Source organism: Lepisma saccharinum, chromosome 10 (genome assembly GCF_977018435.1).
Source record: "Lepisma saccharinum chromosome 10, izLepSacc3.1, whole genome shotgun sequence".
NCBI classification, from domain to species: domain Eukaryota; kingdom Metazoa; phylum Arthropoda; class Insecta; order Zygentoma; family Lepismatidae; genus Lepisma; species Lepisma saccharinum.
In genome coordinates this window covers 18675476-18819654 of record NC_139238.1, presented here as the reverse complement: position 1 = coordinate 18819654, position 144179 = coordinate 18675476, and the positions used below count along the sequence as shown (strand labels likewise).

At 38.1% G+C, this 144179-nt stretch overlaps 1 protein-coding gene across 4 annotated transcripts; it reads right to left on the bottom strand.

Moving 5' to 3' along the window:
- Positions 1-28329: 28329 nt before the first annotated feature.
- On the bottom strand, positions 28330-130203 carry LOC145993804 (uncharacterized). 4 transcript variants are annotated; one of them, XM_083129618.1, is made up of 6 exons: positions 129970-130203; positions 107298-107373; positions 49149-50050; positions 39165-39248; positions 36424-36478; positions 28330-32205 (listed from the first exon to the last, which is right to left on the bottom strand). In XM_083129618.1, the coding sequence occupies exons 3-6, from the start codon at positions 50001-50003 to the stop codon at positions 31511-31513; spliced, it is 1689 nt and encodes a 562-aa protein (XP_082985744.1). In that variant the 5' UTR covers positions 50004-50050; positions 107298-107373; positions 129970-130203; the 3' UTR covers positions 28330-31510. The 4 variants fall into 4 exon arrangements, with proteins under 4 accessions (XP_082985744.1, XP_082985745.1, XP_082985746.1 ...); XM_083129619.1 differs by lacking the exons at positions 107298-107373; positions 129970-130203 and adding an exon at positions 101184-101218; XM_083129620.1 differs by lacking the exons at positions 107298-107373; positions 129970-130203 and adding an exon at positions 93867-93959.
- Between the last annotated feature and the right edge of the window lie 13976 nt (positions 130204-144179).

Genomic DNA, 144179 nt, shown 5'->3' with positions numbered 1-144179 from the left:
AATGTGATAAGTAGTATACCATAGTAAAATGTAAATTGAAGTTTTAAAAAATATCCCAAACATATTGATGTCACTAATGTGTTAGGAATTTAAATTTTATATTTTATTAATTACTCAGTGTTTAGCATCGCCAACTAATTCCTTGTGTTTTCATTTCTATACTTGTTCTCATGGACATAAAACTGGAAACAGGTGTTGCATGTAATGTGAATTTATGTGCAGTTTTAAAAGTAATTGTGACCTTTTTTTGATGAAAGAAAATACACTAACATGTTTGTAACTGTACAACAACACACTGTTGTAATATGTATGTTGTACTGATTGCAAGAGATTGATCTTTTACTTTTACTGGCATCTTCATTCTAGGTGAAGGTAAAGCAACTTCGGCTCTACAATCTACATCTGGGTCAGACAAGAGCATTGCAAATTGCGTTTCATGGGAGTAGTAGAAATACATGAAAATCAGAAGCTTATTTTGGAAAATTTGAATCCAACATTGATATGCTCAAATCAGCCCTTGCCTGAAAATCTAAAGCTTCCTTGTCAAACAGAGGGTGGAAGAGTGGTTACTTTCTTCTCCTGAGCACATGAAGCAGATGGTAAGTTGACATATTTCCGTGAGTGAAATTATTAATGTCAAACTTTTTTTTTTTTTGTTTAATCGAGCAGTTAACATTTTCAGCGTAATTAACTGTAGCTCAAAATGGTATGTTGTAATTTAAGAGAGATGAATTACATTCTGAACTCCATGTGCTTCTCTTTACATCAATATAAGTTTCACTGAAAAAATCATGCAAATTGAAGTATTTCAGTTTTCATTAAAATTCCAATCTCCAGGAGACGTCTCTCATTAGTTTATTTTGTTATTTTTCACATTCGTACTTACCTATTATGCATTGCTAAAGATTCTTTAAGGTGGGATTTTGTTTTTTGACGAAAATAATTTCAATTTTGCACATATCGAGAAATTATTATTCGTTCCTTTCGCTTGCGTTTACACACAATATGGCGGGCAAATCTTGACTAACGTTGTCTATCTTCAGTGGGTATGCAGTGTTTCCAACCTTCCTAACCGAAAAATAACTACTTCCCTATTTAAAAAATGGGTTATATTAGTTACGTTAGGGTAGGTTAACATAGTTAAAAAAGGGTTACATTAGTTATGTTAGGTTAACATACTCACAAATCATGCACATTAAGATGCAGATTTACGTAGGTTATGTAACGTTAACATAGTTACAAACATGCGTGGTTGGACACACTGACCGGGGTTACGTCATGAAATGCATGCAACATCTGGTTTACGTAGTGGAAGGAAATAGAGGCAACAGCTTTTTTGCATTGGAGAGACATTAATCTAGAAAAATACATGATTTACCAGCCAAATAAATTGAACGATGGGAGAAAACCCTTCCACGACCTTTCAAAAGTGTACAGAAACTCAGTTCCGTAAGTACTTTCTCCTGTAAAATTTAAGAAATATGTTTCCCGGAGATCGGAGTTTTACCGTAAAATGTGTGCCATGTATCGTCCACAGTGAAGTGCTTCTTGATTGAATTAATGTTTTGTTGTAGGAATCGTAAATGAGTTTCATTGGAGGGAAAAACGTACAGCAAATTGTGCGAAGAATTCTGGAAAAAATATTTTCTAACGCATTGGCAGCACGTCATAACTGGACTGGAAAACACAACAAAATACCACTCCGACATTTGAAATTTTTGGAACTTGAACCAAGTAAGTTTGAATGCTGTTCTTTTTTTCAATTGATAACTAAATTAAGCTGTAAGGCCATTACTTGGTGATGTAAAATCCAAATAATGTACATGATGGAAAGTTTTAGAACATTTAGTATTAACAGTGAGCATTCTATTACATAAGTCTTTAAAAATCCTCTAATAAGGACATTTTAAAAAATGTATTCTGAGAAGAAACATTTTTATTTTAAAAAAAACTTATTTGTTGTTTAATTTTACCATTGTTTTTGGTATTTTTTTTTTTACTTCAGCTGTCTTATTAGCTTAATAGGAGAACTAATATTATTTCATGTAACACTGAAGTATTCTGCTTTTACTAGAACAGTGTTCATAAGTGCAAACTCATTTCTCACAATTTGGCAAGCCTGTCTCGGTTAGTTGAGCTTTCACTTTATATTCAGAAGGTACGAGTGTGAATAAAATATGAACGAGCCTTGATTGGCTAAGCATCGGAATGGGTAGCAGGGTGTGATTGGGCATGTGCAGCCGGTAGGTGGGGCTGTCGTGAGTCAGGAACCAGAACAGCCGGCGTGTCGCATGCTTCGTTTAGTAGCTCTCACGATGAGTGAGCAGTGTGTGCCAGTGTCTGTTGCGCAACGCATAATCATCAAGTTCCTCACCCAGGAAAACATCAAACCGGCCGAAATTTACCGGAGACTGCAGGCCCAGTTTGGGAATGGTACCCTCTCGTGGGCAAGAGCGAAGGTGTGGTGTAAGGAATTCCAGCAAGGCCGTGAACGTGTTGCAAATGAAGTGCACCCCCATCCTCGCACCAGTGTGACGAATGACAACATGGCTCGTGTTCGTGCACTTGTCGAACAGGATCGCCCAGTCACTGTGAAGCAAATTGCGGCAGAACTTGGTGTGAGCTATGGAAGTGTCCAATCAATCATCACAAAGCACTTGGGCTTCCGCAAAATCACAGCTTGGTGGATTCTCAAGCTGCTGAATGTTGCGCAAAAAGATGACCGAGTTCGCATTGCTCGCCAGCTTCACACTCGTTTTGACGTGGGGAAGCGTTTTTGCATCGCATCGTTACCTGTGACGAGACGGGTGCATCATTACACCACAGCATCCAAGTGTGCCAGCATGGAGTGGAGGAGGAATGGCGAAGGAAACCCCGTGAAGGCCAAAGTTCGGTTGTCTGCGGGGAAGGTGTTGGCCACGGTGTTTTGGGACTGGAGGGGGATCCTACTGGTGGATTTCTTACACGAACGTCAGACCATCAACGCAAACGACGAGGCTGTCCCATCCAGCAGGTCTTGTTCCTCCACGACAATGCCAGACCCCATACAGCAGGTGTTACTTGGCAGAAACTGGTGGAAATGCACTGGGAACCGCTTCCGCATCCACCGTACAGCCCAGACCTTTCACCATGTGATTTTCACATGTTCGGATCCCTCAAAGAAGCACTTGGGAGTGAGTGATTTGCGACCAACGATCAGGCGGAAACATTTGTGCGCAACTGGTTGGCTACCTGCCCAGCTTCATTCTACGAGAACAGCATCGAGAACCTACCACAACGTTGGGAAAAATGTATCACTAAGGGCGGAGACTATGTAGAAAAATAGGATGTGGCAATGTCTCTTGTTTCCTTCAATAAATATTTTTTTTTCCGCACAAGGCTCGTTCATATTTGATTCACCCTCGTAGTGAGTTAGATCTCGGATGAGACCAGACTAGCCATGCAAGGTTCTTCCCTGAAGTTTTACATCACTCACCCCCCCCCCCCCCGGAAAATGAAAGTCAACCAAAAATTATGTATTTCACACATATATTTTCATTTTAGCCACAATAAAATCTGTTAATTGTTGCATGAACACCATAAATTCAAATTTGAGCAATTGTTTTTTAGGGAACAACACTATTTTTGGGGAAAATGTGCCTTGTTTGCTCCCTTCCCCTGAAAAAGTACCTTCCTTGCCCCTCCCTGGAAAAAATCCTGTGGATGTCCATGCATATAGTATAAGTAACTGTCTAGATGTGAAGGATTAATGTCACCCCACATGGATAATATGTGAATATTAGTTTCCTTTCATGGGACAGGGAATAAGTTTAATCCTCATACTAAAGATAGGCCCAAGTACACATATCATATGGTATGTTACATTTGAGTTCATCCATGGATCTAACAGTTTGAATTGTTTCTAGTTTCAGTTCGAAGGAATTCATGTACAACAAATGCATCAGATTATGAAATACAGTCAGTGATACAAAGCTGGTTCCGCTTTGTCAAAGATAGAAATGGCAGCCGGGAGCAATGTAGAAAGGAAAAGGCAACTGCAGGAACATCAAGAAATAAGTAAACAAGTAAAGACTGGTGATACTTTTTCAGCAAGATACGAGAGACGAGTCATTTATAAAGCTGCAGAAATTATAATGAGTGAATTTCATGAAGTCCCTTCTGTTTCAGGATCTACAGACATAATTCAAAGTGGTTCTGTTGTTAAGACTACAAGTTCATTTTCAAATACTTGTGATGAAAGTGTGTGTGATTTTTCAAGTAGTTCATGTAGTGGTAGCAGTGGTGAGGGTAATGTAACAGATTTGGAAACTGACTCGCCTCCTATTTCAGAACATTTAATTTCTTGGGCAAAGAGATACAATATTTCTAATAGTGCAACCACAGACTTTCTCCACATTTTTCAACCTTGCATACCGGACCTTCTCCAGATTCAAGGACTCTTCTTAAAACCCCAAAAACAATAGGCTTGAGAACATGCTCAGGAGGTTCATTTGTTTACTTTGGTGTCAAAGAAAACAGGGTTAATATCTACACCACATTATCAGATTTTTGAAAAGCAGAAAAGAAATGAAAATTTTAAACAATTTTTAACTATGAAAATTAACGTTGATGGACTTCATTGCATAAAAGTTCCACAAAATGTTTTTGGCCTTTGCTGGGAATCTTACATCAGGCTATTAACAAGGCTCCATTTATCATTACAATTTATTATGGGGAATCAAAACCAAGTTCTTCAAATGATTTTGTCCTTGAATTTGTTAATGAGTGCTCTGAATTGGAAAGAGCAGTTGTTTTGATTTAGGTAAACTTTATGGATTTTTCATAAGTTGCATTGTAGCAGATTCTCCAGCAAGGGCATTTTTGAAGTGCGTATCTCATAACTCATTATTTGACTGTGAGAAATGCATTCAGGAAGGAACATACTTGGGGAGAACCACATGGCAGTATGAGCATGATTTAGTTCCAAGGACAGATGCATTTTTAAGAACATGCAATATGAGGATCACCAGCAGTTTCGAAGCATTTTATCTGATTTACATGTAGGCTTAGTTTCACAAGTTCCACTTGACTGGATGCATTTAGTTTGTCTTGGTGTTGTTAAAAAAAAAACTTATTAGTGTATGGGTAGAGAAAGAACCAAAAAAATGTAAATTTAGTTCTTTGCATACACAGAAGATTTCTGAACGACTTATTGTCCTTGCTCAGTACACTCCAAAAGAATTATCAAGAAAACCACAATCATTGAAGCTGTTCAAGCTACTCAATTTATAGCATTTCTGTTATATTTTGGGACTATAGTTTTGAAAGATGTGTTGCCAGAGCATTTATTTAATCATTTTCTTGTCCTGCATGTTTCTCTGTACATTTTGGCCAGCACTGACCTTAGTAAAGTGGATAGATGGCAAAATTTTGCACATGAACTACTTCATTGTTTTGCTAAATATATTCCAGAGTATTATTCTCCTGAACTTTTGATCTACAATTTTCATAATTTATTACATGTGGTGAAGATGTTTCTAACTTTGGTCCTTTAGATGAATATTCTGCATTTCCATTTGAAAATTTTATGAAGACAATTACGAAGTTGGTTCGTGATCCATATAATTCATTGGAACAGGTAGCTAAAAGATTAGGAGAAAAATCGGGCCAACACAGCAATGGCCATAGTATTAAACATTCCCCTGTTTATAGGAATGAATGCATCAAATCTATACTTTTGAATGAAAATGAGAATTGTATTGCTTCTTAACGAAAGATGGTGATTATGTTCTTGTAAACTCCATTGAAAAGGATTGTAGTAATGATGGTTTGTACGTATAATTTAAATTGTAACGTTTTCATAAACAAATTGGACATTTTCACGTCACCTCTTCCAAACAGTACATTGTTTATGTTTAAGGTAAAATAATGTAAGAACAGAGTTATTGTATCCTCAATTTATTTACACAAAAAATATATTCTTGCACCAGATTTCGCTGACACATCAGCATTTGGATGTATTCAATTTTGTAATAAGCTATTCTATTGAAATGACATTGTGTTCTTTGACACCTGACTTGTCAACCTTGCACCTTTTTTCCTTCAATAAATACAATAGCAGCTTGCTTTTATTTTTGTAATGTATGAAGGTGATTGTCTTGAATAGTATATGTGAAATTCATTTTGCTTATTGGCTCCGCTAAGAAATGTTTTACTTTTATAATTATAAATAAATAAGTTGTTTTTTTATCATTCCTTGTATTCTTCTCCAGTGTTTGAAAATGTCTTAATAATATAATCTTAAAAAGAAATGATGCAAATGTTTGTAAAATATTTATTATTATTATAAACAAACTTGCCAAAAGTATTAACATTGGCATGTTGGTTTTTGGTTTGAGTATTAATGGTTGGGAAGTTTTTCCACTGTAGTTGGGCCAACGTTGGGAAATAGTTGGTGGGGTTATTGATGGCAAGTCCGACATTGCCAACTGTTGGCACAAAAAATTTATATGGTATTTACCAACTTTGGCCCAACCTTTGTGTGCTACATGGGATTGGGTGGGTTGGGGTTGGTAGAGGCCCTAAGGGGTATACGGGGTGGGACTATACACAGGTCACTTCGTTTGTTACTTCAATTTGGCAGTGCTGCCACTAAAAAGTGCATTAACACAGACCAGTTACATTAAGATATTGGAGTATCCAGCGCTGTTGATGGGATGGCAGGTGGAGAAGGGAGAGGTGGAGAGGACTCTTTTAATAAGAGTGCAGTGTTTATCAGGGCCATATTTAAAAAAAAAACAAGTAATGCAAATAATAGTAATAATGCTAAACTATAAAAGGGTAGGCTAATGGGGGGGGGGGGTTAAACTATGCGGAAAGTTTTGAAAGACAAAATCATAAAAATATTGTCATGACAGCCTGGAAGTAAGACGTATGTGGAAAATAAAATAAGTGGTCATCACCAGCAATAACCTGTTTCCAAGATTTTGGCAGACCAGACCACGGTGGTAGAACTCAGCGGAACGTTGTGAGCGATTGTTAAGTTGTCCTAAAAGACTAAAATGAAGAACTATAAACACCGCTGCTAAAAATGGACTAGGTCTCATGGGAAACAGCAGTGTCAGTTACTTTTGGCACTAAGAACAGTAGCGAGCAAGCATGGGAAACCTTTGGAAGGCCGCGCAGTTTTCTTTGTGTTAAGTCGGAAAATGTAGTCTTGTCGACTGAACGGTAGTTCGCGATCACGTTAACAAGAAATCTAAACTCTGGATCGGTGACTGTCTGTTGTTAGTTTTCGATATCCTCGAAAACTGTAGGGTCTAAGTTGGTCGGCCCGGAAGCTGCATTGAGGAAGATGGAAACGTGTGCCCAGAAGCATGGGTCTGAGATGATGATGTGATCATCTCGAAGGGATTTTGTCAGCTGTTCCAGACTGTTTTCTTCTAATTGGATCCGAGTTTGCAGAAAGGAAAGTGAAGTGAAAAACTTAAAGCTAAAGTGAAAGGTGATTACTTTGATAATAAAGAGAGCTCTCGTATTCCGTGATTAAAGTGGTTGTTACAAAAGGGTGAAGGAAAAGCGCTATGTAGTAAAAAAGTAGAGATCTCAAAACAGGCTAGCCTTTGGTGATGTAAGTAAATGAAGTAATATTCAGTAATTATTTTAAACTCAATTATTATAAGTGTGTAGCTACAGAAATTTGGATTGTATTGAAAAAACAAAATAAAGTGCTGCTTTAATCCTCGTATTAAGTTGACTTTTATAAACCGAGGACAAGCGGGAACTCAGCGGCCTTTCACTTTAAATTTTATAATTGTTTACTAAAGGTTATTCTTTAATAAATGTAAATTTTATTGGATACGCAACTTGAGAGTATTAATAAAACCTAAAAAGAAATTGTTTCCCGCTGAACGAAAGCTAGAAACAACGCAAAATCCAGTTTTATCGTTACGTCAACCAAAGAAGTCATCCAGTGCGTAGTTCACCTCGTAGAGGGTTCGGACGTGTCGTGCCCTCGGATGGTTACTTAAGGAACAGAAAAAATAGTAATGCAATGGTGCAATGTTTGGGGAATATGGTGTCTGCATTAGTGTTTCCCAACCTAGTCGGATAATGGTGTCACTGGTGACCTTAGGGACATGAGGCCTGGTGTTGTCTTGAAGCACATTCGCCAAAAACTCCAAGCTCATGGAGTTGTTGACAAATGGTTTTTGCACTGCAATTGAAATGATAGTGCATCTACATTTTGTTCGTTGAAATATGTTGTTAGCTTTATTCTCAACCGATGTCGGTACGGTGTACTTTCGTTAACTGATCATCTGATGCAATAGGAATTGTAGTATACCTAGTGATGTGATTTGAACTTTCCAACCAAGCCTATTCGCGATTAACGTGATGGATCAAGGAGACTAGTTTGCCAGTCTTACGTCTGACACATCTGGTGGTGAAACTTCCGAATTACTAGCAGCCACCAACGATAGTTTCGCGAGTGGGCCCAACGCGATGGAATATAGTTCCCCATTTCATTTGCATTTTCCTCTGTCGCTGCAGTTCCTCCTCTACAATTTACCCATCCTTAGTGCAACACACGAAACGTAGATGTACTTTGGCCGTATGTTATGTGTTAGACTAGACAAGATGCGAAAGGTTGTTTTACATTTCAATTTAATTCAGCGGGGAAAAAAAATGAAAAGTGTAGTTGAATGTTCCCAAACTACTATAAGGAAGTGTTATCTGTGTACACGTACAATGTTGCCATTTGATTCCTTTCCTAAAATATAAATTACTCACTCTCTATTTTACTTACAAACAGCGAAAAATACTATACGCAAAAATTAAACTTTCACCCACAAAATACGAAACATGCGCCGACCCTCGTTCAAGCTCCCCTCCCCATCCTTCCGGGACTGTAAATTCCTTCCTCGCAGAACATTCAACCAACACCCTTAGACTGCTTTTGTTTTGATTTCTGTCTGTCCCCGAGGCTAGGTTGACCAGTGACTCAGGTTGGGTTGGAATTTCCTATGCGATTGTTTTGCTGATGGTTATTCCGTGTTACCAATAAATTCCAAAATCTGCATTTCAGGCTGCCTCGATAGCGAAGTGGATAATGCTGTCGCCTTGTTATCAAGGGGACTGGGTTCGATCCCAGGTGGGATCACATTATACAGTGGCTCGGAAACTCCACTGTACGCCAGTTCCGATTTGCCTATCTCAGCAACTAGAGAACCAAAATCTTCGTCGCTTTTCACGGCGAGGTTAAATGTTGAGCCGATGAAGCAGGGAATAGAACAAATGCACTAAAATATCCAAACCATGGCCATAATTCGAACCTAGAGCCTTTAGAACAGAATTCAGTTCTGCGCCACCCAGGTGGCAGCTTTGGAATAATAAACTCCTTGGTGAAAATGTTGTCTGAGGTTCAATACCTGCCGAGTGGCTTATCTTTGGATAACACCTGCTCAGCGCAACGAGTCCAATTGTCTTTATCGTGCCATGCCGACCTTCGTGGTCGAATGGTTAGCACAGCGTGCTACGACGCCAGGATTCCCAGGTTCGAAATCCAGGCTTGGGTATGGATGTTTTTGTGAGTGTCTTTTTATCAATTTCATAATATCATATCACTCATTCTCATCTTCGCGATTAGCTGAAAGTGGCAGAAAAACGATTGAAAATAAACCAAATAAATAAATCAATCAAACTAATTGTCGCTGTTATTTGGCTTTCTTGGCGAAGCCTTCTCCTTTTCAATCCTCACGATGCTTGGCCAACACTGACATTTGCGACATCCATTGGGTATCTAAGGCCAGACAGTTCACACCGAAAGCAACATTTGACTACCTGGGACTACATATGAAATAATCATTTATATTGCTATTAAAAATCGTAATAGAAATTATGTTTCAATCTGAAGAAAATACATATAAATATATTAAAGGCACAAATAAATACATCAAGACAAAATCAAAATATCTCGCCTGGAAATAGTGTTATTTTTACGAACATTATAAATTATAATATTTCAAGAACCAAGAACAGTAAAATAATACTAGTAATATTAAATAGTAAAACCTCAAAGTGGAATATATCTGATTTCACTGTTTCACTCATTCTGTCTTTTATGCAACGTAGTTACTTTCCTACTTTTTGTTTGCAAGTCGGCTCACAAATATGGCGGCACTGCGAGAAACTCGTATATTGTGTTAAATCAATACTTTTTTTTTTTGCAAATAATAAGATAAATGGTCTCGATCGCTCTACTAGGAATTGAAACCTTTTAATAGGTAATTCAATTCAAATATTTCTTTCCCATGAAAAATAGTTTTGGCATAAATAAAAGTATGCTGAAATAAGTTCACAAGACACCAAATTCTATTCCCTCCTCCCCAGGGTCAGAAATCTCTGTCAACCAGTGGCGTGACGCAATATCCTAGCAAGGTCTATCTTCCATCAATCACTTCAGAATTCGTCACTTCCCTCCCAGCTTTCTTCACCTGTTCAAAATGTTCCTACGCAAGTCAAGCTATCACGTTTTACTGAACTACAGTTTGTAAGAAAATCAACAAAATGAGAAATCATCTTTTTAAATTTCGATTTTGGCTGAGGAAGCTATGATAGCCCTGAACCTCCCGAAAAAAGTTTCAACTACCCTTGAACCCACCCCAAGAGAAATTACTGGTGACGCCAATGCTTATCTCGAGGGGGCGGTTGTTCCTCGAGAAAATAGGACCAACCGCCTGCCCCCTCATTGAAAAAAATAATAAAATTTTGATTTGATTTATTTTACTTCGCTTCTTGTGCCACTTTTGGCTAATTTGCGAAGATGGGGATGAGTGATGGTATGATGAGATTGATGAATAGACATCACAAACGTCCATGCCCAAGCCAGGATTCGAACTCGGGACCCCTGGCATCGCAGGATGATGTGCTAACCCCCACCTTGTTGAGATAAGAACCGACGTCACCAGTAATTTTTCTTTGATTGGGCTCAATGGTGGTTGAAACATTTTTGGTGGGCTTTGTTCCAGTTGTGGCCAAATTAGCGGTTAAATTTTCACGTAAATCAGGTGGCATCAGCGTGATATAGAAACTCGATTATCAATTTATACACATGTCCCCCTCACACACACACGAACGAACAGAGACAGACAGAACGGTAATTCTAAAAATCGAGCATATGAATTGGTCGTTAAACTACAAGGAAAATGTAACTGAACTGCAGTAATATGAGTAAAACACTTCGATAGCGAAATTTTTCATTTCATGCGCAAAATCTTCGACTTTAGCATTTACAGATATATATCTCTCTCTCTCTAGTAAAGTGTGTACCCAGAATTTTTATTTCCTGCGGGGAGAGAATCTCTTGTCGATATTGATTTCTAGGGTGCCCGAAGAAAATAATAATGTACTGTTGTTATTATTATACACAAGCAAATAGAACACGTTACTTCTAGTTTCTATTGTTACACAGAAACAAAGCATTGATTCATACTACATACACAGAGCAGTAGGAGAAAAATTAAGTTTCATTTGACGTCACTTCCTTTCGATAGATTTTGAACGACTTGTTCAGAGATTATTGCACAATACACGGAGGGCTTTACTCAATTTCTTCTTCTTCCTTTTTTCTAATCCCAGTCATCTAAAATTTATATTTTTGCATCGCTTCTACTTCACTACCCTTTCCAGTAGTAGTGACGATCTTCCATGTTCCAAATCTCATGTTGTGTCTTCTATGCAGATGATATTTCATGTATTACAAATCCAACTTAGGGCCCTGTTACCTCGGGACAACTGGCCCTCCCAATATTTGTATCCCCTTATGAGGAGAATGGTAGCCGGGTTATAACCCCCCCGCACTGGCTGTTTGGTTTGATTTGCTATATTTTACTTCGCTTTTTGTGCCACTTTTAGCTAATTTGCGAAGATGGGGATGAGTGATGATGATATGATGAATAGACACTCACAAATATCCATGCCCAGGCCAGGATTCGAACCCGGGACCCCTGGCATTGTAGTGTGATGTGTTAACCACTCTGCCACAGGGGCCGGCTCCACGGGTTCTTATCCACTATTCGAAGCACCCCTTCATACGTACTAAAGGGAATTCCTCATCCGGCACTTGAGGTATCATTTGATTTTGTGCATTTTCACTTGATTATGATCTTTCAGGTACATAGATCGTTTCCGGTTGTTGGCGTATCGTTTGCTTTTACAGTCCTAAGGGGTACAGTGAGGACATGAGGTGAAACTAAAGACATAATATTACGCAAATGGACGGATACATACATATACAATCAACATACAAGGTAACTCTGGGTGAGATGACGTAGTTATGTTTGTTTAAAATGAAATGGGAAAAACAAATATTATCACACTCAATATAGTGCGTGTTTAGTTAACTGTAAACTAGAAAAGTAATAATTAATTGTATTACAATTGTATTCGGCTCAGTATGAAAAGGTTAAGAAATGCAATGAAACTAAATGCGTCAAAACTTACATCTATCTTCAACAAGGGGATAGTGGAACAACATATGAAGTTTGCAATATCACAGAGAGAGAAAGGAAGTTGAACACTTTGTATTACAACGTAAAGACTCAGTATACAATGTAAATTAAATATATAGTAATACAAGAAACATTGAAGTAAAAATTTGCTTTCGTTTAGAATTTTTTACAATATAAATGGTCCTTTCTGCAAATTTCGTGGAGCAATTTCTTACATTTACAGAAGGTCGTTTCATGTCCATGGTAACAAAGTTAGAACCCACCTCACCTTAAGAAAAACCATGATGCCACAAGCGGTGGTGCTCCACGTGATACCCCTGTCTTGCAGCAATGGCCCTGCAGTGGAGTTTCCATTGGAGGAGGCTGCGTTGAAGAACACATTGGTCCAAACGATCATATTCCTCCTGACAAGCTTTCCAAAGACCCTCAATTGTGCGTGGCCGTCTGCTTCCCAAAGGCTCGTTTCAACAACGGAAACCCACAAAAATCCATGGAAGAGGCATCGGGGGATTTCACAGGGATGTCTGTAAAGGGGATTGCATGAATGCCCATTTCACGTGCCATCCGATCCATGTATGCCTGTGTGGACTTTGCCATATGACTGGAAGCCTTGTCCTGGTGGATGACAACGCGAGATGTGTCGCTGCCATAGAGAGAAGGAATATCAAGTCTGTAAAGTGGCTCCAAAATATTCGTCTGGTAATAGGCTGCATTTATTTTAGCCTTTTTTTCCACTCTGCGCAATGGACGTTTGCCGTTATGGCAGTAACCACCAACAACCATGAACCCACGTGGAAAACTTTCAGCACATTCACGTACCCACTCAGATCGACCTCTTGCATCACGTGGACGATAGTCCACTTTACAGACTTGATATTCCTTCTCTCTATGGCAGCGACACATCTCACGTTAAATTTTCACGTAAATCAGGTGGCATCAGCGTGATATAGAAACTCGATTATCAATTTATACACATGTCCCCCTCACACACACACGAACGAACAGAGACAGACAGAACGGTAATTCTAAAAATCGAGCATATGAATTGGTCGTTAAACTACAAGGAAAATGTAACTGAACTGCAGTAATATGAGTAAAACACTTCGATAGCGAAATTTTTCAATTCATGCGCAAAATCTTCGACTTTAGCATTTACAGATATCTCTCTCTCTCCAGTAAAGTGTGTACCCAGAATTTTTATTTCCTGCGGGGAGAGAATCTCTTGTCGATACTGATTTCTAGGGTGCCCGAAGAAAATAATAATGTACTGTTGTTATTATTATACACAAGCAAATAGAACACGTTACTTCTAGTTTCTATTGTTACACAGAAACAAAGCATTGATTCATACTACATACACAGAGCAGTAGGAGAAAAATTAAGTTTCATTTGACGTCACTTCCTTTCGATAGATTTTCAACGACTTGTTCAGAGATTATTGCACAATACACGGAGGGCTTTACTCAATTTCCACATAGTCCACATCCCAACAGATACACCCATGCTTCATCCAGTGACACCACATACTTTCAGCGGTCTCCTGCCAGATGGCGTTCATAGAGCTTCCGACTGTTGGTCTTCCTCTCTTGGACACGTGAGGCACGCAACTTATGAACTTGAGCCTTGTGCTTCCGCACAAGTTGTAAATCTTGGGCTATGATGCGATTTACAGTTGCAGGGAAACATTGCTCTGCCTGTGCAATCACTCTTTGCGTTGCAGGGTTTTCACATCGCACCAAGCATCTCACTTTCCGCACAACATCGGAGGAACGCTTGGGCTTCCGATATGTCCGAGGCCCACTTGATTGGTTCCAGCAACAGGTACAGTGCAAGCTCTATGGTGATTCAACACTGCATTGATGCCCTTCTTTGACACATGGAATGCTTTCATGTGGCACTGTTTAATTATCTGGCTATAACTATAACCAACATCGGAAAGGGCACAGATGTACCCCTCCCAAAAGACTGGAATTTTTGGTGCCATATAAACACTCTCACACACCAACCATCGTTTTTGCAAGTCAACACACAGTACTTTCGTCCTACTGGCTTTGGCTGTTCTGTGCTATGCCTAAGTGCTGCTCCTTGGTGATCGAAATTGTTACCATCAACGTGAAACAACCTTCTGTAATTCATTGAATCCAATCACATTTTGGCCACTTTTTATCAAAATAGAATCATTCGCATCTTCTTTCTCATTGTCACCACTACTGTCTATGAGATTATATAAAATTTAATTCTGTCGTTCACATAAAAGATGATATGATGTTACATGTTAGTAGAGCTAGGCCAGACTGTCATTTGGGTATAATCGCACCACTAGTCAGCATGGGGGTCCCCAGGATTCTTTCCAAGGAGGGGCAAACAAGGTAATTTTCTTTCCAGGTGGGAACAAAGGAGGCACATTTTTTCCCCATAATAGTGACCCCCCCCCCCCCGAAAAACAGTATTTCAGTCCGAAATTATTATGTTTCTTCAACTAATTTATAATAATGAAAATGAATTACTGTAACTGAAATGAAATTATGTGTGAAATATATAAGTTTTAGGTGGACATTCATTTTCCAGGAGGGCGTGGCCCCCTTTGCCCCCTCCATTCCATATGACCATGATAATCAGTGTTCCACCTATTAGGGCCATAGCATTTTTTTATCCAGTAAAATCCAGTTGATTTGTCCGTGGCCCCAAAAGTTTTATCAGCAGGTAAACAAACTACTTTCCATTATTTTCACTCAGTCATTTCCGCTTCTAAATAATTTTTTAATTTTAATTTCTCAAACCCCACATTGAGTAAAACAGAATTTACTCGCTTACGCAGCCAATAGTTTCATAGAATTTAGTGATAATGCGTTAACGAATATTTCTCAAATATTCAAGGAAACAAGAAAAAATAAGCAGATATCCGGATGTAAATAAAATAATGAAAACATTATTGTTATTTCAATTCCTATTTTGCTTATGTCACTTTTGTAACTTTTGTGATATTTGCAATGATGATGATGAACGATGAAGCGATGGAACAAATACGCATGCATATTTGCTTGGGATTTGAACCTTCTCCACCATGGAGGTCAATTATTATCATCATCATCATGTCATGTGATCAATCAGCATAAATATGTAACACAAGCTTGGACAACCATAAAATACCCGGGTTCAGTACATTTACACGTAATATTTCCTTTTCAATGGAAAAGATAGCCCTGCTCCCAACAGAAGAAAGTTCCTTCCTGGGCTGGCTCTGGTAATCGACCATTCATTCCAAAGAAGGATTCTGAAATTCGACCTTGACCATTTGGCAGTGACAACACAGCTCTCAGGGAGAGTCGAGGAATGGTACAGTCCATTCCCCTCCGGCTATTTCGAGGGTCTGGCGAACAGAGATTTCGCGGACCTATGAATTTGCAGCCAGAATTGTTGGCGTGACAATTATACTTTCTTATATTATCTGCATTAGGAAAGTGATAAAAGACAGTTATTCTGCTTTTGTTATCTCGCCAAATTTTCAAGTTAATTGCTCTCCTCTTTTTTCTTGCTAATAGAAACAATCCTCTCTTCTTTCTTGGCAGTGACGTAATTTCTTATTTTATGTTGACAACACAACACTCGCGAGACTCAAAAAACTTTTAGCTAGCAGAAGCTGTCAAACTCTAATATCCCTCCGCCCGCTGGAAGTTCCAGGCAGTGTCGCAGGTGGCAGCACAATTTGCTGTGATAAAAATGCGTTGCAGGCCTGGAATGTTAATATAAATGCAAAATAATACGCAATCTTGCCAGTAACAAAAGTATAGCAATCGCAGCATAAATGTTTCCTCTTGTGATCTACGTTGTCGGTTTTTTAATATTCTTCTTGCGAAATAAGAAAATTAAGTGGAAAGACGTGAGAGCTGTATTTTGCGATTTATTATTATTTTGCGCTTAATGTAATTATACAATCTATAATATGGGTACGAGTACACACACGGATGAGTACGAAGAATAATGTCCTGCAAGCAGAATGTCGGAATTCCATTTCAGAGCTACACAATCACGGTAGCAATTTACCATGTAAATGAATGGGAAGGATTTTCAAGATGGCGGCCGTAGTCTATCTCCTTAAAATTACCACCTGAGCGCTAGTGTCACTTCCAATATGGCCACTCTACGTAGGCTAGATCTTCATTTACATTTAGTAGTAGTACGTAATAGCAGCATGTTGTCATTGCTGGTATGGAAGAAACATTTAAATTACGCGTTATATTTAAATATTGCGAATGCGATGTGAATTCCAGGAACTATAACGAAGGTGAAGCTGTGCTGAGAGCGAAGCATTTAATTATGATAAAAATAACACTGAAAATGCAGACAAAACTAATGTATACACGCTGGTTCTTCAAAGCAGTGCGGTTTCATCTGCACTGCACCTCGGTTGTAACTGCCTAACTCGGGCTCTCAGAAATGATTTGAAAATAAAGCAATTTACCTATATTGCAAAGCTTGGGCAGGAAATAAATGTAAACATGCCGTTGCAGTTTTTTCCCCAAAGAGGCAGGCTGGTTTAATAACAACACCGGATAATAATAACAATAACAACAAGTTCATTGAGGCTATCTTCAGTCCACTGAAAATTGACTGACTGAATGAAACAGCAACATTAGCATGTCAATTATGTTTTTCTGACTTACCTTTATGATTTCGGACATTAATTAATTTTCATCTTCGCACTTAATCGACTTGCATCTCTTCCAAATTTCATGCATAATACATTTTTTTCTGAAAAAATGTTATATTCATACAGAACAATTTAAAATTTACTTTCATGGCAATAAATTCATCTTTCCGAAAGATGATTTCAAAAAATAAAGAACAGACTCCTGCATTTTTTGTAATTTCCTTGCCGCATTTCAGTTATGCCAATCTTGTCAATCAGTTCTGTTTACCTGATTTATTTAAACATTTCATTTTGTTGATTCCACAGGGTTAAAAACACATGTAAGCTTTTCACTTGTCCTGAACCACAAAACGATTTAGAGCAAAAAACTGAACAGTAGACACTACTTTTTCACATGTTCCCCATGCTTTGAATGGCTTCAACACGGCGAAGTGTCCTTCGTGGAGTGGTTCCTGAAAATCTCACCGGATGGCATATGAGATAATTTTAATTGCGAATAGAAATCAACAAATCAGGAAAGTTCAGAGATTCAACTGCAATGAAGCAATGTCTGGAGAATTGGACAAAAGCATCTATGAATGAAGCCATGCCGTTTGCAGTTGCAATTGCCACAAGAACTGACTCCTCTTCAGATGCCGCCATGTTGCACTGAATGCTCCTAGTGGCTAAGTGTAGAACTAGCAATGTGCGGAACTATTCAAATAAAAACTTGTGTGGACATCAAGCACTGACCTACACACATATGATGAGATGAAGATACATTCCGTAAGTTTCCCACAATTAAATCACGAAACCAGGGCCTTCTTTTCGAATAACCTTGTACTTGTTTTAATACTTTCATGATAACTATTTGATATGGATGAAATACTGTGAATTAAAACAACAAACTGATAGAAAAAATTCCATGTGTATGTATATAATTAATAAATATTATTCTATTAAATCAAGTTTTTGGAAATGCAGGGATTTAAATGATGATGAAAATATAAATGAAACAGATGTAAATAAGAATTGGGAGCACATACATAATGCAATAGAATCAGCAGCTAAAGAAAGTATAGGATACCATAAACCGAGAAAAAGTAAGCCATGGTTTGATAATGAATGTCATAATCTAATAGAAATAAGAAACCAGGCTAGACTTAGGTGGTTAATTAACTCTGATGATACAAATCTAAACAATTATAATAGAATAAAGCGAGAAGTTAACCGCATGTTTAGAAGTAAAAAAGGGGATTACTTGAAAAGCAAAATTAACGAAATTGAAACAAACAGCAAAAATAAAAATATCAGAGATTTATATAAAGGTGTAAATGAGTTTAGAAAGGGGTTTCAACCTAAAGTAAACTTGATAAAAGATAAAGACGGTGATTTTCTAGCTGACCCAAGCGATATTCTGTATATATGGAAGAACTACTTTAATGACCTTTTAAATGCCCATGTAGGTGATAAATCAGAAGCAAATGAAGTCCACACAGCAGAACCTTTAGTTCCAGAACCTAACTTGACTGAAGTTAAAGATGCTATTAAAAGGCTAAAGAATAACAAAGCACCTGGCATTGATTTAATACCAGCTGAGTTAATTAAATATGGTGGAAATTCATTATTATGTCAAATTCATAAATTAATTTGTTTAATATGGAATAAAGAAGAAATCCCTCAACAGTGGAAAGAATCCATAATTGTTCCTGTGTTTAAAAAAGGTGATAAAATGAACTGCAATAATTACTGTAGAATTTCTCTACTCTCAACAACATATAAAATATTATCTAACATTCTTTTAACAAGACTAACCCCATATGCTAATGAAATTATAGGTGATTATCAATGTGGATTTAAACGTAACAGATCAACTACAGATCAAATTTTTCACATCAGACAGACACTTGAAAAAAAGTGGGAATATAATCAAAATGTCCATCAACTATTCATTGATTTCAAAAAAGCATATGATTCGGTCAAAGGAGATAAATTATATAATATATTAGTAGAGTTTGGAATACCTAAGAAGCTTGTTAGTATGATAAAAGTATGCACCAGTGAAACAGAAAGTAAAATTCGTGTGGGTATTAATATGTCTGACAAATTTACGATTCATGACGGGTTAAAACAAGGAGATGCATTACCTCCATTGCTCTTTAATTTTGCCTTAGAATATGCTGTTAGGAAGGTAAAAGAAACTAAAGGAGGACTGAAATTAAATGGCGTGACTCAGTTGTTAGCATATGCAGATGATGTAGACTTACTGGGGGATGATGTGAATACAATTAAGAATAATGCTAAAATATTTTTCAAAACTGCTAAAGAGATAGGTTTGGAAGTTAACAAAGAGAAAACTAAATATATGCTTACAGGCCGAAACCAAGGGTTAGGTAATAATCAAAATCTAATTATTGATAACAACTCGTTTGAACCAGTTTCAAAATTCAAATACTTAGGAGTAATATTAACAAATGAAAATTATATTAAAGAGGAAATACAAAGTAGGCTTAATTCAGGAAATGCATGTTACTTCTCTCTTCATAAACTTTTGTCTTCTCGTTTAATATCTAAGAAACTAAAAGTTAAAATATCCAAAACAGTAATTTTGCCTGTAGTATTACATGGGTGTGAAACTTGGTCCCTTACATTGAAAGAGGAACACAAATTGAGAGTATTTGAAAATAAGATCCTTAGGAAAATCTTTGGACCTAAAAGGGATGAGGAGACAGGTGAGTGGAGAAGGTTACATAATTTAGAACTACATAATTTGTATTCATGTCCAGATATTATTAGAATAATTAAATCAAGAAGACTTAGGTGGGCAGGCCATGTGGCACGAATGGGAGAGGAAAGAAGAGTTTACAGGATTCTTGTTGGGAAACCTGATGGTAAGAGACCTGTAGGAAGGCCAAGACGAAGATGGAGGGACAACGTTGAGATGGACCTAAGAGAAATCGGTAGGGATGGAAAAGAGTATATAGAACTTGCTCAAGATAGGGACAGATGGAAGGCCTATGTTGCTGCAGCCATGAACCTTCGGGTTTAAGAAGGCTAGGGAGTTAGTTAGTTAGTTTTTGGAAATGCAGAATTTTAAGTGATTCCTCAGTTGTAAGCAGAACCCTTGTTCATCATATGGCTTCCAAAAAGGTAACCAAAAAAAAGATTACTTAACACTTTCAGTTGCCTCTTATTGGGCCACTCGGTATGAATAATTCAATAAGATAATCATTTCAAATTGAAACACAGATTACAGGAGTCAGTTACGTATTTATTTTGCATAAAAGAAGTGCAGTGCAAGATTTAATCTTTACAATAAAAAATCAGCCTTTTTTGCAAGGGGCACACAATTCAATGTGATACACAATTCCTTTTATTATTCAGTTACACTGGTAAAAATTACTCTCAAATCACTGGACAGGCATTCAAGTTTTGAAATAACAAAAAAACAGTCACTGGGATATTATAAAATATAATATATATATATAATGAAAAGAACACAATATAGGAATAAAATCAGATGCATCCAACCATACGACAGCAGAATTTTTTAGTGGTATGCCTCATTCATTGCAACAATTGATAGTGTGCTAAAATAAACTGTTGGAAAAACAAAATCACATTTCAATATAATTAGATGATTCTATATACTTGTGAAAGAATCATATTCGTATAGTAAAATACCATATCAATGAAATGGAACAAAACATGGAATCTGAAAATACTTTGATATCTGAAAGTATCTGAATACTTTCATATGTAAATAATATTCCTTTAAAAGGTCTGTACCAAATCAAAACCTTAATAAAATTCCTATCTTTATAATAATTTATCCACGATAATATTTCTAATATGTTGCATATATTGTATTGATACTTCTTACAGTTGCTAAAAATATACTGTATAACTTCTACTAAAGATTCCACACAGTATGTAAAATATAAGATGTCTTTACCTTGTAACAACATTAAAAAAAAGAATATACATATATATAATATAAAGCATATATATTGCACACGACACTTGTTTTGATTTTAACCTCGGTTAAGAGTTGGAAATAAAGTTTTATAAAAATCACAATAGTAGCTAAGCTGTTTAACTGAGGAAAACCCCGTGAAATCAATTTCAAATATAATCCATTCATAAACAGTTGTGACTGTAATATATTCCAAATCAAAGCTCACAGCAATTCTTAACAGTTCCAAAATTCATTTTCAATAGATTCCGCAGTTGTGGCACACCGGTAAAGACAAAAATTTGTTTGTGGTTGGATGCTTCTGAATATATATATATAATTGCTTCTAAAGCAACTGTTTGACATTCAACATGAAAAATAAAAACACAAAGTTCCCAGCATAATTATATAACATATTCGCACATTAAAAAAAACAGTACCAAAACTAAATGAGTGGTTACATAACACTTTTTTGTACCACCGGTTAGGATCAAAGCACAGGAGATTACGTGATATATCTTTTACTAAGATACCAGGGTAAACAGTCTTATTAGCACACATTAAAAATAAACAATATGTATGAGGTAAAAATATCAAAATACTGCAGTTATAAAATACAGCTGTGAGAGTTAATGCACACTATACGACTAAAAAAAAAAAATTATTTGTGAAACAAGAAAACTCACAGAGGTGAACAAGAACTGTATTTCTTATTAAGGTTGGGGAAAGGGATACATATTCTAGCCACGATTGTTAAGCTAACAATCAGTTCAAATCAACTCGTGCCACAGTTACCCATTATATTTCACCAGCGTCAATATGCATTTTTAGTGTTTTAGAGGAGACAGGAACATGATATAACGAGATATCATACAGAGTTGTTCTGAAGGAAAATGTACACTGACATAGGCACCAAATCCCTTCTAAGTCACATTAATTTGTACTTCTCTGAAATGTGTGCATATTTGAGCATAACATCATGCTGAGATCTATTTTTCCATTAAGTCTTTGTAAATGAGATACATATATGTGGTCAACAAAACCAGACAGCATAAGAAATGGATTTGGAGCCCAGTTTTCTTTTAATGCATACGAAAGCTGTGTAGTCAGCAATAATTCAAATGTGTGCCGTCAATCCTGTATAACATGTTAGTGTAACTTAAACATAATTTCATGAAATTGTACTGGCACTTTCAATACTTACTGAATCATGCAGGTTTCTCCTGCACATTTAATGATTTTTAAATAGATTTTACTATTGCTCTGAAATATTCTATATTGAATCTGCGCACAACAGTGATGGCACCAAATTTCTAGTGTAGGTGAACCATTCAATGGCTGCTGAAGATATAGACAGGTCACATCTTCAAAGCAAAATGTATATTCACATGTACCTAATGCATTCATTAATTTTTATAATGAAATTTGCCTTTTACATTTTGACAGAGTGGGTCAGCCTGATTTTGAATTGGCAGTGCCCACTCCTGCTCAGACACTAAGAATAACTTCGAAAATAATAATCTTAATTTTCTTTGCAAACTAACTTTTATGTAAGGATTTCAATTTTAAACGAGCTGAACACAAGTAATGTACTAACATGCATTTGTATTGTTTCTGAATGTTGTTACGACCAAAAGAACTGCATTGAATACACAAATATGAACATTATAAATAATGTGTAGCTAATTTTGAAACAAGCAGCAAATCACAAAAGAAGTGTAATCATTTGTCGAATAAAAATATGCCTAACCTTCATTTATTCAAAGGGTGTTGTTGACTCATGTATAATCATTAGACTTGCCAGGCAGTTACCAAAAAACAGATTCCCTTTTACAACAGAATTCTTCAAGCTCCCAAAAAAATGTATAAATAGATTTCTCGGTAGGTTAAATTTCAATTGTTATGTAGTAACAATGCATATTTTAAAAATAAATAGGAGCAGTCTCTTGTAGCACACCACACAGGTATACGATTCAATATAATCAGAACTGAAAGATAGACAGCAATATTATGATACTTGTTCACTTTAGACGGTATTAACGGCACTGCATTATCCTGAGTACACAGCTTAATATGACAATTCAGTTGTAACGGCTTCAACTCGAACAAGTTTCGTAAAACTTGAACTGAGACATTCACCCATTCACACTCACACAATGACAAGTACACACATGCTTACAAAATTACACAAAATAAAAAATATATATTTATTATAAAGCATTAACCACTAAATTCCTATACGTTTATGGCAGTGTTTATGAAACCCATTTTTTGGCATGGGAGTGGGGGGAGTCTTGTGGGGAACAGGACAACTATTTATCTGTCATTAAAAAAACAACTTAATATCATTACCACACATTCACATCACACACACACACACATATGATCATTTTTCTTGCAGAATGGTATAACTTAAGCATCTCTGCTGTGACAGTCTTTTAGCCTTTTGTGGGATTTAAAGGGCAATTGAGGTCATGGTTTGAGTTTTTACTTTTGCTGCGATTTTCTCCGATCATGATTGCAAGTGCAGTCCTTCAGAATTGTTACTTTCCCGTTGTTTGGCCACATCAGTGGTTTTATTTCTTTTCAAAACCTTTTGAAACTTCTCGTATCTGTATCTTGAATTGTACAGCATAGCTTCATTTTTTTATGTAGGTGTGCAGGAAATGTACTTTAAGACTTAAAGGTGAAGTACATACTCTAAGATAGTGAAGTATCGACAGTTATTATTTGGTTATACACTTGACTGATTGATTTGCTTCATTTTACTTTGTTTTTCTGTCACTTTTGGCTAATTGTGAAGATGGTTATAAACTTTATATCATATCATATTACAATGTGCAGATGGTTTTAAGAACTCTGTACAATGCATCCGGCATGTAACTATTCTCTTGTGGTTTTCTAAATAAAAGCCACATGCATTGAGTAAGGAAATCAGTTCATAACAGCATATAATTTAAATAGAATGGTACCGTGTCAGTTTATGTAAATTTCAGATGCTCAAACACTTAACTAAATTAAAATTAATCTGACAACATTCCAAATGATTAGGTGCATAGTATTATACTGCAGGTTGTATAGTTGTAGATTTGTTTCTGACACAATCAGAATAGAAAAATAGGAGTTATTTTTATTGGTCAATTTTTAATCAAGATTTTAGACCTCTTCATAGGAATCAGTACTTTCAAATGCCAGTACATATCACTGCAGTCCTTCACATTTTATTTCAACTTAATGTAATTAATAAAAAACTTATGCCACGCACTGAAACAGTCATACCCTACTTGCCTTGCAATATAACGAGCAACGCCACTCTACAAACCCAGACTAAAATTCTACTGGATTATATTAGAATTCTCAAGCCATTTGCACATGTAACACACACATATTCAGATTGAACAGTGCAGCAGTAATTAAGATTTGATAACTTGATACTGAAATTTGACCAGTTCAGCGGGAAAATACACGTGAGAAGAACTGCACAGAACCACTTCACACTGACAAAAAAAAACACATCCTGAGGTTTGCAGCTAACAAATATTAATGGTTTTCTAGACAAACTCTACAAATTCAACAACCCTGCACCGGCACTTCAAACACGAGTGTAACTCTAACACAAGAATTAATTTCTCTGTATTCAAATAGCTCTTTGTATGAAAACATCCATTAAAATAAGACCATCTATGTAGGAAACATTAAAAAAAAAACATTAATTTACAAGGCTACGGTACGTAACATGTCGTTCTCGGACTAACACTTTAGTGGTTGGGAGTGAGGAGCACCATTTGATATACAGATTTAGATTTTTAATTCCGCTTTCAATTACGAGGTAATTCACAGCACTGTCAATGTAATGGCAACATGATCACATTGTATAGCATAAGCAGTATATGTTTTGTTAACATTTCATTTCTAGCTAGCCCCAGATTTGAAACGTAAAATTGTGTTGTTTTTCATACAAACAGACAAAACTGGAGTATCTATTAGGAACTTACGGCTGGTTCATAATCTGGATTCATGGCTGGGTTAAAGATGTCCAAAAGTCAATTTGCAAAACCTAGTCCATCACACTAATTCACAAACAACTACTTTGTAGTGCAAAGAACAAAAGAACCAGACAATTTAGATAAAAATGCTTTTGATAAGCAAGCAACCATTTTCAATTCTTTACAAAGAATTTCTCTAAGATTAGAAACGATATCAACTCGCAAGGAGCAAATCTTCTGGACATCTCTAAATAATTTAACTTTAAGTGACACTTCAAAACTTACAAAGACAACTACAACAATAATCTAAAAATGACATACAATTTTTTGATTAGTTGTTTAGAAATTTCACTACAACAGCAAATCTGCAAACTTCATCACATGCTATAACACACACACATGCCTGATATACAAAAGTGCTTCGAGGATTTTCTTGTAGAAAAAGAAAATTGTATTTTGTGCTAACTGTGAGGAATACCAGTGCATACGCATTGTAACAATTGTTTGTTTACTAGTGAAAAAAGTCCTAGTTCAAGCTTGAAAATTTTACCCATATATATTTTGCACCTGGATACCTATATATATAAATATATAAAATCGACAGCTTCTTTTATATGTACAAAAGAATTCTCTTTAGAACAATTCATTCTATTTCTACTACAAAAAAACATCCTGGTATTCTTTTGTAGTAATGAGGTAGGTTGTATTTCTCTTTACCTGGATCAACATAAATGCTAGCACATCGGATACACGGGATCAACACACTGGGCTATAATTCATTCGTGCAGCCTACAATGAAAATACAATGTAACTGCATTCTTGCTTTTGACAATACAATACAATCGAAACAATAGAATGTGCACTTACTCATAAATCTTACTCTTCCTTATGATTACTTAAGAATCCTATATTATCAGCACTCATGTACACTATATAATTTTGCTCTAAGAACACAATTCTTGTTTTGAAAGAACACTGTAAACGAAATCACCGAAATGCTAATTTAGAAATACATTTTAAGCTTATAAATTTGAATTTCAGGTTGGCTGCTTGTTTACTTAAAAATGTACAGTCGTAGTCATGGACACATCTGGGTTGTAACGATGCCATTGCGAGTCAACGAAATTGTTACAACATAAAGAGTGTCCGTGACTGATATCTTCTGGTGGGTGGTAAAGTTAGACTAACTAATTTAACAAGCCACGCATTTCAAGTTCATATATTAACTGGCCTTGTCTGCATACCTAGAGAGGAGAAATAGAAATGTAAATGGATAACTGTATAATAAAAGTTCCTCCACATATACACACATGGCAACAAACCAGAATCCCCCCTTTTTTCAACACCAAAATTCAAAAGATCTGTGATAACAAAAAAAAGGGAAGACAAGGGGAATGTGGATAATAAATAAAACAGTAAATCCAAAGGACAACAGGGAACTGAAGATATTTTTAATGATTTCAACAAGGCTAGTGAAAACCTTGAGATGATGATGACAGAACCTATCTTTTGAATCCTCGTCAATGCCAAAATTGGATGAATCTTACAGCTAAATTGAAATAGACACTTTGGTTTATATATCATATTCAGGAGTAACAAAGTAGTGAACATCCAGTAATACAAGTTAATTTATAATCACTTAATAAGCTCTCTTGCATTGGGATTATTAGTATAAAATTTAGAGATTAAGATTCTGTGCCATTTAAAAATATATCACATATTTCAATGAAAAATGTTGACTTTTATAAAATTCCGACAAGTTATATATGTTCAGAATCTCTCACAGCTTTCAGTAAAATCTACCAATGCACAGTTCACTTGTAATAGAGTAATATTTATATTAGAAAACAATATCCTGACAATAGAGAATTTCATAGAAATTTGATTTTTCAGATATAATTTAGAAAAAAACTGTTTATCGAGACAGAAGACAGGCTCAAGGATCAACAAAGCCCCACACAAGACACGAAAACTGGGGGAGAGAGAATTTCAGTGATTGGATTTGATTTTTTTTTTTATTTGATTTAGTTTATTTTACTTCGCGTTTTGTGCCTCTTGGCTAATTTGCGAAGATGGGGATGAGTGATGAAATGATGAAATTGATGAATGGACATTCACAAACAATCAAGCCCGACCGGGATTCGAACCCGGGATCCTTGGCGTCGCAGTGCGATGTGCTAACCACTCGGCCACAGGGTCGGGCTTTCAGTGATTGGAGAAAGATTATGGAATTTGACATGCGACCAACCTGTACAAAAAAATTAGCATTTCGGGGTTTCGTAAAAGTTTCAACTTCACTCGGGATGGTGTCACAACTGTACATGGGGAAATAATTAATTAACTGCAACATATTTTGGTGCCAGCACAATTCAAAACAATGCCTTGCATACAAGAACCAAACGATACTCATCAATCAAAACACAAAACAATATAGATCACACTTCTTTGCCAATTCCATTTATACGATCTGCTTCAAAACCCCTTAACACCATGAAAACCAAAAGCAGGTTCTTTGAGAAATAGAGATAAAACATTTCGGTTGCGTCCACAAAAGTTACGGAATGGATTATAGACCCACACAGACATACATATGAAACAATATACATGGGACGGACGGTAACTATAGAATAATGGTTAATTGTCCCTGAAAGTTTGAATCCGTAAATCACACAAATTCTATTGTAAACGAGTGCTTTACACTGACAACTATAGTAACATTTACAGACAGACTAATCTGCCATGGAAGAATGTGAGACCCGTAAAAACAGTACTCTCATGTTATGTACAATTATGGCATTGCAATGACCCCTGATATATATGTTACTTACACATGGTACTCAGTCCGAACATGATACATAATCATCTACATATTATGCATGGTCTTATTCATAGATAAGTTAAAATAACCAACCTCTATAATTATATAACATGGAGTAATATATATATATATATATTGAAGCAGCAGCAACTGTCAGTACGAGTTTGTTGAAAAAAAAAACTATTATCCTTGTGGTACAGTATAGTGCACATACAATAAGGAGAATTAACATATTTCAACAAAACGTCTCCTTTGGTTCAAATAATTAGTCTCTTTAAGAATACTGGTTGCTTAATGCAAGTCTTGACCCCTGTGTAAAAAATCAGTCTTATGAAAAAATATATCACATAACCAATATTAATTTAAATGCAAAGAAGTGTGATATCAACTCCCTAAATGTATTATGATACGACAACTAAATTTATCAGAGTTGTTCACCATTATACGCGTAAATAAGAGAGAAAAAAAAACCTGTCAGCATACCGACAATGAAATTATGCACTTTGATAAAAGAACTATATACATTTCTTTAAGATATGCCCCTTTTCCAAGATGTTTCCGATTTTTCATTATTTCTCTACACAAATATTGTTTTTTTTTCCACTATTACACTAGGGAGTTTAACACAACTTGAACACAAAGATGCAAAAATGATAATGGCTGGCTCGACACTTCTTAAAATTTGCATTCTTAGCAGCCGAAACAAAAAAAAAATTAAGAAAAAAACAGGACAGTTTACAATACAGAAACAACCACACCCTAACAGAAACATGAGACCCCCTTTTCTCATAAAAATGCATTAGATAAGATGCAACTCCTTTACTCTTCACTAATATTCATCACAATAATAATTAAAATTTAAAATTGGATACAATAATTTTGGTTCTGAACAAAATTTTATAAGTTTCCTTTTTCTTCATTTTTTCACAATAAAAGCAGCAATTTTTGCTCAATGGAATGTCCACATAATTACGAATGTTAATTAAGTTTTTTCTTCTATTTCAAGGCACATTATATATATATAATATATATCTAACAAATTGTAACTAAACTCTGATAACTATCAACACCAACACAGTTACTAAATCTTTTCAATAGCATGCACGCTGCACTTCGCACTCTCTGCGTTATGAAGGTGCAACCAAGCCCATCTCAAATCACAGACTCTCCATTGGTTAGCATGTCCTTGGGACATGTAATATGCCTGATATATATACACGCATTCTTTTTCATCTTCAAATATTGCATTCTTTATCATTTTTCCTCTCATGCAAAAAAGTAGCCTTTGAATACTTTTTTGCATAATTCTTTTTTTTTTTTATAGTAAAGGATAAGGCATCGTTACTGACTCTAAAACATTTACTTTCAGTCTGAACAGCTAGAAAACTATATATGTATATATACGCATGTGTTTTATCAGTCTTCTCTTCCTATGCTTTTACACATAGTATATGATCAAATTATGAAATAAAAAAAATGATTAAATAATGGAATTTGTACATAATAAACATATATGAAACCTAAAAATTATGTTAACGTAACTATCTACTATGTAACTTGTAATTTATACATAACACTGAGTGACATGCTTTTTTAAAAAAAAAATTAAATGCTTCATTGAGGGTGGGGAGGGTAAAATTGGGGGACAAGATATGACATCATTTGGGCATAAGTGTTTGGGCACCTTGAGTTATGTATTATGTAACAATGACAAAAAAATGCTATCACTGACTAGAGTAATGATTAACAAATACAGGCCAACCATCAGTCTATTTTTTCTTGAGTAGTTTCATGATGCATATGCATTGTCCCCTTTACTATGAGCATATGTGAATACTCAGTCAGCATAATCACAGTTATGGATAAACATGCACGAAACAACATTTTAAAACTAAAAAAAATACCTGTAAACAAACCAACAATTGATGTCGCTGCATGGCCTGGTTTTTACAACAAAAAATAAAACTGGTTTAACGCTACTAAAACACTCTTACGTTGAAAGTATGTACGTGTGCGCAAGACATCTAAGCATGTGTCAAAACCAAGCATTTCACGATCAAACTCTTTTGCATGTCATTCTCATCAGTTTTTTTTTCCCTAAATAAACATTTTTTTTACCATATCAGCAAAGCCACACAGCTACAGCAACTACCTGCAAACAGTTAGTTTATACAGACATGATCATAAAAATTGCAACTATTACCTTCCCTACATATATCGCGCCTCTTCCCTTTACAATTCTATTTTTTAAAATACAATTCTAACATTTAGGAAAGAAAAAAAAATATCTATCCATCCCAAAACCTTAATTAATGATAACATTCCATCAAAACAAAACTTAAAAAATCACTTCAAATCAGGCATCCACGATTTTTGTTTCTTTCAGCACAGATCCAATTTTTACTTATAGCCAACGCATTAAGCAGTGACTACAAAAAAGTGTTCTCTTCACCAACATTGTTACAGAATGGTGTTGTAACACCAGGTAGCGTCTTTAAGACTGGTTGGATATCTGCGCTTTCTTTAGAAGTTCTTTCTTTTTTAGTGAGAAAAGCAGAATGTTGCAACACTGTCTCTCTCCATCTTACTCAGAATAGCTCTTTTCAGTCCATTTTCACAATCAGCACCTGCCTGATTTGGCTTAATGCATTTTCTTCAGCAACCACAATTTATATACACACATCTACTTTTCTTTATATATATATCTACATAAACATTTTTTGTGTTTAGTAACTATCTGTACATGCATTCTGAATTGCATCAACCCTGACCTATATTTTTCTTAAAACCAGCCAGCGTTGAACAGACCAGTGGCCAATCATTTCCCACATTCCCTTTCCTAAAGGGGGTGCTATGCGATCAATACATCATGTAATCAGTCTATAACATCACAAGGCTGTCAACAATGTACAGTTGACGAGCTGGGGTAGTTGAACATTTAAATTGTTCAAGAACCCGGTTACAACTACAATGCAACTATATTTTTATATATATATATTTATATCAGTCTTGTAAAAAGAAGTTCCCCAACATTTAAGGAACAAAATGTTATTACAGCTATACAAGTCTTTGATGATCACGGGGAAAATATTTGGTTGGTCCCTCTCAAAATTAATTTGACCATATATTTAAACAAAATAGTTTATGAGAAGGCAAAAAATGATTACCGGTGTTGAGAAATGATATGACGGCAACTTATAGTATCTACTGAATGAATACAAATTGATTTTTCTGCTATTTTGACTCAGGTATTACCAGATTCTGACTTACGACACAGCACATATGTTGTATACAGATCTCTGAAACACCGAGAATAAGAACCATATTATTTCTATTACCTGTACTAATTATAAATGAATACTAATATAGTAGAATTTCTTTTCAAGAATCAACACATATAATATTGCACTGAAGTTTCAGATGCATATACATCAACATCAGTTATATATATATATATTTATATATTATATGTATATACTATGTGTGGGTGTATATATAATTTCATATATATATAAAGCTTTAGCTAAATGTTAAAAATATTGCAGTCTTTTCAATGATACTGCTTTGTAGTGGTTATAGAGGTATATGTGTGAGTTTGAGTGGTCAGGTGGGACCAATACAGACTGCGTCTTCCTATTCCCTGCTTTCCTCCACCCCGTTGCCTCTGATGTCTTCTCTCATATCTTGTATGCCATCCATATGTACCTCTCTGTGACTATCTCTGCGTACGCCATCCATGTCCTCTTTGATTTTGGAAATATTCAAAGGTAGCACCTGAGCTTCCTTTCGACCAATGGAAAGATCCTCTACCTCGTCGTGCATGTCATTAACAGTCGGACTGGGGCTCAGGCTTCTCTGAAGCCTATCCTCGGACATATACTTCATGCCCGGACTGCACGGGGAACGTCTAGGACTCAACAAACCTGCTCCGACCATAGACGAGGACATCATGTCCCGGTCGATCTCATTCTTCACGATGCCACCAAGCTGTCCCGGCACGTGAAGCATGCACGGTTCTAAAGGCGGCGGTTCGTCATTCTCCGGAATGCCCATGTAGCCGCCTGGTGAACAATTGCTCAGCGAATCTGACTTCAAACCGAAGGGGAAACTACCCCGTTTGAACGGGCGACTAGTAGTGATGCCTAACTTTTTTACCTTGTCATATAATGTGCGGGATGGCACACCATATTTCCTTGCTGCTTGTAAGGCACTCATCCCATTCTTTACTGCTTCAATGGCAGCCATTATGTCGTTTCTGGTGTACTGCTTATACCGCTTCCATTCTGGCTTCTGCGTTGGGACATATGTTGCAATGCCTGATGATATACCTGCAAACAAATGCAAGTAAGTAAAATAATTTGTTACGATAATCAGCATGATCAAAGAAAAGCAGTATATACACATGCACAGTGCTCGAAAAATCTTCTGCAGAGCTAGGTGCCAGCTTTGAAAATCAGGCGCCAGGAAACCACCTACGAGCAATTGTGCATACTATAAGAAGCTGAGCCAGCCCCCCTGGCGGAGTGGTTAGTACATCGCGCTACAAAGCAAAATGGGTTACAGGTTCGAATCTTGGCCTGGGCGTGGATGTTTGCGAGTGTTCATTCATCAATTTCATCATATCACTTATCCCCATCTTCGGAAATTAGCCAAAAGTGGCACAAAAAGTGAAGTAAAATAAAGGAAGTCAATCAAAAATCGATGAATCTATAAGAAGCTGAGCATCACCTTATTCAAAACATCGCTAAATCATGTGAGAAAGCGGGAAATGGGGGGTTGGGGGGAAAAGAGTAAGAAATTGTTACTGATTCTATGGAATGTTCACAACGTTGATAAAAATATCATTTACTACATACGTTGTTGATAAAAAAAAATTTGATAACTTACGCTGTACTGCAATTTGAACTTAAAATCTTCAAAATTTCGTACATGCAAACTTAAAAAAAAAAAAAATGACAATATTACAGCAAAAGATCAGTCGCCAGGCTGAAATTTTTAATCGCCATGGCGACCTGGCAACCGGGATTTTTCGAGCCCTGCACATGCACATCAACACTTCTAAAAGATTAAATAGATTTATTATTACAATTCATGTAAGAAATGTCAAGATGAAAAATTGGCAACTTTAGGGCTCTGTAGAGGCCAAAGACTGAGTCTAGCTTGTACACAATTATGTCTATCGAAAAGCCAAATTGCAAAAACTCTTAATCCCTTTTCACTCCTCACACAAATAATATTGGGACTGAGACATGACATTAAATAAATGCTGGCAACATTCTTATTAAAAAAAAAAGCAACAACAAATAAACAGCCTGATACAAGACACAGTAAAAGTTTGTTCAAGCTTTCAACTCAGTCATCATCAGGGCTGGTTGAGAGACGGCAAAGAAGATGCAGTCAAGGTTCCGATGATGCTACTTGCTGTGTCTGCCGGAAGATTCTGTTGCGGTCTTGCAATATTGGTAAATTCCAGGTTGTTCCGGTTGATGGCTGTAGAGGATGGATATTTCTGTTTAACTGTGTTGAACCATGATAAATCAAGATTCCCACATAAGTTGTCGTTGAGACTATTTGTATTTTTAAAACACCCCCTTCCTTAATGTCTGTCCCGTTCTATTTTTAATTTGGCATGCACCAAAAAGGAAACACAATCCTGTTAGTTGGTGGCTGGTTTGAATGACGTGTTTGGCCAACCCATGAAGAACTTTCTTTCACACATATGTATCCTATGTCGTCTGAGAATCTATCCTTGATCGGTCTTTTGCATTGGCTATATATTTCCAATTGATGACTGCATGGAGTTGAAAGGTTGGACGAACTTTTGCTGTGTCTCGTATCAGGCTGTTTATTTGTTTCATGTGTTTTTTAACAAGAATGATATCAGTGTGGTATTATTTTCGATAAGTATCGGTTGGATTTTATTTACCAGTACCTGCCAATACTTTCCCCAGATTAATTATCCTGGAAGTTATGCAAAATTCAAAGTTTTCAATTTATTTTGCCTACGTTTGGGATTTCACAACAGGTATTTTGATATTCTGATGTAATTATTAGAGGCATGCATATTTCGTTTTTGACGAAAACACAAAATTTGAAATAACACATTGGAATGTTAATTTCTCATGTTTCTGAAAGCTGTGAGGTGCATTTTCTCACCCTGTTTTGTCACGAAATAATGCGAAATGAACTGCAAAATGCGAAATAGACTCTTAAATACGAAATTTAGAGGTCTTTTTTACAGACGTGACACTTTCTGGTCAGAATTATCCTGAGAGTTATGCAATTCACGGAATATTGATTAATTCTGCTGTAAATATTTGAGAAGCAAACATGGAGCCCTTTATACTGGAATAAACTTAATATTCTGGTAACAACATAAATGTGCTATTAGAAGGGATATGCTTATTTTGTGTAGTAAGTGCAGTTTTTAAATCAAATTTGGGATTATATTCACATTTTTAAAACTAAAATGTAATTTTATATACCGCTTTTTCACCGCTATAATAGCGAAGTTTTATTTTATTTACCGCTTTTGAACCCAAAATTGACTTTGTTTTTGTACCGAAATGTTGCTCTTTTATTTGCCAAAAATATGTGCTGTAGTAATTATTGAATATTTTGAAGCAAAACTCTTGGTAATTTGATGCTTATAATTGGAGTACAATACTCGCACACTAATATTATATTAATCAGTATTTAGAACTACTTTTATTACAGTTTTTAAGCATCGATATAAGTGGAATGTGTAAGAGCATCAGTATCAGTATTGGCTGACAGTGGTATCAGCCTAGCCTGACAAACATATAATAATTCCATGTAAACTCAATTTATTCACCTATGAATTTCGCTGTCACCATTCACAAAAGACATTCTAAAAAGTTTATAATACACCTATTACAACAAAGTACATCATTTATGCCCAGATTTGTGGTTCTTGATTTTAGATTGGTTCACTAGATGACACTTTAAAACTGGCTGCCAAAGTTGATAGGATGTATAGAGTTGAATCATTGTGAAGGGTTTCACACATTTCTTTTAAAGCACATTGGGTTTGTGAAATCTTAATGATGTTGATGGTATGTTTTGATGCCTTCATGTGTTAAGACATATGTTTGATAGTTACTGAAGATAATTTATTTGGTCCTTTTAGCTGTATATTTATTGCTTCTTGGATGGTTCTAACAATGAGGCAATTGATCACAATTGCATTCCACACCATACTCACCTTCAGTGTTAATTTTATTCAAAAAACATTGTTTACCTCTTATTCTTGTCCTATTCTCGGTGCTTGTTTTGAAATTACTTTGCAAAGATTGCGATAACCAGTTGGCTCCGTTGCTAGATCTCTCTAACTCCCTTCTTTCCCCACAAAAATTGCTTCCAAGTTTATTTTAAAAAATATCAAACTAAAATTTCAGAATTAAGAATGAAATTCACATCAGTTGTATAGTACTGAAAATATCATGTACTTTACAGAAAATATGATTTTTAAGCTTTTTAAGCTATGTCTCTGTGAATATAACTAGCAGAAATATTCCCGTTTTCACACTGAAATAGCAAAAGAACTGGCACGTGTGATAAAACAAAAATTGCCACCACTCACACCAAAATCTTTTTTTATAAATCAGTAAAACTATTCTGAACTGCCAGCATATCAACATAACAACACATACACACACAAAATTATATACTTTTTTAAAATAGTTGAGTGCAGCATGCAAAAGATTCTACTCGCTCATGTGACTACATTTTGTGAATACAATGAAAATAGTTCTTTCCACTGTGATATTGCAACATTTACACTCATGCCAATTTAACCTTTTGGTGCCCGATCGTCTCGATCGAGATGCTTTGTCAAGGTCGTAGTTTTTACGTTATAACTTCGCTATTTTTGGCTAGAATTCAATTTTGTTTTTTCAAATTGTTGTTAACACATGTATTTAACAGAAATGATTGGTGCACGTTCTTTTTCATGAAAATGGCAGGGAAAAAGGCGAACTAGAAATAGGACCCATGCCCACGCACCAAAAATGGTCAATACCTGAGAGATCAAGACAGTCAATGCCTGATTCGACATGAAATGACCCCATGACTTTGTAAGCATAATGCGTTTCAAAGATAAATAATATCTTATGAAGAGTAAGTGATGTGTAAGAAACACAAAACTTTCACTATGGGTGAGCAATCATAACCTCAGATAGTAATCAGGTAATAATGCAACATTTACATCTTTCCATTCATATAAAATACCCAGAGTACTCTGTGATATATACAGCAAATGTTTGATTCTAACCTAACTTTAACCACAATGTGTGATAAGAAATGTGTAATGGAATTTTAAACATTGAAACTGGAATTTTTAGATAAATACACATGAATGAATAGTATTGGTAAATGTAAAACAAAAACCACACAATTCTGGTAGCAGAATTATATCATGTTCAATGTGTAAATGTGAATTGTAAACACAGATATAATCATATATTTATGATCTTAGAAATAAAAAGATAACAATGGAATGAATAATTCATCCCTATAGAACTTACTTTTCATATCCCCTGAGAAAGTAGGATGACCTGAGACTGGGATAATTTTGTTCATCTGCAAAAAAGAATTTTTCACATGAATCAAAGCAAGTTATTTTCTATCATTCATCTAAAACAAATATGCACATGTTTACTTTTCTGTAGAAGTGAAAAATTACAACTTAATCGAAATCACATTGAAGTTACATACATTTATAAAAGTCATGAGTAGGGACCGGATTTTCATGCAAATGCATATTTTTTTTATTGCAACCAAAAAGTCAAAAAGACATAAGTTTATGGTGCATATAAATGCATATTTTAGTTGTTTTGTTAACGGGCATATCTTGGAAGATTTCCTTTTATACTGTATATTTTCCTCATAAAACTATTATATTTTACATTTTTCTAAATATTTGTGTGCAAATTTTAAACCTGGCGCCAACGCGACATTTTCCCCTTCTGAAAACAACCGCGATCCGATAACACAGTCTGGAAAGCTACGGTGAGTCAGAGATAGCAAAGCAGTTCTTCAGTAAGTGATTTGCTGAACGTTTTCAAAACTACCATCTCTAAACTAAATTCGGTTCCTGGAAACAGCGAAGGAAAAAGTGCACAGCATACTTTCAAAAAATCCAGGGTATAAAGAAATTTGTGACATTGAAGAAATTAAGATGGTAAACACAGTGGACCCTTAGGGACAAACTCCTTATCAGTGGAGCAAATTGTGCTTTTCAACATGCACCGGTAAGTTCCTGTGAGGTGGAAAGATGCTTCTCCCGCTACAAGGACATCTTACGAGACAACAGAAGATGATTGACGCTGGAAAACCCAAAACATCTCCTAATTCCAAACTGCAACAGAAGATAATCTGAAGCCTTGGAAAATGGAATGCAAGTACCTCACAACCTCTTCATAATGAGTAAAAGTTCTTATGCTGCATGTCTTGTAGTCCTTTTTTTTGAGTCTTTTCATTAAAATTACATGTACGTAATGTAATTTGAACATTTTATTTGTTAGTTAAAAGTTGTGTGGAATCAGTTTTTACACCCTCAATGAAAATTTTGTGTGAATATTGTAATGCATATTTTGCAAGTTTTTTCTGCGTAGATGCATGCATATTTTCATGTTTTTTAGTGCATAAAAATCTGGTCCCTAGTAATGAGACAAGTTCTCACAGTTTAACTTTTATTCTTATCTAGGAAGGAAAAGAAACTTGCGGGGAAAATTATTAAAACAGACTTTTCTCAATCAGTTTACTTAGTTAGTGTCCTTTGCTGAACAATCTCTATAGCAGACAAATTATTATTGCAAGATAAGATATCTTCAAGATAGGTAAATTTGAGTTTGAAATTCTTGTACAATTAACAATTTTTCGTAAATTAGTATATCCCGTAACATCTGTAACTTGTGTTTGTAGATGTATTTTCAGTCTGAGTATGCAGAATCGCAAATGTAAACTTCGCACCTTAAATTAAATATTTTAAATATATATATATACCATTGAATTGAATTAGAATTTTTTGATACATTGGAATCACATATATTTATATTGTTAATATATTTGTGTGTGTATATGAGAAGCGGTAATACGTAAGGTTGAAATAGATAAAACATCTGCTTGTAGCTGTGAATTTTCGGAAAGTTCTCCTTGAAAACCGTGAATTATACTTGAAATTTGTCATGGTCCTATAGTAGCCACCCTAAATTATGCAAACTGTGTGTGCAGCCATGATTACCTTAATAATAATAGTATTAACAAGTTCTTCTTTAGTGGATAAGATTTGAGTCTCCTAAGGGAAAGTGTAACACCTTTTCTCCTGAGATTTTGGCCAGTGTATGGGACTGGTTCCCACCCACCATCATGATGAAACTGGGGAGCTACATATGAGTAGCGTAACCCAGTCATGGAAACCTACAACAAAGACTGGGAGTTCGTCGTGCCAACCACGTCACCCCGTAACTGAGGCTGGCAGTCGCTAGGTAGTCCCAGGTCCTCAAGGGCAGTTAACACCATAGATTATTATGATGATAGTGGCTAAACACTATTTTACTTTGTTCAAAGGTTTGAAGTGCTACATATACACGTTTCTCAATAGCTAAGAATACAGTGTATACCTAGGTGTAACTCTGGTGTACGGAAGTTTAGCCACTAGCAAACAAAAATATCTTATTACACTAAAAACTCATTTATCTCAATTTGAGGGGACCCATTAGTTTCAGATAAATTATTAATCTGGAGTATGTTGCATATGTAAAACATAAACTGTTACGACACAAACCCATGATGACCAATGTTATAGAAAATATTATACGTATAATTTTATATTGGGCATGTGTAATGATTCTAAACGGAGATAATGCAACATGTATATCCTGTTTGCTAAAGGAATAAACAAACATTGCTGTAAAATTGCATTTTTTGACTTAAGTGTTTCTTCCTGAACAGCCTAGATTGATTTATTATTATTGTATTATTTATAAAATATTACCATAAATAACAGAGATGTTTTGAGACTGAGAAAGCAAAATCTCTTGAATTTGTTTCACCAGTATTGTTTGTGCATTATTTACTCCAGAATGTCTAGGGCTGGCCCTGTTTAAATTATTCACTAACAAACTTGCATAAACTTAACACAATTGTTACTACCCTCATAAGAATAGTTGCAAAAATTATACAAAAATCTAGAAATGCCTAAGTATTTGTACTTGTGATCTACAACCCAAATTTATAATTTTATGAGTGAAACAGTCTCACATACCTTGTCATTAATGTCATCATCAACTACAGAAACATCAGTGTAAGGCGGTGGCTGATCATCGTCGCACGTAGAATCCTTGGAATTCTGATAATATATTAGATAATATTAATATTTTTATTCTTAAAATATATACATTATAAAAGTGACATAATATGCACATTAAAAACATAAAATTTTGTACAACTAATGAAATAGCCCATAATGTACAATTGTATCACTCAATAATACCAATCGCAAACAAATACAAAGCACTACAGGATACTATGTTCACAAAAGTGATGAGTTAATCCTCCCTCATCCCATGGCCAAAAAAAAGAAAAAAAGTGAAGTTTGAAGTTAACATTAATTAATTAATTAATTGTATTAATGATATACCAACGTTTCTAGTAACCAGTGATTTTGTTTCCGGCAAGAAAGGTTCCAGTACTCTTCAAGTTGGTTTGTTCTTGTTTCATCATAAATGATCAGTCGCCTATAAAAAGATGCTGGTGCAGTGTACCACTGCGTACCATGAGGAAAAAAGCACTGCTTGTAACTATCCATCCCTTATAATAATTAATGCACAATACTGTCACAAAAATGACATTATATGCAGCCAAACACTTAATTAATTTCCATTGTTGGTAATGACATGCATTTTATTGTATTTACAATAAAATTTACAAGCTGCATAATATGGTAATTTACAATAAGCTGGAAAATGACAAGTCATCACGGGTATTGAACGAGACCTGCCAAATGTGAAATAATTTGAACATTCTTGAATATCCTACGCGAGATATTTTCAAATAACATAAGCAGGCATTCTTAACAAGTTGGTTAATAAGTGTTTATACTTCATTTGAAGATAAGGTATAGTCCTTAGAATACATTTGAAACATTTTATTTGCTTCAAACAAGTGATTTTGTTCTTGATTAAAACACCATTTAAAACATTTTAAAAAAAGAAATAAATTAAAAAAGAAAAAGAAAGAACATTGTGTCAACCTCATTACATAGCTACATAATATTAGGCTGACATCCATTATCAGTATGTCTGTAAAATTTGTGACAATATTGCCAAACTGGCATTTCCATAAACAGCCTCAAACTGAAAGCTCAATTCTGCCCTTTGTTACGGTTTTTATGTGTGTAAAAGTGCAATTAACATACCTTGATTATGTAAAGCATATTTCACATAGACAGTGGTATGCTCAAAGGGAGGGGGCACTGGTGGGTTTCATAAACCCCATAGGCATATCAGTCTTCAAAAAGAGTGTCAAATGCAGGAAAAGGTGGTAGAATATAGAACTGATTACTAAAAAAGAAGACATAACCTTCTCCCTTATGTAAAAGTTGAGCATTCAATGCACATACAACGTTCACTCCTGGTGAACCCCTTAACTTTCCTCACAATTTCACAACATACCGTATTTCACTGCATAATAATTGTTGCCATTGCATAATCATCGCACCCTGTTTTTCAGTCCAAAAATTGGTTTATAAGCATTCATCGCATCAATTGTCAGATAACGAAACCAATGGTAGTCGTGCAGAATTTTCGCACACAGATCAATACATTTTTGTCCATTCTTCACTAAATTTTCTCAAGTTTAATGCCCAAATCAATAACAACTAATTGTGTAAACTTCCTTTTTCAGACAGAAAAAAATGCTTGCTAAAGAGTCACGAAAAAATCATGTGTGTCAATTTGGACTATTCAATTTTAATGAATGTTCATGTATTCTGTGTATCCTAATTTTGCACCGAAGACAATTTACCTAGTAAGAAATAATTTAAGTACTGGTAATACCTGCAATTAAAAAAAGAAGAAGAAGCAGCAGCTTTGCATATGATCGCACCTTGTTTATTTTTTGAAAAAAAAAATATGCACAAAATCTGCTACAATCATGCAGTGAAACGTGGTATATGGTTTCCTCAAAAGGCTGCACAAAAGAGCTGTGACAGGGCAACTACCACCTAGGCTTAACCTAAATCAAGGTGGTGGTTGCCCTGTAACTGCTTTCTTTCTCTCTCCATGTCTGGCTACATTTTCTAACATCGTATTTACTTTGCATCATATTTTATGACAGACCATGTCCAGCCTCCTGAGGAAGCCACGTGATGAGAATGCCTGGGGAAAGTAAAGGTATGTGTCAAAAGGCAACACTGATTGTACGAAAATGTTGCTGTATGGTGAGAGCATAGGCGCCGACTCCATGGGGCTTGGGGGGGGGGCATGAGCCACCCCAATGTTAACAATGTGGGGGCAGAGGCCCCCCCAAATAATTTTGCTTAAGAGGATCTAATGTATTATTTTCCTTCTCTGAATTGTGCCACATGAACTTAACTTTAAATACACATTTGAAATGTTTAAGACCATCAACTTTGAGGGGGGAGGGGCTGAGACCGCTAAATCATCAACTTCGGGGGGCTATGACCACAGACAGCAAAACGCATGACTTATTACTATATACTAAGTACATAAATATGAGTATTGTTAACATTTTTACTAAAAAGAGTTTCAAAAGACGATGTGCATGAACTAGGGGAGTGGATGGGAGTTCGGGCTACAAATAGCTCTCACATGACATTCAGAACGAGATCATTGATATATTAGGGAGATCTGTTTTGCGCTCCATGGTAGCAGATATTAAAAGTTGGGAATATTTTGCTATTATGGTTGACGAAACTTGTGACATATCCATCCATGAACAATTGACATTCTGCACTCGAACTGTGAATGAAAATTTTGATATTTTTGAGGAATTCACCGGCTTTTACAAGATTCCGAACACTGAGACCAAAACTTAAAAAAAGGGAGGGAGTGAGTCATTCATTAATTTATTTCAGTGATCAGAGCCCCCTCCCAATAATTTTGACAAGTCGGCGCCCCTGGGTGAGAGTTCTGATTTACCAGATTTACAGTTTCTTTTTCTTACGTGATATCCATTGCAGTCACCCCATTTCATACATTAAGTACAGAAACCTTATTATTCTGTTATTAATTCTGTAGTTTTCTGTATCAGTTAAAATCACAATAAAAAATGAGTATGTAAATTACTACTAGTAAAGATCCTGAAAACTTGATTGAAAGCACAGCTGTAGCTAGTGAGAATAGGCTTTGGTGCACCCCCTCTATTTGAAGTAAATATTATTATTCTACTTATAACAGATTATTTTGAGGACTGATTATTTCTTCCGAGAAGAAGGAGGATAGAGAGATTAACACCCCTTGGGCAAAATGAACTGTCCTTAATATGCATTGTGTAAAGGGACAAAGAAAAATGCGGTGAAGTTTTTCGAGCAGTGTTTGTAGAGCCTTTGAGAGAAAGGCCGCGTTGCTTCGCGCGTTGGCTGCAGAAGTTTACATGCAGCAGTTGGCGTCGAGATCTCAGGGTATGGAGAATTCGCGAATTTGATAGTGTTATCGGCAGCAAGTTGCAGTTAGATATTCGTGGACTGTTTTTGTAGATGTCGTTCGCCTAGTGGACAGTTAACAGTGATCTGTGTTCCGGACATTTGAACGATCGCGTGATTGGGAAAAGAGCACGCGGAATTTTATTTATATACAGACTGTTTTCTCGTGGCAACTTTTATAGCACGAGAAGTGAAAAGAACACTGCAAGTGTGTAGTTGTGAACTGAGAATTGCTAATCGAGGTGACGACGTTGATACCAAGTTCGACCTTTGAACTATGAATTCGGCGGTGAATTACTTCGAGGGATAGACGTTGAAGATCTTCGAGGGAAAGAAGACATCAAGGAGCTTCTGCCAATAGTGTTTCCCCCCTAGTGTCTAGAGCTCTAGAGATGTTTACTTTTATATCGGAAGTGTTGATTACAATAAAAGTGAAAGCGCGCGCTGAGTAAATTTCGTAAGTAGGTCGACCATATTCTTTTAATTGAGGTTAAGTGTTTATTTTCTGTTTATTAATCCATGTTACTAACCTAAGATTAATCTAAGGCAACTTGAGGTAATTTTTGTATTAGTTTTAACTATGTAAAACAAAGCCCTCCAGCTTTCCAGGGCAAATTAAAAATGTATTAACCGCTAGTTTATTTTAGAAGTTTGTAATAAAAAACAGTAAAGAATCCTTGGGTTTTCTTAAGCAGTTTTAAAGTGTAAGTTAGAAATGTAAAACCAAAAATATGTTCTAGTGTAAACGAAACTGCGACACTTAAAGGTCCAAAAACAACTTTTATCGTTACACTTTTCACTCCATTTTATGCATTTGCACACAAATTGCTCCCTCTCTTCTTAGTAAAAATATTAATCTTGTCTCAATTGTTAGCATAGTTGTCTGCACCAAATTAATTTGGATGTTAGGGGCAACCCTTTCTGAACTCATCCAAATGTCAACCTTCCATCAAAGTAATACCTAGGATTGCATTTTTCAGAGTAGCGCTCTGCCTCCTGGAGCCACAACCAGTATAATTATATTCCTCTGTGAAGCTCATATTGTGTCGTCCCTTCATCAATCTCATTTCATCACCCCTCATCCTCATCTTCGCGATTAACCAAAAGTGGCAGAAAAGCATAGTAAAATACCATATTTCGCCGCACAATCGTTGCACATTTTATGCAATATTTTTATTTTGCAAAAAAAAAAGTTAAGTGTGTCCCTTATGCGGAGATGCTGCTTTTTTCATGTACTGGTATTACTGGTACTTAGGAAACACTTCCTAAACTATCTTCAGTGCAAGATTAGGATACACAGAATACTTGTGAATGAACATTAAAATTGAATAGTCTAATTTGACGCACATCAATTCTTCGTGACAATCTAACACTTTCAGGTCTGAAAAAAAGTGAACACATTAGTTGTTATTAATTTGTGCATTATAGTTGAAATATTGCACTTTAGAAAATTTACTACACTGTTGCGAAGTAGTGAGAGACTTACAAAATCCTCCATGTTCGAAGATTCTGCACCACTATCATTGGTTTCGTTATCTGATGTGCCGACGTGACAATTACATGATGAAAAGTTATAAACCAATGTTTGGATTGAAAAAAAAAATGTTGAGATGATCATGCAGTGAAATATAGTAAACTAAAGCAATTTTAACTACTCACATTTCCTGAACTTTCATTCATGATACATATGTTACGTATATTTCAGGGGCGGCGCGTGCCTTTTCAGTCAGGCAGGGCACATTTTTCTTTTGGGTGGGGAGGGGGGGGGGGGCAGTTTACCTCTATATTCCTCTTTAAGGTTCTTGAGGGAGTTCCTTGATATGGAGTAAGTAAATTGTTCGAACAATTTGGAATAAAATTAACATTCTGATCAAGATATCTCTCCAAAGAGCATTAAATACTGTACTCACTACGTAGGAATACGAAAAATCAGCAACATATGGAACAAATTACATGAATAAAAAAAACTCGAATGCTGACGTCGGAACCCTATACGCTTGCAGTAACTAAACTTTGGGTAGATACTGGAATGATTAGGAAAATGTTACACTGCAGTTTCTCTTCCATTGTCAATGAATTGAAAGGCGTAGATATTAAAGTTTCTATAGATTGTCCAGCGAAAAGAATAGACTGTTGCTTCAAATGGGCTTTTACTTTCCCTACATCCTCCCTCTTTTTAAATATTGTTTTCACTACTAAGCGCAAAGGTGAACACACTTGCTTTTCTTTCGAATGCAAAACGCTATTCTGGAACTGGTTAAGCTTTCAGACCAGCAAAAGTTCCTTCCAGCAGCGCGTGTTTTAAATTTTGTTTGTGCAGGGGCACGTGAACGGAGGGGAACGGCGAGCCCAGCGTTGTCGACTGCTTTCCACCCCACCCCCTCAGCCAGTACCGCGGTAGACAAAATTTCACGGAAGGAGAGGGTGACTGACCGTTTGTTTCGACGAGGAATGACCGTGGCGGATCTGTGCTTTGGGTTGTGTTGTGTTGTGCTGTAAAAAACCGTTGGTTTTAATACTGAAATATGAGCGGAAGTAGTGTAAAGAAGAGAAGGCGTGGTGAGGTTCTCAAAAGTAAAGAAAGGCAAATAGTAATGAATATTTTTGTTTATTTAAAACAGAAAAATCCGGATCGCAGTGTAAGTTGGTTAGCCAGCGAGACGGCGAAAGCAACTGGAGTTTCTCGGGCTACTGTGTATAAAATTCGGGGCGAGGTTTCTCAAGGTCCTTTTGAAACACCAGGTAAGAAACGACCCAGGAAAAGATCGCCAATTACAAGTAGAAATGTAAAATATAATGATTTTGTCAGAAGTGCTGTGCGACGTAAAGTTCACGAATTCTTTTTTAAAAACAAACCCCCAACACTTAATTCTGTTCTTGTTGCTGTTAATTCTGACTCCACATTACCGAATTTTAAAAGATCAACGTTTCATGTCTTTCTCAAAGAACTTGGCTTTTCGTATGAGAAAAGGGGCAACAAATCCATGTTAATGGAAAGAGAAGATTTAATTTCTCTTCGCCATAAATATTTAAGAGAGATTAGGAATTATAGGCGTGAAAATAGAAATATTGTTTACACTGATGAATCCTGGGTGAACACCGGAACCTCAGTCAATTATGAATGGAAAGACAAGACAATTACAACTGCAAAACAAGCGTTTCTGGCAGGTCTTTCCACAGGTTTAAAAAATCCAACATCTCGCGGAGCGCGATACGCTTTAGTGCATGCGGGTAACGAACGCGGTTTTCTGCAAAACGCCCGACTTGTGTTTCAGTGCAAAAAGAATACAGCAGATGTCCATGATGAAATGGATGGAGAAACGTATGAGATGTATTTTCGGAAACAGTTGCTCGTCAATCTCCCTCCGGGATCTGTTATTGTTGTTGACAATGCCTCTTATCATAGCCGCAAGCAAGAGCCAATGCAGACAACCTCGTGGAAGAAGAATGATTTAAGAGAATGGTTGAAATCTCATGGCATACGTTATGATGACGACATGTTACGGAGAGATCTTCTGGAACTTACAAATATTCATAAAATTAAGTACGATAAGTATAAGATCGATGAGATGACAAAACAGATGGGGCATACGGTGCTTCGTTTGCCCCCATATCATTGCGAACTGAACCCGATTGAACTTGTGTGGTCACAGGTTAAGCATTATGTGCGGTGTAACAACACTACATTCAAAACTAAATACATTGAAAATTTAATCACTGAATAATTTAAGACAGTAACAGTTGAAAACTGGCAAAATTACGTATAACATGTCATGGACATAGAGAAGGAAATGTGGAATGCAGATGAATTGCAGGATGACGTTGATCAGATAATAATCCACTTGGGTGAAGATTCCAGCGAGAGTGATGATCTGACAGAAGAAAATGATTCTGGTGATGATTCTGCAATGGAAGGAATTAACCCCCTGGAGTGACATGTGAGAGAAAATTAAGTTCATTAAGAATTATTCTTTCAGTTTATGTAATTTTGTGAATTTGTTTCTTGTTTTTAATAATAGCTCACCGTGAACTTATTTCTTCAATTTGTACGTACCCGCGATTCAAGCGCCACGCACGTTTGTTTGGTCTTGTACTTTCACTGCCAGCAAGTCCGTTACTCGCCCCTGCGGCAAGCGGCAACGCTGTTCTCATATACCCAACAGTCTATTCTTTTCGCTGGACAACCAATACATGATTCAATGTCATATTCACCAAGTATCCACTAATATCAATGACTAAGTAGGAAGATGATGCAGCGTTAAGTTCAGTTACAACACTTTACATTGGCCATGTACCCCAAAAAGTTCGTTTATACTTACGAAGATATTCTGCATGTCAAGTTGCTGGAACACAATTACACAAATAAATAAATAAACGCGTACAGTAACTATAAACTCGCGAAAAACAATTATTTCATAAGCGACCAATACGCACAGACGGAACGCAACGCAAACTCACACACTAACTCAAATCCAAATCCGTATTACAATGGGAAGAAAGGAGGATCTTTTTGAAAATACGAGGGACTAGTTTGAGCAATAAAAAGTGTTGTCAACTTTTCAGGTCGCCGGAACAAGCGCGAAGAAAAGCATTCGAGGGATTTTTTTTTATTTTATTGCTGCAGGCTGGAAGAACGAATGAACTGCCTGCCAAGCGTTGGAAACACTGAACGGTGAACGAGGGAAACATGAATGGACAGGGCACCTCCTTAACTGCCCAGAGACGGCTACGAATTTTGCACGTTTCCATTGTGAGGGGACCGTCCCTTGCCTATGCTGTAAATGTTTGGGTCAGTCAGTGACGTCACGTCTCCAGGGCAGAGCCGAGATTGAACTCTCTCCAACAGGACGGAGAAATATATTAACCTCGCACAGGGTGCATACCCTGCAAGTCTGGTTGCAGCAACGTAGGGGTTGCCCTTTATGTAGCATCGCCACTGGTATATTTGCAAGAGATACAATGTAAGTATATTAAAAATTAACAAGCATTTTATCGTAAAGACAACAATGAAACTTCTTGCAAGCAGAAAGATGAAAAAATGCACACTTATAGCTCTGTCATGTCACAGATATAGCAGTTGTACTATGGAAATATTACGATGCTGAAAACTGCAAAGAATGCTACTCAAATTTCAATTTTTAGCCTGCTACACATTATGAAGCGGATTTTAAGATAAAAAAATAATCTTGCTTCAGAAGTCGAACGTACTCCGTAGGAGTGTCGACGATATGACTGCAATATAATCTGCAAAGTCTTATTTCACATAAAAATGCATAATTTTATAGCTTGACAAGTTAAAAAAAAAGACACTGCAAATAGCTGTTGTGCATCTCTCACAACATTTCCCCACTCCCTTCTCGGTGGCGACGTTGGTTCGCAGTGTTGCAACCTGGAGGAAGCGGACTGGTCTGAGGATTTTCAACGAAATTTGTATTTGCTTTTTCCTGGGCTGTTTTCTACCTGTCGGAGTACAGAATATTCAACTCACCTTTCGCCTACGACTATTTTCCTTCTTTTAAAACTTGAGAAACCATCCATTTAGATACTCCCGTGGCGGCGCTTGTGGATTCGACAACATTATACTTAAGTTTATGTAACTCCTTCTGATTTCGCAAATATGTTGCAACATTGTAAACAATTTCTCTGGCCTGTCCTCTAAGGGGCTTTCCAGAGCAGATTGTGGATTTCGTTGGACCCGGCATGATTTGATTTTTGCATTTCAAAAATATGCAGCCAAGAGTAAAGAGCAAGAACATTTCAATGCTTTAAAAAAGAACACAGGCAAGCATGTTATCAGATTGCCTTCTCGTAGTGATTGTTGTACGATAAAAGAACCCCCGCCCCATTCGACTTTAAAAAAACCAGGACACTGCTAGATGTCGCAGTCAGAAAATGAAGTCATTCGCCCTGTAGGTTCTCTTCTTTATAAACTTTAACGTGCATGCGTAATACTACAATTTACGATACGTGCACCGCATGCATTTTCAAAGGCCTGATTAAATAAAATGAACCACTGATATAATATGAGCTGGCACTGTCAGGCTACATAGTGAAAATTGTTAGTCATATTTGTTAGCTTAATTTTGCTGAATTGGGCACCACTGGTGCTCTCAAGGCCAGACCAGTACGTTGAAGAGTGGTGGGGAGGATGATGTAATAGGAAGTGCTCCGCAGCGATCTGCGCATATTGGGACTTAACTTGTCAGGTTATACCCTTAGCACATAAAATACATATTACTATAAAAAGAACATAAAAGTTTCTGAATTCTTTGTGTAAATGCATATTTTGGAGTTGATGCATAAAATAGACGAAAGAGGGATGTTTACAAAATGATTTGGGGTTCCTATCTGCAAATCCAAGCTTTCTGTGTGGTGAAATGATGGAAACTTCCACACAACTGCTTTGTGAAACAGTGAAGGGTGTTACTGCAGGTGAAAGGTAATTGAATTCTCCATCAGGTACATGCATGAAAGGGCTTAAAAGACAAATTCCGAAATCTGACTGGAAAAAAAAAACACAGGGTACCAAAAAAAAAAGGGTAAAATCAACCTTTCATAAAATAACTGAAACAGAAAACTCCTTACCTTCTCTGTATCTTGAGATGACCCATTCGACTGAACCCTCTCTTGGCTGTCCGAATGGCATACTAGCGAAACAGGTTGTGATGAGTCTGTGTTCCCCGACGTCTGGCTTTGTCCAAGTACAGTCCGGAGGATTGGCGTATCCCTGCACATCATGCTTGACAGTTTCTTGCGCTTCAATGGGGACAAGTCCCTAACTGCAGTCTCATAGTTGTTGATCATGTTTGGCGGTGGCGGAGGCAGTGGCAATGTGGGTACTGCCCACATGGGCAAAGGCATTCTTGTGTGGTCGATACTGGCACTGAAGGTGGTGGATTTGTCGTACATGTAAGACTTGGCAAATGGGTTTGTGAAAGTGGTGATATTTGGTGTCGGAAGAGGAGAAGATACACATCGAGGCATTACCGGGGGTACATTCGAGATGCTCGCCGAGGTTGTAACAGACGGTGGGGACTGGGCCGAAGACGTGGGTGTTCCTGCAGTCGCGGTCGCCTGACCATTCTCTTCGACGAGACCTTTGACCTTGAGGGCTTCTGCTACCTTGAGCAGACCGCTCAGCTGATCCTGCGCTACGTTAACTTCACCTCTGTACATATACTCGAGAATGGCCTTGATCTCCGTATACTTTATATCTTTCAACACAACAATCGGATGCTGGCAAGAGTTATCCATGAATAAATTTTGGAAATAGGAAGAGCATGCAGCCAGCACCATCTTGTGGCATTTGACTGAAGCACCTTCGCATGCCAAAGTGACATCAGTGAAAGATTCAGACTGTAACAACTGGTCAAACACTGCTAAAAGATTAGACCGGTGATTGTTCCAACGAAGGCAGTATTGTTGTGTTGTGCTCCCCATTGTCACCTTCACCTTCCACCGGGTTAAAAATATGAGGTAGTAAAAATCTGGAAAGAAAAAAGAAATATCCATGTCAGGGTCAACTATTTTGACAATTTATGCACAAAAAATTGGGCTGAGCCGATACCACTTTGAACAGATAGCGAAACTCTTACCGATTCCCAACAATAGCGATGCTTGAAAATTGTAACAATTAAAAGTTGTTCACAATACTGATAAATATTAGTGGGTGGGTAATCCTCTGCAATTGTAACCATTATTTTATCAGAAATTTGCTTTAAAATATTAAAACATTACATATAATGTTTACATTAAAACATATAAAAATACCTGTTACGTAATCAACAAAATATATTTTTCCCCATAATATTGGTACAAAATTAATTGAAGCATTGAATTTTGCATACCTTCCAGATAAATTAGACTCAGCCAAAGTGTCGCATGGCATTTTCGAACATTCCGTCAACGGTCAAATTGCTGGGAAAGTATCAGCCAGCAAAAACCAACCGATACTTTCCGATACCAATACCACTGATATCGGCTGATTACAATATAGGGTGAGTCGGGGTAATTGGGGGCAATTTTCACAACTTTTTTTAAAAAAACTGAAATACCTTTGAGACAGATAGCTAATAGTAACATTTCTCAGTTCTATTTATACATTGGAATGTCAGAGAGTACATTCTGACTGTTTTTGCCTTGAAAAGTATAGTAAATGTTCTGTACACAGTTTTATACCCTGCCCCAAATTACCCCAGGATTGGGGGAATTTGAGGCACTTCTCATTTTTTGTACTTTTCACCTCTGTAGTTCAGTCCCTGCACAAAATTACCCCATCTGGAGGGTACTGTGGGCAAAAAGACAGTAAAAGACATAATTCATATTATTCAATGTCATTTATTTGCTTACAGTGAGACAATAAAAAATATTTATGTAACAAGGGTTTTCTTCCATGAGTTTTTGATGACAAAGAAAGGAAATTATTGAGAAGTGTCTAACAACGTAACCTATGAAATAATAATTTCAGACTTTTAATAACATTGTGGTGTAAACAGCTTACAAACTAGACATCAAACATTCTTAAATGCTAGAAAATTACGTTAGGCCTACTAGCAAGTCATGAACTGATAAACATATAGGTACTAAGACTATATGAAAAAGGATTTGATTGATTTGATGTTTTAAGTTCACTTTATGCACAGTAAGGCTAATCGGGACTGGACATACAGTTTAAAGTGGGATCCAAACCACTATGTGCCTCCACCAGGTATCAAAACCGGGAACCCTATATGAAAAAGGAATGTGGCACATTTTACAGCTCTACGAGGGCTGCTGGAAAAGTTTCTGCAATCAATATGAAAAAAGACATGTGAAATTCAAGGAATGGCTTTATTGTTTTTCAAAGTATTCACCCTTAAGATCGATACACTTTTGCATAAGCTCAAACCAATTTTGAAGCAGTTTTTCAACTCCAAAGCTGATATCTCAGAAACCGCTGTTCAAAATGAGTCAACAGCTGCTTCAGGTGACACAAATCGCTTGCCACGCATCTTATTTTTCATGTGTGCGAACAAAAAGAAGTCATTAGGTGATTAATCAGGTGAGTACGGACAATGAGTCATAAATTCAACAGTTTTGTGCTGAGTGGGAACTGGCGTATAACCGAAGAAACAAGAAATCATTTGCTTGCCAGCACTCCTCGAACAAACAACTTTTGTTGGTTTCGGCTCACTTTGAAACACCCAAACAGTGGATTGCTGTTTAGTTTTTGGTTCGTATGAATAGATCCAAGTTTCGTCCCCTGTAACGATGTAGTACACCAAATTTGACTTGCCTTGGTTGAATGTTTTGAGCATTTCTTTACATCAATTTACACGAGCCTGTTTTTGAGCTTCGGTCAAGTTGAGAGGGATCCAACAGCTTGAAAGTTTCCGTACGTTCAGATGACCATGCAAAATCGTATGTATTGATTTCATATCAATGTTCAAGGATGCCTGAATCTCATGGTATGTCACATGTCGATCTCTCTCAATCATTTCACGCACAGCATCAACATTACTAGCAACAACAGACGTGGATGGATGACCTTCATGGAATTCATCACTGAGAAATGTGCGACAACGCTGGAATTCGGAAAACCAATTGTACACAGTGCTATTGGATGGTGCTTCATCCCCAAAAGCCAAATGAGGTCGCTCGATTCATTGTTTCGGTGTTAAACTACATTTGAAATCATAAAAAATTCATTGCCTGAAAGTGTTCATGAGAAATTTACATTTCTCACACGAAACTACTTCTTCAAACTGCTGTGAAAAATAAAGAAATACGCTTAAACAAACAATCAAAGATATTTGAAACATTAAAAAGGTCTATTCTTCCGATTTTTATAATAGTGGAACACTAGCGCCACTGTTGGTGGTAGTTTGCAGAAACTTTTCCAGCAACCCTCCTATTTTGTTAACTAAACTTCAAATTTTAATATAAAAAAAAATACAATCAAATTTACACTTCTAACTTTAGAAAACCAAATTAAGACAAGAGTTCATGTTTTCTCCCAGCAGTTTCCACTTTACACTGCCCCAAATTACCCCAGTTTTTAACTTTTCTTCACTGCACAAAATGTAATGGGCTAGCACAGGGAAACAAACACTATCTTGAAGGTTAACCCTCAAATGTAAAAAGTGTGTAAGTTAAACTGTCCTGGGTGTTGTTTGTATGGTTGTGAGCACAGTTAAACACTGACCCTCGAAACTGCACTGTCCAGTTTTACCTGAAAAACATTTTTTTAGGTTCGATGGGTTAACCTAGAAAACAGTTAAAAAGTGAGGGTCTTCAAAATATTAGAACCAACAAACTGTAAAAATTTCATTACATTCTGCAAAGTAGGTTTTGTATAACTCAAACTTTTTAAAAATGCCCCAAATTACCCCACTACCCCAACTCAACCTATCATGTGCTACAGCATATATCGGTGTAAGTATTGGCTCAGCCCTATACAAAAGTGTCCAATTTAAGTTTTAAGTTACTCAAAGGGTAGAAACTTGGAGAAGTGTTCTCCCTTTCAACTTTCACACAAGAAAAAATATCACAAAATATGCAATGACGTAAATTTAGCTATAGCTTTATGTAAACACCCACACTCACTCTCTCTGTCTGTCACACATACAGAGAGGCAGATTACATATTTCATTTACCAGGAACTAGCAGTGCTCTAAAACTTCACAGCGTCAGTAGCACCAATTTGTTTTACACAAATGCAACGTTTTATATTTTTGAACAATTAAATAGTGCTAAGAAAAAATATTTACCAGTAATTACATAAAAACCCAAGCTCTACTAATCTTATATTTTATAATATTACAAACAGATTTTCGTTTTGGAAAGAATTCCAGAAATATAAATGTTAAATAGCATGTACTGTGACCTCCCAATGAACAGGCTATTACATTTATCCCATTCAACTATATTAAACTCCTTTTAAAGTCCTTGCAAGCTTCTACTAAGTTTCTATTTACTTGCTTTACTGCAGTGCTACCATGAAAACAAAATGCCATACATTGCAGCTACATTACCAAAATGGTTCCACCCCCAGAATTGACAAGATTTAAATCAATAATAAAAACAATGATTTCATTAGTAGCTATATTGGGTAAGAATTGACAATATAGAGAAAGACTGTAATTTTGTTAATTTTCGGTATACTAACTAATTTTGGCATTCTAATCACGAATCTGCTGTAAAAAACCGGGGGTCACGTCTGGAAATTGTACATTTTGATGAAACATTGTTCGTTAGCCCCCAAAACCATCCACGGGTAGCCCCACGAACCATTCACACGAGGTTACGTTAGGCCTGTTCTGTTAGGTTCCATTAGCATTCATTTCACCCCTAAATTGATCGAAAAAATAGGGTTCGTACTAAAATTGAACATCATATATCATTTTCTTGTAAAACAAAGGCGTGGTTAGAAACAATGACACGAGGTTACATTTTCGTTCGTAAAACTACGCATATATACACCTAAATATAAAAATCCTGTATGCTTTTGCAAAAACCTAATTAGATTTGAAAATTTAAAGGTGGACTTGTTTATTTGGAGTGAGTTAAGAATACAGAGAATGTCTCTAATTTCGTTAATTTTTTGTATACTAACTAAATTTGGCCTTCTAATCACGAATCTGTTGTTAAAATGCGGGGGTCACGTGTGGAAATAGGGAAAAAAGCCGATATAAGTGGATTTTTTTTACAGCCGTTTCGCATTGTTTTAGGAAGAAAATTTTAACTAAGCTTGCCTAACCTAACCGAAAATGGTTCGTGGGGCTATCCGTGAATGGTTTTTGGGGCTAACTGTAAATTGTTTGTGGGGCTACCCGTGCATGGTTCGTGGCAACATATCTATAGGCTAGACTCTACTCTACTTTACATCCTTATTGCCTCTTGGTGGTAACCGATGGGAGTTAAAAACACTGCAGGCTCGTCTTTATGTCAGTGTTGTGAATGAGTGTGCTTTGCTCGTTTGCGTTCTGCGTCATGATTGCTTCTTTGCATTGTGCGTGTGTATGGTGCATGAAGAAGAACAGGTTCCAAAAACTTGTAGATAGTGTAAAATATGTTTATCGTTCAAAACCTTGCTTGCAGACAACCGGCATCTCTTCGGGTAAGTACCTTTTTCTTTTTACACTTTCCGTTCAGGATAGCCCCACTAACTATTCACGGGTAGCCCCACGAACCATTCATGTTAGCCCCAAAAACCATGCACGGGAGCCCCACAAACCATTCACGTTAGCTACAAAAACCATGCACATAGATAGTGGGTGGATGAATATATCATGCTATCCACTTTTCTATTTCTTCAGGTTAATCGTGATGGTGTAGATAAATGCAGTGGCGTCGCATGTGGTTCGCATATGAGTGTTCACAATAATGTTTTTGTACTGAATGCAAATTTACTCCTATCCCTTGTAACTTCATCTTCAATTGAAAAAGTGAGAATAACAGTTCAATTTATATTTTCAACAATTTCCCTCCAAAATCACGCTATATTTGAAGTTATACAAGAAGGACGTAGGGGAAATTGTCCCTCTCCCCCTTAAAATCCACCAGGTTTAGCGAATTCTCGCTAGTATATGCTGCACTCCGGTGCCGAATGTAAGAAAGTACTGTCGCTTGCATCAGTGTTCGCACAGCGAAGTGAACATCTTCAGAGTATAGTGGCCAACAGGCCCTTAGCTGTCAGCTCTAGGCAACATGCACAGCAATTGTGTTCAACTCCCTCCGTGGAACAGGGTAGGAGTCAGTGTTACCAACTATCTAAAAATGTTATCAGACGTGAAAGAAGTCATCAAGAGTAAATAGTGTGTATTTTTCGAATAAATATACGTATGTGTGTGTGTGTGTGTGTGTGTGTGTGCATTTAATATGTACGTAATTTAAGACATATACATGAGTGTTCACATGCTCATGCAAACATTATCAGGCGACGCACTTGGATAAATGATAAACTGATTAATAGATGACGGAAAAACCAAAGGAATCTACAAGTTAGCTAGAATCTGTCTTATTTACTATCTGATGAAGTTACGTACATTTGGGGGTGTGTGCACAAAAGCACATACACCGCTGAAGTGACAAGTACATTACACACATTGTAATGTACATGTTCATAGCAACTTTGGCTATGAAGAAATTTCGCACGTGAATCTAAAGTTCCAGTTATCTATCAATATCCTTCCAACATGATTGTTTTGTGAAAGAAACCGTATTCACTTATGCTAAATCAACAGTCGCATGCCATTAGTTAGAAAACTAGTTTATTTTTTTAAAATCCACACAAGTTCTTCAGGAATTTGATTTCACAACATGCGGTATTATTTTATAACAAATAACCATACGTGTGTAATCCAGTCGACCAAGCGTCTCCCTCCCCATCGTTTCACTCGCTCGCGGATGCTGTTCATGTTCACTTGACCGCTGGAAATAGCATTTGAAGGCACCTCCAATCTACACCATAAAGTTGTATTTCGCCGCAGTCTATGGAAAACAGGTTTTACACAATGCACAACCCTGTCGCACAATTATTGTTTATGCAGAGACGATAACGTGCGAGCGAAGATACGCCAAAGTTTCTAGTATTTTTTCTTGTTTTTCAGATTATTTTCTTTCACCTAGAGCTGTCAATAACTTACGATATATTAATTCTCACTACAAGCACGAAGTTACCGAATGTGCGTGAGAGATTATTGGTAAGAATTGACAATACAGAGAAAGTCTGTAATTCACTTCCTACTTCTTATACTCACTTCTTATGCACTCCTGGTGACGTATCTGGGTAAGAATTGACAAAATTGGAGACTTTCTCTATATTGTCAATTCGCTCCCTGTCGCACAATCATTTTTATGCAGAGCCGATAACGTGCGAGCGCGCGCAGATACGCCAAAGTTTCTAGTATTTTTTCTAGTTTTTCAGATTATTTTTCTTCACCTAGAGCTGTCAATAAGTTACGATACATTAATTCTCACTACAAGCGCGAAGTTACCGAATGTGCGTGAGAGATTATGGTGGATTTAGATGGACGTATTTCGAGAAAATGTATAAAGCAAATTGCACAAGTCAAAGTTTAACAGCAAAAATACTGCCGCGCGAAGTTCGCTCTACGGAACGAAAAATAGAATATACAAACCAGATGATATTTGAATTTTTCAGATGGAGTTTCTTGATTAATAATCAGTTTCCATATCCGGTATCAATACATTACATAATGTTCCCAAAGTTTTTTTCTTGGAATTTAAAGTACCCCCCATGTAATATTCTACCATCTCTTTCGTCTACATGAAAATCAACGGACTTCGGCACGGGTATGAATGGCATAAGCACAACTTCGGATAAGTAATTTCTAAATTATAATTTTCTCCGTCTGCATCTTGATTCATTCATTTCCATTATCAATTTCTTGGTAGAAAACTATCTGCGAGTTTTCGGATCGTTCTAACTGTTCGCTCCAAAATATCTACAACAATCGACAACTACGTACACACAAACTATCGGTAATTACTACAGTAAAAACCTAAAATCGATCGCCAATGGGAGGGAAATATGCTAATTACAAGAGTAGGTGCGCAAAATAATAATAAGTAAGCAAATACAGGTACACATCACGCTCAAAGTATTGATAGAATTGTTTATGAAGATTCTCGTCGCATTGTACAAAGTCTCACAAGACGAGTGGGATTGAGGCCATACGCATCTCTCGCTTGTCGGCTTCAGCGCTGAGAAGTTCCGTGCGTGAATTCAGTTCTTATTTTTGTTCAACGCCACGGAATTTGGAATTTTACTTCCCACGTCCGATAAATTGCCTGTAAACGCAATAAATAACACTACACAATACTTTTAAAACGATTTAAAAAATGTTGCACGTACCGGTGTGGTGATTGATGTTACATAACTGATATTATCAACTGACGAATAAAACATTAGTTTCGGATATTTTCCAAGTTAATTCAACTAACTTCATATCACCATTGCGTTCATGATGGAGCAAAGACTCTTTTCATAATTTTAGAAATGCTACATGGAACGCTAGAAAAAGAGAGGGATAAGGATCCTACCACTCAAATAGGCATGCGCAAGTCAAGATACGAAATTGCGCCCGTGAGCATGCTCAGCCACCGGTGAAGTCCGTCACAAAGTTGAGCCATACAAAACCAAAATACTTTGTTTTTTAAAAGAAAATGTTGGCATACATGTGCATCCTTTACTAATATATCCCAGTGCGACAAGAAAAATTGAAATTGCGGCAACTCGGATAGGAACAGGCACGAATAAGAACAATTTAATAAAGCATGCGTAAATGTTATTACCACCACAACGAAAGCATTACCGAAGTTTACGTACAAGTAATTTAAATGTAATGTACGTTACGTGCGTACAATACACACATCGAACAAGCGAAATCGAGTCCTCCCGTAAAGCATTAGCCTACTTCTCAGAACTACGTAACGCAGCAGCACGCACAACACACTACCCGTAGCATTGATCGTTTCGACATCAGCAGTGAGCTTTCATTTTACGTGCGTAACGAATGACAAGTTTCATACAACACTATACCATAATCTGTAAACATGTATACGTCGATCGCTGCGTTGAAAATTCACTAACATGCAAATTGTTTCCATTTATATGTTAATTACATTATATATTTACTGGTAAATGGTAAACTATCGCACCTCATTGTCAAGTGAGCATCAGATGTAGAATTTTATTTCATATTCATAGGATAAGAAACTCGTACAAGGGCTGGCTACTTTCGCTTGACATGTTACACGCCCAACTTAAGCGCCGCCTCCATTAATTTTCCTACTTACTCCCTGCTTTCACCTCAAGACAAGTTCTCTCACACATTGGCAAATCATCTGGGATATTTTCCCACGAAAACAAACACCAAAACAGCCCTTTACGTTGTCAAGGTCAACGGAACAACTTTTCGCAACGCAACCCTAATGGCAGTCGGGGACTGTGTTCCAGGAACCAGTCACGACATACACGCCCTAAAATTCATGCCCGCTAAAGATACGCCGATGCGAGGAAACCGACGCGCTCCGGGAGCCTAAATCGAGATACACACGTTCAATTCACAATAACCTACGTTTACTGCAAAACATTTACGATGTATGTTGTGTATTTCCACATTTTCTACTCACCTTGAGCAAACCCACCTGCTACCTCGTCCAACCGAACCACTCCAGCCTTCCTCTCTGCTGGTCAACAACCTTCTCTCCCACCTACCTACTACTCGGAGGTGCTGCCATCTTCTGGCTGTTTCGCGAGCAGATTTTACGACCTGCCTTCAGGGATCTCTCGACGTGCTCGTCTACATTTTACGCGGGCCAACCAAATCGTCGATTGATCGGAGAATCTGTGCGATGTTGACAAATTAGGATGCTGATTTATTTAGCACCGCCCTTACGCCATGAATCAAGCGCGCTTTCAAACTCGTGCGTTCCGAATAGCGAAGTGTCTATTATTTACTTTCTCATATTTTATAAATCGTACTAAAATTATTCCGCGAGAGTGAAACTTGTAATAATTTAAAAAGATAGTAACTTATTTGGCGTCAAGTTTTGAGGGTTCAAATTTGCTTTTATTCCTTCAGAATGTTTCATGTTTTGTAGTCCATAAAACAGTGTACAAAATTTGTAAGCCGTCTTTTCTATCCTATTGAACGAAAAATTGTGGAAGTACACTAAAGAACAAAAACGAGTAAGATGCAGATTTAAGCAGAGATTAGAGTATGCTAATAATAGGCCAGGGAAATATTTGAGGGGGTTACATGAGGTTTGAGCCCCCCCCCCCCCCAATTTTCTCCAACCGGAAAAAATATAGTTACATCAAAATTTCTAATTTTTGTTGATGTGCGATTGCAAACTTTGGATACATGCCCATTTGTGTTTTTCTTGTTTTACAAAAAAGATCATTCAAATTAAATCGTAAATGCATCACTGCGTTAGACTGTGTATGTTTTTTTATGATTATTTTTAGTCATACCGCAATAAAGACGAATAAAAATTTGCATTCGATAGGGGATTTCATAAACACGATTACTTCTTCTAGCGATGATCTTTAAAGGAACTTTAAATTCGCAATTGTAGCATGTTTTTATGCTTTTATGCTGACACTTTGCCAAATTTTTCGATTGAGCATTAGAAAAAATCGGAGCTGTAGTTTTCCTCTTACATTTTTACAATTCCAACTTACCGTAGAACATTCATAGCATTGAATAATGTTGTATATTAAGCATTCAGGTAATTATGTTAATGGGTTTTAATGAGGTTTGCATCAGAGTCAACATTATACTACGGTAATAATTTTGATTTTTACAATATACAGAAACCTTCAAAATAAACTATATACATTCTGACTCCACCTAGACTGGGGGGTATACAAAATTCACACAGGGCGTATTTTTTTTTATTTGAGGGTCTTTGCAAAAGCTCTTATGTTAATGAAGAACTAAGATATTAAATTGACTCTGAACTGCGACTTATGTTTGAATCCTGGGTAAGGCACAAACATTACACTGTGTTTGTTCATATATTTTAACAATTTACCCTAATCGCCGTAACTAATAGAGAGATAAAAAAAACATAAAATAAGGAAAAAGTATTTAATATTATAAATAAGTCTCACGTTTTCTAAAATTAAATCTTAATTAACTACGTACGCCATGGATTAAAAACATATTTTAAAAATATAAACAACACGACCTTAAAAATGGTAAATGGATGTTCGCAGTGTACCTTTGTACGTAAATGTTCATTCCAATGAAAGCAATGTATTAAGCAAATACTATATCGTATAGATAAGATTATCTAACAACAATACGAATTTAGAATAAAATAAAATTACACGTTAAGCACAGGAAAGAATAGATAAGCTAATTGATAAGGATTAACCGACTTTATAAATATAAAATAAACTATCGTTTCGGTCCTTGCATGTTCAAAGCAGCACATCGCTATTTGAAAACGAACGGTTTCTGACCACACGTCCTACTTTTTTATTATCAGTTGTCTACCAGCGCGCTTTCGACTCACTGATATCGCCATATTTCGACATGCATGGAAGCTACACACGTTTCAAAGCGGAAAGGCCGAGCAGTTGTGCATTTAGAAACAAACACACACCAGCCTCAAAACGGACATTTGAAGCTCATTTCCTTGTCCTTTAATATATTTCAGTCAGAAATTTCTGCCGTACAGTGGGAATCACAAGTATTGCCTGCAGTGACGGCGCCAGGGAAAAATGACTGGGGGGCGAAAGAGGGGGCGACAAAAGATTGTTGGGGGCAGTCACATTAAAGCGCCCGAAAACATTATATATAAATATAAAATAATGCTTATAATAATAATAATAATGATTATTATTATTAGGCCTATAATTATATTCATGTATGGTGTTTTGATCTTGTATTTTATTCCGAGAGGACGTTTACTGCTTAAATTTACTTCTTGATTACGAGTTTATCTCCATATGATTCGCTTTAATAAAAGGATTAATTATTCTTTTTATTCGTGGGAACTGTCGCAAGTTACGCTGTTTCTAGTGGCCTATTTCAGTATTGGAAGACATTTATAATTTTATAATTAATCTTTCTTGAGATGAAACTACAGATATAAATAATATTGAAGTTATAAGATAATAATATAAATGCCGAAAAAAAATTTTTTTGGAAGAGTTTAATTTTCTTTCAAAATAAACATGACGTTGGAAGAAATTTACCTTTTTAAGTATTAGAAACAAAGAAAGCCACTTAGTGAAATGCAATTCTCCTGTAGGAGAATTGGGCTGCATGTGCTTTGGAGAACACATTGCCTACCTTCGGTACGTCCAGGACTTGACATTTCTTCTCAATACCAAGGACAGACAAATGAGGCAGCTGGTATCCAGCATCCTGTTTCGAGCAAAGATTTTCAAAGGTTTCAAACACGAAAAGGTTCTTTCACACGCTGCATTGGGAACTGGAATTGTTACAGAGAATACAACTAGAGTGTGAACCTTGTGAAATGTCAATTTATACTTTCCTAGGATTTCGAAGAAATCCATCTTCGTAACGCTGAAGAGTTTTGGGCAAAATCTGAGTTTCAAATTTCATGGAAATGTTTTCACAGGAATAAAAATCTAAAAAAAAGGTTACAGTTATCTCATAATTCAAGAAATATTCTGACCCTGGTGCACCTCTTACTCTACCATTCCAAAGTATGTTTGTGCTACACAATTACAGGCACTTATGGACTTCTTGGGAAGAAGTTCTTTGATTTTGATATGTACGGGAAAGAGCGAACCTGCATCTAATGCTTGAAGAGGGACAAATCCTAAAAAGCATTCTTTTACCTGCCTGCGATACAAATATTTGTCCTGTTCCTTTCTCGCAATGTCTTTTGTTTCATCGGACATCAGTGCGAATACTTTCGCCTCTTCCACTTTCTGGCTTATTTTGCTGAGAATAAGTGTGGACATTACGCAGATTAAGTTGTTTTAAATCGAATTTTGAGTGTAATTTGAATTTTAAGGTTCAAGTTCAATATATTTCCGAATAATATCCCCTTATTTTGGAATTATCTTCAAGAGTATCAAAGAAATTCCCTTTGTTAAGGTTTGCCTCAGACTCATCATCTCGAAAATCAAGTCCTTGAATAGTAAGAACCCGCGATGCATCCACAAGAACTGACATGTAGTGTCGGATTTCTTGGATCAACTTTGGTCCCGGGTTCGATACCCGTTGGGGATACTTTAAACTGTAGGTCTAGTCCCGATTAGCCTTACTGTGTATAAAGTGGACTTAAAACACCAAATCAACCAACCAAATCTTGAATCTCCTTTGAATGTCATTTACTAATTAGCATTGTCACTAACGACCCACGATTAGAATAATTTGGCCGTACTACAGATGATGTTTTGTGGTTCTCAGAATGTCCGTGATGTTTTAAAACAATCAACATTCAACGCTTTTTTCCAGTTCTTAAAACTCGTTAAAACTTAGGTTAATCGGACGATTACAGGATATAGTAAATGAATGAGAAATCGCCTATGCCCAGCTAGGCGATCGAATCTTGAACGAAAGTCACACACACACAGGCTATATATACTAATATTTGTTAGTCATGTTGGTATTATAAGCAGGAAAAGTGATATCATGCAGAATACACCACTTAGAAATAGTGAAAATCGTCATACTCTTACAAATGAACTCTCTTATTATTCGATATTTCATTAACTTCAGTTCGGGGGCGGACGGGGGGGCGAAGTATCTGACTGGGGGGGCACTCGCCCCCCCTGCCCCCCCTGTGGCGTCGTCACTGATTGCCTGGCAAATTGTCAATGGCTATTTTCTTGAACTTTTATCTTGCATCTTACGTAGCGTTGCCAGACGTCCCGTAGGTGTCCCCTTTTTTAAAGAAATGTCCGGTATCTCGGAAAATGTTTTCGGGACGCCCATTTGTCCCGTATTTAGCTAAAGAAATAACGAATTCAAGTTTCAAAATCATTTTATACATCATATTTTCTATGATGACTGTTCAGTGGACCAAAGAAAAAAATCGTCTAGACTTAACGACAGTGGAAAGCATATTGCAAGTTGCAAGTCATGTTCTGAATTTTATAGTAATGCTTTGGAAAAATATATCCTTTTAAAGGACGCCAAGAGTTCACTCAAATATTAATATAATCAAAATGTTAAAAATTAGGAATTAACAATGCTTTAAACAGCAATTGATTTTGTAATTTTTAAAAATGTTATAAAAATAAATTTAACTATATCCGTGTCTATATAATCTGTATGTCCCGTTTTTTGTTTTTTTGTTTTTTTTAGAAATTTGGTAACCCTAATCTTACGTGATTTTTAAGGAATGGATTCTTACGTTTGCATAGATTGTCAGCAGCCATGGACGTCCGGAAGGGTGGAAAAGGGGGGGCACACCCCCCGTGGAAAATGAATGTCCACCTGAAAATTATATATTTCACATATCATTTCATTTCAGCGACAGTAATTTACGTTGAAGGAACATGATAATTTCAGACCGAAATACCGTTTTTTGAGGGGGCATCACTATTATAGGGAAAAATATGACACGACTCGTCTAAAACTAACAACAGTGCGTCATTTTCCATGAATATATATCGTCCCCCATAGAGATTAATCTAGAATTTTCCATTTGGTAGTGGTGGTAAATTTCTATTTTGGGGGTTTAAGAGCCAAAATGGCCATAAATTGGGTCTTTGTTGGAAAAAAAATATTATGGGGTGCTGAGGAAAGTTTGAGGGGTTTGTTTTCAAGACGGAACAAACCTTCAATAAATCTAGCGGGTGACAAGTAAAATTAGTCACCTGGCCTCCGCTAGAGATTTGATTTTATTTCTGCTATTTAGGGTAGTTTTTTTTTGCCGCTTCTGACTAATTGCGACGTTGAGGGTGACACTGATGAAGGGATACTCACAAGGAACACCCATACCCTGGCTGGTTTTCGAACCTAGGATTCCTGGCATCGTAGAGCGCTTTGCTAACCACTCCGTCACGGAGGTCGGCCCACCGTTAGATAATATTATTAGTGTCAGATTAATTTCGGAACAGCTCTGGCTGACTGCGCGAGTCTAGCTAGTGAACCTACAGACAGCGAGGAGCGTGAGGAACAGGGTCCGCGATTGGTGCCGGGTTGGAATGACTTCAGTAGCTCGCTTGTTGATTGGCTGCTTTGGAAGTTGTGACTCGCTCCCAAGCTGCAAATGCACAACAGTCAGGGATGTTATGGAAATAATCTTACCTCTAATGCACGCTTCCTCAAGCCACAGCAAGTTAGATTTGCGAAGGGGAGACACCTTGTTGATGAGGATGAACGATGATAGATGACATAGATGAAATAATGAATGCGTGCCGAATGTCGAAACTCGAACCTAGTGTCTCTGGCTGTGAGTTCGCGAGTCCCGCACTCCACCAGCGAGTCGGCATTTCAGTGGTTGTGGACCCTCTCCAGTAGTACTGTTGTAGTCCCAAAATTTTCAGAGGACAGTGGCGGCGATGAGAGGGGCACCACTTTTGCCTTCCCAGTATGCTAAACCTTATCTACAAAGGGAAGTAAACTGTCCTTGCCCCCCCCCCCCGTTTTGGAACCGAATCGCCGCCACTGCCAGAGCGTATACGGTAAGTTTTTCGTGAAACCTTCGATTTTTTTAATAGTTACTATTATTAGGCAATTGGAGGCCTCCCCGATGGCGCAGTGGTAGCGTCGTCGCCTTGTAATCAAGGGGTCCCTTAGCCTTAGCCTTACTGTGCATAAAGTGGACTTAACATACCAATTCAATTAGGCACTTGATTATGTTTCCGTTAACATTGGATTATGTTTGCATTAAATATATGGATGAAGTCAATTAACGTCTAGCAATTAGGTAGAATACTGATGACAATGGTATATAGAGGGAGATTATTTCCATAACATCTTTTGCTGTTATGCATTTGAAGCTTCGAAACGAGTCACAACTCTCGAAGCAGCCAATGAACTAAGCGAGCCGCTGATGTCATCTCAACACAGAGCATATCGCTAAGCCCCTTGCTCAGGCTCTACACGCCCAGTAGGCTCGCTAGACAGACTCGCTCAGTCCGCTAGAGATATTCCGAAAGTAATTCGACTCTACCCATAATTGGCATAGAAGAGGAACATTGCAATAAGTGATATTTCTTATCAGTTTGTGTACTGTTAAGAATTTTGATAATAGCTACTGCTAATTTCACTAAAGTAAAAATCGTGGTAAAATAAGTATTTATCTGAAAGGAAAATGAATAGAATAGTAACAATCCTCTTTTTCTTTCATTCTCTCAGTGTTTAAAACTACAATAGCTACAGCAATCTTCAATTGTTGCGTTTAACGATAAGAGCTTTCATGGTGCGCCGTCAAATGTTTCGAGAAAAAAAAAATAACATTATTATTAAGGAGATTTCACACCGCAGCGACACGTGCCGCTTGAATATTATAAGTGCACTGTAGTAATGGCCAATTACATAAATAAACACAAACGTGACGAAAGTTGAAGGTACACGCTAACGAGTAAGGTTAACCAGAGGGTATACCCTCGTCTACAGCCCTGCTCTTCAGTAATCCGATTTGTTACTACCGTCACCATTAATTCTGGTGTTTTTTTACACAAAATTTGAGCCCACTTTATCCACAGATAGGGTACTCGAGACAGGAAAGCAGCATAACATAAAGTTTTGTATCTGAAGTCTTCATGGAACAATTCACGTGGAATTTACACGATGTGTGCAGACTTACAATCGCCTTCACGGTAGGCAACCAAGCGAACACTGGAGTAAACACGGGTTGCATGATTACTTAGGATATATATGTCGTCAGTTGAACGGCCATAGTAATTTAACTTGGGGCGTTTGCATTTAGGTTATTTTACAACGGCTACTTACCTTGATTAATCGCAACGATGGAGATTGATGGTGAATTGATTACACAAGATGAAGACACACAAGCAATGAAACATGCAAGCCTCACACTAACCACCCTGCGACAGAGGGTGGTTAGTAGATTGGTGGGTTTGCACTTTGAATTGTCAAAGTCCACTTTATGTTCAGACAGGGTAATCGGGACTGGACCTACAATTACAATGCGATCCGAACCGCAGAGAAAATTGACTCTATGGGGACTGAACCCGCGATCTCCTCGGGACGTTCTCCTTGCGTAGCGCCAAAACCTTAATTTTGATTATACATATAATAGTGGTTATTTGTTATAAAAAAGAGCTGTTATAAACCAGATATTTCATATTGGAAACAATAATACGAGATGGGAGGAAAGGTGTTTCAGAAAAGAAAAATAGATGGCAGCACAAGTTGAAAGAATATAAATAAATTGTTAGAGAATAACTATCGATTTAGTGAGAGAAAAGATATGATAAGAAGATGTAGAAAATATGAAGTCTATGTATAAAACATAGATAATAGATGAAAAAGAAAACAAGTGGTTTTCATCATTCAACAAGTTCAAGCCAATAGTCAATTAGGCGCGCATAAAGTACTCAACGAAGTCAGCTTCTTTTAATATGTATGTAGGCATTATACACAACAATTAAAAAGAAGCTATTATTTTCTTATCTAAAACCGTAAATATGTAACATTGTCAAGGTTTTAATTGGAGATGTAAATTGATATTTTGATTGATTTGCTTTATATTACTTCGCTTCTTGTGCCACTTTTGGCTAATTTGCGAAGATGGTGATGATATGATGAAATCGATGAATGGACACTCACAAACATCCCTGCCCAGGCCAGGATTCGAACCCGGGACCCTTGGCGTCGTAGTGCGATGTGCTAACCACTCCGTCACGGGGACCGGCTTGGAAATGTAAAGAATGAGGGGATGCTAAAATGCCACCTCGCCCGGTTGAAAATTTTATCTTGAGTAGCCCTTACGACTCAACATATTGGTGGTAGTTCGCTGACAGCTGCATTTAGGGTGGGGTCCCTCATGCCGCGCTGCCCAGGGCCAGCTTGCTAAGCCAGTACGCCCCTGGATGTAATGATGACGTTATATATTAACAGTCAAAATATCTTTTCTCAAAGCTGGGAGGAGGTGGGAACTGCTTTTCGGGGGTAGCCATAGCTAAGTCTGGCTCCCCTTAATTGTTGACACTGTTCAGACTTTGTCGTCTTGTCCGCAGTGTGCAAATAACAGATACTGTGTTTTCTAATACACGGTTAATAACAGAATCCTAATCGAGTTTGAGTTATAACTAGACCTCGGATTTTACGTTTTTAACCTATTTTTTTCCTTTACAGGTTTGTAAGAAATATTAAGTTATGTCAGCGTTTCGTTAAAAAAACGCAACAACTGATGAAGTTTTATAGTGCCTAAAAACCTATTTTGCTTGTTAGAACCTATTTTAGGTTTTTGCACCTAAATCAAGTCTTCTTTTTAGGTTTTTATATATTTTTAAAGGTTCTACAGGTTGTTTATGTCACACAGAGACATTTGCTTTGTTTGGTCATGAAAAAATTCAATGACGAACGTGTTTGAAACGTACCCTCTGCCGATTTCACTTCCTCCAAGTCCATGGTGGTTTTTCAAAGCTCTAAACAAAGCAAAACGTCTGGTGCCACTGCTACCTATATAATCCAAAGTCATCTGCTCTGTGTGGTCTTGCTCACTTAGGTGCTACATGGCATTCACGCCTTGCAAACTAACATTTCAGCATTGAAGTTTGTACCACTGACTATGTTTTTGTTGAAATATTATTTTCAGCATATAAGATAATCCTCACAGACAAAATTGTGGAGTTTGACTGTGCATAACATGAAAGAAGATTGTTGCCTAACGGCGAAGAGTGGATTTTAATAGGAAATTTCCAATGGTAAGTTCTGCCATCGCCGAAGAGTTAGGCAACACACATAACTTTATGCAAGATAGTGCGTATTTCAGGATATAGATGTCCCATTTTCATTGCCAGCGACTACCTAATCAGCATTTTTCAGGAATTTTAGAGCCTATTTTAGGGTTTTAGAGCCTATTTTAGGGTTTTTAGAGCCTATTTTAGGATTTTTAGAGCCTATTTTAGGGGTTTTAGAGCCTATTTTAAGAACCTAAAAGCACGCTTTTTAGAACCTAAAAATCCGAGTTCTAGTTATAACCATAGCTTTACCAATGCCGTACAAGAAACTTTCATACCGTCACAGGACCACACTTTTTTATCACTAAATTTCAGGAAACAATTTTGTTATTGCTGCAGTTACTTATTAATTATGGTATATTATTACGAAAATTACCACCATTAATAAAAAATAGTAACCAATTATTGCACGAGTGTCAAACACATATTTTACCATTCATCAATGCTTTTGTTTGGCGACGATTAGAGGGGGCGAGGGGGGCAGTTCCCCCCACTTTTTGCGAATTTTGCTCCCGCCATATGCTAAATCTTATCTACCACGGGAAAGTGAACTGTCCTTGCCCCCAAGTTTTGGCATCTTGCCTACCCTAGATTTGGAACCCAATCGCCGCCACTGTTAAATATAGGTGCAGTTATATATTAATTATAGTCTTATAATTACAATAATTACGATCATTACGAACGAATTGTACACTGTCCCCAATAACATGCATCCTGCTGGGTCCACCAGGTATATTTTCCCTCCAATATACGTAACATTTATGTTTTATGACCAAAAGTAAAACAGAAATATTTTCATTTTTTAATGAAAATTTTCACATTTGAAAAATCGAAAAACTAGAGGCGGTGGGCCTAACAGCCCCCCCTCCCCCCGGGGTAAACTAGGGATACGTCCACTTTATGTACAGATAGGTTAGTCGGGACTGCACGTACAGTTTATAATGGGATTCGAACCACTATGCACCTGTACAGGTATCGAACCCAAGACCCCTTGATAATAAGGCGACGACGTGACCATTACGTCATCGGGGAGTCCTAATAAAAATGCCACGTTTACGTCTATTGAAAAATTGGGGCCCACACAATGAAGTTCCTGGTGAACTTTGAGGTGCTACGAACAACGTGGCATTAACCTCAACAGAAGCAATTTGTATATTAGTTTTTAATAGAGCTAGGATTTTGATGCAAATGCATCTTCTTTTTGGTAAGGCAGAAACGTTGCATAAGTAGATAGGAACGTGTTTTACACGTAAGTGAATAAATTGGGATGCCTTTGTTAGGGCATATTTTTTTTTGCATTTTTTGACCCTTTTTGGAGTAAAGTTCATTTTTAAAACTTTTTAAACCGTTTGTCATTTTTCGCCCTTTTAAAAGTCATCTTATGCATTTTTCTACATATTGGTGAAAGGGACATTTTACGTGCAAATGTAACCCTTTGAAGGAGAGAGGTTCCCGACTCTCGTCTCATTGCCTTCAGAGCAGTTCTGAACGACTGTGTTTGATAGGGTGACCAGACAGACATACTCTTTTTAAGAGTATTATACTCTTTTAGAGGTTCATATACTCTATACTCTTTTCAATTTGCAAAAATCCCCAAATATACTCTTTTCCTTGCTATTTAATTTCATTCATTATTTTACGCGTAAATATGCGTTAAAATCCACGAAACGGAAAAAGTCAAGATGTCAACAAACTGAGGTATTTACTCATTGACTCAAGAATTACCTATGAACAATTTCAAGAGTAATTTTCATATTCCATCAACAAGCAAAACATATTTCAAATTCATTGGAATTTAATGATAATGATATTTTTGACACTTACTGCGTAATTTCAAAAGCCGTTGAAAAACATCTTGAAGATTGGGGGGGGGGGGAGAAGAAAAGAAACAATGATGGGTAAGTGGAGGTCAGTGTACAAGATTTACTACAGGCTGAGTCAAATTTAAAAATGATTGTGACTCTTATAAAAAGATTGTTTACTCTGCCTGGTACAAATGTTGATTGTGAAAGACTATTCAGTGCTATGAAAACTTATTGGCGAGAGGTGTCAACACTCGAACAAGTAATGAAAGTGAAATTCAATGTGGACATGACCTGTAAAGAGTTTGGACTGGTAATAAAGGACGATTTAAACATACTGAAGAAAGCAAAATCATCCCAGAAGTATGAATGATTGCGCCTATTGGTGAGAAAGTATTTGTAATTAGATAATTACATTAGACCCATAAGTAATTATAGGGGCTATAATAGAAGCAATAACAAATAGCCACCATTATTTTCGTTTTCTTTTTATGTTTTGTGCATCCGCACCTTCAACCTATAGACTATACTCTTTTTGGTGAATAAATATCTGGTCACCCTATGTTTGAAGAAACAAAGAAATTCTGGGCAGTGTTGTTGATACAAGCTGTTGTGTAACAATTCAATTATCCGACGATTATTCACTTTTGAAAATTTGTATATGATTTTCGTTGTGTACTGCAACTCACTACTTAAAGTGCAAAAGATGACAAAAAGTGAACTTTCTTACTTGTACCACCATACACAATGAACATGTGATAGATACTGTAACGTTAATTTGTAATTTGAATTTCTCTTGGTAGTTTATAAATTTGTTCTACAAATCTTTCAGAATTTTTAGGTCATTTTTCTAAGTTTATAGGACATTTTCTTGCATGTATTAGGTTATAAATTCATTTTTTAAAAGTAATTTTTTGGCAACCTTTAAACCGCCGCGCGGCTCTGACGAAAGTAAGCCCAGTGTCGCCGAGCCTTTGGAGCGCGAAATTTAAATTTGTATACTTACTGGAGAAAAATCGTAATAACTCTGGCACTATGGGACCAATCTACTTCGGATAACTTTTGTTTTGCAGCTAAAACATCATCGCATGCAACCGTGTACAATTTGAAACCCCCAACCGCAGGGAGGTTACGGGCGGGGGCCGCAACCCCCGAATGTCAATGAAGAAAACATAAAAATGTGGAGTGTGCCCCCTCTTTCTTCGCTATTTTGGGAAGATCACACGAACTTTTGCCTTTTTTTTTCAACGAGTGGACCTTTCGCAACAGAATGAAACTTGTTTCATGTTTGTGGGTGCAATACAATTTGAATAATGAGCCAAAATGTAAAATTCTGGGTTTCTTTGACAAAAAATAGCCAATTTGCATATTACTCATAAAATTGTTATAACTCTGACACTATTTGACCAATCTACTTCGGGTAACTTTTGTTTTGCACCTCGAACATCAGGGCATGCAACCGTACAGAAATCAAAACGCCAATGCCAATAAAGAGGGGTTGGGTGGGCCGCTGCTCCCAACTTTCAATGAAAAAAAAATCATAAAAATGGGGAGGTTTTTTTTTCACATATCCTATTCGATAATGTAATGCGCTCAGGAACATAAAATGACTTTCATTCGGTTGAGAAAGAACCATTCTTTGAAAATAAGCCTAAATTTTGCCTCCCCTTCCAAAAATAGTGGGGGAAGAGGGGTTTGGCGTTTTGATTCCTGCACGGTTGCACGCCCTGATGTTTTAGCTGCAAAACAAAAGTTACCCGAAGTAGATTGGTCAAATAGTCTATGAGTTATAATTTTTTTTTGTCAAATAAGTGTACGAATTTAAAATTCGCGCCAGCTTCCATACGTAACTTGAGTCGGGGTGGGAGGGGGGTCCTGGGTGGGTGGTTTTTTTCCACATGACATTTCAAAGTTTTATCTGAACATCTGTCAGCGTTTACAACCTCACATACAGGTATGAAGGTCCTAAAAGCACATGCATTTTTTAATCAGCATCGGCGGACTAGGCCGACTAAAGGTGTGATAGATACTGTAACGTTAATTTGTAATTTGAATTTCTCTTGGTAGTTTTTAAATTTGTTCTACAAATCTTTCAGAATTTTTAGGTCATTTTTCTAAGTTTATAGGGCATTTTCCTGCATGTATTAGGTCATAAATTCATTTTTTAAAGATATTTTTTTGGCAATTTTAAGGTCACCAAAATCCTAGCTTATTAATTAATATCCCGGCCTCCCATTTCATGGTAGCTTCCAACAATCTAAATGTAGCGAGCAGATCGTTCACAAGTGCAATTGCACACTGTGAGAGGAACCAACCAACTCGTTGTAGCCCTATACCACGTTGTGTTCACTAAAGACCTCTTATTTCTGAGTACATCCTTGAGTGTGCTAAGCTGTCCCGTGACCTTGATAAAGCCCAATAATCGTGTAAGTTTCAAACTGTCTGAAGATACAAAGACAAAAAGCCCAAATTCAACAACAAGACCGAACCTACGTCATCGAAAGAAACTCAAGATAAAGCTCACAGAAGATCTAGTTTATGGGTAAAATTTGACACGTGTACGTTAAGAAAGCACCAGACAAACAAATACTTAGATAAAAAAAAAGAATGGTTGGTTACTTTGCGCGCTGTGCATCCTGGGTACGTGCGTCATAACGGCTTTTTTATTTTCTTCATGCTTTGTGGAAAATTGGCCCTTTTTGTTCATTTTCTCCCTTGGTTCTCCCTCCTGGTTCGGCTGCGATTTATCACTCAATGAAGTGAGTCGGGTCGACATAATCACGCATGCCGATAAAACGTGAGCTTAAAAAAGGAGAGAAGAGGTGGGGGAGAACGCACTCTGGCCTCTCGCTTTCTTTGCTTAATCTCCACCCCATTTACCATACTGCTTCGGTGGGTCCCATTCGACCAGTACGCGCTAACTAAATATTCTTTCCGTTTCACAGAGTTTCAGCATCATGGCCACGGAGACAAAATTCGAGGTTGGTGCAACGAGGAATATGCACGCACCTGGGATTAGCAAATATTCCATAGCGCTAGCGATAATGTGTAAGCAGGAGCAGATTTCAAAGCTAAGGTGCAAGCGGCGGGGGTGGGGGTTAGGCTAGTGTCAAATGGTGCCCCTGAATCACCCTTTTCTGTGGGTTGCGGCGGGTATGATGCATTATAAGGAAAAATCAATCTTTTCCTCCATCATGATTTTTTTTTTAAAAAAAACTATTATTCATGTTTTTTAAAATTTAAATCGGATTTGCTATCACAATCGTTGTGTTTCTTCAAATGAAAGCATGCCCAAAGCGTCTTGTATGTTTTTCAGCACAGTACATTATATACGCATACACACACACACACACACACACACACACCTTTGCTTTTCGATATTTAAGGTGTTTTCTGATAGTACCTTTCCTTTCTATACTCTATACATAGTGTTACATTGTGTATCAGAACTCTCCACAAAAAAATGCCTTTCATTGTACAGGCACGAACATTTCTGGATTGTAATAAACCCATTTGCTTTCAATAGATTTGTTACAATCCAGCAGTGTCCGTGCGTTACACGCTGTTTAATACGACAAAATATAATATGCTTCTTTATACAACATATTTGTTATTTCTCTTCCGTACAATCAAAACACACTGAAAGTGTATTTCTGATATACTAATCTGTTTCTATGCTTAATTTGAAGAACAGCGTGCCAGTGTTTAAAGATTTCTCCGCGGCGCCCAAGTCAGAATGTAGGCCTATCTACAGTCCCGATGGCTAGAAACCGCAAAGGATAGGCGGTGTGAGCCACGATGAAGCAAGCAAGCTTATCTAACAGTTGCAACACTCAGTTAGTGTGGTTAGGTTGCTTGCCTTAAGTTAAAAAATAAACACATATTTCAAATTCAGAAACATGTTATTGTAAAAAGTACGAAATAAGCACATATTTGGAACAATCATATATAAAACCATGTGTAGAGTAACAAGTATGTGTCATTTCAGTTAAAATATTGGAACATATCGCGGTGCACACTTTGGGAACCACTGCGACTTTGGATTGCGTTCCCATTAAAATGGAAAGAAACACACATATTGTTGAAATTTGATACTTCTAAATCTCAAATTATGTTGTCAAACTTCTACGCGTACGTAGGTCTTGATAACGAAAGGCAGATCTCGTATCACAAAGATACCAAGAAATCTAGCGAAAGTACTGTACACATTTTTACAAAATTATTAAAGCAATCAGATGATTGTGATAGAATGCTGATGTGGATTGTTTATTCATACCCTCTCCCCTTCTCAATATCATGTTCCCCAATCACGTGACACTCCAAGTATTGTGACCATGATAAGTCCACTGGAATAATAGCCAAAATACATAAATAAATACAAGCGAAACGATAGTGATGAGTAAAGTTACTAATGAGTAAAGTTAACCAGAAGTAGCAGCGTCGATTGGGTGCCAAAACTTGAGGGGGAGGGGGCAAGAAAAGTTTACCAGTTAACTTTATCTTGGTAGACAAGGCTTAGTATTAAGAGGCTATAGTGCAGGGGTAAAAGTGGCAAAAGTGGGAGCAACTGCCCCCCACACGTCCCCCGATCGCCGCCACTGACCAGAAGGTTTACGAAGTATACCACCGTATGCCCTCGACTACAGCCCCAACTATATATTTCCTTTTTAGGTATTTTAAAAGCTGCTTGTGGTAGAAAACTACCTGCGACAATTCTTGTAGCTGAATTTGATTGATTTTTTAAGAAATGATAGTTTGCTAAATTTTATCAGCCACTTATGATCTTATGATAATGACGGTGTATTTCGTATCTACAATACTTCCGTGAAGAATGAAGTTTGCCTTACACTCATCCTGCTATGGCTACGAATGTATATTCTTTGTTTCTCTCGTGTAATGAAAGCGACATGAAGCGTTAATTGTGTCAATGACTTGAGAGACAGGTACGTCATGAACCCTGGGTAGGTGCTGATGGTGGATTCCGTACGACACCAATGCCCTCTAGTGGCAGAAGTCAGAATAATTATCCACGATTTTCTGTGCACAAGGTAACGTTCGTGCTGCAACACTGAAGTCGACCTATTTCAGCCACAAAGTACAGGCTAGAGCCATGACGGATTTGGCGACTCTCAAATCGCATATATATGAATTTGGTATCGCTGTAAAATACGCACTTTAGTGTTTTATTTTGTCAGCATAGAACCTTATATCCCTACCTCTGTAAGATTGTTGAAAAACATTTGCACGTACAGTGAGATCCATGTCTATTACCTTGCAAATTGTCCATGACTATTTTCATTAATATTTCTCTTACATCCTATGTGTTTTTAAGCGATGGATTTTTATGTATGCTGGTGCAGAAGTTGTCAACAGCTTGTTTTGAGTCTTCTTTTAATTCTTGAAGCTCTTATTGGGTCAAATAAAGTGCACGAACATGGTGATGTACAATTTGCACGGGAACTGCAGCTGAGTTTTGTGGTTGTAAAATGGTACATAGTGACTAGCTTGATTTATTCTACTTCGCTTTTCTGTCACTCTTGGATAATTGCAAGGCTGAGAATGAATGGTGATGAAAGGGCAGTGACACACATGGACACTACACCATAAGCCCACAGAGGGTTATACAGACTGCAGATCCAGACGCCAAAGCCTCGTTAGTCAACAAAATGCAGTTCAGAGTGTACTATGTGGAAGAGATGTTGAAATTTGGGTGTCTTCAGAAAGAGTCCTTGCCGAAATACCAATCCGACCACGATATTCTATCCTCAGATTGTTGAGGTTTGAGGCTTCAAAGTTTCTCCCATACTTCGGAAGTTGGTCGAATTTGGCTAAGTCAACAGGAGCCGTTGGATTGTACCCCATGTTCAGGTCAAGACGAGAGTTGAAGCTTGCGGTCTTCTGCTGGAACACGTAACGAATCAGCTTTATCACCAGAATTGTCATGAGCTGATGAGAAAGGTGTATTTTTTCGCAAGCTTGGCACTGGCAGTCAGTGGTCGACCTTACAGCCAAAAGAGGGGATTATTAAACCAAAATTGATCTATCAATGGCTACTCTGAGCCTGTGCAACGTAGTCGCATACACTCAACATAAAATACAGTTTTCCATGAATTATAGCATCGAAACAAGATATCGAACTGAAGAATATCAAGTAAAATTGATTTCCTTAATAACCTCAGACGCTGTTAATGTATATGAGGCGATACGATGTAAATGTTGCTAAAACTATACATTTCTAGACTACGGGAACGAGACATGCCCTTTAAGACCGAGAACGTTACACTCAGTCACAACTTGAGACGAGACCGACGAGACACCACACCTCCTCGCACACGTATCAATTTTTTATGTGACGTAGCAGGCTCAAATTTACACAAAACAGAAATTATAGTGTTTTTTTTTCGAACTAGACTTTACAAGGATAATTTTCTGTAATTTATGAATATGAAATTGAAAACCAATTGTATGAAATTGTTAAGATTATCATTATACTATTCTCCTCCTCCACATGACGTCATGTAATTGCATTCACTTATCATCTCCTGATAATTATTATGAATTCTCATTTTCCGTAAACATGCTACTTTGTGTAAATAGCAATTAGAGTATGACGACAATATTTCTGTTCTGGAACAACACTGTTTCACGAGTTAATGCGTGTTCGTATTTGGTGTTAGCACTTTTTACAAGTTCACATTGATCAATTATTAATACAACGTACATAAACATTCGTGCTACTACGCAAAGTACACAACCTAGTTTATTATGTCGCTTCTCTCACTTTCTGGATTATACAGTAAGTGGGAAATGATACTACGTAAGAAAGTCATGGATTCATACGAAAGCGACGCCCGCACTGCCATCTGTCGGAGAAGAGAAACCTTGCCTTCGATGTGAAGCGTAGCTTGATTTTTAATCACATTTATAAGCAGGCCAAACGCTTGCCTAAGGTCCCCAACTTCCACGAAGCGCTAAAATTCCATTCTTTTTTCTTTTGTTTCTGCTGTCTTGGAACCGGTTTCGGAACATGTACAGCAACTGACGAAAGAGAGAACGTAATTACGTCACACGAATAAAGGCAAGCAATTTTATGCATAATAGCTGATTACCGTGTGACTTGTTTTGAAAGTTATTAACATATAGGTGGCCAGCTATTAGTATAAAGTTGATATGAAGCAGTGATTTATATTTTTGTAAAAGGATATTATGCTATTAGCTGGCATTATAAAACAAGGTTTGTGAGTAGGAACAATATTCGGTTAAGACACCACCGAAAAAGTTCATGCATTGCACCAGTAAGTGCGAAGCAGTCTCTTTTTAACACTTATGTTTTCCTGCAAAAGATAATGCTGGGTACATTAAAATAATAAAATACAGGAAGACCATTAAGAAAAAATGAGCCATATTACACCTAAATCTTGAAACAATCAGTTCAATGCAATGGCGCCCGCAGGGGTGGGTCAGGGGGAGCACTTGCCCCTCCCCTGAGATTTCTGAAATAATTAATGAAATTTGAATGGTGAAATTGTAGCGACATTTTACAACAAAATATATTGTTTTCTGTGACTTACAGGCTACAAGTTACAGCAATTATTATTATTATTATTTGAAGTAGGGTTACATTTAAGCTTACAGTATATTTTACACTGATTTAACTATAAAAACAGCTTTTTGTCCTGCAAGCATTAATGTTAAGTGTACAGTTATACAAATTATATGCAGATATATACAGAATATGGAAATTTCAAATGTATGTAATTTAAAAAAAACATTAGTAGTAGTAGTAGTAGTACTACTACTAATAATAATAATAGCAGCAATAATAATAATAGTAATAATAATAATAAGTGTCTATAACTCTGCCCCCCTGAGAAAAAATCCTGCGGGCGCCCTTGGTTCAATAACATGGACACTATTTTACTTACAATCAGCCCACAGACTCGTGTCACTTCATTGAAAATCTCATTCTCGCAAGTTAGGGAATTTGAATAATTCTTGTATTAATCGCAACTGAATGCGAAACGTGCATCACCCTAAAAAAATAAATCTGTTTGGTATAACTTAAAAATAGAATATGTCCCTTTATGATGCTGGTTAAAGAAAAAGCAAATTCTATTTTCATTCCAAAATCCTGGCAAACCCAAAACAACACTATTTCCCCTCCGGTTTTTGTGTGTAATTTCAAAATTCCCTGACTTTTGAAATATTTTTTTCATCCATAGGTTTACATCTGATCCTGGTAGAGTGGGATGCATAAGTATTACCAATCACATTGTCCATCTCAATGTTTATTCCCTTCGTTTTACGCAATGGGAGCTTTAAGAATTGAAACAAAACGCGAAATAAGCTGCTGATAATCTCCGCTGCAGCATACATAAAAACCCAATCCTTAAAGACACGTAGGATGCAAGAGAAACATTACTGCTAATAGTCATGGACAATTTGCCGAGCAATCCCACTTTAGAGACGATGTTCAGTTGAAAGTTATTTAAGAGAGAAATGTCGGCTAACACTGGTCTAGCATTCTGAGACAAACAACGTCCAAAGAAGTACAAGCGTGCGAGAATCTACAATTTGGTTCCAACGACATTCACAAAATCGTTGAGAGAGGAAGATATCAGTGTTGGCAAGACATGCAAACATTAAAAAAAATGCATAATGACCGCATGCGTCATAAGAAATTTTATTATTATTCCTTTGTTCGAGCATTTCTTTTTCCCGTTGGTTAGTTGCTGAGACGCAACTCTGATATTAAATGCACGAAATATGTACTTAAGAACAAAGAAACTAACTTTTTCGCATTTATGTTTCCGCTTCTGCAGTCTCGTTCCAACGTAAGTTACATTGCCTTAGGTCCAGGATGTTGGACATTATTGTCTCACGAAGAAACATTAAAGTTGCACGCCAACCTTTGAAATTGCCATTCCGCGGAGAATTGCGTTACGCTAGAGATAGTAGGATATCTGCAGGGAAGCACACTAGACGCAGGGGGGAAGGGGGAGAAGGAAATTCGCAACCTTCGACCAGTTATCCTTGGCTGACTTCTTCCACGTGTCAGTTGTGTACGTGGCTTACATAAACCGTATTTCTTTCTTCTGCAGACAGAAAAGAAAAACTGCATTGGCTTAAAAGAAAGCAAACCTGGATGTAAAATAAATGTATTTAGGGTATACAAAACTACTACAAGGGTACATTAAAAAACAGTAGTGTTATGATAAAATGAAAAGGAGAACGATGCATATTCACCCATAAGGAAGTCTTGAAGCTTTCTGGACGAATGGCGAATGAATTCTGTCGGGATATCGATCAGATGAGATCTGGCAAGGTTTCAGATTTTTCGAGATCTAACGTCAGTCCCATCTTCACGTTGTACCCCAAAGATGAGAGTGATGCAAGAACTCACCTGCTCGATAGAGAAGCTGCTCAATGTTCAGTCATTAGTACGAATTATAGAGGAGTGAATGAAAAGCAATTTCAAATGAGACTTCACGTCAAACGCAAAGATGATGCATATGAAGATTGATCAATTTTAAAATGTTGGAATGTTTCATATTTGCCTCTTTTTCTGTAACAGGTAAACCATGCCATTGACTAAGGAGGAGAGAATCAAAGTTATTTTGCTGGGCGGCTTTGAACACATCCTTTAACTGTGTTGTACAATAATAAGTTCCTAACATTAACTTCTCTATGGTTCCAGACTTATGGGACACCTTGTATTACATGCATCCGTCACACAGTAATGGGACAAGCCCTTATCAAGGATAAAATAAATGACAGGGCTCATAATTTTTTAAAAAAGAGGGGTATCTTGGTTAAAACTTTTATATGGAGGTGAACTTCTTGTGAAGGCTAAAAGAAACAATCACTTCGACGAAAAGTGTGTAGAATCTGATATTTCTATATTGTACATATAGTTAGTTATATGTATGTCAAGAGTGGTAAGTTTTGATATAATGACAGTGCCGTTTATGAAAAGAATGCCCTCTCGAAACCTTTCCATAATATTTTTCTGAACTAAGTCATAAAAAGTTATTTTTATCTGAGGGTACGCAACGGTACGCTGTACCAGCATCTTTCTTACAGATGAGAATAAAACCAATGACGTTTTATTTTAACAAAATAAATGTTTATATGTGGAGCTACGTGGACGCATGATTCTTTGTGACGAATCACAATATTTTGAGTAGTTGTTATGATGAACATAACAAACCAACCTGAAAAGAACCGGAACTCTTCTTTCCAGAAAATAAAAAGCATTGGCCATAAATATAATCCATAAAAATCGTGAAAAAAGTTCTCAAAGATCGTGCTTATTGACACTGATGATAGGCCGTACACTATAAGGTTACGTTGACACACATCGTCTACGCAGAGAAGGAAAAATAAAGAAATCAAAGTATGACGAAAAAGTGTCATATGACCAAAAGTAAGAATAATTCAAAATGTTCATATTCTTACGTAAGTAGATTGGTTGATTCGTTGATTTGGTGTTTTAAGTCCACTTTATGCACATTAAGGCTAATCGGGACTGGACCTACAGTTTAAAGTGGGATCCGAACCACTTGTGCCTCCACCGGGTATCGAACCCGGGACCCTTTGATTACAAGGCGACGACGCTACCACTGATCATCGGGGAGGCCCTTACGTAAGTAGAAACTGGCGAGAAAAAGTAACCTGAACCGCTAGACAATCATGTGATAAAGGTTATTTATTCGTTCTTTCTTTATTCAAAAACCTACTTGATGTACGGGTTTTGCCAAGAATGTAATTAATAATTCGAAATGCAGATAATTCTCTTCCGGCAGTACAACCCCCTTTCTTGAGTTATGCTGCATACCGTGCTTCTATCCAAATAGATTAGTTAGTCTACAACTTCTAAGTGTAGATATAGGTTATCTCTGTTTACGCGGAAATGTTCATCATCACAGCTTGAGGGGTCACAAACCACCACAGGATGCCTTGAAGAAAACCGTTCATTTAATCGCCGTCCAGATATTTACAAGAAAGTGGTCCTAGGGGTCTCACCTATCGCACCCATATTGAAGATACTTTGTGTTCTGACGTCATTGCGGTATGCCTTCGTTTTTAGGCTAGGTTAGGTTTAGTTCTCTTGGCAAAAAAATAATAACTTTTTAGTCAATTCTTGAAATAATGTACACGTATTATTCTTATGCAAATATAACTAAACCTAACAACGAAAGCATACCACAATGACGTTAGAACGCGAAGTATTTTCAATATAGGTGCGATATGTGAAACACTAGCACGCACATGGCATCCATTTTGTTATTATGGCGGGGTTTGTATATTTCGGATTGTGGTTTGTTTAGAAGGATGTGGCGATTTTTCGTAGGGCGAAATATTTAGTATGCATATTTAGTCCTAAGAATTCAGCGGTAGAACGATCCAGATTGCCGTGTGCAGTTTTGCGAGTGGACTATCGCACAAGTACGGCTAAATCCAAAGTCGTTATGCAGATACTCCATTCCGATGAAGCGAACCTATACGTAAATGGGGAGGTGAATAGGCAATGGTCGCCTGACAACCCCGCATGGACAGATCCCTCCAAAATGACCGGTGCAGGGAAGATTATGGTGTGGGCAGGAATATGGGGAACACGGATAATCGGTCCTTTTTTCATTCAAGGAAATTTAAATGCGGAACGATACCTGAGGATGCTACAGGAACAGATACTGCCAGCTCTGATGTCGGAAGATGGTACATTTCCCAGGTTTCCTCCCAATTTTCCTCCCCATTATGGCGCGTCAGTACCTGGATGAACAATTTCCTGGGGCATGGATTGGTCGACGTGGGCCCGTTGAATGGCCTGCCCGATCACCAGACCTATAGACTTCTACCTTTGGGGACACGTTGAGGCTATGGTGTATGGTGTGAAAATTCGTGATCTTCGTCATCTGGAACAACGTATCATGGCTGCCCTTGAGCAAATTTCACCAGATACCTTGCTCGGTGTCTACACACATTGGAAGAAGCGTCTGCACACGTGCATTGCCCAATACGGACAACATGTGCAGCACATACTGTAACAGGTAAACATCACTTTCAGTTGCCAGTAACGTTTCACCAAATGAAGTTACATGAAATCTGATTTCAGATTTGACATCCTGACGAAAGTCTAGCCTATGGTCATGTATCACATGACCCACCTATCATTTTAAATAAAAAAGTTGAATTCAAGATGGCGGAACCAATATGGCGGCCGTCCGCGTGACATACTCCAAAAGGTGTCCCCCTAGGCCTATTATGTATCGCAAATTCCATGAAAATACATCACTACGGATTTTACAAGGGGTGGTAAGGGAATTCTGATACACCTTGTACAATATTGCTAATTCATATTTAGTAATGGTAAAATAGAACTATTATGCTTATTCTGTGAGAGACGAGAGAGCGTTTAGAATTGTAGTTTGTCACTTTCGTAGACGGGTAGAAAGATAGTGTGTTGACCGTTGAACCAATAAAATAAAACATGACAGAAAGCTTCGTTTTGCACCGCATAGCCAAACCTATACCTGGACCACGTCAACTTCCGGCCCCAATTCACAGAGCAGAACCGTTATTAAATCCTGTTTCCCTGCTGGCCGCTTCGGGGAAGAGGGATTCTAAGGTTGCCGCTTGTTGCCCAAACAGGAGGTCAGCGATAGGCCTAATTGGTTGTTTGACAGCAAGTTCCTTCGAGGTAAAAGCGGCAACAGGGGGTCCCGCGCCATGGATTAGGGAACTGTTCTACCCAACCATCTTGGTTCATCTGCGAAAAGATAGCAGTGGCCCGTCAAGTATCTGAGCGACGCTCGCCATGGACGTCCGCAGGATTTTTTCCAGGGAGGGGCAAGGAAGGTATATTTTTCCAGGGGGGCCAACATGGCATATTTTCCCCAATAATAGTGTTCATCCCTCAGAAAACATTGCTTAAATTTGAATTTATCATGTTCGAGCAATAATTAACACACATTATTGTGGCTGAAATTAAATTATATGTGTGAAATATGTAATTTTTGGATGATTTTCGTTTTCCAGGGGGGGGCCACGGCCCCCCCCTTGCCCCCCCTTCCGGACGCCCATGACGCTCGCTGAGCAAGATTTTCGCTCGTTGAGCAGACAGATCATTTACTTGACGCAGTTTGCTCATTGATCAAAATATCAGTGCCTTTGAATAATCTGTGATGAATGTGGCTGCGTCGAGTGGACAAGATTTCGGTGTTTGAAAAGCTGTTGGAAATTGAATAGTTGATGTGAACAAAACTGTCGAAATTTTCATTTTCACACCCTTGTACAACTTTCCAAAACTACGGTGTATATTTAGTATTTATTATTTGGAATAAACAACACTTACATTTTAATACAATTACAGAAACTGGAATATTACATCACCTTCTGTTACTTGAACTTCTACGTTATATGCCAAGCCATTCAGTTCATCATAAATATTTCCTCATTGTTAGCCTCGCCTCGCCTCGCCACTCGCGGCTCGCCACTCAGCCATCCTCAACAGTTTTCCTCTTCTTCCCTTTGTCTCACGAGATGTAAACACAAAAACGTATTCTGTGGCTCAAGTTCGCTCAGTGATTAAGTGAGCAGCGCTCGCCGAGCAACGCCTATTTGGCCGTCAAGTAGCTGAGCGATCACGTTGCTCGCTGAGCGCTCAGATACTTGACGCGCCCCAAATGTTGACTGATCGATAGAGCATTTAGGACTTTGGGTCTAGCAACAAATTCATTCTTGTACCCTTCCCTCATGTCCAGAGGCGGCGCCGGGGGGGAAGGGGTGATTTAATTTTCTTCCGCACCCCTTTATCAAAATCTATGTTCAACCAAAACATTAACTCTTACAGTGACATATTATGTCATGCAGTCACATTGAGCAACGAATATTAGGTATTGAAGTGAGACCGCTGTTCTTGCCTCTCCCTAGGAAATCCTCCGGTTGTACATGTATGTCATTGGTCTTTCTTTAACAAGCTGTTCCTTTCAAATTTCTAAACATGTCGCTGTTGTGCTAAAATCAAGTAAAAATGAAGCAAGTCTTCAGTTTCATTAACATATTATCATAGATGCATAGTAAAAGTTGATTATTAGTTAGATTTGGTAGCTAAAACATGCATGCACGCATAATTTTTCTCTATTTTTTACATCGCACCCCTAAATTTTATTCCGCACCCCCTTCAGCACCCCTAGATGATTAATCCTGGCGCCGCCGCTGCTCATGTCGAACCAAAATATCTCTCTATTCTTTCACACGTGATTTGATCAGTTCTCAAATAAATAAAATAACATCAAGTACATTAAAAGATGCATATATTATCACTAACTACATAAGAATAAAAAGTAATAGCCCCCCCCTCCCTGCGAAGTTCGTGAGCGCGCCGCTGTTGTTTCTGTCTGAATCCCAGTGACGTGCGGTGACGTCGACACTTGGGGTAGCAGTCAGTGGCGTGCTCAAAGGGGGGGGGGGGGTTGGTGTGGGTCACACCCCTCCTCCCTTTAGGGCCAGTATTCCTTCAAAAAAGAAGAATGTCAATAACAGGAAAATATTGCAAAATTATGAATTTGACTCTAAGCCAGAGATCCTTGGTTCGAATCTCGGATTGGCCATTTGTGTTCTTTGTGTGTGTCCCTTCATCAATTTTGTCGTACCAAAGGTGGCGGAAAAGCGAAGTAAAATAAACCAAATTGAGCAATCAATCAATGATTTGTTTCATTTTTGTTACTTAGCGTCGCTTTTTTCTCACATTTGGTTAATTGCAAAGACGATACGATGAAATTGATGAAGGGACGAGCACAGGGAACGCCCATGCCCGGGTCGGGGTTCGAACCCGGAACTCCTGGTGTCGTAGCGCGCCGTGATAACCACTCCCCCACGCTTGGTTGATTTGGTGACAGGTAACAAAACACAACACACTTTTTTGTAGTTTCTTCAATGATATTCATTTGACTTTTTGAGTTCTGAGATACATTTTTCATTCCAAATTATTTCATTATTCACTGCAACACATAGGACAAGAATGCGCACTCATCGCGGGTTCGAATCCTGGCCTGGATTGTTCATATGAGATCCCTTCACCAATTTCATCATATCATCACTCAATCCTCATTTTCGCGATAACCAAATGTGGCAGAAAAGCGAAGTAAAATAAACCAAACCAACAACAATATGAACACGCGTTCTCTTGCCCAAATAAATACATCCGTATTTATGACTGTTAGAGACCAAGAGTAGTATATTTAAATAAAACACTACTAAAACGAGAGTCAGAGAGAGCCTGAGCACATATTTGTAATTTAATCATTATATATTCCATACTTAAAAAAAAAGATAGAAAGCATAACATTATTGTCTGCACATAACACGTTCCCATACATACATACACACATATTGTACAACGTGTAAAAGGTTGTGTAAATACAGAGAACATAAGTAGTGCAGAAAATTTTACCCTGTGTTCTTTAGAGGATTTACAAAAATAAATATGAGAAACCAATCCCCTATCTGCCCTATAGGAGATAGACTGGGGGACCTGAAAGCCTGGGCTTTCAACCATTGCAGCGGGGAGCGAGGGGACAAGGGAGGTAGAGAGAAATCTTCCCTTTCCTTGGGCCGGCCGTTTCTACCTGAAAACTGGTCTGGCGGAAGAAGAGCGAGCTAGGGTATCCAGCCAGCTTTGCCCGCGGAGAACACCGATGGACGAGAAGCGCGTGGAAAAGAAAGTGTTGCGTATGAGCTGTGGTGGTTTTAACAAGACAATAAATATTGTGATTTGAATATAATTCGAGATGTGAGATTGATTGATCTATCTCTGCTAGACTAGCTACTCCTCAGTGCACGTCACTGCTGAATCCGCACACTGTTTGAGCTGTGCAAAATAAGAGACCAGACAGAACGAGAAGTGACTTGGCGTAGGTCCGGGCTGTTCAACATGTTATCTGAGGCCTTGACATTCAAGTGGCGTGCCAAGGAGCTTGCCATTTGTTGGCGAATGTTGTTCCGCAAGAGATAGCAACTGCTGCGAGCCAAGGAACAAGAAAAACAAGTTGGCGGAGAGGGGCGGACATGTTTTCGCAACCTTGGAAGTGTTGCCAACCTGCAGGACGTGCTGATGCAAAAATTTGAATATCTGAACACAGAGATGCAACGTGTTCTTTCAAAGGCTGGCATTCCCTTGTGCGGCATTCGTTCTCAACACTAGTCCGTGTTTAGCAAAACAATGGTAGCAATTAAAGGGCGTGTCTAGTTAAATATTTAAGTTCGCAATGTTGTACGGTCACCGACACTTCTGGATTGTAACGCTACCATTAGCTCATAATGGGATTGTTACAACCCGGAAGTGTCCGTGACTGTACACTGGTACACACAATCAGGTGCGGATCCACGGGGAGGGCGATAGGGGCGATCGCCCCTCCCAACTGCCATGGTTTGGATATATTATTATGCCTAATAATATTCAAGACTCATTAGTTTTGTTATTTTATCACCATGTTTAACAGGCTGGAGGAGTCCACTTAGGAACTGGACCTACAGTTTAAATTTGGATCAGAACGAGTCTACAAGATGCGTTAAAAGGGAATCGGACCTGAGACCACTGCAGATAATGCTTTTTTTATTTCTTTGTTTATTCTTTTTACTTTTACCGCGGTGGCTCAGTCGGTAACGCGTCTCACTACCATGCTAAAGGTCCTGGGTTCGATCCCCGGCCGGTTCAAATCCAGGAACTTTTCTAACGATGGAAGCGGCCCCGGCGCCCACCCAGCGTCGAATAACATGGCTACCTGGGGGAAACCCTGGGGGGTAAAGGCGGTCAGGGGCGTGATGCTGATCACATCACCCCCACTCACGACCGGATCAAGAAATTGTGGGGCGTTACCCCACACCCCCTATACGCCTTCATGGCGTGGTGCTATGCACAGGGGAGCACTTTACCTTTTTTTTATTCGTTTTACTTCTCATATCTGACAGTTTAGCGTGACAATGGGAGGAATTATGGTAACAACAGGGGCGTAGCAATGGGCTTATTATTATTTTTAAATAAGATGGAAAGGGCTAATTATTGTAGCCGATAAAACTACAATATTTTAACCGGTTATAAATTCAAGTGAAACATTATACTTTGATTGAATACGTCAACTATTTAGTATTTTAAATAAACCGGGTGGTTGCCGTCTGATTTTAGAACATCCAGGAAGCCAAACAACAACAATGAAACGTTCTCTTACAAAGGCTGACAAGCATAAAGACAATTCTTGACTTCTCATAACTTAGCGGTTCGAGAACATCGAGAAACATTATACACAACACAAACAACAGAAGATTTAAAAGAAACGTCACGTATTTGGTGAAATTTCTTTCGAAATATGACCAATTACCACAATAATATTTCAAACGTATACAATAAAATGAGATTCACAATAATTATGCACGTTCTGAAATTCAAAATGAACTGATACAGGTAAAGAGCAACGATGTCAAAATGGCTATATTAAAGAAAAGTAAAATTAGCTAAGTCCAGAGATTTACTAAACTTCACGTTCAGTTTCAAAATTTACTTTCTTTGAGTTCGAAACTTCTTCTTTTATATTCTCGATTATTTTGTAAGTGAACGTGACCTAACACAAAACAGCACAACAATGTTTAACATACAACAGTTATTGTTCATTGTTGAAGCTCGGTACAGTAGCTATGAAACTACATCCAAAAACTGACGACCAGACACGCATAAGAATTATATTGTACCAAAGCTTCAACAACGGATTTCCATTCAGAAGTGGAGAGATGTTGGCAGCTGCAGGATAGTACGTAAGATTTTGAATATTATTATTTTTAGTTGCTTTTCTGTAATTTCTGGCTGATAGCGACGATGTGAATTTAGTGATGATGTGACACTTCCAAGGACACGCATGCCCAGATCGAGAGTAGAACACGGGAACTCCTGTGGCAAGATCGAAAGTCGGCCGCTTAACACACTCGGTCACCGAACCGGCGTGTTTATGTTATTAATGCTGCATTGATTTGGCTTATTTTTCTTCACTTTTCTGCCACTTTTGGCTACTCACGAAGATGAAGATGATGGGACAGTAACGAGGAACACCCATTCCCAAACCGGCATTCGAACCAGGGACCCTTATTAATACTATATATGTTGAAAGGTGTTTGTCTGTAAAATAGATAAACCCTGTGGCCAACAGGTCTTCGAGTGCCAAAGCCAGCCAACCAGATTTCAGTTAGATGACGCCTAGTGAACTCATAGAGCCCCATCACCGCTGCTGTATACAGCTTGATAGATTAGATTGCAGAATGAATGCTAGTTATCCTCTTCATCTGCTATTTTATCTACTAGTTATATCCTGTGTGTTATATTTTGTGCTAACAAAATATAACACACAGGATTTTTCTGAAATAACTTGGTTGCTTGCTATAACATGATTATGCTTTGTTTCCATATTAAACACACTTTGCTAACGAAAGCTGTTTTCTTCTTTTTTTATTAAATAAAAGCACTATACACGTTAAGTTTCCACCCTATATCTCATGGATTCATGTTATTTGGATGGCAACTAAAACTGTAGGACCTCTCCCGATAAGGTTTTTCCCTACCGTTTGGTAGGAGACGTCGTGGAAGTTCCACCTAGGACAATGGGCCTGCCTCTGCGTTGGTGGCCCTATACTAGGTGTGATAGTACATGAGGTTTTCCGAGCTGTTCGAGTTTGTCAGCTCTGGAATATTGCTGGGTCGGGAAGGTCCTACGTTTGCTCAGCATCCACTGTTGTTATGCTAGGGTGAACTTGGCCAGCTTGCCACGGTACAATTACAGTAATAACAGTAATCCCTGAGATCTTCCATGTTACTTCAGGAAAATGTAGGTATGTAATGAAGTAAGTCTTGATAGCCAGTGTGCGTGTGTGTGTGTGTGTGTGTGTGTAGGTATGCAAATAGTAGGTATGTAATGTAAGACCACTCACTGTTTTTCCTTTTGGGTCTGCGAAGTAATTCCTTAAGCTTGTAGGTTAGGTTGAGTGATAGGTACTTCAAGTGCTTTGTGTAATTTTTATTACCTTAGATTTAACCATGTCAGTATGGCAGACTCAAATGGAAGAATGGTGTATTATAAGAGATCGCTGTGGACATGAAAGCGAGATCTTGTCATACACAGATGCAATCGACATTTATATCGAGTGTATTTGCATGCGATATATCAAGTCGATTGCAGTTGGTTTTCCGGCGCAAGGCTGTAAGGTACAAATGGCTTTTCGTCCCTCTTCCAACTAAAAGAAAAAGAGGCCCTCACAGATGGTAGAGACGTTGACGGCGTTGTGAGGCTTTGAACTGACATCTACCTGTACCAACCAAGCTGCATCTTTTCAGGATCTTAAGAGACATATATCTAGGTATTGCCCAGGAACCTTCGACAGAATTATGGAAGCTATTGCACCGACAGGAAAGCATATCAGATATCCTAACTTAACGGCCTCAAAATCAACAAGGATGTTCACAAAGACGAATTCTAGGTCTAGAATTGTGGAATCTAAACCTGGAACCATCTCTAGAAAAATTAGGAAATAATTCGGGATCAAAAGCACAAATAGACTATGCAGACGACGTAATAATTGTAATATAAGATAATTCAAGAACAGAGTTGGAAAGGAAGACAAGCATTCCGATAAACTCTTTCGAGGATTTGTGTGATACGGCAAAATTGATGATTGCCACCCAGGAGACTCACTTTATAATCCTACAGTGTAAGCTGAATGCTAATAAACACCCACATATGAAACTCAGAGAAAATTTTTAGAAGAGTAAAGGAAGCTAAATATCTAGGTGTGAAATTACGAGAAATGCAACGATGACATGGATTATGTAACTTCAAAAGCTGTGTAATAAACAGATTGGTAGCAATAGGTTCAAATACATTCAAACTCCCTGTGTCGCTTACAAACCATACATATTCATAATCTACAACGCGATTGTTTCTTTCGATGGACCAATCTAAGTAGACTACCTAAAATATACTAAAATAACCATCTCTGGACCCCTTAAAAAAAGCTAATCCGTTGAGCATAGCTGTCTCCTGCTAAAAGAACCTTATATTGTTAATATAAAACAGTGCAATTGTAGGTTCGGTTCTGTACCCGACTCTGACATTCGCCCCTCTCAACAGTAATTTCTGGACCCGCCACTGTACACAATGGCGTGCCCAGGATTTTCGAAAGAATTACGTATAGTTTTTTGGTAGTCAGTCCTCATTTTGCCATCTTTCTCGCCTTTTGTTAAAATAATACTGGGCCAAGGAGGGTTATGACTTCCACCAACCCCCCTTGGGCACGCCACTTTGTAGACAATTCACACATAACAGCCACCTAATCCTTGCAGTTGTCATCTTTGCTTTGCAATTATTTCAACACGTCAAACTGTTACATACCTTCGTTGCGATAGGACAATGGTATATTTGTATTGTTCTATTGTACGTCGCCTCTCTTCCACTTTAGCTAATCGCGACGATAAGGATGGATGATGAACGTGAAAATGACACAGGCAGGCACTGGCGCCGATTGGTGGGTTCCAAAACTGGGGGGCAAGGCGCCAAAACTGGCAGGCGGGGTGGTAGGGGGGCAAGGACAGTTTACTTTGCCAAATTTTAGCATAGTGGGGGGGGGGGGGGCAAAAGTGCACCGCCTTAATCTCCACCATTGCAGGCTGGATTCGAACTCAGACGATATCGTGTGTCGACAACTCCGAAGTCAAAGCCAGAAAGATTTTGAAGTTGGGGGTATGTTGCTGAAAAAGCATTTTGAATGACATTATGGGTACGAAAAATAGGCCGAATTAATTATAATAACCTATTTCGTTGAGGAAGATAAATCCCAAAAAAGGGGGTTCTGCCCCCATAATCGCTCTTCGAAGTGCCTCAGAGAAACGGTAAAGCCCTCTGCGGAACACCGAGGTTGATGTTTTGGCAAAACCACAGGCAACCCCGCTTGAGATATTTCAAACTGGCAAGAAGCCGTCAATTAACGCAAGAGCACATGTCGATTGTCCCCTTCCTTTGGAACCAATGAAAGACGACCCTAATGAGATTTAAAATTAAGTGATCACGGTAACGTCCAAGACTAATAATAATCTTCAATTAACACTACAGAAAATGACTCCCACCCACTTTTCTATGAATCTAGCGGGCGAGAAAAGCTCGTTAATACGCCACTGGACGAAACGTGCCTCTTTTTTATAGCTCTGCGTTGAAAGACATTCGACATTCCCTTCCCGTGTTGATTTTTATGTGTGTTGTATAAAGTGATCTTACTTCATTGGTATACATATATTATGCACAAAATTTATTACACTCTACTGTTCCTCTGTGACGTCATCACTGCCACTACTACTAAAAATTGAGGTATTATTTGATTCCTAACATCATTCCTTTAACAACACTTCTAACGGATTCTTTAAAGAAAGCCCTCTAATTTTTAGCATCGAGGCTCGAAGGTTAGACCAGAGTTGCCCATGGTTCACTCAAAATCAGGCTGTACCATTCTGTAGAATATAACAGGTAAGTTTGGTGGTAAATATACTATGAATGTGATGAATATTATTTAAGCATTTTTCTGTCCAGTACGGTTTTAGTAATTTTCCCTTATTTACTTTTTATGCATTAACTAACGAACTCTCTAGTCTTCTTAAACCCGAGGCTTATGGCTGCAGCAACCAAAGCCTTTCATCTCCCCTATCCTGGGCAAGATGAATCCAATCTTTTCCATCCTTAACGATTTCCTTTAGGTCCATCTCAACGTTATCCCCCATCTTCATCTTGGCCTTCCTACAGGTCTCTTACCATCAGGTTTCCCAACAAGAATCCTGTAAACTCTACATTCCTCTCCCATTCGTGCCACATGGCCTGCCCACCTAAGTCTTCCTGATTTGATTCTTTTAATAATATCTGGACAGGAATACAAATTATGCCATTCTAAATTATGTAACCTTCTCCACTCACCTGTTTCCTCATCCCCTTTAGATCCAAATATTTTTATAAAGATTCTATTTTCAAATGCTCTTAATTTATGTTCCTCTTTTACTGTAAGGGACCAAGTTTCGCATTCATGTAATACTGCAGGCAAAATTACTGTTTTGTATATTTTAACTTTTAGTTTCTTAGATATTATACTTTTAATTTCCTCTTTAATATCATTTCCATTTGTTAGTATTACCCCCAAGTAATTACTCCATTTTATACATTATACTGATAAATTAGTTTCTTTTTTAATTACTGCTATATCATGTAGTGATAAGTAATCAAACTTAAAAGGAATATTGGAATTTGTATAATTTGTTGTTACTCCAATAAATAATCTTCCTATTACTGGTATTTAATCATTGTTAATTGAAGATGTGTCCCACCCAAATCTTTGACAGTCATCAGGTCTTGCTCCACTGCGAATAAACCTCTAACTTCAAACCTAAATGAAGAACTTCCACCTTGCAAGATATGTTACATTACAGGCAAGAAGTGTTCTAATTCTAAGCACATGATATTTATCATGAACCTGAAACAAAGGAACTGAAATCTTCCAGATGATCTTAACCAGCTGGTCTCACGAATGTGTTGTAAGAATGGCACTTTCGAGCCTGCATCAAATATATGCGAAACAACATACTGTGACTTCTCATACATATTTAAACACAGATGATGTAACAGGCAGATGAGTTAGAAGCACAGGAGTTTGTTGATTTAGTATACTTGCAAACACTGGTGTGCCCAAAAGGGAGCTGATGTTGGATTTATAAGTTACCCATTTTGCTATCTTGGAAAAATACAAAGTCGGATACATGGTATGTACTAATTACTAAAAAAGGATCATATCCCCCTCCCCGTACGAAATGTCTGGTCACCTCATTGCTTACGCAAAATTTTATCCACAAGCAGTTGTTTGGTTTGAGCCTTATTTTCTAGTTCGTTTGTGCAATCAGTGTTTTCACACCTCCAGGTGTGCAATTTCTAAAATGCAACTTAATTTAAACTACATAGTACAGTGGGATCCGCTAGTATTGCTCCGCAAATTGTCCATGACTATTTTCATTATTTTTTTTCTTCCAGCCTGCCTGTTTTTAAGCGATGGATTTTTATGTATGCTGTTGCAGAAGTTGTCAACAGCTTGTTTTGAGTTCGTTTTTTTTAAATTCTTGAAGCTCTTATTGGGTCAAATAAAGTGCACGAACATGGTAAAGGACAATTTGCATGGTAATACTCATGGATCCAACTGTACATAGTACACATTACATAAGACTATATGGAAAATTCTGCATTCCAACTCCTTGGATTATTCGTTGCATATGCATGCATATTCGTCAAATGTCAAGGTGTAACATTCCCCGATTGTTGCTAGGTCCATGCATCGTTACTGCACTTTGTACTGTTTGCTGATTTCTGCTGCGGTATGAACTCTGCTTCGCTTTACAAACTCGAGCAAATTTGCAAAGCAAAACTGCAGCCCGCAGATTTTTTCGTTTATATTGGACTTATATCTTTATATTTGCTTCAACTTTAGCTGTCCAAGATGGGTATATACAAATGACCAATCAGGGACAATGGAGGCTGAAGAGAGATGACATCACACGGAAATCTAAGAAGGAACATTACCACACAGTCACTTTACACGAAATTCGATTAATAGGCTACTAGTAATAAGAAAGTAAATAATTAAGGACACCCTGTATTGTCGTTGTCTATTTTTTCCTTACACCTAAGAAAAATACCAAAAATACCCACGTTATGACAGTACAATAAATTTCTCAAGTGCGTTAACTTTAGTAGCAATTAAAAAACCGGTAGTTAAGAATCTGATGGAAATATTGGATTCAAGAATGCCTACTCCTCACAACAAATATGATTGGTTTTAAAATGAGCAAAACATTTGTGTCAAGGCAACGTTGGTCACAATCCGATTCAGAACTCCTTTCTCTAGAATATTTAAAATTTCTTTCATTGAGAGTGCACTGCGAAAACTCATTTTCTTGTTCCTCAAATTGACAGCAGCACAGTAACAACTATAGCTAACATAAAAAAGGTATGAATTTACAGTACCGGAAGTATTTCCAATTGCTTTCAAATTCGGCATACTCACTAATTTTGGCCTCTTAATCACAAATCTGCAGTTAAAAATTGGCGGTCACGTCTAGAAATTGCAAGATAACCTTGTAAATTACCGCTATGATTCTCCATACACTGACATGGAAACCATGTTTTCTGATATGAAGACGTCGTCCTTTCCACACAACGGTCTTTCTACCAACGTTGCATGGAGCGTTGATTTGCATGAGAAAATGGCGTCTGGCGTAAAGGTGGAAAACATGTTTGCCCCACGAACCATTCACGGTAAGGTTAGGTTAGGCAAGCATAGTTAAAATTAAGGGTCATCATAAACATAGTTTTGAAACGCTAATCATTGCAAAAAATAGTTATTTTCCTCATAAATCAAGGGTGTTTACTCCGTTCACGGACCCACTTTTTTCGACTTATTTTGCAATTTCTAGACGTGACCGCCAAATTTTAACTGCAGATTCGTCATTACGAGGGCAAAATTAGTGAGTATGCCGAATTTGAAAGCAATTGAAGATACTTCCGGTATTGTAAATTCGCTACTAAAAAAATACGTTCATTCTGTGTTATCTTACCTGAAGGTTATTTAACTCTCGTAGTTTGTTTCGTTCATTTCAGACAATTCGTACATTCGTAGCTCTAGTTTTCTAGGACAAGAAAAATCACCAAATTCTCATCAAATTCTGCTATCAATGTTACTTTTCCAGAACGACTATATAAACTGATAATTCATAACGGCACAACTTCACTAAAACCAGTTTATGAACAACACAATACGTTGAGCTTCACCATCTTCGTAAAGTGGCTTGTGAGGTTTACCCTTGCAATTCTTATCACGTAGAGGTTTCAACAAGAATCTCTGGTGTTCGGTTGGAGTATTTCACAAACTGTCCACCAGTGAGAGTTGTAGCAAGACTCTGGCCAGAAAATGAACAATTCCCAGGAACACAACAAAACAATTAAAGAGTGCATGTTAGCTCTGTCTATGGTAAATCTGTTGTCGATTTCGTAATAAACGTTTGCACAATACGAAAACGATTTACGTCAATTCAACGACACATCATTATACTTCCCCATATTTTACTAGCTCGCTAGGCAGAATGCGTGTTTCCCTTTCTTGCTTCGAGAAAGGTGACAGAGAAGAACAGTCATGAGTCATGACCTGTGTCAACCTGTCAACTAAATTACTGCTTGAAAGCACCTGGCTTACAATGGAATACTCTCATGTATGCAATTCCCCCGATATGATCTAAGTACGGAATCAATACTTTTGCGTGGGTTTGGCTTTTGCACTGTTCCCGATGACAATCTTTGTCCACGACCATAATGAGAAATACATTGATCTGCAAATACACGGAATGGAAATTAATGTAGCAGCAGAAGTCGTTATCGCCTTATGGAGTTTGCATGCAAAAGCAGAAGAAGCTGTTTGGATTGTGTAGATCTGTGCGATAGTGTTGTAGAAAAAGTGATGAACAAGGCTAACTTATCCTAAAATAAACTATTGAGAGAATAAAACAAAAAACATCTACCGTTGTTATCGTTCGACATTAATTTCAGTTATAAAATATTCCTCTCATAACTCTTGCAGGTTACTAGATTATTTAGCTATTTTCAGTCTACAGGCCTATTTCTAATTCTAGAGAAGCGTCATGTTCAGGTAAATTGCATAACGAAAACTCTAATCTATAGCCTGTGGTTTACGCATCGAAGCTAACTATTCATGCAAGAATCAAGTCTTGTGAAAATTTTTAATATTTCAATGCACCTGTAACTCAAATCATGTCCATTTTACTCGTGCTTCGCACAAAGTATAATGAACACCAATGCCTTCACACAACACTGTAACCACAGACCAGGTAATATTAACTTGTCTGTACTGTAACTGTTAGTTTTCTCTGATCTCCGAGAAGTAAAGAAACTCAGCATTAAGGGTTTTTCTGACCCTATCTATAAGCGGTGTTGAAGAATCTCATGAATGCTCCCTGTTACTTTTGGCCTATGTACCAGTGTCGGTGAAAGACCTCGAGATATCTCGCTCTCTGTTATTTTCGCCCAGAGTGCAACTATAGTCAAGACACGCCAAGCATTGCAATGCTACTTTTTGCCAAAAAAGCCGAGATCGAGAAATGTGTACAACGGTTAGCTTTATAAGCATTACTTTTATTATGCTTTATTCACGTATAGTTTACACACATGCATTTTTGTTTCCTCTTTATTCACAGATTGGCTAATCGGAACCGGACCTAAAGTTACAAGTAAGATCCACAGGTGCGGCTTAAGGGCCAGGTAGCGCCAAAACTTTATTTTTGATTATATAAGCGAGGAAATTTGTTTCAAAACGAGTTGGATTTTTGTAGACAAAAATTAATTGAAGTAAATAAATAATCAAAATCATGTAGCAATTTATGCTAAGAGATTACTGTTGTTTTGATATCATTTCGTAGGTATTAAATAAGTGCATGCCTACAATAAACGCATTTTTTACCAGTAACATTTAAAGTGTTTTAAAATAAGGCTAGTATTCTTCTTATTTAATACCGGAATATATAGGGTCTTTCATTAAGAGTGATACTTTTTAAAATTTGAAAAAAAAAATAAACCACTCAACGTATCATAGAAAATTGTGCTTTATTTTGAAGCTTAGACATTGCAGTTATGTTCTGCACAAAATATCGTTCAAATGTCCAAAACGGCTTTGAACACACTGACGCACACGATGGCTCCACTGATCCTGATTTCAGTGGAAAAAATCATCTTCTCAGACGAGGCGCATTGTTGTCTTAGTGGATTCGTCAATACGCAAAATTGTCCTTATTGGGGCGAGAAGAACCCACAAGAGGTCCATGAGGTGCCATTGCATTCAGAAAAACTCACTGTGTGGCGGCGTCATTGGACCTTATTTCTCTCGAGATGATGAGAGAACCGTTACCGTCAATGGCAACCGCTACAGATCCATGTTACGCGAATTTCTGTGGCCAGAACTTGACACCATAGATATTGAAAACATGTGGTTCCAGCAGGATGGCGCTACGTGCCACACAGCTAATGCTACGCTCGATTTGCTGAGGGAGAAGTTTGGCGGCCGGATCATCTCAAGACGTGGATCTGTGAATTGGCCGCCACGGTCGTGTGATTTAACACCCATGGATTTTTTTCTTTGGGGCTACATCAAAGCCCAGGTCTATGCTGACAAGCCACGAACTTTGGAACATTTGGAGGCGAACATTCGTCAGGCTATCGCAGACATAACGCCACTAATGTTCGTCAGAGTGGTTAACAGTTGGAGCCATCGTGTGCGTCAGTGTGTTCAAAGCCGTTTTGGACATTTGAACGATATTTTGTTCAGAACATAACTGCAATGTCTAAGCTTCAAAATAAAGCACAATTTACTTTGATACGTTGAGTGGTTTTTTTTTTTCAAATTTTAAAAAGTATCACTCTTAATGAAAGACCCTATATAATGTGGGTAAGTTCTTTTATTGGGGGGTTGGGAAGTAGGCGGGGGGGGGGGCAAAATCCAATTCGACCAATTCTAAAGGGGTTACAGTGGATCACGACTCCCAGAATAGGAGCTGGCCCCCATTTTTTAGGAAAACATATGTTGAGTATCAATATAATGGCATGATTGTTACAATATACAATATTTTGTATTAACTCTCGAACTTCTGAGAGTATTGTGCACTTCCCACTCCCCATGTCTAAAATTTATATGGTGGTAGTAATGCAGACTATACTCTTTTATTGCAATTATAGGTTAATTTTTCCTTTTATATATGTGTAATACTTGGGAATACACGTACACCGAACGGCGAAAGAAACAGTAGGCGAATTGTCCACCACCGTTTTCATTCGGTCTGTATTACACTATATGATGACAATGAATTGAAATAATGACTCCAATAAGCAAAGAACAATGCCTGCTTCGAACCAACATAATTTCATTTTCGTAATTACATCAACACAGGATGTAGAATAAAAATGTAATGGAAAGAGCGGTGGACAATTTGCCTATTATTATCTTTGCCGTTGACTGTACGTACACTGGAATGCACAAGTATTGCTCGGCAAAATGTCCATGACTATTATAATAAATTTTTCTCTTACTTTCTACATATTTTTAAAGAATAGATTTTTACGTATGCTGGTGGAGAAGTTCTCAGAAGTTTGTTTTGCGTTTGGTTTCAATAGAGGAGAAGGTTTAAATCTGGGTTTTGGAGTTATCAGCGCTCCCGGGTGCTGCAGCCTGGCAGAGGCTATTGCAATTGGTTATCTGTCAAGGACAAAGGTTGCGGCGTCAATTCGCAAGAGAAAGTGGTGGTTAGTTTCGGCCTTGGACGCTGTTATAGAATTCCGACCTACGAAAACTTTTTGCAGGTATGTTTTAACTCAGCGTTTTCTGAATTCTCATCTGCTTTGTATAGGTTATGATATTAGCGGTACAAAAACAAATGTGGGCTTTTATAATGCCATGATTTGTTTTTAAAATATGTACCACAGAGAGCGGAAATAAATTGAAGAAGAAAAATAGCGTGACGGTCTAAATATGGGCTATGACATGAGGTCTAATGTTGAGATCACATTTTCAACAAATATTTGGATGTTTTTCTTCATTTCAATTTTTCCCATTCCGCGTGATTTTCAAAACAACAGATTATTCATAAATATGAATTTTATAATGTTTAAGCGATAAATGATTTTAATTGCTTTTTGTGTATTGCCACTAGTAGCCCATATTTAAACCACAATTTTGAAATTCATCATTTTACCAGTTTTTGGAAACTGCTTTTCTTAAAAAAAATTGAGACCTTTCATACTTTAGCATCCTATTACATTTAAGTATATATTTCATAGATATGCATTTTAAAGGCAGGTGCTTGATATTTTTTTTCCTCCGAAAATGACAACATATAAAGGGGTGGGGGAAACTTAGACCTTTTCCTCTACTTGAAGCTTTTATTGCATGAAATAAGGAAAATAAACCTGGTGATGGACAATTCGCTTGGCATCCATCCTACTCTACAGCTAATTGTTTGAAAAATTAGCTGTGTGCGGTAAAAAAGACAACGTAAAGTTCAACGTACAAAGAACACTTGCTCTCACCCGATGCATAAAAAAAGCCTTTAGGTGCGCTGCTCGTGGGTTTTGTGCGACAATTAATTTTTGTTTTCCTTGCTTACGGTAGCGTGACGCGATAAGAAATCAGAACCTTCGAGTTAATTGCAGTTGTTTTGAACTGGGACTTGTACTTGCCCTGTTTTGGGGCACAGGAAGAAAGGAAGAAAAGACAAAATCCTAATACATTTACCAGGTTCGTTTGTTCGCATTATGTCCACGACCATGCAACCGTTCCGCGTCAAGCAACTTCACCAGTTGCAAGAACCAGTTTACGAGCAGCGAACACATTACGATGTGCAAGGGCAACTGCCCAGCGAGTATAAAAGGGACATAATGCAACTATTAACATGAATCTGGTCGATTGAAGATGTCAGAAATGTAAATGCTTAAGACTCAAGTATGATTTACGGGTATATTTCGCTCGTTGAAAACTCGTTAGCCAATATTGTATGCGAAGTTAGTTACTTTCTAAAAACGGGAAGGAATTGTCAATGCACTTTATATAACTTATTTGGCCAATGGGAGCCCATATCCTTATGTCAGCGCATTGGCTATTTGCGATTCGTACAGTGGGATCCATGAGTATTACCTTGCAAATTGTCCACGACTATTTTAATTATTTTTTCTCTTACATCCTAGGTATGTTTTTTTAAGCGATGGATTTTTATGTATGCTGCTGCAGAAGTTGTCAACAGCTTGTTTTAAGTTTTCTTTTAATTCTTCAAGCTCTTATTGGGTCAAATAAAGTGCACGAACATGGTGATGGACAATTTGCTAGGTAATACTCATGTATCGCGCTGTACATAACGTAGGGACAAAATAACGACGTAGAAGTTCTATAGTGGCTGTAGCGTTTTCTGCCTGAAGCATATTTAATTTGATACTGTGCCTTACTAAGAATGATACATACGGGTTTGTAAAAATCGAGACAACACAGAGAACGGGACAGATCTCTGTAAAATAGACGAGGTTGAGACTTAGGAAGATTTCACACCGAAGCGACAGGCGACACCTGTCGCCTAAGCGTTTCACCAATCGAAAGCAGCCTTGTGCGGCCTGTCATGTCGCTACAGATTGCCTCGTGTCCAAACGGCGCTAGTCACTTCGGTCTTCGTGTGTGTGCGGTGAATGCTTGGTTGTAGACTGAAGGGGCTGCGTCGCTTGTCTCTTCGGTGTGAATCCCTGCTGTCGCCTCGGTCTGAATTCTCCATGAGTTTCTGAGATGATCTGTCTCGTGCGAAACTTTGTTCTGTTATTTGCAAAAAAATATTTGAACCAAATGAGGTTATAAACGTAATTTCGTAATAAACGTCATTTAAACAACAACAAAGATTATACGTAAGACGGAAAATTTACACTTGGAATTTTGTTTCTCAAAGTAGTCGTAACACTTAAGTTTTTAAAGTTGTTCTTTAGACACTAAGACATAACGGAAATCTTCTTGAATATGCTAAACTTGATACGCACCCACTTATTGTATCATTTTAGGTGTTTAATATGTTTAAAATGTTAATTGTCTATTATGACGTAATTTGTTTTGTTCAATTGGGTAGTCTTTTATGGTTATGGACTAACCTTAAAACATTTGATTGTGGGTTGTTAGGAGAGAGATATTATGGATGTTGCTGGAATAATGCAAGTGATTTTGGAAATGTGAATGTTTTAATTTGTGTAGTGAAGAAGTATTATGATCTAAATACAGTTTTGTTTGTAATAAGAAGCTTAATTATGAGTTCAAGTGTAATATATTAATATTAACTGACTTCTAAATATAGTTTTGTGTGCGAGAGTTAGTAAAGTTTACGTAAGCATATCCTTATCTGATTTCCCACAACCTGAGGGCTTCATAGTAGGCTGATAAGTCTCAGGCTCACCGTTGAGGAATAAACGTAAGTAGTTCCATTCAAAATAATCCGGGGAACGTAACAAACTCTTTTTTAATCAGATATGCAAAGTACGTATATTTGTATAACCTATGTTATTTTTAATGAGTTTTTCTTTACTTAAAGATGTGTAGGATGCAAGTATCACAAACCATGGCGTAAGAAGAAAATATCGAAGGACCCACATAAAATGTCCGTGTATGGTAGTGCGTGCGGAGGTGGGGGTGGGGGGTGACAATTCTGATTAGGGCGCCAAAATATCTAGCTGAGGGTAAAAATGTGCCAAAAGCAAAGATTTGTGTTGAAGCTAGTGTTTTAAAAAACAATATTGTTTCTCTTACCTGGAAATTAAAGCACACAGCCAGAATCCCTCGACAACCAAACACGTCGAACGAACGACCAGCGAATGCGACAATATCGGTAACGGCGACAGCAAACAGGAATATACGCAGGCTCACGCACACCGAGACATGCGTCCACAACATAATGGCAAATGGTAACAAGGAAAAAGACGCACAGAAAAAATAAAGGTCCGCGTGTGAGTATTTCGGAACCTCCCCTCCCACAATACAAAGGGGACACGAACGTGGTGACTTTCGCACGAACCCGACGCGTGCAAAGGGGCTACCGTGCGGGTGCGTATGTGTGCGTGTGTGTTATAGGGTTTCTACTACAATGGCATTCCCGAATTGTAAATATTGATCCGTTTCTCCCAACGCCTTGCGTATGTTTACGAACATAGTGGATTCTCGGTAATAGCAACAACATGAAGGAAGAATAAATGATAAGACAAATACATTGGGTAACAAATATTAGATATCGCGATTAACGTCAGTGAAAGCTGTGTGTATACCGGCAGACGAAACCTCAATCGCGATATGCTCCTAAGAGCAAATTCGTAGCTTTGAAATGTGTTTGAGAAGAGAAAATTCACATCATGGTGTAAACTATGCAATATAGGAGGGAAACACACAGTTGTAAAGGATACAAGTAGATGCTATAGAGTAGAATTCGGATCTGAAAGGGGTATATTGGTTGAAGTAGGCGCTACAATGTAGAATTCGGATCTCAAAGAGGAATAGGGCTACAATAGTTGCTATGAAAAGCAGAAGCAGGCGATATAAAGTACAATTTGTATCTCAAAGAGGGATATCCGGGTGGTTCGGATCCCAATTTAAACTGTAGGCCCAGTCCCGATTGGCCTATATGTACAGTCACGGACACTGCCGTACATGAAGTGGACTTAGAACAGAAATTTGATCAATCCAAGAGGGATTGATCAAAGGATGACCTTCTGTAAAGAAACCCAATTGTCAACCTCTCTTCCACGTACTACACCCTCGACTGAGTTTTGCAGACTAACGAGGCTCTGGCGTCAAGACTTACAGCCAGTATAATCCTCTGTGGGGATCATGTTGTCGTCCATCTCATCTTGGCAGAAAAGCGAAGTAAAAAAAAATCAAATCATTCAGTCAACCATGAAAAGCAAAAATAGACGCTTTAAAGTAGAATCAGGATCTGAAAGAGCAATATAGTGGTTGAAATAAAAAGTAGAAGTATGCGAAATAAAGAAAGTATTAAAGAGGAATGTAGTACTTGAAATTTACAATAATACAAGCTAGGAGAGCTAAGAAAAGAGTAGTTGTAGATGGTAATAAAAGGGTAAGAAAAAGTTCTAAAATTGGAGAAACAGACACAGAAGAGGAGATATGGGCAGAGAAGAGGTTAAGCGTTCTAAAAGGTAAGGGAGAGGTGCTGAAAGAGGATGAAACAAGTCACTAGGTGAGAGAATAAGAGAAGGAACCATTCATATGACTCTACTGGTATGGTACAAGTACTACAAGGATAGAAGGGAATACAACAAGAGTAATGAGAACAGTTAAAGAAATGGAACAGAGTATGTGATTGATTGATTGATTTAGTTTATTTTACTTCGCGTTTTGTGCCTCTTGACTAATTTGCGAAGATGGGGATGAGTGATGAAATGATGAAATTGATGAATGGACATTCACAAACAACCATGCCCGACCGGGATACGAACCCGGGACCCTTGGCGTCGCAGCGCGATGTGCTAACCACTCGGCCACAGGTTCGGGCAACAGAGTATGTTGGAAGGACAGTTACTATAGAGGAAATAGACACTGGGGGAGTATAGCTAGGGAAAAGATAAAATAGGCACTAAAAGGCTATACATGTGCATAGATAGTTGATAGAGAAAGTAAGAAATGGTCATGTGTGTAAAGGTAGAAGTAGGCTATAAAAGAGACCCTGAATGGTAAAATGGAATGTTTAAGATGGGGTCCGGACCATTATATGCCTCCACCGGGTATGGAACCCGAAACCACTTGGTTGCAAGGAGACGACATTACAACTACGGGTTGTAAAAGAGAATAAAGAGAGTCCTGGGTTCGAATTCCGGCCTTGGAATGTGTGCTCTTTGTTGAGTGCCCGTTCATCAATTTCATCATATCATCACTCATCCTCATCTTCGCGATTAGCTAAAAAGTTGCAGAAAAGCGAAGTAAAATAAACCAATACAATGATCAATCAATCAATAAAGAAGAACTAAAGGTGACATTAAGGAATAAAAGGAGAGAGAATTGACAAGGAAACAAAGCAATAGAATTTTTACAATGAAAAAGGAATAAAAGGAGAGAGAATTGACAAGGAAACAAAGCAATAGAATTTTTACAATGAAAAAGGAATAAAAGGAGAGAGAATTGACAAGGAAACAAAGCAATAGAATTTTTACAATGAAAAAGGAATAAAAGGAGAGAGAATTGACAAAGAAACAAAGCAATAGAATTTTTACAATGAAAAAGGAATAAAAGGAGAGAGAATTGACAAGGAAACAAAGCAATAGAATTTTTACAATCAAAAAGGAATAAAAGGAGAGAGAATTGACAAAGAAACAAAGCAATAGAATTTTTACAATGAAAAAGGAATAAAAGGAGAGAGAATTGACAAGGAAACAAAGCAATAGAATTTTTACAATGAAAAAGGAATAAAAGGAGAGAGAATTGACAAGGAAACAAAGCAATAGAATTTTTACAATCAAAAAGGAATAAAAGGAGAGAGAATTGACAAAGAAACAAAGCAATAGAATTTTTACAATGAAAAAGGAATAAAAGGAGAGAGAATTGACAAAGAAACAAAGCAATACAATTTTTACAATGAAAAAGGAATAAAAGGAGAGAGAATTGACAAGGAAACAAAGCAATAGAATTTTTACAATCAAAAAGGAATAAAAGGAGAGAGAATTGACAAAGAAACAAAGCAATAGAATTTTTACAATGAAAAAGGAATAAAAGGAGAGAGAATTGACAAGGAAACAAAGCAATAGAATTTTTACAATGAAAAAGGAATAAAAGGAGAGAGAATTGACAAGGAAACAAAGCAATAGAATTTTTACAATCAAAAAGGAATAAAAGGAGAGAGAATTGACAAAGAAACAAAGCAATAGAATTTTTACAATGAAAAAGGAATAAAAGGAGAGAGAATTGACAAGGAAACAAAGCAATAGAATTTTTACAATCAAAAAGGAATAAAAGGAGAGAGAATTGACAAAGAAACAAAGCAATAGAATTTTTACAATGAAAAAGGAATAAAAGGAGAGAGAATTGACAAGGAAACAAAGCAATAGAATTTTTACAATGAAAAAGGAATAAAAGGAGAGAGAATTGACAAGGAAACAAAGCAATAGAATTTTTACAATGAAAAAGGAATAAAAGGAGAGAGAATTGACAAGGAAACAAAGCAATAGAATTTTTACAATCAAAAAGGAATAAAAGGAGAGAGAATTGACAAAGAAACAAAGCAATAGAATTTTTACAATGAAAAAAAGGAATAAAAGGAGAGAGAATTGACAAGGAAACAACGCAAAATATTATTGTTTACAATGAAACCAAATACACATCACTTCTCCATCCTGCGACAAACATTTCTCATTGAATTCCCTCCACCAACCACAAAACCAAATGAAATAAATACATCGAACATCGTTGTATAGTGCATTTGAGAACGTTGATACAGAGGAAGTTAAATTGTGTTTAACATCGAACTACTTCCTGATTACAACGGTTCTCGGAAATTCCGAATTTATGTTAACACCCATAGATTAACTACTATTCGGTCGGCCAGTGACCTTTGTTCAGAATCAAATACGTCATTGTTAACAAGGGAGTGGTTAATTTGAGCATTCTGACGAGACTTTAAATTTAGGACCAGATTGTAACCCTTGTTGATGGATCTATTTGTTTTACGTATAATTTTGTAGCGCGAGAGAAATATACTTCTTCTAATTCGACATCCTCCCTAAGGGTTTGTTGTTATTTCATTGTGGTATTTACTACAGTAAAACTTCTCAATAACGGAGAGGCCTGGACAGGGCCGGATTAAGACGAAATTGGGCCTCATGCTGCATACCGTCGATTTTTTTCTGTACAACTAATTTTCAAGGTGAAAAATTTACTACGTCGCACTTATCAAACAATAATAAAGTGGCAACAATCGCCAAAATATTGCAAAAAACGCAGCTAAATTACTATGTAAACTGTTTAACGTAAAATTGATAGCATTAACTTGAAATCTTCGGTGAACAATAAACGCAACGTTGTTATAGTTACGTCACAGCGCAAAGAATAATTAAACTGTGTAATAAGTAACGCTGTGTCTAGGCGTCCGAAATTGGGGCTCCAAATTTCATTCTAAGATTTATTTTCAGGTTAATATAGCAAAAGAAAACTGTTCAGCTTTCGGAAAATTCTCGTCTGTTTTCATCTGGGCCTATTTCAGGAATGGGCCTAATGCTGCAGCATCAATAGCACCCACCTTAATCTGACCCTGGGCCTGGAGGAAAAATATATGTCCGTTATTAAGAAGTGTCCGCTATTCAGAAAAAAGTGTATAATGTTACACAATAGGGTAAGCATATTACATTACGTGCTTTACGAACATAATGTTCTCTTTCCAACATTCAAAAAAACAAAATACTGTACTATATACGGTGAATTTAAATTTACTAAAGTATCCCTACATACATTACAAATTTCAAAAAAGAAAATACAGTACACGTAGTGTAATCCTTTGTTAAATTACTGCATTCAAAATGACACACTCCTCAAGATAACCACAAAGAATACTGTCTACTGTCTGCACTAAAAGAAATACGTTCGGTGTAACATTAAACAATGCGCGCCAGTTCGAAATACTGTCCATTGTTGTGTCGAATTCCAGGAATTGCGACAGTTTTCTTTCAGGCTGTCCGTTATTAAGAAGTTTAATTTGCATTCGGGAGTGTCCGCGTCCGTTATTGAGAAGTAATATTGCCATTAAACCCCATGTATTTCTGCCGGGGAATTTAAAAATGTCCGTAATTTAGAGGTGTCCGCTATTCAGGTGTGTCCGTTAGGAGAAGTTTTACTGTATATGCCTGATTTTATGGCGGGGTAGTTCGTGTGATGGGCTTTGAAACCAGAGGCCATTGGTTCGAACTTTTGATGTTCCATGTATTTCATCCTTGCTTGATCATTCTTCAAATGATGAAAAAAAAGAACTTTTTAATGCAGTTATGAAGACTAAACTGAGCAAATTAATTATATTACACTATTTTCTTCTGCAAAATAAAGCCCAAAAAGGTGGGGAGGGGGGTTCTGACCCCCATAATTACCCTCCCAATAGGGATTAGGGCTATTGAAATGTGCCCTTAAGCGGGAAATATAAAACATTCTCATACAACACGTTACAAATAATACTTTATCGAAATTCAGTCTCGAACGAAAATAACTAAAAAAAACACGTCACTGCTTCCAATATCCGCTTGCTTACGCAGATTGGGGGGGGGGGCAGGGGGCTGGAATTGTAAAGGTGGTTATTAAAGTCCACGCGTTTACTTCGTTGACGTCGAAGAAATAAAGAAAGCCGCCGCCACAAACGTGGGTGGGGATAAATAGCGGGCGATTTGTTTTCGTCCAAAGACACTCACCCTTCAGCCAATGGGCGCAGCTGTCATTGTGCACGTCTACTCCACATGGAGTCCTTGAGCCAATGGGCGCAGCTGTCATTGTGCTCGTCTACTCCACGTGGAGTCTCAGTCACATTGTTGGAGCTGGTGGGCGCGCTTCGTCGACTTCAAAGCCAGCCGGTCGTTAACGTAGCTATCGCGTCGACTATACATAACTGCGTTCTAGGGGGTGGGCGTTACACACTATAAAACATTTCGTATTTAACACTTTTAACCGTTTAAATAGTTGTCCAAAGACAAACATTGTGATCGGGGGTCGTTTTAAAAGGGGAGTAGTGTTTTGGTTTTCCCATCGAGTTCTTCACTGCTTTCTTTTGAAAATCTTCATTTACTCAAACTTTCTGGAGGAGATATAGCCCCCATCAGTTCCTTCTCAGTTATATCGTTAGATATGATAAAAAAGGAAGTAACAATAAATATCATTAGGACTTACCTCACTTTTTAAACTATAAGGAGGGAAATCTCGTCGCAGATAATGTGTATGTAACACGGTCGGACGCATAAAAAGTCTGAAAGATAAAAAAAGACATGGATTACATTTTGGTTAACTATTTAACTAATTAATCATAGTTAATGCACAAAATACAGTAGACTCTTGTTATTCCGCGGGCGGGATTACGTTCCATTCGGAAAGTTGTAAGCAATAGCTCTTAAGAAATAGCCACCATCAGTCTTCAATGAGAGCATTTTCTGTACAAATACACTTACGCTTTTTCACTGATTGATTTCGTTTATTTTACTTCACTTTTCTGCCACTTTCGCAAAGATGACGATGAGTGATGAAGGGACACTCACAAAGAACACCCATGTCAAGGCCGAGATTCGAACACGGGACCCCTGGAGTTCGGGGCGCGCTGCGCTAACCACTCCGCCACGTAGGCACGCAAATTCACTCATGCGTCGTACGAGGCGTTGCGGATATTAACGGCGAAATCGACAAAGGTCGGTTTTTCTTTTGTTGTTGTGTCATAATGCATTGAAAACTGTGGGAGCTCATGCAACGTCTGGCAGGAGTCTTCCTTGTTTCTAAATTTGCTTCTGAATAAGACAGGCGTTTGGAGTTTTGATTGAGTTGGTGTTTTTAAGTCCACTTTATGCACCGGGTATCGAACCCGGTACCCCTTCATTACAAGGCGACGACGCTACAGGCCTACAGGCGTTTGGAAAACTGTAGATTCCCACAACTCGTATTTTGCGAGATCGGCCCAAAGATCCGCAACATCTCACATAACAAGTGCGGTTTTTTTTTCTCGGTAACATATACATTGCCCCCTTATAGTAAGCTCAACACCTCACCAGTGGCGTTCCCAAGGTTGGGGGTTGATGGGGGTCATAGCCCCCTTTGACCCGGCATTCCTCAAAAAACAACATCAAAGGCAGGAAAAGATAGCAAAATGAGGACTGACTACCAAAAGATATACATAACTCCCCTTTCGAAAATGTTCGGCACGCTAATGCCTGCACCTCCTACATCCTGCTGCTGCCATTGTTTTCAAATGACAGATTGGGTGTTGTGATTCTTTCTCCATCATTTTCTTTGAACTTGACATGCAGGAGGTACGTAAAGTATTAAATATCAACTGTATGTTGCTTCGTATTGACATTCTCCTCTATCGGGAGCTAGCGGGAGTATGGAAACTCGAATGTCCTGTCAGCCGAAAGCCACCAAATTAAATACAGCCGACGTAAATTTATGTTGCAGGATTCTAAAACGTAATTAAAGACCATCAGATCACCAATAACCAGTTTTCTGTCTTGTAGATTGTGATAAATATTCAAGATACGACGGCGGGACAAAAAAGCTCGCGGTGTTCTCAAACGGGAGGTCACAGGACGGGGGAGGTGGAGGGAGGCTGTTGATTTTCAATTGCCGGATCCCCCCCGGGAGAGCTGAGCTGTTGGTTTATTGTTTGTGTCGTGTAATTTTACACCGTTCGGACCAACAGCTGTGGTGGCGATGGAAGAATAAGTCAGCAGTTAAGACCACAAGTTATGAAAAGTTTTCACATTATTATTTTGGCTTTCTTATTTCGCTTTCTAATTTTTGAGTTTTCACCTTCACTTTCAAGTTTTGAATTTTTTTTTCTTGCACTACCCGATTAAGAAAAAACTGTCCTCGACTGTGGAAACTGAACCACTATTTAGGCACAACTTGATTTGGTGTTTTAAGTCCACTTTATGCACAGTTTCGCTAATCGGGACTGAACCTATACAGTTTAAAGTGGGATCCGAACCACTCTTGCCTCCACGGGGAATGGCCCGTGAGGTGCAACTTGAAATGATTGATTTGGTTTATTTTACTTCGCTTTTCTGACACTAATTGCAAAGATGAGGATGATTGTCCTTCATGATATGATAAAGGACAGTCACAACGAACACCTTGCCCAGGACGGGATTCGAACCTCCTAGAGCCATGACGTCGCACCACTCCGCCGCACAGGTCGGTGCCACTTGGAAACCAATACTTAACATTTAGGCGCCATCTAGCGACCAATACCAATTTGACAACCCTGTTTCCAAGTACATTCTTCTCTGGATACTAAGGTGAAAGAATTTTCACGGAATATTCTAATGCAAGGGAGCTAGGCTTCGTTGCATGCTAAATTTAAAACATCAACGCCTTTTTGGAATACATCATTTCCAATAGCACTTGACGACTTCAGTGTTTTGTTGAAATATGAAGATATATTACGTGCCAGATATAGTGTTACCCACGAGACGTCTCGTGAGCAACACTAGCCATATTCATATTTGATTACAGTTGAAGCTCTTTGCAAGATTTTCCAACAGAAAGTAAGTGTAAAAGTAACTTAGTTACTTCTCAAGTACCAGTAACTGCAAGTGAGTTACTTTTCCAAAATAAGTAACTGTAAATATGTTACTTCTCGAACAAAGTAATCTGTTACTTTTTAAAATTGAATTCAACCAAGTAACAGTAATCTGTTACTTTTTGAAATTTACTACAACCAAGTAACAGTAATCTGTTACTTTTTAAAATTTAATACAACCAAGTAACAGTAATCTGTTACTTGTTTAAAATTTACTGCAACCAAGTAACAGTAATCTGTTACTTTTTAAAAATTTACTGCAACCAAGTAACAGTAATCTGTTACTTTTTAAAAATTTACTGCAACCAAGTAACATTAATCTGTTACTTTTTTAAAAATTTACTGCAACCAAGTAACAGTAATCTGTTACTTTTTAAAATTTACTTCAACCAAGTAACAGTAATCTGTTACTTTTTAAAATTTACTTCAACCAAGTAACAGTAATCTGTTACTTTTTTAAAATTTACTACCGAACGCTGATTCTCACAGGCCAGATCTTCCCAGTAGAAAGTTATGAATCCGAGAAAGAGAAGAAAATACTTTTTGACAACGGGAAGTTTGGGCGAAGGTCATCTCCATTGGGAGAAGTAACGGAGCAGAGTGGTCCGATAAGGAACACTCAGACACCGGCACAACACTTGGTCGATGTGGTATGTGGGGTAGGGGTAGGGGGTTGCTCTCGGGGAAACTAACACCTTCTCAATCAGCAAGATATGGGAAAGAAAGGGGGTAAAAAAAATAAGAAAATTGGGGAGAGAAGGAAGAAGGAACGTATCAGCTGTCCTCTTTTGCTACAAACTGCCTTCACACTTGATGATCTCTCTCACGGTTATGTTGCAAGATTTTTTTTTTCTTTCAAGGATTTTGCCTTCACCTCGGGAACGCCGTGTGCTTAAAGTACAGGCACGGTAAAAAGTTTACGTTGTTCTCTGTTCAAAAAGAAAGCATTGTGTGCAATGAGTTTCCTAATAGTATGTAAATGTTCCCAAAATTGTGTTGTAAAGCTTTCCAAATCGTTGCAAAAAGTTTCCAAATTTTGTGGAAAACTTTACAATTTGTTTGCATTTTTTCTACAAACCGTCTGCAAGTTTTCCAACCAGTTGCAAAAAAAAAAGTTTTCAGGCTATTTACAGGAAGCTTCTAAATTACAAAAAAAAAGTGTTTTCAAGCTGTCTGCAAAAAAAGTTCCCCAGCCCGTTTGCAAAAAAGTTTCCAACCCATGGCAAAAAGGTTTCCAACAAAAAAAAAGTTGCCAACCCGTTTGCAAAAATAGTTTCCAACCCGCCTACAAAAAAAGTTTCCAACCCGTCTTCGAAAAACCGTTTGCAAAACATGTTTGCCACCCATTTCAAGGAAATGTTTCCAACCAGTTTGCAAAAAAAGTTTCCAACCCAACTCATCTGCGAAAAGGAAATATGTCAATCTTCCTAGAAAAAAAAAAGTTTTTTCCAAATTATATGCAATTGCAAAAGTAGTATCCAAATTATTTGCAAAAGCAGATTTTAAACTGTTTGAAAAATTTAGTCTGTGGGAAAAGTTTCTAAGTTTTCAAGCCAGACCCCACCCCAAGTCCAGCACTTCACAAAATTAAATCCAGCGGATATCCATGCTTGACTACTGTGTCGCCACTTCGCTGGAATCCCAAATACTTGCGGAGAAAAAAACTGCCCATTTCATTAAATTCAACTTCTAATGCTCACTATTCCCCACATTGAGGAGTTCAGCGCGTGCGTGCGGCTATGTACACTTGAAGATTTTCAGCAGCAAGCCCGGTAACTGTCAATTAGTGGGCTAACCTTCAACTTTCTACTTTACTCACAAGTTCAGGATAAAAACAGCGGACAAAAACATCCGTAATTAACTTCCAATTTATACTGTAGATTCCCTCTGCTAGCGTCAGTGAATTTGTGACGTTCGCTTTTACTAATTTCAATACTTTCTCTCTTTCTACCATCCATCCATTTTGATTTCGTATCATGCAAATGGTGGAGATATAATAGACACTTCGAAGTAGCCGCTAGGTGGCAGCCTCGTAGTTCAATCATTGGTACGATAGTACTTCAATCAATGTTGATGTTGTTTTGTCTATGGTATAAAGGTGTGGGCAACCATAGAGAGATATGTGTATGTTTGTGAAGTGGGGGGAGGCCGATTTAGTTCCGCACATTAACATGAGCTGGTTCAAAATAATTTGTCCAACTTTCTAACTGTTGGTTTGGGCAAAAAAAGGTAAAAAAAAAAACACAAAGATATCCTGCCTTTTCACCTTCTCGATACCCTGACCTACATATTCTCTGCTTGGTAGCTGGAAATCACTTACAAAGCAGCAAAAGTAGAGAGAGAAGGGATAGAGAGAGAGAGAGAAAGAGGGAGAGAGAGAGAGAAAGAGGGAGAGAGGGAAACAGTGACCGAGAGAGAGTTGTTTTTACGGCACAAGTCCAAAATGACAGCAGCTCTTGGCGCAGAAAAACACAACAAACTCTCCAGCTCTGTCAAGGTCATAGTTGACGTGGAATATAGGAATGAGTTAAATGGACACTGATGAGCCTGACATTGCCATGTTGGTTTCTAAATCTCAATTCTATCTTCCAATGAGGGTGCGAAATCGTTAGAAAGATACACACGCCTTTGCTACTGAGCGCGTTCAGTAGTAAATTCATGATCCAATAAAAGAAAAAAGGTTCCGTGGTTCTAGTCCCGTCCTGGACCTGAGTGTTCCTTTGAAAGTGTTCCTTCATCCATCATCAGTGGCTGGCATCTTGCCAACCCAAACGACCTTTAACAAGAAATTTTCAGAATATTTTAATATGGAACAGAGAGGGCCAAGAAGATGAGAGAGAGAAAGAATGTTTGACAGAAATATAGGGAGAAAGTGAAGAAAGAGAAACAAATGGGAAAAAAGGTGAGATACAGAGGAGGGGGGAAGAAATGATGGACAGAAACCTGAAAAAATACAGAAAGAAAAGAGAAAGACAAAAAGAAAGAGAAAGACAGAAAAAGAAATAAAATGGAAAAGAAAGAGAAAGACAGAAAAAGAAAGAAAAATACAGAATATAAAGCGAAATGCAGAAAAAGAAAAAGAAAAGACAGAAAAGAAAAATACAGAAAAGAAAGCGAAAGACAGAAAAAGAAAGAAACAGAAAAAGACAGAAAGGAAATAAAGAGAAAAAGAAAGACAGAAAAAGAAAGAAAATGGAAAAAATAGAAAGACAGAAAAAGAAAGAGAAAAACAGAAGAAAAAGAAAGAGAAAAAGAAAGACAGAAAAGAAAGAAATAGACAGAAAAGAAAGCGAAAGACAGAAAAGAAAGCGAAAGAAAAAAGAAAATGGATAAGAAAGAGAAAGACAGAAATAAAAAGCAAATGGAAAAGAAAAAGAAAGACAGAAAAAGAAAGAGAATTACAGAAAAGAAAGCGGAAGACAAAAGAAAAGAAAGTGAAAAAGAAAGAGAGAAAAGGAAAGAAAAATACAGAAAAGAAAGAAAGAGAAAAAAGAAAACTGAAAAAGAAAGAAAAACTGAAAAGAAAGAGAAAGACATAAAAGAAGGAGAAAGAAAAGATAGAGAAAACAGAAAAAGAAAGACATAAAAGAAAGAGAAAGACAGAAAAAGACGGAAGAAAGCAAAAGACAGAAAAAGAAAGAAAGTGGAGAAAAAGAAAGAAAAATATAGAAAAGAAAGAAAAGTCAGAAAAAGAAAGAAAAAGTAAAAGAAGGAAAAAGACAGAAACAAGGAGAAAAATAAAGAAACCGTAAAAAAATGTAGAAACTTGGACAAGAAGAAAGGTTGCAGGAGAGAAGCAGTAAAGGAAAGAGGGAAACAGTTAAAAAGGAAAGAGAGAGAAAGAGAAAGATAGAAACTCGTAAGACGGGAAAAGATGGGAACAGATTAACGAGGGTATCCATCGAAGCAGAATAATTCGTACACCCTCGAGTAGAATTCGATCGATCAACTGATTGATTTGGTTTATATTATGTCCCTCTTCTGCTTCTTTTGGTTTAACCCGAAGAAGAGGATGGGTGATGATATGACATTGATGAAGGGACACTCACAAGGAACACCCATGCACAGTCCGAGATTCGACCGCAAGATCCCTGACATCGTGGCTCGCTGTGCTAACCACTCCACTGTGCCAAGACTCAAACCGTAGCTTAATTATCAGATCAATGGCACGGCAAGGCAGAGACGCTGGTTCGAATCCTCTTTGAGCCTGCATTTTTCGCTGAAACTTCTGCGTAGTACATCTGCCTATGCCAAATCATGATGGAAATATGTGTGGAACTTCGAGAAACTGACTGGGGAAGTTTTTCTACAGATGCATGAAGAAACAAAAAAAAATGTGCTCAATATTAAAAAAATGTGCTATACTATAAAATGATACTTATCCGTCGCACCAATGCCGTTCTATTAGAAATACTATTACAATTACATCGGGAAAGATGCCACCCCTCTCCAGTTAAGATACTTTGCATAAGCATCTCCCCACATACGTCATTGTCCCCATGTGCATACAAGTATCTACCCTTGCTATCCCAAAACTCGCCAAAGCCAGGAATTTCCATTATTAGCACTGCATTCAATGTACTGCGCATGAACGATTTGTTAATTACCCCATGAAAACAAAAATGAATAAACAATGCCAATGCACATTTTGAACATCCCATCTGGTTTTGCTACAGTTAAGAAACGAACAAAACTCTAAAGAAACATCAAAAAGGCTCACGTGGCGTTGAGATAAATTTACATATTTGTTTTGGCGTTTGTGAATTGTTTACACGTGAGCCGTGGCGCCACCTTATATGGGCCTGTGGGGCTCGAGCCCTTCCAAAAACTTGCCTGTTAGAGTGCCACACACGTAAATTTGCCGTTGCGTAGAAACGAATTTTCGTTTCGTCTCCCTCTCTCTTAGCATCACGTGTTCTACCCTGCTCGAAAACCTTCGCTATTGTTGCCATATTGTCATTCCATTCCTGGACACACTCGCGCAAACATCATTGAAAACAATTGAATAGCGCTCCAGCTCGCGGTTCCCACCGTTCGGCAGGGACGGTAATGTGGCAATATAGCACGGCGTAGTGCTTGCTTCTTTTATGCAGTGCATGTTCATTGGCTAGCTAGTAACTAGTGTTGCCAACTGTAATAATGAAGCACTATTTCTGTCACGGAAGGGGAAAGACAGGTAAAGTGGCGGTGAGTTTTGTTGGATTGGAAGCACCATATTTTTATTTTATGCTAAGTATTTGACCGGTTTGACATTGTGTGCGTGTATTGCGTGTGTGTATGTAAAAGTGTGTGTTTGCTAATGAACGTTAAATTCCATAATGCCTCCAGTTCTGTCGAAGTTGAAATCAAAAACCTTGCATAGCTAAGCTCGGGAAATTCTAAGCAACGTGCACGAGTTCATGAAGGAGGAAGCCAGTCATGGTGTTAGCATCCCAATAAAGCATTTTGGCAAGAGAGCAGCGAACAGCAGCAACAAATTGTTCATATTTCATAATTTTGGAATTATTCAAAATAAATAAATTATGTGGCTCCAACATCATTTCAACTCTGGCTCCGGCACGTGTTCTTGTAGAAATTGCATAGAGGAGGCTGTCATTTTTGCTGTTTAATGCGATACATATTGTTTTCTGTGTTAAAATTGCCATGCTTTGATGGGTGACCAAGTTCATAGCAGGGCCGGCGGAAGGGGAGGTCGAACCGTGCCATCGCCCAGAGCGGCAAAATTTGAAGAGAAGAAAAAAATAAGCCTATTTAAAACTGTGATCGAGCGAGATATTCTTTTGCGCTGAATAGTATTGAAATAGCATAAGAAGTCTCATTATTTATTTTATATTTTGATGTTTTAGTTAGGAATATATTGATTTTCAATTTTCCGTTGCTGCGTAATGACCGGGGGGGGGGGGTCGAAATAGAGCGGCATCTGCCGCCACCTCCCAGGGAGGCAAAATGACTAGCGCCGGCCCTGGTTCATAACAAAAGAAAAAGCCGCGCAGCTTATCGTCTAGTGGCAGTATATGTACTTGTTATTGTTGTGGAAGCCGGCATCCTTTGTAAATGTACAACAAAGGCAACCGACTGTCGCCGATCTCAGAGAGGAAATAATAATACTGCTTCAGGAGGAGTGTTATGGTGCAATTGTAGCGGTTTAACATGTTGGCATGTTGTTATCTGCCGTTGCAGTTCCATACCAGTGTATACGGGTTTTGGGAGTGAAAAGTTAGAACGCCACCAGTGCATTAATGCAATGAAAAATAATATATATATATTTTTATTTTGTTTGAAATCACTCAAATAAGGAATCGTATGAAGAAGTCTTCTTTGCAGCATTTTTGGTAATTTTACTTATGTGTTAGTTCATATTTTGCGAATTTTTAGTCCATATGTATGTAGCTACATACAAAGCCACTTGTTAGTACATATTAATCCTAGTCCTGGTAATATGCATGACGTTTAAAACTCAACGTTAGATAGACCTGAATTCTCTAATTTTATTGTTGTACGTAACAGCTGTGCATCGGCGCACTGCAGCGATTTTTCTATCTGCTCCATTAGCAACACTGCTTCTTTAGTTGTTTCGCGCATCGCACGGCAGAAATATCTGCGCTGGACTCTATTATATTTCATATTAGAAATAATGTTCCCGTGCTTTAAAGAACAAAATGCTTCATAATTATACACCTAAAAAAAATTCTCACAATTTATTTACGGACTGTTAACAAATTTTTATGAAATATTTTGAATATTTCTCCATTGAGATACTTTTGAGTGTCCTATATTATTTACACTATCTGTGGTCACATTGTTATTAGAGGAAAGGGATCATAGCCAAGTATGAGGATCAATAGGCATTAAAAACTCTCAAAATAGCAAGGCAAAAAAGTACCGAAAAATACAAAATATGGACTAAAATAGATAAACATCGACAGATTTTTATTAATTTTCCTGGATTAGGCACTGTAAAATCAGCCATATTGGAAATACAATAGACCAAAACAGCCATTATAAAATGACAATTATAAAATTATAAAAATATTGCGTTTCTCTCAGAAATGGCTTGAAACGGTTTTAATGGTAATAGCTTACATTTTCTGGTCAAGAAACAAAAAAAAGGCATTTTAGACCAAATCCTCAGGCTACTTACGATATATTATTGCATAAGATTATAAAGCAATCCTTTGAGTGTTTCAAAAATTGACGCCACTTGCACGTGAATATTGATTGATTTGATTTCTTATTAAGTTTATTTTACTATTTTACTTCACTTTTCTGCCACTGTTGGCTTATCGGTGATGTGAGGATGAACGGTGGTGAGATGAGGATGAAAGGTGGTGAGATGAAGATGAAAGGGGGTGAGATGAGGATGAAAGGTGGCGAGATGAAGATGAAAGGTGGTGAGATGAAGATGAAAGGTGATGAGATGAGGATGAAAGGTGGTGAGATGAGGATGAAAGGTGGTGAGATGAGGATGAAAGGTGGTGAGATGAAGATGAAAGGTGGCGAGATGAGGATGAAAGGTGGTGAGATGAGGATGAAAGGTGGTGAAATGAGGATGAAAGGTGGTGAAATGAGGATGAAAGGTGGTGAGATGAGGATGAAAGGTGGTGAGATGAGGATGAAAGGTGGTGAGATGATGAAAGGTGGTGAGATGAGGATGAAAGGTGGTGAGATGAAGATGAAAGGTGGTGAAATGAAGATGAAAGGTGGTGAGATGAGGATGAAAGGTTGTGAGATGAGGATGAAAGGTTGTGAGATTAGGATGATAGGTGGTGAGATGAAGATGAAAGGTGGTGAGATGAAGATGAAAGGTGCTGAGATGAAGATGAAAGGTGGTGAGATGAAGATGAAAGGTGGTGAGATGAGGATGAAAGGTGATGAGATGAGGATGAAAGGTGGTGAGATGAGGATGAAAGGTGATGAGATGAGGATGAAAGGTGATGAGATGAGGATGAAAAGTGATGAGATGAAGATGAAAGGTGGCGAGATGCGATGAAGGGACAAACACATAGGGATGACACAATACGAGTCCAACGGAGAATTATACTGGCCGTGAATCCAGACGCCAGAGACTCGCTAGTCTGCAAATGTAGACCAGGGCGGATTACGTGGAAGGGAGGTTGACATTTGCGTGTCTCCTAAAAGGATCATTCCCGCTGCACCCCTCGTGAATATTAAAAAGACGTATAAGTTATGTGAATAACATTTGTCCCAAGCGGTGCGAGGGATGCATTTGGAGCAGAACTCTGTAGCTACGATTCTCCCCATTGGCGTCAATCCGCTCATGATTCCAAGAGCAAGCCTGACACATCCTTTTCGGTGCTGATAAGAGAACGTCCTTTTGATCGTTTGCAGCCCCTCCGCTAGAGGTCACCCTCGTAGCGAGCGATATGTATGTATGTATATGCATTTTTTTCGTCGGTTGCGATGCAGGCGCGCTAAAATGTCTCACGTGTCCTTCACGCGATTCGATCTTATCCAGGGCGAAGGTCATCTGTGGGTGAAAGTTCTTTCGGGCTGATAAAAAGGTCTAAAACAGCGAGAATAGGGACCAGCACGAAACACGAGTTGTGAGGTCCGTTCCACCATCACAGTATGTTCGCTTTTCACGTCATCGCGCTGGAGCTTCGATCGTGGCATCAAAGTTGGTACTATATTCAGCGTGAAAAAGGAGGATATTTTATTTTTTAAAAAATTGTCAGCAAAAAAATTAAATTAAAAAAGTAATAAATGTTTCATATATATATATAACTTTATTTATATTTATATTAATTATTTAATTTGTTATGTTAGTACAATTTTTGATTTTTTAGTCAAAATAACGATGTTTTTAGTTCATTTTTAGTTGTCTTTAGAGTATCTTCTGACAGTTTGATAAAACTTCTTACAAAAAATATCTTAAAAGACGATTTAAGACAGTCCCCCCCCCCCCACCTCAGTTCTACTGTATACTTACATTTTCGGTTCGGAATTTACATTTTCCACAAAAGCACAAAATAAAAAATCACTATATAACTCCTTTAACCTGTAGCGCATTACCTACGGACCTCACTCCCACATGCCTCAACGGGTGGGTGTTCATCAAACTGGTTACGGGATGACGTGTAGTCAGCACGACGAACCGCCAGTCGTGCTCGTAGGTTTCGGAGCTCCCCAATTTCCCCTCGATGGTGGGTGGCCACTGTTCCCATACACAGGCCGAAATTTCAGGAGAAAAGTTATGTTTCCCTCAGGTACCAGCGTGCGTCTCGTGGCCACGGTGAGGGACAAAATCAATTTATAAAAAGCCCAGATAAATTTCGCAAGGTTAGACGGGGGGCGGTACAGACTTATTTATTATTGTTGTTATTATTATTATTATGGTCTGCATATAGGTAGGGCAAAGAAAAGAGGCTCACAGAGACATGAGATGAAGGAAGGTTATGAAGGGCAAGAACATATTATTGGTGTAAGTGCATTTGATTATTATTGTTAGCATGTTTCATTGAACATGGCCAGTGGGGGGTCGAAACGTGCCACCGCACAGAGCGGCAAATTTTCAGGGCGGCAAAATTTGAAGAAAAGAAAATATAAGCCTATTGAAAAGTTGAAAGTTATAATATTATATTATATAACTTGGAAGGAACATATCAGTAGTCTCACTTTAAAACCACGGAGTGCCTCAAGGTGGGAAAGCAGATTCGATACCTTAACTCAGAGGTCTCTGATGCGCTCCTTCAAATAAATGCCGACAATAAAACTGTTCAAAATGTCGCACATCAGGCTCAGTGTATTGCAAACCAGTTGTGTGGCTTTACTTTCCTTTGTTCACTAGTTATCTGGAATGGCTTTTTACACCACGTAATGTAATGAGCAATTGTCTTCAAAACGTTAATCTACGATGTGTTGGATGCTGTTAGATTATTTATTGCAAACATATCAGCGCTTTGAAAAAAGCAGGAGTGATGTAACATTTCAAAGTTTCTTAGACGCCACTTGGCAGCCTGGAAGGGTTTCCCTCCCTCCACTCGTGGAGGCGTAGGGGGGTGGCGATCTGTGAGTCCCGGTTCATGAGAAATAATTGGTATCGAATTTAGATATAGATGATTCAAAGATGGACAACACTGCTCAGGGCCGAAATCGAAAGAAGATGCAGTTTCAGTATGATGAAACTGTTGAAGATCCACAAAAACGGTACAAAGTTGATTTTTATTACCAGGTCCTAGACGATTATTTTAGCTCTAAGAGAAAGATTTGAGCAGCTTAAACATCATAGTGAATTTTCAAGTTTCCTGTGCATATAGCACCATGTCATCAAGGCCCATTTAGAGGATGGGGGGGTAGGGCCGCACACATTCTCGATATCGGCCATTTTGAAGGTGATGTGATCAGCACCACTCTCCGGCTGCCTTTATCTCGGAGGGTTGCCACCAAGTACCCATTAATTTGAGGCTGGGTGAACTCCAGAGCCTCTTTATACGGGGACAACGCAGGAAAGAATTCAGACCACAGATCACCAACGCGGAGAGCTGGGAATATTACGTGTAATTCTTTTACAAATCCAATCATATGTCACATAACTACAACGGTAAAGATATGCAGTCAAGCCTTCATTTCTTTCCTAATACTTGTTACATTTCAGATACGTTTAAGAGAGAGAGAGAGAGAGAGAGAGAGAGCCAGAGCCAGAGCCAGAGAGTTTTCATAAAATATAATAATAATATAAAATTAGTGTCGCGTTTTTTAAAGTTTAACTATGGTCGAGCGAGATATCCTTTTGTGCTTAATAATATCTAAATGGCGTAACAAGTCTCATTATATATATTTTATAGTTTGATGTTTTACTTAGGATTAGGCCTATATTAAATTTTCAATTTCCCGTTGCTGAGAAATGACGGGGAGGGGGAGGGGGTGTCGGAAGAGAGCTTCATCTGCCGCCACTGCCCAGAGCTGCAAATTGACTAGCGCCGGCCCTGGTCGGAAATCAAGAAACACGGACATCCGCGTGAGGTTTTCCAGAGTGGGTACAAACGAGGCATATTCCCCCCCACCCTTAAAAGACACTTCTTCAATTTGAAGTATTCATCTTCCTGCAGCGGCGGTGCCAGGATTAATCACCTGGGGGTGCTGAGGGGGTGCGGAATGACATTTAGGGGGTGCGACGTTGAAAATAAAGAAAACATAAAATATGCATGCATGTTTTTGTCCCTAAATCAAATACTAATCAATATTTAGTAGGCATCTATGATAATATGCTAATGAAACTGAAAAATACTAATGACTTGCTTAATTTTTGCCTGATTTTAGCACAACAACGACGTTTGGAAATTTGAAAACAACAGCTTGTTCAAGGGAGGCCAATGGCATATATGGAGGACTAGAGGATTTTTTTCATAGAGAGGCAAGCAAGGCAAGGCAAGGCAAGGCATTTTTCCACGGAGAGGAATATCCCCCCCCCCCAATAGCGTTGCTCACTCTCTCTAAAAGACAATCTTCAGTTTCAAGTTACTATGTTCTTGCAACGCTCTTATAATAATTAACATAAATGACCGTGACTGAAATGTACACTTCAGATTGACATCCATATTTTAAGTCCACTTGATCGACTAATCGGGACTGGGCCTACAGTTTGAAATGGGTTCTGAAACACTATGTGCCTCCACCGGGTATCGAACCCGGGATCCTTTGATTACAAGGCTCAAGCAGTTGAGGTACGCGATTCAGTTATTAATCAAATGTCAAGTACGTTGTATAATTAACAACAACTGCTGAGTGTTCAGTTTGCGTGCGTTGGGTAAAGGAAAGTAATCAGTACTATAAAGTTCTGCAATTTGAAAAAGAAAATAACGCAATAAATACGAAATCATGTAGTAACTTTTATGTAATTATCAATTCACTTTTTTTTTGACTGCTTCACTTTTCTGAAAATGTTCCGTTGCTTTGTTACCCCTCTTTTCGTTTTACATAATGCATAGCCTACCTTTCGTCTGCCCAGATGCTGTGGTGTCAGGACAAAACTGTAAGTGTACAGCAACTTCTTAGTTAAAATCCCGCTGGCCGCACTGTTCCCAATAACGAACTATAACATTTCTTCGCGATGTTTTGGCCTCTTAGTAACAGTCTTTGAAAAAGTCTGAAATGGTACGTTTCTAGAACAAATAGAACGAATTAAGAAGGAAACTACAGTCCCGATAAAACTTCCGTTAAATAATTTCCCGAGAACGACCTGATGATACTTGAAAGCAACTAAAATTTTTGTTCCAATGCGACTTGAAGAAAAGAGGAAGTACAAGTAGGCGGACAACAAAACCGTGTATCAACAGGGCAAAGGAAAACATACAACTGACATTGAGACTGACTGAGCTATATACATTTATAGAAAAACACAAATAGACACAAACAACAAATCTCAAGAAATAAAGACAAGGGCCGCTGATCTTACAGCACAGGAAAATAAATGCGGAATCTCTTTGGGAGTAGGATCAATCCTTGCCTGTTGTAAATAATAACAGCAGTCTCACTTCAGTACCTAACATTCGACACTCAATATGACAACGACATGACATAATATGACACTGTAAGAGGGAATATTTTCGGTAGAATATAGGTTTTGGATAGGGAGTGCTGAAGGGGGTGCGGAAGAAAATTAGCACCCCCTCGCGCCGCCCCTGTCTTCCTGCAACGCCCTATAATAATTAACATAAATTGCTGTGACTAAATTGAAATTATGTGTGTGAAATGTATGATTTTGGGTTTATTCGCCCCTCCCCCCTTGTCCCCTTCAGTAAAACAAAACCTCATCAATTTTACAGTGAAATCGCGGCATCTCCCAGCGTGGGACCCGCCTTTCTGGCAGTGACCCTCTGTTGCCGCGTTTACCAACGAGGGAACTTGCGGTCAAACAACCAATTAGGCCTACTTCTTGGGCAAGAAGCCTTCCTCCCCGAAGCAGCCAGCAGGTAAACAGGATTTTGTCAAAATAACCGTTCTGCGCTGGGAATGGACACCGGTTCCTACGACGGCTGAATTATAGGGTAAAGCTTGGAACTATATACGATACGGTTTCAATAAAGAATCAGTCGCAATGCACGTGTACCAACGTATACCTGTAAACACAAACAAACAGATACTGGCCGCAAATCAAAATTACGTTTTTCATTTCGACCGAACTGACCTTGGAGAAGGAGCATTGCAATGAGATTTCTTGTTACTAACCTTCCTTACCAACACGTGCACGTGGCAACTTGTTTTCCGCGAAAGGCAGTCAGTCAATTTCTTTTCGCCATGCCCCCAGTCGCAGAAGCTCCGCCTATCGGAGAGCAGGCCTTATCACGCCTCGAGCGGCAATTGGCGAAAATAATTGCACGCGAAACACGTACACTCAGCCTTGCTTTGCGGCACCTCCCCCCCCCCCCTTCCTTCGCAGTTCTCCTCAGAAGATCAGGCTGCTATTTCCTGTGGCAGCTTCTGTGTTGTATTTACGTCTTTCAAGGCATCTTTTTAAATGACGATCATTGCTTCGTTACTGCCTTGTGATTGCATAGTGGTTCTATGTATTTCACGCATTTTTATTGTTAAATCGAAATAATGTTCAATTAGTCAGTTTTCTAACAGAATAAGGAAGTAAACAATGCGCTAAATCGAAAAAAAAAATATGAGTGTAAAATAGAGGAACCAGTTTATGTTTTCATATTCTAAACCAAATAACAACTAGTTTCACGATTTCCAAAATTCCAAAAAATAGAGTTTTATGTGCTAGGTCACAAAATGTAAACACAATGACTAAAATTTCTCCTAGCCTTTAAAACATTATCTTGAAGGAGGTGTGTCAAAGTTAATAACAAAATAGAATTACTATGCATTTCAGTCCACTTACTGCATGAAATGTCAAAAAAAAAAAATAATGCAAAAACAGTTGTGCTGGATATTAGCTCATCTGGTAGATCGAGTGAAAAAGTCTCCCTAAGGATATAGTACCTATAATCATAAGCATGATAATAATAATTATTCAAGTTTTATTGTTGGGCTGACTCTGTACATAAATTTCTGGCGACGCCAATGGACGCCAGGTAGCCTACTTGCCCCCCTCCCAGAAAAACAAATGTGGTTGCGCCTGTTTCACTGCAACTCCCGTATTAGAGCTAGGTTTATTTTTTGTAATCTCCCGACTCCAGCATGTATTTCTATAACCATCACGACAAGGTCGCGAAATTGTATTGAACTTTACACAAGAAGATTTTAAAATATACTTGGTTCTCCAGCACCAGTGGAGAAATGCATACAGCTTAGGACGTTATAATCTGCATTGAAACCTGTATATTATATAAAATGTTAATGAATTCTATTGTATAATATTACCCATTCCAGAAACATTTACTGTAGTGACGCCACGGATACAAATGCACAAAATTTGTCGCGACTATCTCTCTAAAATCAATACCGAAAATTCGAAATCTCACTTAAATTCATGGCAGAATGTTGGTCACTTTATTGTATCTTGCAGCAAAGTAAAACCGCAATTATTTCGGCTGTCTAATAGTGTAAATGCATGGTGGTATATGATCGTCTCATCTGATTGGCTTTCCCGTCCAACTGCTGTGACGTGTAAGACGATGATGAGTTTGACTATACAGCAGAGTCTCGCTTATCCGACATTCCGTATTATCCTACATACCACCGGAAAAAAAAAACATCAATCGGCAACAAGAACTGCAAGTTGCGAGCGTAGTCTATTTTTAGTTCAGACAATTCTATAACTGTAAGTTCATTTTTCACTTAATTTTTTCTGTGTTGTAAAACATGATTACTGTATTAGGTTCGTAATGTGTAAAATTATAACATTAGTTTGACGTTTAATAGGCTTTTTCTTAACACCTCCCTATTATCAGACATTTTCGCTTATCCGACGTTCTGCCCGTTTATGTCGGATAAGCGAGACTCTACTGTAATTATATATATATAACGTCTTGTTATAATAAGTTGTAATATACTGAGAAATGCCTCCCCCCTCCTTTTCGCCTTTTTATGGCGGCTGCTGATAAGGAATGAGCCCCCCCGAAATAAATTTTTTGCTACAGGCCTGATATATATGATGTATGTGTGTGTGTGTGTGTGTGTGTGTGTGTGTGAGCGCGCGCGCATATCGTATATTGTATTTTTGGCTATTTCTAAACAAATTACCCAAACAATTTTGCTGGGACTGCGTTCACGGTCTTGGGAGGGAATGGACACCCCTGGTTCACAGTTTATGTTGGTTGGGTAAGAAGCAGTCAGTATGGAGATAATACAGACATGCAAATGGAAAACGTTGCTATACTTATCACCGAAACGAAACTTCAGTTTCCTTGGTATCGCAACAGAGCTGCCCGTGCAGCCGATGGGTTCACCTTATAGCCACGCTGAATCCGTTTCAGCCCAACTTTTATGCAGGTGTGTTTTGCCAAGTTCGACTGTCGGACGTTCTGGCGATGTGGTGGTCACATTGCAGTGTGCTGGTATGTGCAGAATGTATCGAAATGACCGTCGAAATGTTGTTGGAAAATCTTATATTGAAAGTAAATACTGGAGAGTGATTTGAGTGATTTGTTGTTTTAAGTCCACTTTATGCACAGTAAGGCTAATCGGGACTGGACCTATAGTTTAAAGTGGAATCCGAACCACTTGTGCCTCCACCGGGTATCGAACCCGGGACCCCTTGATTACAAGGAGAAGACGCTACCACTGCGCCATCGAGGAGGCCCTAAATACTGGAGAGGGTACACGGAGTGGGTTAATGAGATTTTGGAAGATTTCTATTATTTGTGTGCGTATTTTAAATAAAAAATAATAATTTCAAGCCACATTTTTCTGGCTCCCGATTGATAGTTCTTGGTTGTTCTGTCTCTAAAGGTTTACGTTCGTAAACTAAGTCAATATTATTTTTATTGTCTGTTACTGTTACCCAAACAACAGAAGTAGTTCTTTCTAGTTTTCTGTTTAAGAACACTTTATGCACAGATAAGGTAATCAGGACTGGGCCTACAGTTTAAAGTAGGATCCGAACCACTGTTTGTATAAACCCGGTATCGAACCCGGAACCTCTTGATTACAAGGCGAAGTCATCAGGGAGGCACAAGATGTCAAGTATAAAGAGCGCATGGCTCTATGCATCTGCTGAAATCGCCGATAATGACAAAATAATTTGGTTTCGTTCAATCCTCGTGTACGCAAGAGTACCTTGGCGCCAGTGTGACAGCTCACACTTATTTACATGTTGTTGTTCTGCCGTGTGCAGGGGTGCCCACAGGGGGGAATTATGCGCAGGCTGCGCCATCGAGATTTTTTTGGGGGATTTTTTCCTTCAAGTATAAAATTCAATATTTACATTTTTTCCCAACATATAGTATGTAAAGATTTTACACCTTAAATGCACCATATTCAATGCATTAGATGAAGAAAAGAAAGTGTTTAAGGGCATTATCGAAAGGAAGGGATATCTAACTCTTACATATTAGACCATAATTGATGATAGGTGGGTTCTGGGGGGGGGGGTGGATTCTGAATTCAACTTTGGGGGGACAGTATTCAACTCTACGTCTTAGATTATGGCGGGTATTTTAGTTGGAGGGGGATTGAGCATTAAATTGACGGGGTATCCAATTCTTCAGTATTACTATTGTCTTACACTGTTGCGGAAATTATGGTATGGGAGACTGAGAATTATTTTTTTGGAGGAGGCAATATCCACTCTTCAATATCAACAGTAAGTCTTAAATTGGCATGGAAATTTTGGTGGTAGGATTATGAAACTCTTGATAAAGTGTTAAATTTTAGATTGTGAATGAGTTCGAACATTAAATTTTGGAGACTGTATTTAGCGGTATGGTTGTCACACGTTTTCGACCCCGAACGTGCCAAAGGAGAAGCTGGAAAAGACTAAGAAAGTATTGACACCCTATTAAATTAATATTCTTGAAAGCCTGCAAAGAAATGGATGTTAAAATTTTCTTCTGCCCGTGTACGCTAGTGCAAAAGTTCGATCCACTGGTTGAAACTCCAAAATTTCGGTACTGACCCAGCATTTTCAGAAAATACCTAATAAAAAGTTTTTGACAGGCCCTGCCCCTCAAAGGGCTGTTACGCCACTGCAGTATTCATTTTTTTCTGGTTTCAACAACAAGAATTGTATTAGTTTGTCATACAACTTCGAACCTCCATCACTGTGCAATGTGGCTCTATGGGGAATACATACCAGGAAGCCATCATTACAATATGGGTATGATTCATCGCATGTAAGGCACACACCTTCTCGGCCAATCGCCGTATTTCATCTAACGCAAAGGTGGAATTCTTTCGTGGTTAGGTTAGGCTCGTTAGGTTAAATCTCTCAGCATAAACACACTCTATTTAGCCTAACAATTAGTGCATTTAACCTGACGTCAGAAGACGAAATACTGCGCTTGACCGAGAGGTGTTCGACTGTCCGATAGGTGAGACCCTTATACAAAATAACCTAACTTAGACTACCTGTGAATCCTGAACAGCGCTGGCATCATCTCAACACGTCAAAACCGTACAAACATGTCAGGTGGACTGTAATGTACTGTTCTTTACAATTACACATAGGAAGTTAAAAGTGACAAATTTTGTATGCATTTCTTCAATCCAATATTTCTAGAGCGTTCTTTATCGGAAATCATGATCCATTCGTGGAACGTTCAGCGAGTGTGACTGTCAGAATGGATAGCCTACGCAGGTTATATCTACAGGGAATGTATGTACAAAAAATTATACACAGTTAGCTCCAAAATATTGAAATACAATGGAAAATATACAGGTATATACCAAGAAATAGGAGGAAATACTGCAGTAAGGCAGGGGTCACTAACTTTATTCTAAATTGCTAAGAAGATCGAGTTAGATTTATGGGGATGGTCGTAAAAAAAATTTTGGTGAAAGAGATCGTTGATGTAGAATTAATCAGTCTAACAATTATAATAAACTATTAGTAGTATATTCATGGGGAAACTGTTATACTCATGCACCAAGTGGTTCATCATCTGACACAACTACTGTTCTTTATTGTTCCAGATGTTATAGCCATGCTCGGATTTTGTTACAACTTATGCCAAACTGATTTAATGAATATCTTTAAGTTGGGGATCTTAGTCGTGAAATGAATGTTGTGATATTTATGAAATTTTAGAAACTCTTGCATGAGACCACTTATTTCATCTGTTTGTTTCATCAACGTTACAACATAACAAAGCATCAAAAGATAAACCAGATACTTCACTTAAAGTTAATTTGCGAGCTAACTGATTTTTATGTAAGTTATTTTGATCGAATGAACCGAAATTCATTTCTTTCTTTCACTAAGTTGTCATAAATACTAAATTTCTTTGCTTATAATTATGAGCATTGCTTACGGTACAATGTGCAAGTCATTGCTTGTATAGATCAAACATTTTAGCTTTTCTTGCAGATCTTGGCAAAGTCCGAAGACGATAAAACAATGATTTACACTATTTCAGATCCACATTTTGTAACTTTTATCTGCAGAAAGTTGAACTTCAGTTGCGGAAACGTGACCTTTTTTGTAGTGTGTGCAAGGTTAAAGGTCCACTCCGACATAATCGTATATAAACAAATACATTATAGCTCTTGCTCAAAATATAATTTTATAAACAACACTGTTAAGAGTTTTGCATTCTCAATTGACCGGTAGCTTCGTCGCCGTCATAACATGTATTATAATGAGGAAGCAAAACTGGTAGCTCCACGATATCCTCAGGTTGTGTCATGGCGGCTGATATTACTACACAAGTACAGTTTCTTACACCGGGAAACACACATGGGTAGTGCCACGTAACAAAAGAAGAACGCATTACGTCCAATATTTTCGGTACATAACAACATTAGACCAGACAATTTTAACCTTTATTATTGTTTATATTTGACCCAGCTGGCAGCACATTTAAACATTTACAGCTGACTCGAAACGAGGAGCTTTGAAAAAGTGCAAGAAACACCGTTATTAAATAAATTTAGTTTAGTTTAATAGAGAATTTCGTAAATATTGAACAATTTACATGTCAATGTCAAAGAAGAAAGGACAGTACCTTACTGACATATATCGCTATATGCTTGTACACGGTAATAATAATAATAATACACTGTGAAATCAAGTTACGGGCAGCCATGTGGAAAATAATTTCTCAACTGACTTAAAAATAACCGAACCTTCTGTTATTCAGAAGTGCATAAGTTGGTTCAGAATTTAAGGCTTGTGTATATTTAAACATTATAAGTTTGCATTAATAAAGTTTTTACCAAAACTACAACGAAACAAGTTTCAAACTGGCAAAACGTTTACATAGTGGTGCTGAAAAGTTTGAAATGACAAGCATACAAAATAGTAAATACCGGCGTTGTGGATTTACAAAATGAATTTGCAAACAAGATGACTGTGATTTGCCGAAACGCAAAGGTGGAATTTACATTGAATTGTCATTAGAAATTCTTAATTGGAAAGAGGCCCTCCAGTGCAATGGTTTCGTACAAATTTGAAAGTGTGTTTAATCTACGTCATACACGAAAATTCCCGAAAACAACAACAACAAAAGGGAAGAGTCCGAAACGTAACACATAATGTACAATTGATTGATTTAGTTTATTTTAATTCGCGTTTTGTGCCTCTTGGCTAATTTGCGAAGATGGGGATGAGTGACGAAATTGATGAATGGACATTCACAAACAACCAAGCCCGAGCGGGATTCGAACCCGGGACCCTTGGCGTCGCAGCGCGATGTGCTAACAGGGTTCTGCATATATAATGTACAATTAGATGAGCAACCTAAAATACCACACTTATTCCAAAGTACCTCTAGACATCAAAGTGTTTACTCAAAAAGTACAAAAGTGGAATCTTTATGCATCATAATCGTTATAAATGCGTAATTATAAAAGTTCAAATGTTGTCATCCATGCTAGTGCTACAAGTGACAAACTAGCAAAAACATTTTCTCAGTTCTACGGAAAAGGGTATGCAAGTAGAAACATATAAGGCAGTAAATACTGCGAATTTGTAAAACTAATTCGCAATTTGGCAATGGAATGGCAGCGATTTGGCAAAACGCGATGTCCATGTACTTACCGGCGCACCGGTAAGACGCTTTAAATTGAGGTAAATCACACACTATCCTTGCACTAAACTTGAAAGAAAACATTTCGTATAGAATGACATGCAAAAATTCTTCATAATCGACGATTTGCACAAGTCCTTTAAGCCGCAAAACACTTGTAACATCCTCAAGGCTTACTTACCTACGTCGGTACCTTGTTAGAAGAAGTAGTTTTCTTGAAATCACCAAGAAAAAACATCACATTTAACTTGCACTTGTATCGAAGATCACTTAATGTTACTTCACAGATCTCCTAGCACTTTCGATTTGCACAGCGAACCAAATAATGCACCTGCCGGCAGATCCTTCTAAACATTTGTGTGTCGCGGCCTTGGCGAAAGCTTTCCGCGGGACGGCCTGGTTTTCTGCAACTACTTTACGGACCTACCTCAACTCGTTCTGGACTGGGCATGCTGCCTGTCTTCTACGTCATGCAACTCAAGGGTCATGAACGCACTTGTCCTCGGTTTTGCAACTCTTTTCCTGATTCGCAAACGAACAAAACAAATGCGTTGCGATTAGGCCGTTCAGCGACAGTGTTGCCAACTCAATTGCTTTTTACCTAAAACTGGCCATTTTGCATATTTTTTGCACACTTCGTAGCAACAACAAATTACGTCCGTGAAGTTAACTAGTTCCACGATGGAAAGTTTACCCTTTTCAAATAACGATAGTCTTTGTTCTATTTCCAGCAAACGCTCACGAAATTTCAATTCACTGACATGTTTTTGCCTCTTTCATTCTGTCAAGTAAACAACGTTCTTTTTACCTGAATCTTAGTCGACAGAAACCGTAATGTGTAGACATTAGACTTGCACTGGTTGTTATTTCTGAATTTCAAACATGTTCCAATACAATTATTTCATTCATAAGTAATTTGCTTGCCTGGCCCCGGCGCCCACCCAGCGTCGAATAACATGGGTACCTGGGGGAAACCCTGGGGGGTAAAGGCGGTCAGGGGCGTGATGCTGATCACATCACCCCCACTCACGACCGGATCAAGAAAGTGTGGGGCGTTACCCCCACACCCCCTATACGCCTTCATGGCGTGGTGCTATGCACAGGGGAGCACTTTACCTTTATCTGTGTGCATAACACTGTAAGAGTTTGTGCAACAATAGCCTAATCCACAGCTTTCTCCACAATGCTAGTGCAAGAAGAGGAAAACAATGCATTGACTAAATGGAAATATTTTGTACGCGAAAATGAATTGGATAATTTCTAAGACCCCTTACCAAAAAGAAAATGTCAACTTGCATACGAGAATTATTTTCGTCACTCAATGAAGACATTTTCAGGTATTTGAACAACTCTTTGCCGTACTGGGGGCCTCCCCGATGGCGCAGTGGTAGCGTCGCCGCCTTGTTATCAAGGGGTCCCAGGTTCGATACCCGGTGGAGGCACAAGTGGTTCGGATCCCACTTTAAATTGTAGGCCCAGTCCCGATTATCCTTACTGTGCATAAAGTGGGCTTAAAACACCAACTCAACAACTCTTTGCCGTACTCTAAAGAGAAGCTGAACACTTGCCTGCAAATTTCCGATTTTCGCAGTATTCTTCGTCAAATACGCATGGAAACATGGAAAGCGTTAAAATTCACAAGGATCGCTAGAAATTGCGTAAATGTCAAATTGGCGTAGTTTGGCGACTTGCTTTGCATAAAAATATCTTTCTGGCAAACAGTCAACGTTTCTCGGTGTTATCGCGAATCTGAAGCCCCTAACCATGACCTATCTTGCAGTTTTCTTGTAGTTGTTGCATCACATAGACGATGGCGGCGCCACTGAACGGCATATCAATAGAAAGAAAGAAAAGAGAGACACACGTTATCCTAGATATCTGCAAGATTGATACTTTATACATGTAAACAAATTCTTTATGAATTATGACTGTGTTGGAAGAAATTAATTTAGTATTTATCTGTGTATATTTGTGGATCAAGTGTCTTTGTTTAGTGAATAAAATACACGACTTCCACTGAAGATAATGAATAAACCATTTCAGTAAAATGTTAATATTTTAATTTATGCAAGTTATTGTGCAACTAATGCAATATATTCATTGATTTATCAAATAAACCGGATCAACTATACGAAGCCAGACTCCAAGGTTCAAATTCTGAGGAAGGCATGGATATATTGTACCTTTATTTGTTCCATGATCTATTTCACGAGTTCCAGTGTTCGAAATACAAGTTGGTGCTGGGGATTGGTATCTCCAACTGGGGAAAATTATGCAAATCATCCCCCAGCTGTCACATTGACTCTGTGTTAAATCATAGAACATCCCCCGAACTAGCCCTAAGGATAGAGAGAACATCCCCCAGCTAACATTTTACTCAAGAGTACTGATCATTCACTCTCATAGTCCAAATTATTTGTTGGTTTTTAAGTCCACTTTATGCACAGATAGGCTAATCGAGACTGGACCTACAGTTTAAAGTGGGATCCGAACCATCGTGTAATGTGCCTCCACCGGCTATCCGGGACCCACTGATTACAAAACACAATAGAAAAAATCAACAAGTGACTTGAGCATAATATAGAAACAGGGTTTATCTGTGGAATTTTTTAAACATTATTTTCTCGGTTTTGTTCACGAAATAACATTAACTTATAATAAGGATACGTTTATTAGATTAAATGCAAAAATAGTATGATAAACAATGTTATCGATCAATGTTCACTGAATAGTAATTTCACAATAAGGGGCACTAGTACTTAAATTAAATTCCTTAGTTGAAAATTCTAATTCATATGAAGAAATACAAACATGAAAATGTCATACATAATCAACGCAATCATTTCAAGAATCTTTGAGCCGACCTCCGTGGAGGAGTGGTTAACACAGCAAGCTACGACGACAGGTGTCCCGAGTTCGAATCCTGGCCTGGACATGATTGTTCTTTGTGAGTGTCCCTTCATTTTCGAGTGATCTGAAATTCCCTCATATATGTTTGCTTAAGTAGGTTAAGCTTGTCCCTTACTCTCCTGCACGTGTATATTTCATAATACGAAAAATAACTAAACGACTGCACTTTACGACCACCTGATAGCCTGAAAACGAAAGTTATTTGAGTCTATTTTCAGTCAGGGACATATTGTTATGTCTTAGTTAAGGTGTCATAGCTGACAGTGTTACTTGTATTATCCCTCTTGCATAAGGATGGTTTAGCTCATTTCTATTCCTCGAAATTGGCAACACTGTTCTGGGCGGGAAGCTACACTGTTGGAGCTCACGCTATCGCAGCAGATAAGACACCAGTTTTGCAGCAAAACTGGAAATTTTATACTTGCTGCTGAGTGTAAGAAAGAAGTTATTTTCGAGTCGATTTTGATGTACAAGGTATTCAAGTGAAGTTTTTAGGCGAACAATTAGTTATTGATCACTGTGCTCACAAAGTATCAAGAAAATTTAGAACTGCAATAAATACGAGCATATTTTCTTTCTTATAAACTGTTCGATCCAAGGTAAGGTATCGGTTTTCCGATAATGCTTTCCCTTTCGATCTACAGATCCTTTCCACATGCTCTTGCCACTTGATACGCGATCGACATCTACTTATAAGACCTGTTTAAGCTTATAGAATGATCTTCATTCTAGACATGTCCAAAACTTTGCAAATGCTTTCCTCTCAATCGCATCAATTAATGGTTTTTGCTGCAGCTGATCGCTAATAGTGAGTGGTGATTCTGGATCTACTCCTTGTCTTTCCTACTTCTCAATGTAGAAAGAACTCTGCCGTCTGGAAACTAACATTCTGTGTTGGTAGCAGTGTCAGATTCATAGAGCTTAGATTGTCTTGTAGATTGCCATCTTTATGCATTTAATTCCCTTTTACCAATGACTGTATTGGTGAGCTGACAGCATACATCGTCAGCCTGCTCTATTGTTCACCTCTTAATCATCTTTTCAGACACAGTATAAACATGTTCCAGCTGTTTTTCTTTCCAGATGTTAATGAACTCAGCTTCTGTTTTCTTTGTCACTAACGTCGTTTTACTCTTGTTCACACTCATGTTAATTCCATTGTCTTTTATTGTAACATTCGATAGCTGTCATTTGTAGGTCTTATCCTATTATTTGCATTTCTATTTTTTTGTTACTTCACGTCGCCTTTCTTCCACTTTTGGCTAATCGCAACGATGAGGATAAGTAATGATTAGATGAAAGAGACACTCGCAAGAGCACCTGTGCCGGGATTCGAACCCAGGAACTCCTGTGGTTCAAACGATCAGCCACCGAACCAGCCTCTCTATTAGTCACCAGCCCAATTTCAAACTACCATTAAACCGTAGATTAATGTAAAATAAGCGATTACTCCATTAACATTTAAAATGAAGTGATCACCCCACGTTGGCCACGTCTAAAAAATGACAATAAACCTTCAATAAAAGTCCATCCCCACACGTGTGAGGCGGTGAAGACTGTCGGAGTGTGGTGCTGATCACTATGACCGAGATCAAAAACATGTGAGTCCACAACTACAATGGGGGTAGATAGATATCGTTGACGAAAAGTTTGACCCTGTAAAAAGCCCATCCCGAATTTTCTCTCTGGGCACGACGCTGCGACAGTCCCAGTGTGCAATGGCGTACTGAAGGGGGGGGGGGGATAAAGGTACATTGTTCTAAAAACTGTTTAGGTTGCGAAGGCTGCCAAGCAAAGGCGGATCTTCTCTGGGAGGGGCACAGTATATGCTATTAGCAGTCTCGAAGTGAGGGTGGGAATTTCGGAGATCCCCCTCCTCTGACTGTCTTACAGTCGCCATATTAAAAGAAACATAGGCCAACCCCCCCTCTCCTCCAGCTAGCCACAAGGCTCGATCAAACTTCCGATATATATATCTGTGTGTGTAATATTAACATCAGGACAAGTAAAAGGGTTCGTTTTGGTAAAATTTGTGGTCAGATAAAGCAATCGAGACTGGATCTTCAAAGTGGAATCCAAACCATTGTACAATGTACAATCACCGGCAATAAAAAATGGGACACCTAAATCCTAAAATACCCGTTTCTCTGCAAGGCGTTGTGTACTTTTAATAGCAAATTTCCAATAGCAACTTCTACCAACGCCTTAGAGTTAAGCAACACACAACACATTCCACGGAAGCGCGTATTTCAGGATATGGGTGTCCCATCTTTTATTGCCGGTGACTGTACTTTCATCAGGAAACGAATACAAACCCCTTTGATTAAACAAGGTGACCCTATTAGTGGATCATTGTGAAATTAGAAGCAGATCTTCGTTATTTGTATTAATATCGATTACAGAAAGGGATAAGCCTGAGAATTCTTTCCCTCAAGCGATACTGTTAACAAACATGGGGAATTTTAATCTGGAAAGATCTCGCTTTGTACCATTAGTTGTAACCAAGAAGCCCAGGGTTCAATATCCGGTGTCGGCTTATTTAAGTGTCTAGTAAATATAATCTCGAGTGTTGTGCTGAACATGGCTTTATTGTTTTACTACCTGGAAAATGATTGCTCAAATATTTTTTGTTCGTTGTTCGGGGAAAATCTTTGAAAAAAAAACAATCTTGTTAAGTTTTCTGTAAGTTTGTTAGTGAATAATTTAAACAGAGCCAGCCCTAGGAAGGCTGGGGTAAATAATGTGCAAACAAAATTGGTCAAACAAATTCAAGAGAATTTGCTTTCTCAGTCTCAAATCATCTGTGTTACATATAGTAGTAATATTGAATAATTAATACGATATTAAACCTAGGCTGTTCAGGAAAAAGCACTAAAGTCAAAAAAATAATTTCTATAGCAGACAGTTATTTATATTTATTAATTTAATAGCAAACATTACAGACATTATCATCACAACTGTTCAGAATCATTACACATGACCAATATAAAATGATACGTACAATATTTTCTTTAATTTATTCAGTGTGACTTGTCTATGTAGTAAAATTTCCAGTACAGTGCAGGCTATTTTTAAACCGGAAAGAAACAATAAATAATAATAAATGAAAGCAACTTGTGACTTATGTTCCTTTCCGGAACACCTTATATATTATGACATCAATACTTTTTATAATATGTAGTCGTCCATTTTTGGAGTCCCCCTGTGTCTCCCCCGCTAAATACGCCAGTGGTGCCAAGCAACGCAAACAGAACCCGTCCTCCAAGTTCTCCAGACGTGGCAATTATGACGGCAATACCATTAGATAAGATTTCCAGAAGCCAGAAAACGCCAATAAAATTACATTCTAATTATCAAAATATGCTTTATAACCGGTTCTATGGTGAGGACGACTGGGGGAGGGGGGAGAAAGATAAGAAAGGTGCAAATTAGCACGAAAGTGTATCCAGCGTGGAATCCTGCAGTTTAATTGTTCCACCTCCAAGGCTATGGAACTGACCACGGGTATTTTGGTGCACTCGGAAACGATTTAGATAAAAAATAAGGACGCCTATACGCTCATATCCTCAACAGCTTTCAAGTCAAATTTGATGCCCGTGCTAAATCATTTGAGTTATACGTCTTAAGAGAGAAAAAAAGCATTAAACCACATCCTTATCATGGTTAATTGAAAACGGCTGCTTAGAAACAAGAGACAAACACGTTCTAAAAGTTCTACCATACAAAGCAGTTGGATTGTCGCCTCGCTGGCTCAGTTGCCCGCCTACGACGCTACGGTGCCAGGTTCGAATCCTGAATAAGACGTAGATGTGTGTTTGTTGTTATGGAAATGATAGAAAACTGAAAAAGAAAGAAGCATTGAGTAGTGGACTTATGGACTTGCCAACATAGGTTCCGGGTTTGACTCCCGGTATGTAAGTACATAGGTGTTTGTTAATGTCACTTCATTAGCTTCATTTGGTCATCATTTATCGTCACGATTAATCCAAAGTAGAAGACAAGTGACGTAAAACAAGAAAAAAATATAAATGTGTCTGTGTACATGTGTGTGTATGTATGTATGCATGTATGTATTTGTTAAGGGGTATTACATCGTTAAGGGTGGGACATGCTGACTACATTTTTTATATTAAAGTAACTATTCTACTGATAGTTAAGCAACATTTTTCTTGCAGTTCCTCTGCAATTAAATATGAAACTTAACACGATTAAACATAACTACCCTTGAAACACTTTCCAAGATTTGTAGCTACAAGTGAACAATTGTGTGTCACGGATGGGACAGACGAAACACAGCCTCTTCTCTTAATGAGAAATTTATTTTAATTTCTGTGAATTGTCAAATGGGCTACAGCGGGATTGCGCACACTTTTCCGGTTTTATAAGTGGTATCTGATAAGCCGTTGACGAGCTGTCACAATGTACAGGATTGCGCACAAAAAAATGAGGCGATGTTGTCAGATGTAAAATGTTCTCAAGCCGTTCTCACTTCTGTTGTGTTTGTTTGTGGACTTACACGTGATTTTGCTGAAAGGGTAGCATTAGATATGCATAGAGGATGAACGTGATTGGTGGACTAGAATGTAATGGTCAGTGTATCTCCGTATTTATACCAAAGGTCACGAGCTTCGATTGACAGAAGTGTTTGTTGTGCAGTCATTAACCTAACCTAACTTTTGAGTTTGAGTAAATTGGGGAAAATGTAACAGTTATGGGAGAAATCATTTGTTTTTTGGTGTCACGTGTGGGACACAATAGAAAACACGTGTAAATAGAAAAGTTAAAATAAACGAGCAATGTATAAAATACCTTATACTTTCGAATTTAATTATGTATAATACTTGAATTTTTATGCAAATGACAATTTAAGATTGTTCACTCACAAGATAGGATAACGTTACAGCATTGCATTTAACTTTCAAAAATGGAATGCCCCTGAAATATTTTGCGTGACATAATGATTTCAGATTTAAAGTAAATGTTCTTATAATGATATTTTCTTATTTAAACATGAAAAGTTTATTGTATATTATTGAAAATTAATGTTCATTTTAGATAATTACATGAACAAAACGAAAGAGGACAGCTTGCTTGTGGTGAAAAACAAGTGATTAAAAGGCGGGAAAACCAATGTGTTCTAGTTTTATCTACTGATCGTATTTGGCGCTGCAGTCGAAGCATAGGCGGAGTTCTGGAGGGGCCAGGGGGGGGGCTGATCCCCCAACTTAAAAAACAAAACAAAAAATAACACATGATTAAGTTCAGTTACTACTAGGTCGTTCAAGTCAATCGGGGACTTTTTTTTTAAAAAATAGAAGAACAAATTTCAAAGTGTGGTAACTGGATTTATTTTTCCACATAACCTCCTGCTACAATTATACACTTATCCCAGCGTTTAACTAACGCCTGGAATGCTTCCGCATAGAAGGATTTATCATTACGGCGGAACCATTGTAGGACAGCATTCTTCACTTCATCATCAGTGTTGAAATGTTTTCCTCCAAGGAATTCCTTCAGGGGTCCAAACAGGTGAAAATCACTTGGCGCTAAGTCAGGACTATAGGGGGGGAGGTGGTAATATCTCCCAGCCGATTTCCTGGAATGTTTGGAATGTGTGTTGAGCGGTATGCGGTCGTGCATTGTCTTGCAAAAAGAGAACACCCTTTGTGATGAAACCCGGACGTTTCTTCCGTAAACTCTTATGCACATCACGCAGAACACGGCAGTAATGCTCACTGTTGATAGTGACACCATGGGGTAAAAAATCAACGTGAATAATCCCCTGTTTATCCCAAAAGACACTTGCCATCACTTTACCAGCAGACGCAACTGTTCGAAATTTCTTGGGAGGTGGTGATTCCGTATGCTTCCACTGCATCGATGCTCTTTTGGATTCTGGAGTGAAATGGTGAACCCATGTTTCATCACATGTCATGATGCGATTCAGAAAATCCTGGCCTTCCATGTCATAGCGGTCCTTGAGTTCTCTGCAGACTTCAACTCTTCTGTGTCGGTCAAAAGCGGACAGCTGCTTTGGGACCCACCGTGCATTCACTTTTCGGAACAACAAATGATAATGAATTATTGCGTTCACTGTTCCTAACGACAGATTACACACCCTTGCAATTTCACGACAGGTTATGCGACGATTGTCCAGGATCAGCTGCTCCACGCGCTGAATGTTTCCAGGAATTATTGCCGTGGGCTGTGATCCACCACGACCGGGATCGTCAGTAATAGAGATACGGCCATCTTTGAAGCGCTTACACCATTCAAATGTCTTACTGCGACAGAGTGTCTCATCACCGTACTGAGCCTGAAGTCTTCTGTAAATTTCTGCAGGTTTTCTGTCCTCGTTCACTAAAAACTTCATCACAACACGCTGTTCCATGTAGACATTCACACTGTTGTCCGCCATCTTGAATAACGATCTATGCAGAAACGCGGGAAATGAGCACCGCCTACCAGTAACAGCACACAGTTGCCAGTTCCTACTGCATACAAAACCTCCAGCCTAGGCGTCTATTTAAACCTGGAAAAAAAAAGTCCCCGATTGACTTGAACGGCCCAAATCTTGACGTTTCGCATGATGGCATGTGCGGTAATTGCGCCGTAATAGCGTGTCTTAGACGATTTGATTGATGTGTACAGTTTGAAGAAAGAAAAACGTAAAATGACTTTGTGTTGAGTCAACAGTTACTGCTGAGGCATCAAAAGAACTTTTCAATTTAATTTTTGTAAAATTCCTGAAGCTTACTATTGTACCGTAACTTTTTTGAAGTAATAAGAGTATTGTATCAATAAAAAATTAATGACATGCAAAATGCAATAATCGTACTGTCTTGCTTCTTTTAAAACTGACAACCAACATACTAATTAATATTTGTTTACTTAAGATAGGAAATTTAACATTTTCAAATCTAAAAGGCCTAGAACTCAGTGTTTTTAAGTTGTTGCTTTTTAATTTCCGGGGGAAGGTCTCCGGACCGCTTATAAGGTAGGGGATATTCAACAACCCTCACGTACATCATATGCTTCTCCCCGAGTCTGCCCCCCCCCGCCTCCCCCAAAGCAAAAGCTCAAACTCCGCCCATAATGTCGAAGACTTCGAGACTGAACTGCGAGACTGTTCGCGAAGGGTGTTCGCTTCAAGTTCGGTCTTGAACCTTTCGGACATGGCCTTAGCTTGGTCCCCTCTCTCTAGTTCAGACCATTTCGCTGTTATTCGATATAACAGCTTGGACAGTTGTCTTCTTCCAAGATTTCAACTCCGGCCAGAGCAATGACGTTGGCAGCTCTCGTCAAGAAGAGGAAGGCAACCAGAGTCCTTTTGTCCAAAAAAGAAAATCACGACCCTTGGGAAGGGACAGCGCACAGCGGAGAGCACGGAAGCGATTCGTTGATGCTGCGTGAAGAAAGGGTTGGTTGACTCTCTTGTCGCGTATCTCCACCCCCCAAAATCCCCCTCTCCTCCCCCAATGTTTTCCTTTCTTTCCTCTTTTTGTCGGCCCCTTCCCCCTCTCCCTGTATGCGTTGTTAAGGTGAACGACCTTCCTGAGTTACTAAGGGCAATTCCAGCGTCCATGTTATCCAGAGGGAGTGCTACCGCATGGCGATCTTCTCTTGTTAACAACCCACCACATCCGCTGTGAAATTGCATCATGCTTGTTACCCTTTACAACAGTTGTAAATACAACCGAGGGGGGTGCGCCCGGAGGGGGCCAGTGAGCATTACCTCAGTCACTACTCCATTCTTGTCCACCGACTATGGTCAAGAAAGGCCAAGAATCTGGTTAACAAAGTAAACGACCTTATGGTGATTGGGTTGGTTGTCTGATGGATTGACAAGAGTTGATTGCATCTCTCTGGGAGTCAAACAGGCCCCGGTTTCTGTTTTCTAGTTTTGCATTGGCATTATTTTTTTAAATTCTTGTTTTATGTCGGTTTTCTTCCACTCTTGGCTAATAACAACGCTAAAAATAAAGGATGCAAACAAGTACAGATCTAGAACTATATTTCAGGGGGGTCCGAACAAAGTGCCTCAAGGTAATAACAATAAGTTTATAATTAATAAGTTAATAGTTTAAAATCTATTAATGAAAATAAAATCGGTCAAATAATTATAATTATTGTTATTATCACATGAACATTAAGAATAAATATACAGGTAGTTATTTAAATGACGCCCGCGGACCACAGAAACGTGTAGAGGACATCAAAACAAACAACTTTTCTCAGTAACATTTTTCTCGTTGGTGCGTCATTTCGGCGCTGCAGTCGTTGAAAAAAAGCCCGTTTTGCCACCTGAATGCTGGCAACCCAAAACAACATTTGATTGCATCTGTGACGCCATTTCCTGCGGCGAAACAGTGCACGGCAGTGTTGCAAGGAACACACAAATTTTGTAAAAAACGACAGACTACCAACCACCAAGATAGGAACGCGTTGAGTAGATCGAACATCTACCAGCCAGGAGACCAGCAGTCGTCCCGGGGGAAGGGGGAAGTGAATCAAAAATGGAAAAATGGTAGAAAAACAACGTATTCAAAATGAAGTGGTAATATCGGATTTTGTCTTAGCCTGCATGTCAAATATCATCATATTCATCAACAAATTTTATTGGACTTAAGGTTTACATCTGGCTGTTTACGCCCAAGTACATGTCTAATATTTGCAAATTTCGTTGCAAGATTGATATCTACAGGTTTGTATATCCACTTGCCCCGATGCATGCGTTCTGGTATTGTGGTGCTGATAACGGAAGTATCCGAGGTTCACGCTGTTACATTATGGCTAAAAAACCACAGTAACAACCTAATTGTGAATCAGCAGCGAATATTCTGCCATATTCACAGTTGCAAACTATTACATGCGTATCCGATGCGTAGATAAACACAGTTATCGGAGAGTTTGTTTTACTAATACTTATCCCTTTATTTTGAACCATTCTTGTCTGGCATAATACCGTGAATATACGTTACATTATGTGTTACTTACTTACCTTTGGAATTTTGAGATTTTTCATTTCTATTTTGTCAACTGTTCAGTGTGTCACAGACAACCAGTATCAGAAAGACGAAGTGGATAGACTAAAATTGTAGATGCCAACTTTACAACGAGATATGCAAATATTTGACATGTCGGCTGAGACAAAATTCGATATTACCACTTCCTTTTGAATACATTGTTTTTCTACCCTTTTTCGTATCGTTGGTTTACTTCCTGTTGGGTTACGGAAAGCGTTTTCTCGCTTTGTTTTACGGTACGTATAATGTGGCTGGTTGTAGCTATGTCATTTTTCACAGAATATGTGTGTTCCTGGCAACCCTGGCACTTTCCGGTAAGTATCCGAATCAATCTCTCTTCCTCATAGTACACCCTGGATCACATTCTCGCGTACTGCGAATTGCTTTTATCCATTATAGGGTCAAGAAATTCTCAGTAATATTTTAAATATCTATATTTCTCATCTCCTGGGGGAAGCGTAACAATTTTTCTCCTGAGATTTCGGCCTGTGTATGGGACCGATGGCCACCCATCATTTTGCCCTATCACGGAAATCTAAAACAACGACTGGGGGTTCTTCGTGTTGACCACCTCTGCTGGGGCATGTGGGAGTGAGGGCAGCAGTCGGTAGGTAGGACCTGGCCCTCAAGGGCTGTTGCGCCACGCTGGAGGCCCACTTCTAAATATGTCATTGCAAGGAGGTGTAGTAATTATGTTGGCTACATGGCAACTGCAATATTAGTGGAATATATTCTAGGCTGGAAACAATAAGAGTACAGAAATCTGTGTGCTTGTAACATTCATTGGCAACATAAAAGAGATCATAAATCAGAAATTTGCCTTTCTAGAGTTTTGACTCCTTCTTCTGGTACGCCGTCATCGTACAATCGAGGGTTTACTGTACAAGAAAAAACGCAGCATGAAGATTGTCGATTGAGAAACAGATACCAAGATGATAACTGGAGCATCGAAGATGTTTTATAAAAAATAGCTTGAACTTGAAGTGAACCTCGTTAGAGAAATCATACCATGATGAGACTCACGAAGTACCGAGATGGAATCTTGACATTGAACAAAATGCCCCGTACCAAGAGTCATACGGAGAAAAACTCCGAGGCTATCTCCACGAGATGAACGTCAGAGATTTTACCAAGCATCTCTTTGGATGATGGATTATCTTGTGTGGCAAATGCTTTGTGGTATCAAAAGGTGATGGTCCGTGTGGGAGGGGGGAGAGAAAGAAAGGATTCTACGCTTGCTCACAGCGATGGGTGGCATCTTCCTCGAAATAAAAGGCTGGAAAAGCGATAGCATAGTAATTTCGCTATAAATCCTTAAGATCTTGGTAAACATTACCTCCAAGATCTAAAACAGGCTCCCAGGCTTTTCGTACAGGGGAGAGAAGGTGATAAAACACAACTCTGACATGAAAAAAAAATCGACAGTTTTTTGTTTCCTACCTGTTGTTGCGGCACAACGAAATAGCACGTTCATTTGAGAACAGTTTTTTTTCTACGTCTTTCCTCCCAGCCACCCCTGACAGGGTTGTTGAACTCAAATGAATGCGGGTAGACTCCGCGGGAAAAGGGGGAGGTGGGTTGCAACCCCGTCGGATGTGACAGCCTCATTATACCCCTAAGGAACAATATTAACAATAATTGTTGCTGCAGTGGCAAACGAGGTGGGAGGGGGAATTGAAACACAGGCTTTTTTTCTTGAGGGTTGGACAGATGCGGCAACAGGTGTTGCATTGTGCGTGAAACTTGATCAAAAAGTCCCGAATTTTCTTTCCAGGGACAGCTTTAATCAGGACGATGCCCCTGGTGGATGGTGCGCCTTAATCCCGGTCTCGGATGAGAAATCGTAGTTAATCAAGGGCATTTCTCACAGCCTCCCTGGACAGTTACACAACAAACAGAAGACCCTCCCAGCGCAGGACAACCTGCAGGTTTGGTGTGCACTGGTCCGTGAATGCACGTTTCATTGGTCTCGCGACGAGTTCTTGATAGGGACTTAATACATCCAGTACCACATTGTGGTCGCGGCCTGGTACTCAGAAAGGTCCGATGTACAAGTTTTGCCTGATCCAGTATTACAATGTGCTTGGACCTACAAAGCTTTACACGGTGAAAGGTACTGTGTAACTAAATGTTTCAATTTACATGGTTTCATGTAAAATAATATTTCCGCTTGATTTCTTTCTATTATAATTAAAAAGTGCATAATAACCATTTTTATTGAAATATTTGAACCAGATTTTTATGTATACTTTCTTTAGAATGTGATTGCAGTAATTTTGAATACTTTAAGTGTGTCAGAGCAAAACACGAAGTCAAATAAATTGCACATCAACATTTCTTTTCTCTCTGGTGCGGGGGCCTTTCAAGCGCGGGCCCCAGTCAGTATCTGGCAGGGAAACTGCTTGGTTCAGTGCATTATGGTTTGAGATTTACAATTTTCAAGTCCAAGAGAGAT

What these genes read in the sequence shown, in the direction of transcription:
- LOC145993804 (XM_083129618.1), bottom strand. Translation starts at nt 50,003, where the DNA reads ATGGGGAGCACAACACAACAATACTGCCTTCGTTGGAACAATCACCGG. An exon ending in CATCTCAAGATACAGAGAAG is followed by an intron (nt 39,249 to 49,148) that starts GTAAGGAGTTTT and finishes ATATATTATCAG; the next exon opens with AATTCCAAGGATTCTACGTG. An exon ending in TTTCTCAGGGGATATGAAAA is followed by an intron (nt 32,206 to 36,423) that starts GTAAGTTCTATA and finishes ATTTGTTTGCAG; the next exon opens with GTATATCATCAGGCATTGCA.